The sequence below is a fragment of the Candoia aspera genome, chromosome 6, assembly GCF_035149785.1.
Source record: "Candoia aspera isolate rCanAsp1 chromosome 6, rCanAsp1.hap2, whole genome shotgun sequence".
NCBI classification, from domain to species: Eukaryota; Metazoa; Chordata; class Lepidosauria; order Squamata; family Boidae; genus Candoia; species Candoia aspera.
The window spans coordinates 43726314-43848209 of NC_086158.1; the positions used below are offsets into that span (position 1 = coordinate 43726314).

Genomic DNA, 121896 nt, shown 5'->3' on the forward strand with positions numbered 1-121896 from the left:
CAAAGCTATCCCCGATATTGTTATCCTTCCTATACAGGTCTTCCGTATATTCTTGCCACCTTTTCTTGATCTCTTCTTCTTCTGTTAGGTCCTTGCCATCTTTGTTTTTGATCATACCCATTTTTGCCTGGAATTTACCTCCAATGTTTCTAATTTTATGGAAGAGGTCTCTTGTCCTTCCTATTCTATTGTCTTCTTCCACTTCCACACATTGCTTGTTTAAAAATAATTCCTTATCTCTTCTGGCTAACCTCTGGAATTTTGCATTTAATTGGGCATATCTCCCCCTATCGCTGTTGTCTTTTGCTTTCCTTCTTTCTTGGGCTACTTCTAGTGTCTCAGCAGACAGCCATTTTGCCTTCTTGGTTTTCTCTTTCTTTGGGATGTATTTTGTTGCCACCTCCTGAACAATGTTGCGAACTTCTGTCCGGAGTTCTTCTGGGACCCTATCTACTAAGTCCAGTCCCTTAAATCTATTCTTCACCTCCATTGCATATTCCTTAGGAATATTAGTGAGCTCATATCTAGCTGATCTGTGGGTCTTCCCTAATCTCTTTAGTCTGATCCTAAATTGTGCAAGAAGAAGTTCGTGATCTGAACTACAGTCAGCCAGGTCTTGTTTTTACCGACTGTACAGATGTCCGCCACCTTTGGCTGCAAAGGATGTAGTCAATCTGATTTCGGTGTTGTCCATCTGGTGAAGTCCATGTATAAAGCTGTCTCTTAGGTTGTTGGAATGTATGTATATATTTATTTTATTTATCAAATTTTATCACTGCCCATTCCCCCCCAAAGGAGGGACTCTGGGCAGTTTACAATAAAAATATAATAATAATAATAATAATAATAATAATAATTCTACAATTCTACTATAATAGTAATAATTCTACTGCTTGATAGTGGCTTCTTAATCATCAGCTAGTTTTGTCCATTTTCTGGACAATAAGCAACAAATCTGCTTTGTCCAACTCATATTCTGAGCAAGCTCTCTTGCATATGTAAATTTAGTAGAGAAACTTTATTAAATAAACTTAATGGAAAATATTTTTGTCTCCAACACTTATCATATTGACTGAGTAATGGAAAATACTAAAGAATAATACTGTGAATATCCTTCAGTGTGAAAGGGAATGTAAATGACAATTTAAAAAATAATTTTCCCCAACCTGTTATTAATGTGTGTGCTTTGGAGGTTGATTAAAGACCCAGCTTGTTCCCTGAATGACAAAACGTAATGCAACTTTGGTAAGAATCCTATGTTCATTTCACTGGAGTAAGTCACTACTGGGCAGCATTAATTCCAAATAAACAGAGCATTTGGGCTCCACATCAATCTTTCTCCCCCAAATGTTTTTCTCTTTTACTGTTATAAGCTGCTTTGAGTCCTTGTACAAGCAGAAAGATGGGGTATAACTTAAATAATAATAATAATAATAACAACAACAAACATGAACAAAAAAGACCTAGATATATTAAAAGGCAGGGTTGATTATCTACTGTGATTTGTGACAATGTGTTACAAAGCTTTTACTTTACGTTGTTACAGACAAGCTTTTGATAGCATGAAGATAAACAATGGAAAATCTGACACATGCTTACTTAATGTATGTTATACTCTTATTAAAGATATAGAAGTTAAAAATAATTAACAGTCTTATTATAAAGTTAACTGCCTGCAAGATGTTTATTTTTTTTAAAGCAAGCATGCTCTTTCCAGTCACACAGAAATTACTGAAAAGGGAAACACTATTTGCATTTTCAACCACAGTTCCTTTTGCTTTAACTATATTATTAGGACACCTCTAAATTAAGCCAAAGAGTGGCAGCAAGGGCCCGGTGATCTGAGACTTGTTAATGGTCCCCATCTCCAAGATAGAAATATATTTTGGCTGTGACAGATGGTTGAATGTACTTAAGTCCATGCAAAATGTCAGCTTCTGGATGGTTTAAAGACAATTTACTGAGTCAAAAACACACAAACTGATGTGCTATGCTTTTCACTTCCTGGCCTAGCTTTACCTGGCACTTGATTTGCTGGCTTTAAGCACTCCAAAGAGACTCCTGCTGTGATCAGTCTGCTTAAATCAACAGTGACAGACTAACTAAAAAGAACTCCATGTTCCAGTAATGTTGACTTCTGGCTGCTACTATGTGACCATCCTGGTAATATATCAGTCACGCAATATGAAACCACCCAGGTGTCTCCAATGTTTAGAATAAATTGCTAGCTGTCACTCTAAAGGGTTGTGCTTTGTTGTATTGTAACCTCCTTCTCACTCACATTGGCACTTGGATTCCTTTCTTCTAATTTCACAGATGATGTTCTTGACTTCAGGGTTAAAGTATTAGTTGTGGAAACATATTTAAATAAACCTTTCTGTCTCTTTTTTTCAATGTATACTGATGATTACAGAAAAGGAAAGGTAAGAATTATTTCATTAATTTTCTCTTTCTATTCTGCTCTTAAGTGTTACATGAAGTTGGGAATGAAGCCAGTTAGACTGATTATGTATCATTTAGATGTAGGACAGAGCTTTCTGCATTATCTGTGATGAAGAGTGCGAATTTAAATCTTTCAGATATAGCAAAGTGAAATTTCTCTGAGTTTAGTGGAACTTTCTCCCAAGTAACATCTATAACATCGTAGTCTAATAGCCTGATAGTAAGCAGCCAGGCATGAGAAAAGTCCATAAAACAGTAGGTTTAGGTATGTCTATTGCTTCATTGAATAGGATTTCAGAAAATGCATACTCACACAGTTCATAAAGTGCACCTCACAGAACCTAGTGCATGGTGCTTATGTGTGAAATGGAACAGATAGCTTGATAACCATTGCCAGTCATCTAAGGCTAAATTTATTTGGAAAAGCCAGTTAAATTGTCAAACTACCCTTCATCGTCATATATCTTACAAACAAGGCTATACTCTTTCTGAGCATGCAAGTAAGTCCAAGCAAAAACAGAGGGAATGAACTCTGGCTCATTGAGTGATGGATAGCAAGAGTCCTATGGAGGATCACAAAGAGTGGATTAAGCCTCAATCAAACCATGGCTCTTATTGGAATATGCATCAAAGGGCCTGTCCATGTGGGATCCATGATCAAAGAACACTGAGTGTTTGAGTTTTTATAGATTTCAACCCTGGATTCAGAGTGGTGTTGAACAAAGTCAAACATAGATTTGACTTCAGTCTCAGATTTCTGTCTAACATCAGTAGCAGTAGTTCACTCTGGGTACTTTCAGATGACCAGCATTTCACTAGCCCAAAGATTCTGATGGCCCAGACAAAGTAGAACTTAAAGAGCCTTCTTGATTATTTAAGGTTCCCAGAGCACTGCTGGAATGAACATGTTTACTCCTTTGTAAGTCTACAGCTAATCACCCTAGCCAAAATATTATCACACAGATGACTCACAAAGCTGAATACATTGCAATTGGCTGCATCACAATATCATACAAAATTATAAATCCATGACATAAACTTTAGGTAACATACTACAATGGCTGGGTTTACATGTGTTTAGGAAAAACAAATAAATCATGCAGTGACTTTGTGCAAACTATAAATGTGTAAGTACTGTAAGATACTAAAATGTAGGCCTTATTGTTGTATGAAAATGTATAGAGTAAGGCTGAGAGCCTACAGTCCTCCAGATGTTTCTGAACTACATCCCTCATCACTTGCTGACTACTAGGATGTATAGGGTACTTCCATATTATGTCTTTGTAGCAGTCTGGAAACAGCTCCAGTCCTGCCTATTTTCATGATGCTGGCAAAATCTGGAAGCCAAACTGTGGTAAATATGAAACTGCAGAAAATCTTTTTTTTCTCTTGAAGCACAGCACTTTTGCAGAGCTTCTTGTCAGTCCATTCTTTCATGGGGGTGAACTCTTAGTTGCCTCATCTCCTGGCTCCTTTCTCTTCTTTTCTCTATGCTTTGAGTTTGGCTCATCACAGCTTTTTGAACAGTTGGGAAGTGGAAACTGATGGTGATGTGGAAGTGCCCATAGTTCAGCAATATCTAGAAAGCCACCCATTCACCACTCCCTGGAGTAGACAAATTATATATCTAAATATGGCAAAAGAAAACAGTGAGCTTCGTAATATCAAATATTAAGAAGATGTGATATTCAAAGAGAGTCCTTATCTTTTCCTTAGTGGCCAAGATGACCTGGTGTTTGAGGAGTTTGCTCGTCAGCAACTGAAAGATGAAGCCTCTGCAGAAGACAGCAAAATGGAGTGTCCACATACTGAATGAAAGAGGAGAAAGGGACCAAGTTAGCAGAGGCCATAACTTTCGTATTTATTAAGAAATAGAATAGTTAAATTGAGTTGATGTGCAGCTCTTGTTTTTTGTTTAAACTTGTTACCTCTCTAGAAATGTAGAACTCCAGACTGGCTATTTAGCCTTGAACACATCCAGTGAAGGCGAGCCTGCCACTTGTCCAAACAGTCGTTCCACTGTCAAACTCTTCTTACTATTAAGATTTTTTAAATATTCACTTTGAAAAGCGAAATCATTTTCCCCTCTCAGTCATTTTTTTCTCAAGCTTAAACATACCCAGTTTCTTCCATTTGTCTTTGTAGGACTTAATTTCTAGTTGTCTGATCATCCTTGTTGCTCTTCTCTGAGCATGTTCCAATATCTCTGAACACATTATACTAGAGATGGGTCTGAACAAAGCTTAATAAAGTAGAACAATTACTTTTCTTGATTTGGAAATTACATTTCTGTGGAGGAGCCAAAAATTGCATTTACTTTTTCGCAATGAAATTACTTACTTACTTACTTACTTACTTACTTACTTACTAAATTTTGCCACCGCCCATCTCCCCCCAAAGGGGGGACTCTGGGTGGTTTACAACAGAGATAAAAGCATTAAAATACCATAAATATAAATGCAAATATAATATTGAAGATAAATACAGTATAAAATCCAGATGATGATACTAGTTGGAATATCACTCATGTGTATCGAAAGGGGCCATTTTAGGATGCTAACCATCTCCAGGGGTGATTACTTCCCCTCCCACCCCAAGCGAGGTGACCATCCTGGTAATATATCAGTCACGCAATATACTGGATTATATACAGTTTGCAATCTATTATTATTCCAAAATAATCTTTACAAGTGCCACTACCAATTAATGTATCCCCCTGCCCATATCTTCCAATTATTAAGGAAGTTATACAATCAAAAAATGAGATAACGTTACTTTAGCAAGATTTGTTCTTAACAAATCTCTGCCAACTTCTGGTAATTACCACTTTACTTTCAAGGTTCTTACTGATCAATTGCTTTATGACCTACTCTAAAATCTCCCCAGGTATTTATGACAGACTGCTTGGTTTGCAGTTTGCTGGATTTTCCCCTTTTTGAAGAAAGGATCAATATTTGCCCTCATCCAGCCACCAGGCACTTCACCAGCTCTCCAGAATTTCTCAAAGATAATGCATAAGGGTTTTCCATACCATTACTTAGTTCCCTTATCATCTTCGAAAGCAGTTCATTGAGTCCTGGAGATTTAAACTTATTCAAAATAAAACTGTTGTATTTAGCTGCAGTAGGAAAAGTAGATTCTATTATGAAATTATAAACTGTCTTTACATGACAGTTACATAACCAGGAGATTTATAAGCAGCTTTCTTCAACTGTGTGACTTCCAGCTGTGTTGGGTGTCAACTACTATAATCACTCATTCAGCACAATGGGGGATTATAGCAGCTGAAATACGGCATTCTGGCAGGAACTGACTTGGGGGAACCTGAAGATGGATCAGAGTATCTTCTTGCTGAGTTACAGATTTCTTTCATCCTAATCATGCCTTTCACTTGAAAAGGAACTTTTGTATTGCAGCTTTATGCATCCTGTTTTATATGTATTCATATAAAATTGTAGTGTGAATAGGCAACTAGAAAATGTTCTTCAATAATCATGAATGTCTTGCAAGTATATGTGTGTAGAAAGTCAAGATGGATCAGACGTCTGTGTTGCACAAATAATGGCAACAATACATTTTCAGGTTACATAAGCAACAGTTCTGAACTAGTGTCCAGCATTCTCTATATTACAGCACCAAAGCATGATTTAAAAAGAATGTGTTATAGCCTGTTCAAGAGTTTACACCAAAATGTCTGAGCTGCTATAGTATAGGAAGAAGATGAGTGAATTTGGCAGGCTTGTTCTTTCAAAGGGCTGCTGATTTGTCTTTCAGAAGGAGTAGCTGTGGGTTTTGAGGCCTTTGGAATCTGGAGATTGTCCATTCTTAAATCTGAATGGACTTGAACTCCCTCAGGCACAGTTGGTGCGCAACTTAGACATCCGCTTGGACTCACGGTTCCTGCTCAAAGAGAAGGTTGCTACTTTGGCTAAGAGGGCCTTTGCACAAATCTATGTTGCATGCCAATTGTTTCCTTTTTTTAAAATGGGGAGGCCCTATTCAGAGGCACTCATACATTAGTCCCCTCCCATTTAGACTATTACAATGCACTCTATAGGGGCTGCCTTTAGAGAGTACTGGGACACTTCAATTGGTCCAGACTACAGCAGAATGGACAGTTTTGGGCACAAGCTGGTATGCCCATGTATCATCACTGCTTCTCAAACTGCACTTGCTTCCAATAGCCTTCCAGCAATTCAAGGTACTGGCTATCACCTGTAAAGCCCTTCATGGCATGATTCCAGTTTATTTCTGGAACCGTCTATCTACAATTGTTTCTGCCCATCCCAACAGATCCAACAGAGGAGGCATCGTTCAGTTCCCCTCTATGAGGCACTGTCATCTAATGGGACTCAGGATTCTCTCTGTTGTGGGACCTGCCCTATGGAACACTATTCCCCCTGAGAGCTCAATGGCTCTAATGTGCCTGGCCTTCCATAAGGCCTTAAGGACCTAGCTCTTCCTCCAAGATTTGGGCCAAGATGTTAGATGAGCCTGGACAGTAATATTTGCATTTGTTTGAGGGATTTCTTTGACTCAGACCTCAACACCATAGTATCGTACTGATTACTGTTATAGTTAATTTATTTGTTTGTGTTATTGCTGGTGCGTTTGTTGTTAGCTGCACAGACTCACATATGAAATGTGTGCTTTTAAAATAATAAAGCTGTTATATATATTGCTTTTTGAGTAGCTTGTATACTTTTTAGTTTAAGGATCAAAGTTGACTTGAAGCTCGCCTCAAAAGTTACAGCTTAAGAGCATGGACGTGAGCACCGATAGAGGGCATATATGATCCCATTAGAAGGTCGTTCTGCATGACACTTCTTTCCCAGTATGAAACTAAGTCTTGACTTCTATGATTCCACAACACTGAAAAGAGAACTGAGTGGATTTATCCCTAGTTCAGCAGTGGTTTATTTGAAACTATAGTAGAACTGGTGTGTGTGCTTGTTTGCATATTTAAAATGCTTCTGCTCTGTGGAGTTGGCATCCATTTTCTGTTTTTGGAAATTCTTGCTTCATCCTGTCTCCCAGCTCCTAAGCTTCATCTACTCTAGCAGATCCTTCAACAGAAGGATAACTTGACAGCTTTGCAACTCCCCCTCTTATGAATGGCGTTGGGGTTTTTTGCATATGAACAGACAAATGCACAGAACATGTGGTAAGGACATGTATGGGTCTGTGTGCAAGAAATTTATTTTATTTCCTTTGGCGGCAGGGGAAGAATTTCTGTTTCTCTAGCACCTTTAGTAGCTTAGGCAGGGCAGTGATTCTTTGCCCTCTGTTCTTCATGCAGTCTCATAGCAGAAGATACGACTATTACTAATCATCTTCAAACAACTTTAAGGGACTGAAAAAACAATAGTGTGGAGGTGCCCTGAATGAATCTACTTCACAGTGGCAGTAACTGTGTTGGCAGGCAACCTGATCTAAACTGGCTAACAGTGAACGGTGGAGTTCTGCCCTGTCAGAACAATCTGTATCACTTCCGATTACAGATGCAGAGACTGCATTTTGGGATGTTTGGAAATATGCAACAATAGTATAATCAGAAAAAATAATACATTGGTTCCAGTTTAATCTATCCCCCTTTTCTCTCATGTTTCCTTTTGCAATTGAAGTGTGAGGATGATTCATCATAGCAGAGAGATAAACATTGAGTTAAATGTATGGATTACTTACTCTGCCTCACCCAGAGACGTGGGTTACAATAATCGTGCATGATACCCAGCTCTGAGCGCTTTAGTCATCGTACTGAAAACCACGTGCGTGTACGCACGTGTGAAAGAGAAATCTCGAGCATCCACTCACGCCAGGAAGGCTGCCTCAGGCCAACGCGATGCCAGCCCGCCAGAGGGCGGCCATGGGCACGGCCCGCCAAGGAGCCTGCCGGGTTCTCTTCCCCCGCGCCGAGCCCACGCAGGGCAGGCGCTTGCACGGCGCCGCTTGAGGCGCTAGGTGGTGCTGCCCGCCCTGCTCCTCACGGTGCAGCATGGCGGCAGCGGCGGCGGCGGCGGGCGCCTCGCAGCCCCAGGCCGGGGCTACCGCCGCTGCCCCTCCGGCGGCGGCGGCGGCGGCGGCGGCGGAAGAGTCGTCGGACAGCGAGCCGGAGCAAGAATCCGGCTCGCCGCAGAAGCTCATCCGCAAGGTCTCCACCTCCGGCCAGATCCGCCAGAAGGTGAGGGCTAGGAGGGTCGGGCCTTGAGGGGAGCAGAGACAAGGGTTGCCTTCCCCCTTCCCGAGGCTTCCCATCCTCCATTTCATCCCCACTCTACCCTTTCCAGGGGGAAAACGCGGGGCCTGGAACCTCCCTGCTCGCTTCTCTCTTGCGACCCCACCGACGAACCGCCCCCCAACCCTAAAGCGCGGGTGGTATGCAAGGGGAAGACCTCCCTTCCGCGCCCCTCCCTCCGCCCTCCCCTTCCCCACCAGTCCCACGACCGGGAGGGGGCTCTGGGCACAGTACCCTTGCGGGAGCCTCATCCTTCCGAGCCTCATCCTTCCACCCGTTCCCCGTAACCGGTCCGATCCTGGCAACAGGCTCAGGCAGACAGAGAGGGGGCCCAGGTGAGCTGGTGAAGGTGACAGTCGCTTCTGCGGTGGGGCTGCGGCTTTGCCCAGCAGATGACCGGTGGAGTAGCTGCCAGAAGCAGATGAGCTTGCTCTCCCGAAGGACGCTGTCCCCCAGCAGTGCAGTGGCTTGGCTCTGCATCGTGCACAAAGGGAGAACCGCAGGCGCTGCAGCCTCACCTCTCTTGTGGTTTGGGAAGTGTAGGAATTGGGACTGGATCAAGAGGACCCCATCCCCACTGGCAGGGTTCATACATGGTCCTGAGCCATAATGTGATTTGTTGGGGTCTGGCTTAGCAAATAGGGAAATCCAGCCATTGTGGTTTGTAAGCCATTGTTTACAGCATAGCTTACTGTGTGGGCTGTTGTAGCTTGTACAAGAAGCACTAGCTAAAACAGACTGTGAGGTAGTTCTGTGTAGCAACCAAGCTATTCTTACATTCTCCAGTGGGCACCAGTATTTGATACCAAGAATCCTCACTTCAGCTTGCTCATCTATGATCTTGCATGCAGACTCCCCCTTTAGGCAGCATAGTGCTCTGGTGAATTCAAGTGGTTACGGTTGTTGCTCCCAGAGAGAGCACAGCTAAGCAGAGGTTCGTACCAACCTTTCCTCTGAGAGATGTGATAGTTTGATCTGACCAGTGCTTCAGTGCTCTTGTTCTGTGCCTAAACCTTATTGTGGGTTTGATGAGGTTCAATTGAACTTTGCTCAGTAGACCAACTTGTCATTACTGACTGGCTGCTTGATATCAGTTTGCTCATTCAGTCAAAGCTTTTTCAGAATGCTCTGCCCAAAATGTTGATTAGTCAGCTAGGTGACATGCCCATCCTGGCCAGAAAAAGGAACTGTCACCCCCTGGTAACCAGTTCAAGGGAATGAGAATATATATATTGTAGAATTCAGAAGCAATAGTGATGGGAGTGATGGCTAGGAGAAAGTAATTTCTGTTTCCTCCCTTTCCGGGTGGAAGAAAGGCAAAAAGTAGCCTCATTTTTTTCAGTCCTGCCCAAAGGAAGGAGATAGTGAACCCAAATGGTTCCTCCCTGATCTTCCCACTGCTTTAAGAGTTGAGTAACGTATATACAGTCTCCCTCTTTGGAAGGGAATGGAGTTGCAGCAGATAAGTCCAAGTCTCCTAAGGGGTCCTCTTAGGAATGCTAGTGACTGCCACTCCTCAGTGGCCAGCTTGGTAACTGCCTGACAGAACTGAGTTCTATTAGTCATACAGTATATAATACAAACACACAAATGTATATAACTGTTCTGGTTCAAGATGTCCAGAGTTGAGAAAATAGTGCCACACAATCCTCCTGGATCTTCTGCCCGCATTTTTATAATAGAACTGTAAAAAGGTATGTTCCTTGGAAAGAGGGAGAAGTGTTATATCCTCTGGTTTGAATTCAACACTTGAAGTTCTTATAAGTGTAAATAAAATTACCACTATTTTGGCAAAAGGTCTATGATTATCTTAAGTGGCAAAGATAAATTGAGCTGCCTCTCTCTACTAGGAAGAATTACAGCAATGAATTTCTGATTTTTCTGAATTTCTGATGCCACATGTGGATGAGTCTACTAGCCTGGGGGGGACACAACATTGAAGTATTTTCATACATTGATGCAAAAGAAATTAATTTTGAATAATTTAAAAACATTTAAAGCATCTGTGGCTTTCCAGATATTGGTGAATCACTGCTCCCAGCAGCTCCAGCCAGTCTTGTCAAAGGGGAGGGATGTTGGGTGCTGCAACTGAGCACCATTAGAGGGGCCATGGGCTGTTTGTTGTAGCCTTTCACAGGGAAACTTCAGTTTCCAAAGAAGACACATTTATGCCCAGGTCCCCTTCCCCTATCTTTGGTGTTTTGCTATTAGAGGCAACTGTGGAACAAACACAGAATTTCTGCAGCCCTTCACTCCTTTGGCAGGTACCCCAAGCAGGGTTTTACAGTTCAGTTCTTCTGCTTCCTAAGCTCCAACAGTGGTCTCAAAGAGACCTTTCCAGGTCTTGCCTTGAAGGCACAACCTGTCCACCTGACTGGACTATCTTATCAGGTTCTGTTCACCAGAACAGCTGCTTCCATGGACCCAGGCTGAGGGAAGGCTGCCTGGAAGGTGCTGTGAGTTTTCTCCTCTCTATTTTCTTTTTTTCTTTTGAAAGGAGTCTTTCATATGACAGCTTTTTCAGGCGTTTCAGAATATGTGTTTCCTGGTCTTATCATTGCTTCAATCTGCCACACAAATGGGCAGGGGAGCTACACAGACTGAACGCAAGAACAGTGTAGTCCTTTTACGGTCTGATGTATGTTGAGTATACATTTGTTTCCAACAAAGCAATTAACTAAAGATTATACCTTGTATACTTGGGTTAAGGACTGAGAAGGTTTATTCTAGGTTTCTCAATTTCTATATAGAGAAAATAAGGAAAACCAGGAGTATTAACCATAAGAAACTTATTTTCAGGCAGTGGTATGTGTCAAATGAACTCTGGAAGCAGTCTTACATTTCACATAGGAAAAACCATCATTAATTTGTAATGCCGTAGTCAAACCTATACTAATCTTGATTAATTTGTCTGGTAGATACCTCATAAAAAGTATAAAACATAGCAGATGAGTTGGAAGCCTTATAAAACATGTTCCAAGTTCATTATTTACCCTATAATATTGGCGTATAGTTCTTTTTTTCCCCACTTGGGTGCCAGTTTAGAGTTCCTGGCAGTGCATTATATATTAAAAGTTTGTTCATTGCTTGTTTCCTAGGAGATCATATATTTTGTGCCTGTTCAATAGTTATTTATGTTTTTGAAAAAGGTAATGATCAAGCCTTCAGTTGGATAAAACTGAACCACAAATATTTGAAATTCTCCTGCCTTAAATGCTTTGGTATTGTTTAAATAATACATTTAAACTGTGCTAAAGCAATTCCCTTAGGGATAAGGGGAAAAAAGGGTGTATCAGTCTCATGAGTGCAATTTTAGGATGTAAGCATTGCTGAGTGAGAAGAATATTGTGGTATGGGAATTTCCTAACATGAGAATATTTTAACTGCAGTAAGTTTAATTTTAATGTTGATGAGTACCATATTTTTGAGAGAGTTCAAATAAGGCAGAATTTGACTATGAATCACTTACTATGTTTTGCATCATTTCCTACGTCAATATACTGTAAAAAAGCCCCAAACACTTTGCTTGTGCTATGTGAATATAAACATTTTAAGTACAAGGAGTATAAACAGAAATTATGTATAGCCATTAAGCTTCCATTGCTTTAATCTGCTTGAAAATCTTTAGCTAAGCAGTGTCATTCTCAAGGCAACTCAAGATTTCAGAACTATCAATCACAGAGTTTTGTGGCTTTTAATCCAACCCTTATTGCTCCTGCCTTCCTTACATCTATCCAATAAAAAGGGAAAGAAATAGCATGATTAGCACATATGTTATAGGATTGTGTAAATCCTTTGAAAGAAGTGCTTCAGAACACACAGTGGTATATATAAAGCATCTTTTAGCTGCCTGGAGTCATTGGGTATGAGATGGGCAGCAGAGAAATCTGATAAATAAAAAATAAATTTTCACATTGTTAAAGCAACCACATCTTCTTCCAGACTCACCTGGCTGCTTTGGAAGCTGCTCCCAGCTGTCTTGGTATGCATGTGCAGGTCACAGCCATTTTCCTTTGCTATCTGCAGTGTGGCTTCTTTGCATTCCGATGCATCTCTTTTGAAGGTTTTGCAGAGCATTTGTATGTTACATAACTCAGCATAATAGTGTCAGGACTTCAGCTGTAATAACAAAGTTTTTAATACTGTTAAGGCCTTCTTATTTAAATGGAAGTAGAATAAAGCAAACATTTTAATAGCATTTACTGTTCTGTCTTACTCATTAGTTCCATTTTCCATAATAACAGTTTTTGCATAGTATCTATGCTCAAGTGAAGGATATTCAATAAAGGTCCTTTCTCATGCTAATTAAAAACATGTTTGCAAGCTTAGATATTTTATTGCTTCTTGACTCAAGAAGATTAATGTGGAATAGTCCATTATTTAGTAAATTTCTGTATATTTGTGTGTTAAAACTAAGTAAATATTCCAAAAAATTACAAAGAAAAATAGATTTGAAGTCAAATCCAAGTAAACATTTGAATTTTCAAAAGGTAACACAAGGGCATTCTGCCCTTACATCATTTCAAAAATTAATAAATTGTTGTGTACTATAAATTTCTCTGAAGACTATTTTATAAGAGACTACAGGAATAGTTTCTTGTAAAATAGGTTAAGCTGCTCAGATATTATAGAATGCCTGATGTCCAGTAATTCGAATAATAACAATAACAATAATAAATTTAATTTATATGCCACCCGACTCCCAGCAACTTTGGGTGGTTTACAATTGTTAAAAACATTTAAGAGCAGGAGCAAAAAACACAAAAACAGCACAAGACAAAAGAACAACAGTGGCAAAGAAAACAAACCAGAGAGGAACAAAAAGGAAGAAATGGGCATCAGTCATCCGTGCCATAAGCCTGGGTGTAGAGCCAGGTCTTTAGGGCTCTTAGAAATACCAGTAGGGTGAGAGCCGTTCAGATTTCAGGGGAGCCTCATTCCAGAGGGCAGGTGCTGCTACACAGAAGGCATGCTTCTGGGGTTCAGGCAGATGATACTGTTTAATCGATGGACCCCAGAGTGCGCCGACTCAGCCAGATTGAACTGGCCAGGCAGATATAATGGGAGACAGGTGGTCACTCAAGTAACCAGGTCCTATGAAAGATTTCAGGTCATCTTGGCAAGTGATTGAGTATGACCTCTGAAATTGGGAACTAGTATAATCAATTCATTTAATTGTTTGTGACTCCTTCTGCTGAGTATAGCCAAATTCCCTAGTATTGAGAGTTAGGGGAATAAAACAAATGGGATAATGATTAGACTAATGTTGGTAGAAAGCTTGGAAAAATTGAATGAGATACAGACTGGAACACATTTAAAGACCTATTCCATAGTTATGAAGGCAACAAATAATTTACTGTTCACCACCAATACAGCTGCATAGTGTCATTCAGTGGAACTTTTTCAGGTAATTATTTTAGAACATGAGAAGAAAATATGTATCACTGATAGCCAGTTTTCAGTAAATTTGCATGAGTCTTCAGATTAAAGTGCATGCATCTACTCTGTGTTGACTTGGATGCTGTTTACTGATTTTATGGAGTAGAGGTGGTAAGTACAGGTATGGAAGTGAAGTATATGTTTGATTATGAATGCAAGAACTGAAATAGATATCACTAATATGAATTAATATCATCTAGGTTTTTATGGGTATGTATAAAACTAGAAATCCATAGTTGCATGCTAAGCACCAGTGATAATGGGGAAAAAGACAGACTTTCTCAATGAATGCAATCCAGGAGAAAAGATATTCTGTTGAGTAATATGAATGGATGGGTAGGAGTGAGATGTAAGAATACAAAATAATGATTTGGCCACTTGAAGACCTAAGAATGAAAGAGAATTATGACTAGTAAGTATTTCTTAGAAAAAGGTCTTGTTTATTTCACATACATGGTGTGAGCATAAATCTCTTTGTGTGGGTGTGTATGCAGCAAAGGAACAAATATACATTTAAAAGCATGGTTGATTTGATTGTTTATGATGAAAGACTGAGAGAATTGAAGCACTCACCTCCGCTTCATCTGCCCCCTATCTCCCTCCTCATCTCTGCCCTTTTGGCTGCCAGCAAGAAGGGCCAGCAGCTGCCTCATCCAGGCACACCTCATCAGCAGCGGGAGGAAGAAGATGACGAAGGTCAGCTGGGGATGGCAGAGTGCAGGGTGGCCAAACGGGCAAAGAAGGGTGGGGGGAGTTGAAGCGCATGCTACAGGCTGCAGTCATAAATGCAGGCAGGCTGCCAAGTGCCCAAATTTTGATCACGTGATTTCAGGAGCACTGCAATGGCTGTAACTTCGAGGATCAGCTGTAATTACTGTTCATTCAGCGCAATCATAACTTCAAGCGGTTGCTAAATAAATGGTCGTTAAGCAAGGACCGCCTGTATTTAGATGTATACCTCTGCCTGTTGAATTATATGGAAATGCAAGTTAGGTATATCAGGAAAATAGAAAATTGAATGCAGCTTGGATGGGGTAGTTAAGAAATTTATGTGGTAAATCAAGAAAAGATTGGATCAAGATTCTATGGTACTGAATCAGTGTGGACTAAATACAGAAATAAATTAGCAGTATGAAAAAGCACATTGAGATGGCATTTGGTTATATAAAGAGAATGAATGAGGTTTAAGTTGCAAAACAAAGACAGAATCTAGTGTGTAAGTGGCATACAAATGTTCATAAATAAATAAATAGGAAGAGTGAATGGGTGGAGAGAGAAGACCAAGAAAATAATGTTGGACAGAAGTGATGAGATCTTGGAAAAGAAACAAGTGATAAGCACAAAGAAAAAAAAGGCAGTATATGAAGCGGTGTATGGAGATAGTGGAAGCAAAGATGGTTTTCAAGGATAGAAAGGTTTGGAGGGATATAATGAATAGTGCTGGTACAAACTACTTTTAGCTTTGTTTGCTTTGTTTCATTTGTTTCCTTCTCATTCTTTGCTTAAGGTTTCTTACCACAAAAGGGAATAATGTAGATATATATGTATTTTGTCCATTCAGTTGTGTCCAGATCTCAGAGACTGCCTGGACAAGTCTCTTCGGTTTTCTTGGCAAGGTTTTTCAGAAGTAGTTTGCCTTTGCCTTCTTCGTAGGGCTGAGAGAGAGTGACTGGCCCAAGGTTTTGTGCCTAAGACAGGACCAGAACTCAGTCTCCCAGTTTCTAGCCTGATGCCTTAACCACTACACCAAACTGGCTCTCATGTATTCTTCAAGGAGTTGCTAATAGGTATATGTGAGCCGCCCCCTTCACTGCAAAACACCTTTTTTTCCCTTCAAAACCAAAGTACTACATTGGCATTAAATTTAACACAGTTCAATTTGCTGTAACTTTACCCTTTCCTAGTTCAGTACAGAGGATATTTTCCAGTTCTGTACCCAGAACAATTTAATAGGTGCTTTCGAGTTGTAAAATCTACTGCAAGTATGCTTGGCTCAGTCTCTTGCAGTCTTATAAAGCAATCAGGAGACATTCTGTTGTGCGGGTATTCATACTTCCTCTTCCTCTTTTAAAGCTTAATCCCTTTCTTTAAGCTTAACACCCACCCCTGTTTTTCTTGCTATTGCGTGTTCTTAATAAACTCTAAAACTGTTTTAAATACAGATTTTTGGTACCAGTTTGTGCCCAGGGGGGTGGGGTGTAATCTGGTAATATACCTCAGAAGAACTAGGCATTTCCACATTGACTTCCAGATGCTGGGTTTTGTGATTCTCAGTTAGCAGAAAAGGGTTAGGGTTACAGTTAGGGTTTTTTCCTTTTAGTCTTGATTCTACAATCCTAGTTAAAGAGAAGAAAAGAAGGTGGTAGATGGAAATACCAGCTGAAGGCAATAACTGCTGCATCTGCTCAGCTGTCCTGGTTTGGTGGGGAAAACCCAAGTGGTGGAGAAAGGGACTTTTCACTGGCTACCCAAAACAAAGCATGTTATAACTTAACACCTGTAGGTAAACTCTGTCAATGAACCTGTGAACAGGAAGTTTCTTTTTCAAAGGAAGAGTTCATGTGTAATTATGTGATGCATGTCAGCACCTGATCATTCAAGCATTCACACAATCACAGTCAGGAGGCTGGGATTCCTTTAACTGTTTTAATGAAGCATAATGAACGGTACAGAAGGCAAGGAAATAAAGATTTCCCGCTCAAACCTAACTTAAAACTACATTCCCTTAGTTAGTCCCCTTTCCCATGAAACCATGTCACTCCCCCTCCCATCCAGATGGTATTCCTGGCATATCTCAACCCCGTGTCCTTGATGTCCTCCATAGCCATAATAAACCACTTCACACTCCAACTTCACACCCCCTCCCATCTGGCGACACGGATTCCATTCCTTGGAGAAGGAAATGATGGTAGATGCTCCGATAAGGGTTTTTGTAAAACCTTTGATTGGGGGGATCTGACAACCCCCCCCCCAAGAAAGACTAAAAAAACAATCAGATATCACATAACATTAAGCAATGAGATTAGTAAGGAGAGGGCTTAGAAGGATACTTTGCATGAAACTTTTTGGTTAAAATAGGAGCATTAACATGACATGCATTAACCCACTCAGGATCTGGAAAATGCTTCCATTGAATCAAGTACTGTAAAGATTTGCGAAAAAAATGAGAGTCCAGAATGTCTTTAACTTCAAAATGCTGATGGCCATCGATCATGATGGGTGGAGGGACTGCTGCAGGCTGGTGCCACTTAGAACGTTCCAGTGTAGGTTTAAGCAAGCTGCAATGAAAAACAGGGTGAAGCCTTTTGAGGGTGGGGGGTAATTGTAATTGAACAGTCACAGGATTAATAATTTTTGTGATGGGGAAAGGTCCAACAAACTTGGGGGCAAACTTCTTTGAGTGTTGTTGGGAGCGTAAAAATTTGGTAGAGAGATAAACAAGATTGCCCACTTTAAATTTCCACTCTGGGTGCCTGTGACAGTCAGCAAACTTTTTCTGAGTTTCATGGGTGTGATCTAATGCCTGGCGGATGACAGGCCAATTAATGGCAATCTGTGCAGCCCAGTCGGCTACTGAGGAGTCAGGCAAGGATTGCAATTGAAGTTCAGGTATTGGAACAAAGTCCTGGCCATAAACAATATCAAAAGGGAAAAACCCCGTGCTTTGGTGAACTGCATTATTATAAGCAACCTCAGCGAAAGGAAGGAGATCCACCCAATCGTCCTGTTGGAAGCTAAGGTAGCAGCGTAAGAATTGCTCTAGAGTAGACTGAGCCCGTTCAGTCGCTCCGTCCATCTGCGGATGGCTTGACAAGCTGAGGGATTGCTGGACACCAATTAATTTCAAAAATGCCTGCCAAAATTTGGAAGTAAATTGGACGCCTCTGTCGGAAATTACACGTGTGGGACACCTGTGAATTTTATAGATGTGCGTGAGAAATAGCTTGGCTAATTGCTGAGCAGTTGGGATTTTAGCGCAAGGTATAAAATGAGCCTGCTTGGAAAACAAATCAATTACAGTCCAAATAACAGTCTTGTTTTTACTCTCAGGTAAATCCACAATAAAATCCATGGTGATTTCTTTCCATGGAGCCTGGGGGGAGGCTACAGGTTGTAAAAGTCCTTGCGGTTCCCCCCCCCCCCGCTTGGGCATAGACGTGGCATGAGGTGACATAGGACTGTACATCAGCACAAAGGGAGAGCCACCAAAATTGACGCCTCACCAAGTGGAGAGTTTTTGTGAAGGCAAAATGACCTGCAGATTTAATATCATGGGAACGGTGCAAAATTGTCTGGCGAAGAGACTCAGGCACATGGATTTTGCCATTACAATACCAGATGTTGTCAATTTCAGTTAATTGGGCTTTGTTACATTGTAGCCAGGGATCATTAGGAAGCACCTGAAGCAGTTCCTCTTTTAGGTCAGCCTGCACTTTCACTTTCCCAGCTACTGCTTGTTTGCTGATTACGCAAGCATTCCAAGCTGCTTCTGAGAGAAAACTGTGTCTACAATTTGAGTTTGGGCCGTGTGATATTGCGGGAGGCGAGAAAGTGCATCAGCAAGAAAATTCCTCTTGCCAGGAAGGAAATTGAGGGTAAAATTAAAACAGCTAAAAAATTGAGCCCAACGAATTTGTTTGCCATTCAATTTCCTGGGGGTTTGTAAAGCTTGGAGGTTTTTGTGATCAGTCCAAACCTCAAAGGGATAACGAACACCCTCTAGCAAATGCCTCCAATGTGTGAGAGCAGTCTTTACAGCAAAAGCTTCTTTTTCCCAAATGGTCCAGTTGTGCTCAGAGTCAGAAAATTTGCGTGAGAGGTACGCACACGGGCAGGGGAAACCTGTTTCATCTTTTTGAACCAAAACCGTCCCGATAGCTGAGTCAGAAGCATCTGCTTGCACAATAAAGGGGAGAGTTGGGTCTGCGTGAGCCAGAATGGGTTCTCTAGTAAAAAGAAGCTTTAAATGGTCAAAAGCAGCTTGACAATCAGAAGTCAAGGCAAGTCTTGCCCCTAGAGGTAACTTTCCAGGTTTCCCCCCTCCCTCTAGTTTTCAACAAGTCAGTCAGAGGCAAAGTAATTTGAGCAAATTGGGGGATAAAATTTCTATAGAAATTCGCGAAGCCTAGAAAACTTTGAAGTTGACGCCTGGTGCAAGGGGGTTCCCACCCCATGATGTCTTGTACTTTGGCAGGATCCATTTCGACCCCCTTGGAAGAAATACGATAGTCCAAATAGTTCAGCTGGGACTTGTGGAACTCACATTTAGAGAGCTTGGCATACAACTTAGCATCTCTCAGTTTGCGCAAGACTTTCTTGACAAGCTGAACGTGGTCTTTGAAGTTGTCAGAATAGATTAAAATGTCATCTAAGTAAACCAGGACTCCTTTGTACAAATGCTCTTGGAGGACCTCATTGATATATTGCATAAACACTCCAGGGGCCCCCGCTAACCCAAATGGGAGGACTTGTATTGATAGGAACCTAGAGGGCAGTTAAATGCTATTTTCCATTCATCCCCCTCCTGAATTCGAATTCTAAAGTAGGCTTCTCTGAGGTCAAGTTTGGTGAATACTTTTCCCTTTGATAGGTGTGATAACATGTCTTTCATTAAGGGGAGAGGGTATTGATTGTTTATTCAGATGGCATTTATTCCACGGTAATCTGTGCAGAGTCTCAGAGAGCCATCTTTTTTCACCTGGAAGAGCACCGGGGCTGCCAAAGGTGAATTGGCAGGCTCAATGAACCCCCTCTCTAAGTTTTTGTCAATGAATCCCTGAGAACTTGTTTCTCAGTTTCTGACATAGCATACATTTTTGGCTTAGGTAGTTTAGCCTTTGGGTCAATTTCAATGGCACAGTCAGTTTTTCTGTGAGGAGGCAATTGGTCACACTCCTTCTCATTGAACACATCAAGAAAGTCTGAATACTCGGATGGAATGTTGGGCTGTGCCACAGGTTCTGCCGCAGGGGTGTGGTTGAGGAGGGTGCCGGCTACATTCTGCCCAGGTTGTGGTACAGTAAAGAGGTTGCCAGCTCCATTTTTAAACAATAAAGCACCTGAGTCCCAGTCGATTTGTGGCTTTCTACTCTTTAGCCACGGGAGTCCCAGGATGATAGATGTCATGAGTGCCGTTGAGCTAAAGTAATCAGCGCAATGGCACTCATGACAATGACAAGGAAATAGGTGAAGGGGTACAAGTTAAGTAGCCATCAACCCACAACGACTAACGGCTAACAAACAATAGATAAACGGATCACGGAGCCACCCAAGCCATCAGCAGCAATACCACGGGGATCGCCCAGCTGAAAGCAATCAGCAGAAGAATGAAAACCTGCGGATGGGCGATCCTAGAAACCCTCAACCAATGGCAGGGCAACGCATGGGACAAAGGGGGGTGACGTGACCGAGAGCGAGGGGGCGCTGACCGGCGCGGGGTATTTAAACCCCGCACCGGCGCGCTCCTGTCACTCTCAGCTTTTTCTAACAACGTTGTACCTATCCTGAAATAAACCAGAGCCTGCTTTGCAACCCAGTGTCTGAACGTTATTCAGAGGTAGGCAGCGCATGACATAAAGCTGAGAGTCATAAACTCAGCCTCGCCGAGCCCCACCGGACGACAACGAGCCGCGGGAGGAGTAGACGGCGAGAAGACCAGCAAGATGAGGCCGGAACGGCGCGGGCAAGGAGGGCGAGCCGCGCGGCAAGAGACAGAGGAGGACCGACCGAGGCCAGAGGCACCGCGGACTCCCGGAGCCATGGACGCCCGCCCCACCCGACCCGAGCCTCAGCTCCAACCCCAAGGGGAGATGGCGACGGAGGCAACCCGACCGCGGGAGGGAGCAGCACGACTTCCGAAACCAGCGGAGGACCCCGCGCCCCACATCGCACCCCAGCAACGGGCGTGGAGCGACAGCCCCACGGTGCTCGACACGGAGGAGGACGACGGAGACACCCATCAGACGGAGGAGGAAGCGGACCCGCGGCGGAGGGACGATGAACCCCCCCCCCCCCCCGAGGACGCGCCAACGGAACCGGCCCCAGCGGCGGTGCGGGCTGTGGACGAGGAGGCACGAGCTGAACTCGCGGCCATGCGGGCTCAGCTGACGGAACTCCGGACCATGCTCCAGGCGCTTATGCCCCCCGCGCCACCCAATGACGTCCCCGCACAAGCCCACACCCCGAGCGAAGCACCGAACCCACACGAGCCAGCGGAAAGCCAGCAGACGGCACAGGCGGCCGACACCACATCCCGGGAAGCGAGAGGCGGGGCCGCGCAAAACGCCCGGGCCCCAAAGGACTTCCCCATCTTCTTCGATGGGACCCCCTCAAAACTCTCGTTTTTCGTCACCAACGCTAGGGAGTTCATGGGGAGGCACGGACACTCCTATGACTCCGAGGCCGACAAGATCGGCGCCGTGGCAATCAAACTCCAAGACAGGGCGGCGGACTGGTACGTCCAACTGTACGAGTCCAGCTCCCCCGCCCTCGCCACCTTCCCTGCTTTCATCAACGAGATGAAAAACTATTTCGAAGACCCCCTAGCCAAAGTACGGGCGAAAAGCGCACTCCAGAGACTTAAACAGGGCGCACGCACGGTCCCTGACTACGCCCTGGAGTTCAAAGCCCTCGCGGGAAAGGTCTGCGACTGGTCTGAGACCACCCTGCTGGAAATCTTCAAAAAGGGGCTCAACCGCGACGTTCTCCAATGGGCCCTCTACCGCGACGACCCAGAAACGTTACACGGGTGGATCCACCTCGCGGGGAAAGCCGAACACGCGCACCGCACCTTCCTTATGACAACCACGGAAGACACAAACTACGTCGGGAAAAAGGTACCCGCACCACACGGGGGGATGGCCGGCCCCATATACCCTAAAAAGAAGTTCAACCGGGAGCCCTGCGGGAGGTGTGGCAAATTAGGGCACAAGACGGCGGACTGCTTCGCCAACCGACCGCCGACCAGCGCGCCCAAGCCCGCCCCGAAAATTAGCCCCAAACCACCCAACCCGGGGCCGCCCCCTCACCGCCGAATGACCGTGGCCACAGCGACACCGGAAGAGGGCTGGGACGCTTACTGGGGAGAAGAGGACAATACCGACCCCGACCAGCCGGCGGGAAATGCTCCCCGCTTGCCCTGAAACGCGTGGCGAGGCAGGCGGCGGGACAGCAACGCGAACCACCTCAACGAAACGACAAAAGCTCCGTAATATTGGCAGCAATTCAACTCTCTGCCGGCAACGGAGCCACCACGGCCGCGGCACTAGTGGACTCGGGGTGCTCAAAAAACCTTATCCACCCCGACCTAGTCGCCAAACTCGAACTCCGCTGCTTCCCCCTCCCCACGCCGCTGGCATTCCACCAGCTGGACGGCTCCACAGCGGGGGGGAAACCAGCCACGCTACAAACCGAGCCGGTCACCCTGCAAATGGGCACTCACACCGAGCGCACATCGTTCGTAGTCACGCCCATCGGACGGCCCATTGCAGTCCTGGGGATGCCATGGCTCGCGAAAAACAACCCGCGGATCAACTGGGCGACCCGCACCTTCACATTCGGCGACGGCGAGTATCGAGCACCAGTACCAGCTGGCAAAAGCAACCCCACGGTAGGACGAGCGGAGGCGACCACACAAGACAACGCCGCTACCACTGCAGACCTACCGGAACAATACGCCGACTTCTCCGAGGTCTTCGGAGAAGCAGAGGCAGACCAACTACCCCCCCACCGCAAGACGGATTGCCGAATCGACCTACTGCCCGACGTCCCCCTACCTAGACCAAAGATCTATTCGATGACCCCGAAGGAGATGGCAACCCTCCGGGAGTTCATCGATAAAAACCTAGACAGGGGATTTATAGAGCCAGCATGCTCACCGGTCGGAGCCCCCGTCCTATTCCGGGAGAAGAAAGACGGGACCCTACGGCTCTGTACCGACTACCGGGGCCTAAACGCGGCTTCCCTGTCCAACAAATACCCCTTACCCCTGGTGAAGGACATGCTCGCCCACCTGTCCACGGGCAAAGTCTTTTCCAAATTGGACCTGCGCGAGGCGTACTATCGCATCCGAATCAGGGAGGGGGACGAATGGAAGACGGCGTTCAACTGCCCCCTAGGCGCTTTCCAGTACAAGGTACTGCCCTTCGGACTCGCGGGGGCCCCTGGGGTGTTCATGCAGCTCATCAATGAGGTACTGCATGAACATCTGTTTAAAGGGGTCCTGGTCTACATCGACGACGTCCTTATTTACACAAAAACATACGAGGAACACGTAACCTTAGTCAGGCAAGTCCTCGACAAGCTCAGAAGGGCGCAGCTCTATGCAAAGCCCACAAAGTGCGAGTTTCACAAAGACCGCCTAGACTATTTGGGGTATCGAATCTCCGGGGACGGCATCGAGATGGACCCCGCAAAAGTCGAAGCGGTACTAAACTGGGAGCGGCCCCGCAACAGACGGCAACTACAGAGCTTCCTGGGATTCGCGAATTTCTACAGGTCCTTCGCCCGGGGGTTCGCTGAGATAGCCCTACCCTTAACGGACCTCCTCAAAACCAAAGGGGTGGGGGACACCAGACGCGCCAAGAACCCAGGCACAGTGCTGAATTGGACTCCCGCGTGCCAGACCGCATTCGACAAGCTGAAAGCGCTGTTCACGACGGAGCCAATCCTCGCGCACCCGGACCCAGAACGGCCGTTCGTGGTCCAAGCCGACGCCTCAGACTTCTCCCTGGGAGCCATCCTCCTACAAAAAGACTCCACGGGGCTCCTGAAACCATGCGCCTACCTGTCAAGGAAGTTCTCCGAGACAGAGAGGCGATGGCACGTCTGGGAGAAAGAAGCCTTCGCGGTGAAATCGGCACTAGAGACATGGCGTCACCTACTCGAGGGAGCCACCCAACCATTCGAGGTCTGGACGGACCACCGGAACCTCGAGGCCCTACGAACGCCTAGACGCCTTAGCCCAAAACAGGTCCGATGGGCACAATTCTTCAGCCGCTTTGATTTCCAGTTGAAGTTCATGCCGGGCAAGAAGAACTTCCTGGCCGACGCCCTCTCCCGGCTGCCCCAAGACGAAGAGCCCGCCCCAGACACCATTGGGACGGTCCTATCCGCCTCGCAACTGGGGATGGCCGTGACCACCCGAAGCGGCGCACGGAGGCAGCTCGACGCTACGGCGCAGCCGACGGCGGGACAACCGGCGACGGAAAGAAGGCAACCGCAACTACCAGGGGGAATGCGCACGGACCTCGCCGCCGCCCTCAAAACCGACCCCTGGTTCCTGGCAAACCCCGACAAGGTAACGATGGCGCAAGACCTAGCATGGGGGGAAGGCAGAATCTACGTCCCGGACTCGCAACGCCAGGCGATCTTGCATAGGTCACACGACGCCAAGCAAGCGGGACACTTTGGGTTCCTCAAGACCCTACACCTAACACGGCGGCAATTCTGGTGGCCCGCGCTCAGGCGAGACGTAAAAACCTACGTGGCGTCCTGCCCAACGTGCGCTCGGGCCAAACGGGCACCAGGCAAACCCGCGGGGCTATTGCAACGGGTGGCAGAACCCTCCCGCCCATGGGAGGAAATCTCTATGGATTTTATAGTGGACCTCCCACCCAGCCAGAAGAAAACGGCCATTTGGGTGGTGAAGGACTACTTCTCAAAGCAGGCCCACTTCATCCCCTGCACGTCAGTCCCATCCTCTCAACAACTAGCCAAACTCTTCCTCATCCACGTGTACAGGCTACACGGATGTCCCGCACGTGTGGTGACCGACAGGGGCACACAGTTCACCTCCAAATTCTGGCGGGCCTTCTTGAAGCTGACGGGGACCCAACAGGCCCTGTCTACGGCTTGGCATCCGCAGACGGACGGAGCCACTGAGGTTCTTAATGCCACCTTAGAGCAATTTATACGATCCTATACGAACTACCACCAGGACGACTGGGCTGAACTGCTCCCGTTCGCCGAAGTCGCATACAACAACGCCGTCCACACGAGCACGGGAAAAACCCCGTTCGAAGTAGTCTCGGGGCGCGACTTCGTCCCCATACCGGAGCTACCTCAACCCCCGGAACCCCAGGTGGACGCCAGCGACTGGGGACGGAAGATCGCGGAAGCATGGCCAGTAATCACGGCGGCGCTGAAGGAGGCACAGGCTGCTTACAAAGAGCAGGCCGACAAGCACCGGCGCCAACAACCGACGTTCCAGGCGGGGGACATGGCCTATCTCTCCACCAAGTTCCTAAAGTCAACCCAACCCTCGAAAAAACTGGGGCCTAAGTACATCGGGCCGTTCCGAGTCACGCAAATAGTGAACCCGGTAGCAATACGCCTGGACCTGCCACACAACCTCCGGAGGCTCCACCCGGTGTTCCACACCAGCCTCCTAAAACCGGCAACCACCTCCCGATGGCACCCAAGCACGCCTCAGCCCGCACCGCTTATGATCGACGGGCAACACCACTTCGAGATAAGGGACATCCTCGACTCACGCAAGCAACGAGGAACCCTACACTATCTGGTCAGGTGGAAACACTTCCCCCACCCGGAATGGGTGGCGGCGCACAACGTTAAAGCGCCTGACCTGACCAGAGCATTCCACCGGGCATACCCCGACAAACCGCAATCAAGGTCAGCAAAACCAACCCCCCCCCCCGCAGGCCTCCCCCCGCCTCCCGTGCCCCAAGGGAAGGGGCCCCCCCCAAGCCCGCGACTTGGGTGGACCTTCCCCCCCCCGGGACTCACTCCCCCCGCCCCGGGCCCACGGGGTGGTGACAAACGATCGCCAGCACCCTCCCCCCGCCCCTTGGCCGCGGGGGAGTGGCAAGCAAGTCAACAGGGCAACCTGGGGGCAACGCCCAGGAGACACAACAAAGGCGACGCACTCCAAATAAGCAAAAAAGGGCCCTACCTGGAGCTGAGCAGCACCCGACCAGCCACGCCTCTCGCCTCGCCGAACTGAGCCAAACAAACAGGGTGTGGTTGGAGCATGCGCACGCCAGGTCAGAACCCGAGCATGCGCACCATGGACACACCCTGGGAAGGCACGTGGTAGAGGGAGGAGCAAAGGGAGGGGCGACAACTACTCCGGCGGGAACTTTGAAAAAAAAAAAAAAAAAAAAAAAAAAAAAATGGCGTTTTGACAGCTCCATGGGGGAAACCCAGAAACCCGGGGGAGAACACTATTCGGAAAGGGGGCAGTATGTCATGAGTGCCGTTGAGCTAAAGTAATCAGCGCAATGGCACTCATGACAATGACAAGGAAATAGGTGAAGGGGTACAAGTTAAGTAGCCATCAACCCACAACGACTAACGGCTAACAAACAATAGATAAACGGATCACGGAGCCACCCAAGCCATCAGCAGCAATACCACGGGGATCGCCCAGCTGAAAGCAATCAGCAGAAGAATGAAAACCTGCGGATGGGCGATCCTAGAAACCCTCAACCAATGGCAGGGCAACGCATGGGACAAAGGGGGGTGACGTGACCGAGAGCGAGGGGGCGCTGACCGGCGCGGGGTATTTAAACCCCGCACCGGCGCGCTCCTGTCACTCTCAGCTTTTTCTAACAACGTTGTACCTATCCTGAAATAAACCAGAGCCTGCTTTGCAACCCAGTGTCTGAACGTTATTCAGAGGTAGGCAGCGCATGACAATAGAATAGTTGGCAATAGGGGCTACAATAAATTGCAAGGTTTCTTTATGCCCTCCCAACCTCATGGCCAAAGTCTCAGTCCGGAATTCCACGGGACCCCCGTGGGCAACTGAACCGTCCATCTGAGTGAAAATAATTGGATTTTAAAGTCTTTTGGTTTTAAGGCTCAGTGTGTCAATTAGGGCGGGGTGTATCAAGCATTTTGTGCACCCCGAGTCTAACATAGCTGTCAGATTGGCTTTGTGCCAGGTTCTTAAGTTTTTTAGTTCTACTTTCACCAGCAAGGTGGGGCAATCATCACTCACCAAAGGGTCTTCTTTGTCATCTATCTCCAAAGTAGGCATGTTGCGCCCTGGAGTTTCCACCTGCTCACGGGCGCGATTTAGAACAGGTGAAATTTGTTTCCTGCCGGCTCCAGTTCCTCCTGTTCGGAGTCTTTGCCAGAGTCAATCAGGGACTTCACCTCTAGATCCTTTCAGGCCAGCGCCGTTGCAGCGGCTGCCTTGCGTCTAGTCAGTAGGGTTTTAGCCGGTTTGGTTGCTCCTTTTGGTGCATCTCACTCCCTGCGTGGGCATTCTGCTGCTCTGTGGGTGTCCTTCCTGCATTTGAAACAGCTGCCTCTTTTCCCTGGCTGGTCTTTCTGGTCCTCCTTGTCACGGAAGAGTTTTCACTGGTTGAAGGGAAATTGACCTGGGGCTACGGTATTTTTTCCCATCGTTTGCGCTCGGAGTTGCTGACAGAATTGGTACTGGGTATTCTCCACCTCCCCTGCTAGGCAGATCCATTCTTTCAAAGTGGGGGGGTCTCCGCGGCAGAGTACCCATCTCAGGATTTCTGGCTGCAAGCCCCCTTTGAAGTAATCAATCTTAGTGGTTTCCAACCAGTCCATAACTTTTCCGGCAAGAGCTCTGAACTCCATGGCATACTCCGCCACGGTCCTTCCCCCTTGCCTAAGTTGTTGGATACCTGTCTTCGCCCTCATCTTGTCGAGTGGGTCCTCAAACCGGTCTCTCAGTGCCCTCATGAAGTCACGCAGCCTGTTCAGCTCCAGGGCCATGGCATCGTGCAGTTGCACAAACCACTCCGCCGCAGGTCCCCGGAGTCTGGCACCTACCTGGCTCACTTTCTTGTACTCAGTGGGAAAGCAAGACCCACATTCCTTCATGTATATGGACACGTTGGTCAAGAAGAACACCAACTGTCGTGGGTTTCCATCGAACCTAACTTGTATGTCCTTTGGGGTCGCAGCTGGTGTCGCCCCACTGGGCAGAGCTCTCCCCCAGTTGCCTTGGCTCTCTGGGTGGCCTCCACTCCGCTGGCGCCTCACTGGGGATTCGAAATCCCAGGTTGGGGTTAGGGTACGCCGTCTTCCTCGTGAGTCTGGCGATGCCGCTCTGGATAGCTGAGTTGAGATTTCTGCCAAGGGGTATGCCACGGTCTCCAGAGTTCTTGATACCTGCTGCAACACCACTTCCATAGCAGACATCCTCACCTCCAGGCTCCGCATTTCTTGCGAAGTTCCATTGGGGTCTGGTTTGGTCCCATGCGACCCCGGACTCTGCACCCTTACTTGTGCCTCCACGGGTGGAGGGGCTCTTCCCTCTTCCTCTCTGGCACCGGGCTGGGAAGGACCCACCTGTGGTTCTTCTATGATAATGCTTGGCGTCTCTCACAAAATTGAGGGAACGGGGGGCACTTTCCAACTCTGTAGTGTTGAGCTGGGGTTCCATCTCACACTCACTGTCCCCGTTCCCCGAGCTCTCCTCCGTCTCAACTTTTTCTTCTTCCACTTTGGCATACAGCACTGTCCTCTCCGATGACGGTAAAGGTGATGGCTGCTTAGCCCAGGATTTTCCGTGTTTAGGCATGAACTCTCAGCTGATTACTTGCTCAGGAAGAATTTTCAAAAAGGTGGATTCGCAGCTTAATGTCAGCACCTGATCATTCAAGCATTCGCACAATCACAGTTAGGAGGCTGGGATTCTTTTAATTGTTTTAATGAAACGTAATGAACGGTACAGAAGGCAAGCTGCGAATAAAGATTTCCTGCTCAAACCTAACTTAAAAACTACATTCCTTTAGTTAGTCCCCTTTCCCATGAAACCATGTCACTCCCCCTCCCATCCAGATGGTATTCCTGGCATATCTCAACCCCATGTCCTTGATGTCCTCCATAACCATAATAAACCACTTCACACTCCAACTTCACATCCCCTCCCATCTGGCGACACGGATTCCATTCCTTGGAGAAGGAAATGATGGTAGATGCTCCGATAAGGGTTTTTGTAAAACCTTTGATCGGGGGGATCTGACAATGCGCCTCTACGCTGTAGACTGTTGCTGCTATTGCATTTTAAAATTAAGAAAATAACTATAAGTCATGTCTGAAGAAACACGGGACAGGAGTATAGAAAAGAGTAGAATAACTAAAATTTGGTAACAGTGTTTTAAGAATTTCCCATTAAAGGTGAGTGGATAAAGTGGATAAAGTGTGGCCATTCCAGAGAAAATAGATAGTGTGGAAGCAGCTGTGTTAAGTGTTTTAGCAATGCAGACTGTATTCTGTTATTTATTGGAGGGTAAGACACTAGGGGACGCGGTGGCGCTGCGGGTTAAACCGCTGAGCTGTCGATCAGAAGGTCGGCGGTTCGAAACCGCGCGGCGGGGTGAGCTCCCGTTGTTAATCCCAGCTCCTGCACACCAAGCAGTTCGAAAACATGCAAATGTGAGTAGATTAATTGGTACCGCTTCGGCGGGAAGGTAACGGCGTTCCGTGAGTCATGCTGGCCACATGACCCGGAAGTGTCCTATGGACAACGCCGGCTCCAAGGCTTAGAAACGGAGATGAGCACCGCCCCCTAGAGTCGGACTCGACTGGACTTTACGTCAAGGGAAACCTTTACCTTTACTAAGACACTTGAATCTTAGTGTGAAAAGGCTTTGAAAACATACATGTAATATGTAACCAAATGCTATTGGTCATATAAAGTCAACTGTTTAAGATACAGAAAGTTGCATTAGGTCCTCTAGAACAGGGATTTCAAACATGCAGCCCTCCAAGTCATTTTCTGTGGACTGCAACAATACTTAATTAGTCAGCAGTAGCACTGAAAAAGAATAAAGTAATAGAAGTGTAGTTGCACTATTCTATGCAGCAGGCATTCTCAAGCAAATTTGAAGGGGATGCACTTTTTTTCAGTGGTCTGATAGGACTCAAGCTACACATGATCTACCTGCTGTACTTGATCCGCTTGTGCCACCCCACCTCCCACAGCTGGCATATGCTGATTTCTCTCCATGATGAGTTGGCAGCGGTGCATTTCCACATATGCCAGACATGAGTCACCTTGGCTATGCATCTTTGGCTATTTCTCTGCTTCTACCTCCTTCTTGATGGAAGAGGGGTGGAAGGTCTTTTGTAACCTTTTCCTCAAAGAAAGTTTGGAGGCTTTCTGCGAAGAAGGGGTCACTTGAAGTCAAGTAGGAACCATCCCTCTTCTCCCTGGATCCCAGTCCTGGCTATCAGGAATCACCAGGGCAGGACAGGGGAGGCTTCTGGAGGGCAAACTCAGCTGCCTGAATATTGGTGACTGGCATTCTGGGTTTTTTTGTGTTTTTTTTTGTGTTTGTTTTTTTTGAGAAAGCTTCTGCCTGCAGGTTAGCTGCTAATAAAGGCAGTACCTTTCCTACCTATCATAAGGGGAGAAAAGAAATGAAATCATGGAGAGGCCACCAGGGCTGCAGCATCAGTCAGCATTGAGTTGGCAACACTGCATGCCTCTCTTCACCTCCTCCTTGAAGAATATGAGCTGGGAGAAGGAACAAAGTGTGATGCCTTTGGTTTCCCCTTCTCATATTTCATATTGGGTTTCAGGGGAACAAAGTCATCTTATGGAAAGATGATCCCTCTTCTGCAAAGTAAGAAAACAAACACAGGAAGAAAATGGGGTGAGCAAGAACCAGAAGGCCTGTCTTGATAAAAGAGATTCTGATGGAACTTTATAATGGGGGGAGGGGGGACATGACAGATATGCAGGTTGTTTTTGTAAGTTGAGAACTGGAAAGAGTCTTTTTGGAGCTACCTGTGGAGTTAAGAAGCAAATGGACTGCTCTGGAACAGCCTTAGCTGGGAATACCTGTCAAAAGTGTGAAGATGTGGGGTGGGGAGAGAAATCCTGTACTTGTCCCACTTTTGCTTCTGGTAACAAAAGGCTTGGAAGTTTGACAGACCCCCAGGAGACTTGAAATAAATGTATCTTCTTTGGAAATTGAAGCTTCGCTGTGAAATATGGTCTGTCTGCAACAGATAGCATATGGCCCTTCTAATGGCGCTGAGTTGCAACACCCAACTTCCCTTGCCAGGCTGACTGGGAGTTGCAGTTCAGCAACCTCAGTAAGCTACAGATGATAGACTGAAATGTGAGGACTAAGAGTAATTTTTCTACCATTACATGAAAAGGCTTCAGTGTTATAGCCCTCAGGCGAATGGGCTGGTTCCCATGTGGCATTTGTGATTATTTGAGTTTGAGATACTTCTCTAGATCAATGAGAAATACTCCGTATTCCAATGAACCATGAATATAGGATTTGTTTTTGTAATCCCATTTCCTCCCAGTCACTGTAGGATTATTCTTCTGAACAGTTACAGGCTTTGGAGAGTTTTCTGGTATTACAGTAAGTGTTAGTTCTGTAGCCAAGAATTTGGTCTCTTGAATTTATCAGTGAGTTAGATTTTAAGTGTTCATTGCAATAAATCTCAAGTACTACGACAGTGTTTTCCTTATATCTCATATATTGGCAAGAAAACATTAAGCTTCTTAAAGCCTGAAATGTGTTCAGTCTCAAGTTTTCTATTTCATTTCTGTTTCTTATTCATAAAGCAAAGATTCTGCTTCTAGGAATTTATCAGCGCTCACTGAGAAGAATAACTGGTTGTCCTAAAAAAACAGGAAAATCTGAAGTACTATATAGTACTAAAAGATTTTTATGTGTGAGAGAGGCAGTGCCATTATAAAATAATAATACATACCATACTACATATTTTTAAGCAAGAACAATTGACTTGAGTCATAAAGCGAGCAAAAGTTTAACTGGCAATATTTTAACCATTTCTGGGGGGTTTTGGTTCCAGGAATGAAAAAAAAAATACTAGGTTGTAGAAAGTAATTTTAAAAAGGATTTTATAAGCACAACATGTGCTATATACTTTCTCAGTCAGGCCTCCTGTTCTGCCCCAAATGCTTTGTGTTATTCTGCATAGTCCTCTGGCCTTTCTAATTTGTCATCCCATCCCTAACATTAGTTCCCCTGTTTATATTAATGGCTGCACTCATTCAATTCACAGCCACTCAAATGCTGGAATCCTCTGGCCCTTAGCCAAGCCTGGATGTAACCTGATCCACAGAGATCCCAGAGTTCCCAGCAGAAACCAGATAACTGGAAAATTCTCCATTAGAAGATACTATCACTAAGCATCAATAGCATTCCTCACCATCTCTTACCTTTTCTGACCATCTTAATACATTCCACAACCAGCTTCTGTTTTGAACTAAAAGGAACAGGATTTTAATTTGTATTTTTACTGTAGGTGAGTCAGTCCCTTTGGTTGTCCTTGCTGTTAAACAATAAACAAAAAACATAAACGTATTGTTTAACAGACTTTTAGGTTGGAAAGGAGACTAGAATGGTATGAGTTAAGCTCCCTATTAAATGTCCGTAAAATATATGTTGTCGTTTCTTGAAAACATCAGTAAAAAGAGTTACGTGGAATTTAAAGACTCAGCTTAAAATCTCTCCTGGCTCCCTTCCCTCTTCACATACCCAAACGTCTTTGTCTAGCTAATTGATCTGATCTGAATGCCTCTGTGGACAGTTGCCTTTCCAGCCCTGACTTACTAGCAGCATCCAAGCCTTAGGTTTGCTAGCTTGAATCAAGTTCAAGGGACATGCCTAAAGTATGATTGCCTTTCCAAAGCTTTTGTTACAACTAGAGAGGCAACACTGCCGGATTGGAAGCAACTCCAGACTTCAGCATTTTAGCCGTAAAATTAAAACACTGGGAACAATATTGCTCACCACAAACAAACAAGTTGGCTCTCCATGACACTGCTGTAGCCAATCCCCCCCAAAAGACCACTGAACCCAAAAGCTAGGGTGCTAGAGCAAGGCACATAAACAAAAGACCGTGCATGTTATCTGTAACTTGTGAACTGGAGAACACCTTTGAAAGTTCTCACAGCTTGCTTAATACCAAATAAATGTAACTCCCGTTGTTAAATGGAAAAACAGTTTTAGATAGAATGTAATATGCTAGATTTGGATGTGATAAATACAAGTCTGTTTGGATATACTAAACAGAAATTAAAATATCTGTTCAATAATAAATACTACTTATGATCTTTCATCATCTTTCTCACAAATGATTATACAGATACATTGTATCAAGCATGTGCTTTTGACTATCCATAAGATTGGATAACATTTAACTTCAAAACTACTGCTGTACAGAGCAGAAGTTCCCAATCTTTTAGGTTCACTTGAACTATTTAGGATTCTGAGAAAATCATGCCATTGGGGCGGGGGGAGGAATTACCAAAGCAAACTGCTTAGTCCTACACTGCCTGCCTGTTCCTGGTTGCTTACGTTTGTTTAATTTCTGAGGAGATCGATAGACTTCCAAACAAGACAGCAATGCAGCCATCATTACTGATGCAGTTTTTAGTTTTTTAAAATGCTTCTGGGTCTATGTGAGACCTAGAAGAATTCATGGAAATAAAGATGATATTACTAGTTCCAATGTATTGTTTGTTGTAACTACATTTTAAAAAATAAAATCACATTGGACATGGACCCTGGAAGGTACCAATATATTGCCATATGCATTAGTATCTAGGGCAGTGTTTCTCAACCTTGATGACTTTAAGATGTGTGGACTGGGGAATTCTGGGAGTTGAAGTCTACACATCTTAAAAGTTGCCAAGGTTGAGAAATGCTGATCTAGGGGAAACTATGTTGAGCATCCATGGTATAGAATATATTAAAATCAGAACATTGGCCTATCCGCCTCTATGTTCTGAAGAGCCTTGGATAGGGCCCTTTGACCTCTCCATTTACTAGAGAGTCAAACTACTGTCAATTCTGGGGTATTTTTTATGCAGGTCATGTGTTGCATCACTGAATATTAGTTGTAATTAGATTGAAATTACATTGATATTTCTAGATTGACTTCTGTTCTGATTTAAGAAGAAAATCTTACTGGCCTCTAGAAAGGAGGTGAATGATAAATTATCCTGCAGGATTTTAAAAGTTCTAGTCATAATAAAGGTTATAAATAGGGCACAGGGAACTTTTTGGGAACCTAGACTAAATAAATTCTTAATCATTTTGAGTAATGCTTTATAATCTGTGCTATTTTGCTGTTTTACTTTTCACCACAGTTTCTGGTGCTGAATTGTTGCACTAATAAATTTATTACAAACCAGGTTCTCTTTATTTAATTTCTTTGCTATACTTCAAGTAGCACAGTTTACCTGGGGATCATATTGCAACAGGATGTGGTGAGGAACAATAGCAACCCAGAGTACATCCAGAATATAAAAAATAGTAGCTTTTCTTAGCTGAAAATATGAATTAAGACATAAAGAAGTTTAGGCAGTTGTTATTATTTTGACTGATGTATATGAGCTTTTGAGCAGGGCTGCAGAAATGACACACAGCCATATATTTGTTCCAGATTTTCTCAGATTGTTCTACTTCTTCCCACCCATATTTGCAGAAAGTGGAAAAAATGACAGGGTTCAGATACAATGTGGTTTGTGCTCCCTATATGCAAAGACTCAAATTATAGTTTGAATTAACCTCCCAACACCCAGAAAGTAAAACATAGTTCCCAGTTGCTTTATGGGTTTGTTGTTTTGTTTTGTTTTCATCTGCACTGCATTCAGTTTCATAAATTCACCCCCATCTCCATGATGCAACAGCCTTTTCAGGATGACCCAAATAGTTGCTTATCAGTGCTCTGTGAATTCAAACTCATCTCACACCACAATTTCCATAAACTATACTTTTTCGTAACTGACTGTAAGTTTCCAATCAGTTCATTGTTTATTAGTCTCAAACAAGAAACATATTGTGGGCAGGTTCAGATTCAGATTTTTTAAATGAACAGTTTCTTATTAATTAGAAACTATTAGGTATAATCATGCTCTTCCATTTGTCTTCTCCAATCCAACTTACAAGCTGCTTAGTCGTACCAGAAAATCGCCTTTTCCTCTTTTTATTCCTCCTGTATCTAGATGTTCACTTTCTGCCACCTTTATCTGCTCAAGTTTCTTTAACTCAGGACTTCTGTCATAGCTTTATGGAAGGTCTTTCTACTCACACTGCCTTATGGTTCTGCTTAAGCCCAGTCTTACAGAATGTCATCCATAATATTTAGTTTACTGCCATTAGCCTGAGTTAGTTGTCTGTGCACTGAATTTCATACAGAGATGCTACTCCTGATTATGCAAACTTTATGGCAGAATCCTATACATGTCTACTTAAAAGAGATTCTTGTTGGATTAGACCACATTTAGTCATAGTTAAAGATACTGTTTACTAAAATTGACAGAATTTTTAGTGATAATTATTTTGATTTATTAATTTTAGTATAGCTGATGGAAGTGTGACTAAATTTGGTGGCCTATACAACTATGGGAGTTTATATGAGAGTGCAGCCTTAGTTTTGCATGTTTGTCTTTCAAATACAGCTATTTACAATTCAAGTATTTTTGTTGAATAGTTTGTACAACTGTTTTTATACTCCTGTTCTTGTTTGTATATTTATTGCATTCTTAGCCTGTCTTTCCTCTGGCAATTCAGTAACTAACAAGTTGTGTGTTATCTTAACTATAAACAAAATGACTTTGTATTTCTTTAGGCACTCATCTCATAGAATTTAAAGAGCGATCTCCTAATTGAGAAAGATGAGGATCTGCGCGTACTTGGGAATTCTCAATATCCATCTTGCACCCCTTTCTGGTGTAAAATCTTCCATTTTAGGAAGATCTTGGATTGTTAGTAATTATGTGAACATTGGCTCTTAGGTTTCTACTGCTGTTTTTATGTCTTTAACTTTTATCCTCTCTTCATAGATTATACATTTTTATTTCTATTTCATTTGTTGACTTTCTTCGAATAAATAAATAAATGAAATAGTTCAGATTATGATTTTAGTGATGTAATAACACTGGAATAAATTTATAATGGAAATGTTTTGGATATGCTTTGTAACAGGGATAGAACAAAAGATTCAGGGGATGACTTTGTGTTGATATATGTGAAGAAGTAGCTTTTGTTGAGATAGTAATAGAAGAAGTTACTACTGTATGTTGTATCCGGTATTGAAAAGAGATAGGTAAAATGTCCAAAGAAAAGTCTTGCAACTGCAGAGGAGACACAGTAAAGATCATACATATATTTAGGAAACAAGAACATTTTATTTTCTTAATCTCTTTTTCAGAAGGATTATTTTTCTTTCTCAGAAGACATTGCAAAAAAAAAATATTGTTTTTCAAAAGGATCTTTTTTCTTGTTTCTCAGAGGATATTGCAAACTATTAGGAGGATCATTTTATGAGATTATCCCAAATTATTATCCTTAAGTAACAGCACTGTGTGCACATTGCATAATACAGTTTTATGCTTCATTAATGTTATTTGCTGAACAAGGCAAATCACTATTGCTTGGATCTAGCCACAGGATACACAATAGCCAGGCTGTAAATGTAAATTATTTCTCACTGGTTATCTCCTAAAGCAGATCAATTAACCAGGAGGATTTTTTTTTTAAAAAATTATTTCCTTCAGTTTCAAAAGGTCATGATCTCAACTTGTACTTCTGAAACGGAAAGTGTATTATTATTTGGGCAGTCTAGATTTAGACCTTCACTTAAGTACAATACTCAGTACAATACTCTTGGTTTTGAAACAGGAAAGAAGACACTGCATGATTCCTAACAATTATTCATTCTTGTTTGGGAACTCATCCCATTCTTTGGGATCCAAGTAGCATTACTGAAATGCAAATTAATTCGTGATAATGATTTTAATTTCTAATTAGTTGATGCTTGCATTGGCTCCCAATAATGCCAAAGATAACTAAAATGCATTATTTCCTATGACTAGCTGATAGCTACTGAGAGCCTGTAGAAATTCCTATAATAAGCTTGCTCATTTTTGAGTGAGAAGGCAGAATAATAGGCTTCTCCTCTTTAGCCATTTACTGTGGATCACTGCCCACATGTGATGCCTAAAAATATGCTGCAAACATGGAGTCCTATTTCTTTTAAGGATTGTTTAGGAAGAAGAAAACTGCTACTTTGCTTTCACCTCTTTCCATTTCTTTGGAACTTATTGCTCAAAAAGCATTCCCTAGAATTGAAAGGACTGAAAAATGTGCTAACTGGGAAATGAACAACAAGATGTAGAAAAGGAGCAATATCTAAAAAAAGAAAAAGTCTATAAAGTCATCTTGATCTTATCTCCAGCCTTTTCCGCCCAAACCCACCAAAGTCTTTTCTAAGCTGCCTGACTATAAATAGAACAGCAGCTCTCTTGCAGAGATGGGCAGCTGTAAACTACAAGCTTATTCTCTTCCCCAGCAGCATCTGTGCTGTGAAAGAGGCAGCCCAATCACAGTGGCATTATTTTTGCTAGCTTTTCATGTCTAAGTCATCCACTATGAAGGTCCTGTAAATATCTAATGCTGGAAAATCCCCTGGTTTATTTTTTAATTAAGGGGAGGTACATGCTGACAGTTTTTGGGAATAGTGGTGATTTTTTTGAAAAGCCAATATTTAAAAGAGATGGAAGAGTGCTCATCGTTTGCACAGGTGAGTTTGTTCTGTAGATGCGAATGAGCACCCTGGCTGGATGGGAAACATGGGCTGACATCAGTTTAGAGTAAACAGAACAAAGCAGTAGTAGGATATAAAATATTTGTGTTACCAAGTTATGCATAAAGCTCAGGCTAATAAAATGTAAAATCAAATTACAAACCTGCTACTTGAGCCTTATTACTTTATTTGAGTATGGTGCATAGATTAGAAAGTTCCAGAAAGCAATTTGAATTCAGTTCTATGATCATTCCTAAGAGATAATACAATTCAACTTGTACTCCCAGTTGTTCCTCTATCTATTAATCTTGTTTAGCATTCAAGCCTTGATTATGATTCACCTGTTTTTAAATATTAGGAATAATTAATATTTTTCTATTCTCTTCCAAAACATAACTGATCTTTCCAATTTATTGGAATTTTAAGGTTAGGATAAGCTTTTTGTAAATTCTTTTCAAGATTCAGTAAATAATTCTGAAGCTTACTATCTAAAATACTTTGGTAGAAGATTGTTCATCACATCTTTATCAAGGTAGGAAATAGGAATATCCATGGAAAGAGTAGAGCAGACTAGCCTAGCACTAGTATCTGACACATGATAAAAACTACTGAAATAACTGATTGTAGTAGATTTACCCATTAGATCATTTTCATTCACTCTAGAAAATATCCTTAAGTCATCCCTTTCAAATCTGCCATCTTTTTATCATTGAAAATAAGTTCAAACATTTATAACTTTTTCTTATTTTATTTGGGGGACAAAGAGATTATTAAAATTTACCTGAAAAGTACTTGATTCTTGTTATAAATAGGCAAATTTTGCTTAGGAAAATATAACTTTGTTAACTTTCAACTTCATATAAGGGCTCATTTATGTAGTTTGCTGGTTAAAGTTCTGCAAAGTCCCTACTGCTCGATTGTGGCAAACTGTAGTATGGATTGCATATGTAACTTACAAAAGATCCTAATGGGTGACCTCATGGTGGTGGGGGTAACATAGCTGCCCTTTTTGTCTGTTTTAGCTGTAGGATAGAAAAATACATATGGCTATGTCTCTTAGTTAAAAAAAACCTGGCTGATTTTGAGGATTCACATCCTGTGGGGAGTTGAAAGATTACTTAAATTAAGAGATCTTTGTATGGCAGTACTGTAGTTCCTTGCTTCAGTTGAGCCCAGCTAGGGGGCAGCATCTAACTGAGCATAGCTAATCTTGACAAACTAAGCAGATTTAGACCTTATTATTAATTGTGAAGTGCATCAGATTAAAAAGATGCTTCAGAGTGAGAATATAGCACCTGTATGCAGCTCTTTAAAGGAGCAATGTCTTCTGGAATCTTCTAGCTGATGTTGTTTTAAAGAGTTGTACATAGGTATTATGCTTCTAAACTCATCCTTGAAATCTAATCCAAAGCTCTGCACAGCCGTACTGGTTGGTACATGGTGGGAGATCACCAGGAGATACCAGATTGTAGGCTAAACTGAGATATCAAGAAAACATCACATAAAAATGCAGGAGCAAGTCATTTCTGTGCTCTTGCCATGAAAACTACATGGATGTGTGCGTGAAATTACTGGGAGTCAAGCTCAATGACATACCTTTTTTTACTCTTTAAAGTACTGTCTTCTTTTCCAAACAATTATGATATAATTTTGAGGATTATAATAATGGATTCCATCTGCTAGTGGTTATGCTAGAAAATAAAAGGCTAATGTCTCCCTCAACTCCCTAACATCCCTCAACTCACTCCTGGTGCCTATGGGTATAGTGATCTTGTTTTCTTATAAAAGCCATTCACCATGGCCTTTTTTTGAATTTTTTAAAAACTTTCCAGTCTAGTTCAGAGCCCTTGCTTTTGCTGGTGGCCTCTTATCCAAGTGCTAGCCAGGTCTGGCCATGCTTAGCTTCTTTGAGATCAACTAAGTAGTACCTTGTTTGCTAATTCTTCTGTCTTTTTTCCCTGAAATGTGTGAATGCATTTTTCCCATCTCATCATGGATAAAGATAAGAAATCCAGGTTTTTCTGTCTCATCTAATGCCATTAACAGGAAATTAGTTATAGTAATATTTCACTGTTTCTAGTTTAGGTTATACTGACTTAGAAGGCAGATGTAGATTGCATGCTAGGCTACAGTGATGATTCTATACTGATTTTTCCCATGGTTGCTGAGGAAACAGGAGTTTGGCAAAGGAAACCATGAAAATTTGCAGCAATTAAGAAGAACAGGCACTTTAGATTATTTATCCACTACTATAAACATTCACCTTCCTGATTACAGTGGTCTGTAGCTATAAAGAGTGCTTTTAAGTGTTGGAAAAATTGACGTGTAACAACAGATTAAAACAGGTGGATATGTGTGGAACACCTAGCTAGAGGAAATAGTTTGGGCCTAGTCATTTTTGTCAATTTCACCAATTAAATGGCTTTTAAAGAATCTTCAAACTATATGAAGATCTTGAATTACAGATTGTTTCATATCAATATAGTGGGACATTAAGTCAGTAGGACGATGTAATAAGGTTTATACTATTAATCTCAATGATTATGCTCATTGTTAAGTAACAGTGATGCCTCTTTTTAAATTGAGCGCACTGCTATTTTTCATGCATGTTGCTTTTTTATTTCTAATTAAAGAATGAACTAACAAAGTATATTATGAAAGTCCTGTACTGAACTGCTTGAATTGCTAGAGACTCCATTTCCCTTGGGAGAGGAGAGTGTTAACTGAAGCATTTAAACCAGGTATTGTGTCACTTACTGCTGGCAGAAGCTCGCATTGGTTAATTAATGCCAGAACTATTGCATTCAGTTTGAAAAACTTTCATCTATTTTAAAGATTCATCTATCTTCCAGTATTTATTATTGTTTCTCCATTGGACTAAGTTTCTTATCTGATAAAAAGTGACTAAATGAATACAGCTAAAAATAGCATTGTAGCTGGATATGCATATTATGTGAATGAGCGTGTGGAGGATGTATGTGTGTACGGCTAGCTGTGGAGGAACTAAAAAAAAAAGCAAAACTCTTTGTGTAAAGACAGGCTTGGCACTTCAGCCTGAGAAATGGCAGCCAGCCAGCCAACAAGCAAGGGGACAGAGCCAAGAGTATCTGAAAAAAACATACCAAATATAAAAGCTGGATAGATTGTCTCTCTGCTTCTTTATTGTTGTCCTCCTCACTTTTTAAATATGTGGATTGTTTCCTGTGGCAGTAAGATGCTGATAGCTTTACATGGCGTATCCTGCTGTGTGCTAACTTTATTCCAACAAGTGACATCAGAGCTTAGGTTGAATTTGACAGGGCTGGCCTCAGTCTGAGTTTTTTACACTATCTGGTATCATGATAAAAGTTGGTATTCTCACAGCATGATAATGTCTTCTGTATTCAGAAAAAAAATGTTTCTTGCACTTGGATATAGAAAAGATTTCCAGTTCAGATATGTGTTAGTTATTTCCACCAGAGGGCAGTCAAACAATAAATATTTTTATCAACCTCAGCAATCCTTCTGTCTTGTTATGGGATAGGAGCAAGAGCAAATAAATGGGCTGTATGTAAAACATTATTGAAATTTTTTGGCTTCCAGACTATTATCAAAGAGGGCATGTTGATGAAGCAGACCAATTCCTTCCAACGGTGGAAAAGGCGATATTTCAAATTGAGAGGACGAACTTTGTACTATGCCAAAACTGCTAAGGTAGGTTGTTGAATTAGCCCATCAACTATAAATATTAAAATAGGATCGTGTATTCCATTTTCATTATCCATAGGGAATACAATAAGTTTTAGAACACTAATGTTGAAATGCTCCTAACGTAGTGTGCATTTCATTAATTCAGACTTTGGAGATACTGCAAAATCATGACAAAAATAAATCAGAAAAAAATGGTATATATATTGTATAACATTGTATTTTATTAGGAATTCTACCTCTATGCAATAGGGCCTATGCTCCTTCAAGTTTTATTTTACATAACAAGGGTAAATCTAATACAGTGTTAAAAAGAGCATATTCTTCTCATGCTGGATATTGGAAACACTTGATAGCTTGTTTACCTGTAATTATTAAGAGCAGTAACTTTATTCACCTGGCTTTCTTCCACCATGTCCTCTTGGCAAAAACTAGCTTTCAGCCAAAAGGCAATTAATTGTAATGAAAAGACACACTGAATTTATCTTGAATGGTTACTTGCTTATTAACTGGGCAAGGTTTTGCTGTCAGTATCTTCTAGATATGTGGGAAACTCTCCAGTTGAAACAAATTGCTTGGCTGTGTCAGGACTTCATATAGCAGCAGATTAAGTATGCAGTGGAGAATTCTAGGGAGCTTCCATAAAAGCTTCTGTTCAAGTTTCAACCTCCTGTCATGTAGAGATTCAGAATGTTACTCTAGGGTTTTTTGTTTTGAAGTGATTTGCTATTAAAATGCTCCTAGATGTGATAGGCTTGTATTTTTATAAGTGAGGAGATCTGCTAGGAATCAGATCCCTTCTAGCTACTCCAGGATGATAACTGTTCCAGATCTGAAGAGTCACACTAATTTTAAAAAGCAGATTCCTTAAAACAATGACACCTTTTTACAGGCTCATATGGAAGCCTGAAAAATGTCATACTATTTGAACTAAGAGTTAAAGTAAGTAAAGAGGCCTGAAGCATTTCTGAATAATTTTTAAACTGTACAGTCTTAGCACAAGGAATCATTTTCTGTACCCACTCCATTGGAAGCCCCACTCTTCGTGTATGGTGGCCAGGACAAGTTGAGAGTCAGCAGTAGCTTTCAGGAGTGCCCAACTTCCACATGGCTCAAGAGAGCAGTCAGGAGCAGTTGGGCAGATGGGATTCTTATACATATCTCCATGCCTTTAGTTCCACCTACCTATTTCATGGGATGTGAATCAGCTGCTGCCTCATTTCTCTCCTCATCTCCAGTTCCCTCTATTGACATCCTATCCCAACTGGAAAGCCAGTCTACTAAAGCAATTCTCTTTCAATGAGTCTGACATCTGTTTTCTGTGTAAAGAACTTTCAAGAGCCAACTTCCTCAGTGACACCAACAGGGCAGATGAAATATCTGCTGGTGAAGAAAAGGGGGAGTGGAGTAGTAGAAGTATAGAGCTGTTTCCCTGGGTACAGGCAGTGTTCTGATTTCATATGGCCTTTTGACTCAAGAGAACCTGTCTGGGGAAGATGGGTGTAGACTGGCAGTACCATCATAGAGCATAGGTCCTAACTGCACCATCTTGAGAGGTAGTATTGTCGTTCATCCATTCTACCAGCCTCTAGAAGATTTAGCTACCCTTCTTCAGTTAAATAGACAAGGAAATCTCCTGTGAAGAAATTACCCATAATAGTTCTCTAACCTCCAAATTTTATGTACTAGACTTTCTTTTTGTTCTTGAATTAATTCTTACTCTTTTTTATTTTCCAGTCAATTATTTTTGATGAGGTGGATCTGACAGATGCCAGTGTGGCAGAATCTAGCACTAAAAATGTCAACAATAGTTTCACGGTAAGATTGCTTGCATCGTATCTCATGATTAAGCATATCTTCTTTGTATTATCCTTACTCAGGACAGCATAAAGTGAAAAGCAAAGAAGGGTCAAAAGGGGGAGTTAAAAGCCTGGTCAGAAGGTACTGAAATTACTAATGTTCAACTTCGTAGAACGATTACATCCTTCTCTGTGAAATAGTGGTGTGTAATGCTGTTGCTTGGGTTGTGTTAAAAGACAGAAATAAATAGGCATAATAACTCTATTTGGTTTTAATATTGGGAAATTGTTGATGCCTGGGTATAGCAAAATGTAATCAGTATAAGTTGGTAAGAACTAATTTTTTTTTCAGGCCAGTCCATTATGTTCAAATTAAGTAAGTTTTCCATTCAGAAAGCTAATAGGATATTACTTTAATTGATACTGTTTCTTTATCTACTGGATGTTTTATTTCTTCTTCTTAAATATGCTACTTATCCTGAGCCTTGGGAATACATATGTTTTAAAGAATGTGATTTGAAGAATGGAACTAGTGATTCACCAGAGCTATGGAGACTTACCAAAATATGTTGTAAGAATGTTTAAGGATCTACAATTCAATTCTGAGGTCTGTTTCTATACATTCTTGTAGAACCATGGCACTACATGTTTATATAATTACTGTTTTATTATAAAAGGTGGGAAGTGACTTTCAAAAGTGACTGTTTCTGATTTTATATTTATATGAATTTCTAAGTTCTCCAGTAAGCCAAAGTACATTACAGGATATTATTTCAAGCTTTGGGAATAATATAACAATTCTTAGTTAAAATAACATTCATAGATCCTCTGTATTCTGCATTGCACCTAGAATATTGGATACTTAGAATATTGTGTCTGGTTCTGTGCAGCGCATTTTAGGAAGGACATTGACAAAAGGAACATGTCCAGAGAAGAGCAACCATGATGATAAGTTCCTGGAAGGAAAGACTAAAGGAAAAATGGAGAAATTGGATGTGTTTAGCCTAGAGAAGAGAAGACCTTGGGGGTTACTGTGGTTATCTTTAAGTTTCTGAAGGGCTTTCATGTGTAAAATGGGACAGAACTTGCCACAGTTGTTCCAGAACATAAGACAAGAAACAATAGGCTTAAATTACAAGGAACTAGCATTCAGTTGAACATCAAGAAATTGTTTCTAACAATAAGAGCTGTTTAACAATGAAACAGATTACCTCAGAAGCAGTAAATTCTCCTATGCTGGAAATGTTCAAACAGAGACTGGATGACCATCCGTCAGGAATGCTATAATAGTGGGTTACTTCACTGGGAAGGGAGTGAACTAGATGAGCTCCATGATCCCTTACAACCACTGCATACTGTGATTCCATAATATATCTTAGATAAAAAGAAAAAAGAATTTCATAGTTTTCAGCCTGGAAAATAACATCTTGTTAGTATCGCTTATGAAACCACCTAACGAATAAAAAGACAGGGCTATTTTTTGTTACTCTTTCATTGGCAATACCACTGGAGGTTTTTTTTGCTAGTTTTTATATAAACTATAGTTTTCTTTTTGAGAATACCATTTTCTTCTCAATTTGTTTTTCTTTAGCTCTGTTATCTGCATACCTTGAAAATACACTGAACAGATAATGCATACCATTTTAGGAATGCCTTTAGAAATGAGACATGTTGGTTTATTTTGGAAACATTACATTCATAATTTTGTATTTGACATTAAACTTTATATTATGTTGGCGAAATTTTTCATGTCTTCTCACTATTGTTGGTTTCCAGAAACAGTTTCCTTGTCCCAAGGTTTCTTTGCTACTATAGTTTTCCTAGCCTTTTTGCTTATGCTGAACTATGAATTTTAATGATATGGGTTAATCTACAAATATTATATATGTGCAGAGCTTGTGATCTTTAAAATCTTTCTGGAGTTAATTTTGAATTCAGTTGAGCTTCCTGTTGAATTAATGCAGTTCTGCTGCTGACAGATAATCATCATTCCTGGGAGAGTTTAAAATTGTGGTCAGGAAAAGAGGTAGGGTCCATCAGTTTAATTTATTATATTCTATCTTTTCTTTTATAATTTTGAGTTCAATTTGGTTATAGTCCCTAACAAATATGAAGGTTCCTTGTTTAGATTTTAAACAGTTAATAAATAATTATTAATCTGTAATTTAATTATCTATAAAGGAATCATCACAACATAAGCATATAACATACTTACCAGGTATTAGAAAAAGAATAGGAGTAAACTTGTGAAAATTATAGAGCTGGAAAACAGCTCAGAATATCTCTAATATCCATGAGATAACAAAATTTCTTGATATGCAGGTGGTCCTCGACTTACGACCATTCATTTAGCAACTGTTCGAAGTTACAATGGTGCTGAAAAAACTGATGACCTTATGACTGTTGCAACGCCCCCATGGTCATGTAATCAAAATTCAGGTGCTTCTGTGAGGATTGTGGGGTTCAGATATCCCAATAGTAAGAAATCTCTCTGGAACCATTCAGATCTCAGTAAAGTATTTCTTTATTGTAAGATACAGTTCCATCTCCATCTAAAGACTCAAGTGAATAAGATTCCCCAGTTCCCTCCTTTTACTTGTCCCAGTTTCCCGCCTTCGTTTGAAATTGAATATTTACAACTGCTATTGGTTTTACAACATGATTCCCAGCAGCATTCTTCACTGTCCGTTTGCTGATAAGATGATAGCCATAACACTCTCTGGCGTCAGCTTGCTGGGTCAGTCCATGATGTCTTCATTTCTCACACAGCAATCAATCCTCCCCCTCCCTCCTTTACAACCCATGACAGAGGAGAAGTATTTACAATGGTTGCAGTGTCCCAGGGTTACATGAATCCAGGGGTGCCATTTGCGACCTTCCCAGGTGGCTTCCAACAAGCAAAATCACTGGGGAACCACATGATTCACTGCAAAAAATGTAAAATTGGGTGTGGTCATGTGATGCCTTGCTTAACAACTGCACTGCTTAACAGTGAATTTTTTGGTCCCTATTGTGGTTGTAAGTTGAGGATTACCTGTATCATAACATGCCAAAGAGGACAAGCCATTCAAGATACAGTGAGTACATCAGAATGTGAAAGACAAGCAATAATTTAAAATCTTTGTACCATGTATACTTGTGTATAAGCCCATCTGCAGATAAGCTGGCCCTTGAATTTTTAACCAAAATACCATGAAAAATGAATAACCCATGGATAAGCAGACCCACATTTTTTATGGTATTTTGCCTAAAAAATGAAGGGTCAGCTTATCTGTGAATGGGCTTATACATGAGGATTTACGAGAACTTTTAAAAAGTGTTACCGTATATACTCACAGATATCTGAACCCAATTATCCACGAGTATATACGGTATAATCAATTGCAAAAACAAAACAACCTAATAAAATCAGCTAAAACTGTAAAACCAAATGAGATACCAGTTACAAGTCATCAATTATTATGTGTGTAATCCCACATAAGTGCAATCAATTGTCAATACTTAAAGATAAATTAATTTAAAAAAAGAAAAATCTATATACTACCTGTCTGGCTAAATAACAAATTTTCCCAGCTGTGGTCAGCTCTCTCTTTTCCTAAAGATACTAAAATTGGTTCTTGGCTGAAGAATATTAAGGAAGTGATTCCACTGTCTAAAGGCCAGGAAACAGGCTAAGGAAGAAGACGGCACAGACAAAAGTGCCTGTGAAATTGCACAAGCCTCTTGAGCATATAAAATAATTACAAAATTCTCCTTAAACTGACCAGAATCAATACTTACTGACACTGAGCCCTATCTTGTTATTGTTGGAATGTAAACTTCTAATGCACAGTGGGGGCAATAATTCAGCCTCATAAATAATCTCATAAAAATTTAGTTGGCAAGGACAATTTTTGCTCAAATTTTCTTTTTAATTTAATTTAGAATTAGGTTATCTGCAGGACCACATCCCCGGGGATATCTGCCTGTCCCACCAGAGTGGATACGGTGGGCATGCTCCAGGTCCCTTCCCCTAAACAGTGCCATCTTGCCGCCCAGGGAACAATCAGATAAAAGAGAAAGGAGTCTGTAACAGAGTAACGGCCAGAGAAAGAAACTTAGGAAGGACCCACCCTAACTACTCAGGCAATAAATAGGGAGGGCGGGAAATTTGTACTTTCATACTTGTAAGGTTCTGTTAATGTAGCCTTACAATAAAATAGAATTAGCTCATCTCATCATGCTTCCTGTCTGGATTACCTGGGAGGGCTACATCCATCTTGCCAGTATGAAAGTCCTTCCTAAGTTTATTCTCTGGCCCTTACTCTGTTGCGGACTCCTTTCTCTTTTAACTGATCGTTCCCTGGGCGGCATCTCTTCCCCACTTCTTCCAAGATCACCCTCACATTCCACCACACAGGCTTTGGGAGAGGGGGAGGTCAGATTGGGAGGAGAATGTTGTAGATTGTAGATTATTCTTGGTCGTAAACCACCCAGAGTTAGGTTTAAGAAGGGCAGCTATACAAATGTTTTAAATAAAATGTATCTAATTTCAAACTGCTTTGGTCCCATTGATCAAATAGTGTTGGCTTTCTCTGTCACATTGCTTGCCCACTAGAACAGCCTCCCCCCAGAGATTCGTACAACCCTTACCCAACCCTCATTCAGAAGGTCCTTAAAAACATGGCTTTTCCTCCAGGCCTTGGGCTAAGGTGAGTGGCAGGCCTCCTGTGGGAATATGGACACCAGGTTTTATATTCTGTTGCTGTATCTCAACATCATAGTTATTTCCTTTTCATTATATTGTTTTAATACCATACTCTTTCGATTGTTGTACACTGCCCAGAGTCGCTATAGAGTTGGACAAATTTGATAAATAAATAAAACTTCGACTTGCAAGCAAGCATATATTTCTTTGATAGTAGAAATCTTTCTCTGCCTGAAAACTGACCTTTTGTTGAGAGAAAATAAGGAAGGATATAAGGAAGATGCAAAAAATATGCTTTCTTTGACTAGCTGCTTTGTGGGACTTTTAAAAGAAAGTCTTCTCTGTGTTGCCCAGTATCTCTATAAGATTTGAAAATATGTATTAGAATAATGCATTATTCAAAATATCAAATATCTGTGTAATTAAGCACCCTGACTTTTTTCAGGGTTCCACCTGAGTTGGAAAAAAAAATAAAAGATGGAACTGCTTTAAGAGTTGCATTAACTTTATGAATCTGCTTTTCATTAAAGAAGCCACTTATTAAAGTTAATGCGACTCCTAAAGCATAAACAGCCCTAATATATATCCACTTTTCATAAACTGGATAGTATTAACTTTTTCTGTTCCTATTAAATCATTTTTTTAAATAACACTGAAGAAAGATATTGATAGCCTTTTGCCCACTGAGAATGTCATTTCATCTGTTTTGAATTACTTTCATTGAAATATCCAGACCAAGACTATATTTGCTATCTCTGAGGTTAGGGAAAATTCAGGGGAAATGTTCCCAGCCACAGATGGAGGCCTGCAGTAGATGACCAGGCAGAATCTCTTGTGCCAATGGGCAGGCAGTAGAGTTGCCCATTATGTTTCTTACCTTAGGGCTGCCCTCTAAAATTGAAGTCTGTGTTGCTGAAGGGGTGGAGTTCATCTCTGGAAGTCTTCATACACCCTCTTCTAGGAAGCACCTCTTAACTCTACCGCAGACCGGAAACATCGTGTTTTCACAGCAGTCTGCCTGTGTCCTGAATTTTCTGCCAGCAGAATTCTGTCCCTGCTTCTCCTTCAGTGCACAGCTAATCAGTTTGTGCACAGTTGAGCAGAATTCCCAGAATGTGACTGAGGGAAGGAATAATCCTATTAGTATTTGCTCCAAATTCTTAATAACTTGCTTACTCTAAAGGAAAGAAGACACAAGCTCAGGGACATAGATTAGAAAAATAGTGATTGTGATATTGTAACTTTATGTAAGAAAAGGGAAGTGGGGCTGAAACTGCTGAAGACCACATGCTCTTTATTATTAGAGTCCATCAGGAATCAGATATTTTAGAATAAATTGATCAGGTTCTTTCTGTTACTCTATAGTGAAAACAGTGACGGATTTCACTATGCTATGCTAGTCTGTACTGTTGCATAAATAAATGCATTTTAGGACTTAAAGTACATAGGAGAGGATATTGCTTCCAGAGACAGAATTAGAAATGTTGTCATATTTTCCAGCACAGGAAGAGATGAAGATCAGATCTGAAGTTTGCACTCTTATCATAATATAAACCCGGTTATCTTTTTTTTTTCCCCATATAAATGAGATAAAGTAGAATATTTATTTCTGTAGATTTGTAGACTTATGAAACTGTTTATAAAATAGTGAGCACTCTGGAATTAGAGTTTCATCTGCAGAAAGAAGAGTAAGTAGAAACTTTTGGCCTTTATTTCTTGCTGTTACTAACTAAAATTTTAAAATTATTTCTGCTGTAGTATTCTCCGTTTTTTCTTGCGGCTTTCTCAGTATGTTTAATCTACTAAACAAGTGTCTGCCACATTCTTACACCGGTGGTAGGAGATGGGTATATTTCCTTGAGAGTAAAATAACTGTTTTTGGTACTTAATATTGAATTTATTCTTTGAAATAGAAAAAAAAAGTTGTATGTCGGGCTTCTCAAACTGTGGGTCATGCCTCTTCCCCTTTTATTTTATTTCATTTTATTTATCTTGAATGTCCAAAGTGAGACCACTGTCAGAACTTATTCCACTCTGCTTGGACAGCAAAGCTGACAGCAAAGTCAGAATTTTCTATAATTAATCCTGTAAAGAGTAAATATCTTCAAAAATAAATATAAACCAAGAAACCCAGATTCCAGAAATTATACAAAACTTATCCTTATTATTAATATAATTTTGAATTTGATTGCTTTATTGTTCCTTTCTAATGAGAAAGTTTTGAATTGGTAAACATCAGTGTTCCATTTTATATGATACATAGATTTTATCATATTTATTAAAGGTATTTATTTCTTGACCAACCCTAACCCCAATTAAATAATTAATTTTATTCCTGATGGGAATCATGCATATTTATATAGCATTTTAGGGGTCCCGATACCACAAAATTTGAGCACCCCTGTGTTATGTGCTTCCCTGTTCCTCTTCCAGAGAGGTACAGTACTGCAGAATGCTCCAATTACTGAGAATCCACCCTGTTATTGTTGTTGTTATTATTATTATTAGTTTATCCTGCCTTTTTATGTATATGTAACTCAAGGCAGTGAACATACTTAATACTCCTGCCTTCTATTTCCCCCACAATATCATGTTAAACAGTAGGATTTATTCCAAGGTAAATGCCAGTAAGATTGCTTTCTGATTCAAAAGTGGTATGTGGTAGTAAAGTGTTCCCAAGTGTTTGTTGTAAGAAAATAAATAAATAAAGAACAGAGCTTGCTTATTTGCTCTAAAATTGTAAGCCCACAGAAAGTTGCACTTAAAGCTAACAGGATAAAGACACATTTCCTGTACGTATTTGCAAAGAGACAGATTGAACTTTAAGCTTGTCATTCTCACTTGGCTTCCAAAATGTGTCAAACCGCACCTTGCTCTCTTTCTCTTCAAACAGGTTTAGGACTATTTAATCATTTATCTGTTCATCCTATTTCTTAGAGTAAAGGTGAATTTGCATTCTATATTATAATAGCTTAAGTTATTTGGAAGAGGTGTAGACCATATCTAAATCCCCAAAATAACCCCATTTTCCAAATTCTAAGCATATAGTGAGTTCGTGAATCAATTCATTAGGTATTTGGGTTCAGGAAAGTGCTTCAAGACGCAATCAGATTTTGAAGCACGAGGAAAGGGGGCTATTCACATAAAGAAGAGACATGGGATCTGTGAACAAGGCAGACTGTTTTACAGTTGGATATGACCAGGTCTGCCCGTCAATAGAATGAACAGTGATTTTGTTGTTCGGGACCATATCCTAATTCACTTCAAACCAAACTGATATGTAAGTATAAGTTAATGGGAGTCAATAAATGATTATACCTTTTCAGTAGTGGCTTCTTATAGGGTACCTGTCTTTGTAAACAGATCCTAGCGATGCCACCTTTGGTTTTCATTAGAAATTAGATCTCTTTGTCTTCAACAGATCTTTAATTTCTAAAGGTTAAATATACAAAGTTATATGTTATTGTTTACATCTGGTTAAATTGTTACTGTCTGTACTGTTTGCTTTTTGTATTTGTTGCATTTAGTATTTTAATTATATAATTTTACATTAAAAAACATGCTATTTTTTAAAATGAATGAATTGACATCTAGATTCCCTGTTTATGGATTTATTGATTATAGCCTGTTCCTAAACAAACATGTACATGGAGATCTTTAATTTCAGTTTCTTGGGTGTAATTAATCTTTGTTTGGAGAGTCTGGTTAATGCACATTTATTTTTAATCATGGAGGTACTTCTTTATAAAGATTGTTACAATCCTGTTTGATAAACATTTGTGTACAGTACATGTATTGATTTTGGACTTATGCATTGTTACAGTGTTGCTTTTGACTTGTTATCTGTAATGTACTGGAGATGAGTAATGATGAAGTAGGAAATATATTGACACTTAAATTAGAACTTGGCCATTAACATTCCTTGAGGAAGTAAGTATATTTTGCTTTATTTGAAGAGAAGCCAGATTCCAAAAGGTTTGTTTCCATATGTTAAACAGTAGCACTGAGCTCTGCTCTGTGTTTTTGTTCTTTGCGTATCTGTGTAATTTGTTTGCAAAGCTTTAAGTAGAACAAGAGTCAGTTTTTATATAATATTACATTCCCTATTTGGATTACTTGGCTTATCTCCCTGTATTCCTTTTATCTTACATTATACTGTCCTTTTTTCAAGGACCTCAGGGTGGCATTTTAACATCTGAAACTAGCAATATAGATAAGGTTCACAGGTTAACCTTTGTGATGGCAATTTACATAAGCCGTTCAGAAACAGTTTGAATAAATGAGTAGATTGTGCAAAGCAAGTAAGTGTAGAATAGTACTTATAGCAATGCTTCCTAACCTGTGATCTATAAAGATTTTTAATTTAATTTATTTTCTATCCCGCCTTTATTATTTTATAAATAACTCAAGGCAGTGAACATACCTAATACTCCTTCCTCCTCCTATTTTCCCCACAACAACAACCCTGTAAGGTGAGTTGGGCTGAAAGAGAGTGACCCAGCTGCTTTCATGCCTAAGGTGGGACTAGAACTCTCAGTTTCCTGGTTTCTAGCCTGGTGCCTTAACCACTAGACCAAACTGGATACTGCAGATATGGTCTGTGAAGGTATTGTTGGTAGTCCTTACTGTGGTTGCCATAATTTTTTTTTAAAGCTGAAATAATAGAATATAATCCAGTCTTACAAGTTTGTTATACTTCTACCCAAATCTCATGAGAGTTTGCCTTTTTTATCTTGAAACCTTTCAGGATTTTAGTGGGAATATTATTTCATGAAATTCAGTGATTCTCCTCGATGTTGACTATTTTCATTTTGAAACGAATTTATTATTTAACTTTAAATCCATGAACACCATCTGAGGGAATGTTTCTTATGTGGTTGTTTTCAAAAGCTTTCACAGGTTATCTACAAGAGGTCTGCATCAACAAAAAGGTTGGAAAGCGCTGATTTACAGTACACAAACTGTTATGTAAGAGAATGGATAAATAGATGTTGCCCCATGTGTTGGGTGTTGTTTGTAGTGGCCACTGCCGGTTGTGCTCTAATTTCATGAAAAAATGTCCTAAAATAATTTTGTTAGGCAATCTATACTCATATATAGAAATGCAATGTGACTCAAATTACAGTTCTCATATGTAAAAGCCTGATTGCTACCTGCATCCTTTTATCAGTTAATCTAATTTATTAGTATAATTAATTTCCAGGAAGCTATTTATTGTTTACAAGCATTCATTGTTTTATCTGAGTACACAAGAAAGTTTTAGTCACTCTGCAAACCTCAGAAACATAGAAGGGACACAGAGTTGCAGTTGGCTAGTAAGCATACCTGAGAGTATGGAGCTGAACCAATTTTGTAATATCAGTTCCCCATTAAAACACCCGTAGGTATACATGTGAAAGCAGTATTCAATTGCTTTGTCCCCAGAGACTCTTTAGATGAGATGTAATTTTGAAATTAATTTTAGGAAATGCTGCAGAATGGCCAAATCCATCATACTTTAGGTAGAGTACAGGATCTGTTATTTAAATATTGATCCATGGCCACTGTAGTATAACTGCCTCCCATCTGCATCAAAACAGTCAGGTTACATAATAAATTCAATGACATCTAATGCTAACAATTTCCCAGTTTTGTGACAAGGTAGAGCATGGTGCCCATGCTTGTTTCTGTTCAAAATTAGATAGATGTAATGGTGAAACGTTAAATATTTATTTTTAAAAATCTTTTTGAAAGACTATGCAGCATGCATTACTGTACAGGTAGTCCTCGACTTACGACCATTCATTTAGCAACCGTTCGAAGTTACTACGGTGCTGAAAAAGTGACTTGCAACCAGTCCTTGCACTTACAACTGTCACAGCATCCCTGCGGTCACGTGATCAAAATTCAGACGCTTGGCAACCAGCATGTATTTACAACAGTTGCAGCATCCTACATCACGTGATTACCATTTGCAACCTTCCCAGTTGGTTTCCAACAAGCAAAGTCAATGGGGTACGCCAGATTTGCTTAAGGACCACTGGATTCACTTAATGGCACAGCAAAAAATGTCATAAAATTGGGCATAACTCATTTAACGACCACCTCTCTTAGCAACAGACATCCTGGTCCCAATTGTGGTCGAGGACTACCTGTATTTATATGGAAGGAAGATGCCCTGCATTTAAAACAATCCATCAAATAAAAGGAAGAATACATAGAAAAAATATATAGAAATAGACAAAAATCCTGTGCAATGTCCAGGTTCCTCATCTTAACATCCTAGAGTTGCCAGGTCCAGCTGAAAACCATTTGGGAAATTTTTATTGTGTCTGTCTGTCCATCCATTTACTCACTCCACAGAGAAGGGAAGAGAAGAGGAAGTGGGAACAGAGCTAGATGGAGATGAGACAAGATAAATAAGGGAGGGAGTTGCTTTATAAAATAAGTGAAATTCACTAGGCAGACAGCCTCTCCCAAGTAATTTCTAATCTTCAAAGGCAGCATCTCTTGCCCATTCTTCACTCTTCAATGGTTTTTTCCCCCCTCTACTTATCTGGAAATGTAAAACAACTCACCACTACTATTCTCAGATAATTACTTGGGGGAAAACCTCATGTTCCTATTGAGTAAATAGGTAATTCAGGTTATACATGTGACTGTCAGTGCATATAGGGAGGCGAGGCTGACTATGCTCTCACCAGCTGGTATTGCTATATTTAGGGTAGCAGAGCTGTGATAGCAAACAGAACATGACCCCGTGAACATGGGTCAACTAATTTTTAGATTTGAAGTCCTTCAGCCAGAATGGACAATGGCAAAAAATGGCTGAGGTCAAAGATCAAACTATCTGCAGGGCATTAGGCCTCCATCCTTAAGACTGTGTTGACTTATGTAACAAGTGGCTTTGGTGTGTATTTGTAATTTTTAGGAGTATTACTCTGAACCATTAAGACACAGGATCCCTTCAGGAAGCAGTGCTGGTCATCTGATGTAACTAGACTGAAAAGAACATGCCAGATATAAATCCATATGAAAAAAAACTGATTTGGCTGCATTATTGAAATTTAGGTTCCAAAATGGCGAATATGCTTGGGGAATTCTAAATCAAATTTTAGTTTTCTGGGAGTTGGGTTAGAAAGATAGGGGTTTTTTTTGTACTTTTATAATAACTCTATGAATCTTCTGTTACATTTGTTACAACTCGGGCTTGTTTGAAATGAACTTAGAGCTAGAGAAAGGAATTTGACCCTGAGCTGGGAGAGTACTCTTTTCCCAGAGAAAGCAGTCCCATGTCAGCAATTTTACTGCAAAATGAGAAAAGATAACGAGGTAGAGAGAGCAATATGGAATATAGACTTTATCTATGGGCGAGGCTGACTGATAAATATTAACAAGAAAGCAACCAGAAAGTTATTTCACTTGCTGCTACGTTGTCTCACATTTATTGTAAATATACAGGTCCTTAACTCATTTGAATGAGTTACGGTGAGGTACAGACAGTGTTTCAGAGATCAGAAGGTAATGTTGTAGAACCCTCATTACTTCCTGTTCAAACAGTTCTTTGTCATTGTCTTGCTATGTTTCATGTCAGACCAGTTCTGCAAGTTTATGAAATGCTTTAAGTAATGTTTGGAAGAAAAATGAAATAGTATATACAGTGAAATCCGCATTGCTGCACTAGATACATTTAAAGTTATTGTAGGTATACCTACCTATAGCGGTTGTGACATTATGATGACCTTTGTTAATCAGATCTCATCCTTATCCTCTGTGGGGAAAGAAAGTGTCTGTATTTGTGGTAATAGAGGCAAAATAGCTACATAAAATAACAGTTTGTTTTCTAGTAAAATTAATGCTAATCCAGAATCTATTTGTCAATTTGTATAGTCTTTCTCTCTCCACAGAATATTGATTTGTACAGAACCTTAATTAGGTGACAAAGCTAATTGGACTTTCTTCTATTGCAGACTATTCCTCTTTTTTTGTTCCTATTAGGTTTGTACAGATATCAAGCAATCAATGCTAAATACAGGCTGGTATTTCAAAAAGGAAATAACTTCCATTGTTCTGTAGTGGAAATTGGCCAGCTGCCACCCTGAGGTTTACCTCAAAAACTTAGTATAAGTTTTCAATTCAGATCTCTGGCAAAAGCAATTGATGGACAAGGATAAAAGGAAGCAAGTATGTGTTTATGTATCTGATGGACAGAGAGTAGTTAGTGTCGAAAAGAGAAGGAGGAACAGATGGTTCTGCATATTTTTGGCTCATATTGCCTGATAGATTATCTTCATTTGAACTTAGTTCTCAATATAAAGAAAGTCACCAATTCTTACTCTACAGAAATAGGTATAAACATCCTGTAGTATAATTGAGATGGTAGGCTGTGAAATATTTGGAGAATTTTAAACAAGAGTCTAGGGAAAAATAATTAAGTACCATAGTAGGTTGAAGTTTCTTGCAAAAGACATAAAATAATTGATGAAAGATACAGCTTCTAAAAATATTAAATTCTGTACTTAAAGCTTATTACACATATACCTCTCAAAGTATTTGTGAACCTTCCAACCCTGTTAATATGTATGTGAAGATAGGGATGTTATTTTAGATGTCTTTATATCAGCTCTTTCATCTTGATGCAGGCCATGTAGGAAAATGATTTACAATTGCCTTTTTCCTTTCCTTTTTTATATCTGAACTATAGTGTTCTATTTATTGTTGACCTGATATAAAATTGTACAGATTTGGGAACTGCTTTCTTATATTTTAATCTTTCTGTCTGCATGGAAATGTCTCCTAAATCACTGTTCATTGGCGTCATATTTTTAAAAGTTAGAAAATTGTATCATCATTTTTACTTTTTTGAAATTGGGATTTCACTTCAACAGTTCTGGTAGAGGGAGAACAAATGCACTGTAGGGATAAAATTGACAAGAATGTTTTTCTCTAGTATAAAAAAATTGCAGAACTTTAAGCTGATATGGCAGAAGTAGTAGGAAGAAATGTGAAAAGGCAATAAATACTTGTTTATATAATCATATTGGATTCTTAATTGCAGGCATTGGAACAGAAAGGGGAGGGTGCATGTCCACAAGTATTTTTCTGAAATGTGGTTCAAATGTCCCCCACTATAGTCACTACAATTACTCTAAATTTCATCACATTCTGGCCCCAAAAGTGGTTACAAGTCAGCAACTGTTCCAGCTTCTGGAGAGCATATTTTGACAACTGTAATGAAAGCATAGGTTTTGCATGATTTAAATGTAGTAAGTTTGAGATCAGTGGTACTGTATCTGTGGACACCATAGTGTCCTATCATCTCTGTACTTACTTGCTGAATCCTGCACCCCTACTATTTAATGTTTGATGTGCCCTGTAAGCTCAACTGTGATGCTGTGTCTTCACCCCTTCTGTTCCACAGCATTCCTCTGAGCCTCAAATGAATCAAGCATATTCTCTGAAAAAGAAAGAAGCAGATCGGAAATTCATTTTTTTACATGCCCAGCTAGCCGGTTAAAATTTCTTTTTAAAAAAATGTAGTGGGAAGAGAAAAAATAATACTTTTGCCTGTATATGTGAACAATTATAGAGGTGTTCAGTAGTTTTTAATTCTGAAATGTTTGTTTTGGGACAATTTTTTCAGTGTTTATATTTGCTTTGGGGAAATTCTTCAAAATGTATTCATTTTTGCAGGGGGCAAGATTAGTTTTGCCTTTGGGTTTATTTGAATAGTTATGCTTGTTTGTATGTACCTTTTGGGATTTTTCTCTGAATCATCAGTTTTTACTCTGTAGATTTATTTTTAATTCCATTATTTATCTGCTTTATGGACTCAAATCTGTGATTTATAATTTGGGTTGTCTTCCTTATGGGCATTCTCTTGGATAGTGACACATATTTGAGCCTCAACAGTTACCAGTCTCTGTTTTCATTCTGTGAAATGGACATATTTTTAATGCCATGTTGAGTTAAATATGTAGCTTTATATTTGGGGCTTACATCCAACCTCTGCTTTCTACTGTGCGGATGTGTTTATCCCATCAAAACTATTATTTTGTAATTGTGCTGGTGAGAGTTTCTTGATTTTTCTTATGTCCCCCTCTGACCAAAAAAAGTTTGAATGAGGCCTGTATATTAACTGAAGTAACAGAAGTGTGTAGGTCTGATTTTGACATGAATAATGTGTCTGTTAAACCCAACTGGTATTAGTCGATTTCATTTGCAGAAGTGGATTTTATTTTACATCCTCCCTGTAGCTTGTTTTTAAAGTTCTGAAATTCTTGGGAACTCAAGACTGACAAATAATACACAGAGCTATGTTCAAGCAGGATGTGAGTAAAGAGGAAAAAGCTATCAGTCTCTGTCACACACCAGTGCTGGCTGCTTTCAGAAGCCTGCTGCATCAGGATAGCTATATTTAGCAGATTCATTTTGACTACCTCAAAGTTGTAGTATGTTTCTGCATATTTTAAGCATATCTCAGACCCAACCAATCTGTCCTTAAATTGTTTTTCTGTCTCTTGATGGTCACTGTGACATTTGTTTCGATAAAAGGACAATTTACTACATGTTTTACCAAAGCCCTTGCTTCTTTTTTGAAAATGTTCAGAGCTGTTGACCAATGTTGGGATAACTCTGGAGACAGCACTGGATAAAAATTTCTTTTGACAGAATCAAAATGAGGCAATTAATGTTAAATTTCTTTCTTTGTGGAAATGAAATAAGAAAAAAGAGATTGCTTTCAATAATAATAAAAACAAAATGGGGAGCATACAGATTAATTTTGCATTTTGAAATAATTTTTTTAATGGATTAGCATATTCATTTTGCTCTTAATTATTTCTTTTTTCCCTCAGTTTTTCTTTGAAGGCCTATGTTTATTTTAATGAGATTAGCAATGGATATGAAAATTAGATTATTGAATATATTTATTGAGATTGTTCTGAGGTAGAATGGCAGTATACAGAAAATTTGTGTCATATTGTGGTGGCTACAATATAAAACAGCCTTTGTGTGTTGTCTTAATCTTCATATCATCCTTAACAAGCAAGTTCAGAATGGAAGCAATATGCTCCTTATTTTTACATGCTTTATATTATTATATTTTATTCTCTCTGTTTTATACTGTCCTTGTTTTTCCATGTGCTTTAGTAAAAGTTGTGTGTGTGATAGTAAAAGACAGATAGGTAGACAATGAGTTTGAATCTGATGTCTTTTTGCCATGATATTTAGATGGGTAGATGGTAGAACTTTTTTATATGTTATAAACACATAAAGGTTGATCTAGTTACTTAAACATATTCAGATTGGCTTTTTTAATAATGGTATTTAAAAATAACTTATACAAAATCTGTCAGTAGGAAAATTCTAAATCCTTGAAGCAATTTCAAATTCACTCAAATTTAAAAATTTGCCTAAACCAATAGAAAGAGTTCAGCACAATTGTAAAAAAGTATACATGCTGTAGTATATCACCTTGAGTTCATGAGAATCATCCAAGTATTTTTCCCTTTTATCATAAGAATATTTTCTGAAAAAACATGTAGCCTGTATTCCTGTACAGTACATAAGACACTTGGCCTGTCTTAGTGCAGCCTTCACTAATTTGGTGCCATTCAGATGACTTGGACTACAATCTTTATCATCCCTAGCCAACAAAATAGTAGGCTCTTATTACAGATCATAATGGAATTCAGTTGTCTATATATGGACTGTTGTTACTATGTATGCATTATAATTTTGGGATTGCTTAATTAGATCAACCTTTTTGTGTATTTATTTTGCAGGATATTTTTGTCTGTATGTTTCCTGTATCTGTATGATGTCTGCTGTAAAGGGGGACTAATAGCGATAAAGGGTACGTGTTTATTTTTATGTCCTGTCATGGTTTCACAGAATGCATTTGAGATTAATCTCAGTTGTAACATTCCCTGTCTATATAGTAATCTTCTAGGACCATCAAGAAGGTGTCCTATATGCTCTTTTTTTGACAGCATGCTTGGGTTTGATTTCGCCTATAGCCTGCTGGATGGCTTGCTGTCTTGATTTACCTGTTCAGAATATGTACAGTTCCTAACTTCTGACTGTGGCATGTTGTGTTGTGATTTAGTAGGCCTGAAAATATGATACCTTGTTTCATGGCCAGACCTTTTAGAAACCCCTTGGTTCTGCCCTTCAGTGTTCTTGACTGAATATGTTTTCATCCTCCCACCATTTTTTTTTCCTGGCCAACTTTCATTATCTTCAATTCTAGCTGTCACAATTATTCACCAGCACACAATATGCTTTAATAATCTTACAATGGGAATAATCTATTATATGTATGCTGCATGATCTTCCATCACATTTCTTTTCATTAATTGCCCTGTTCCTTTAATTGTTTTAATGCATCCTCATTAACACCTAACAGGAAACAGTTATTAATTTAATTCAGATTGAGCAAAGGAGCAATCTGCCTTTTGTAACCATAATTTCACTTCCAAATTAAGTTGGTTATGGTAACTCATACTGCTCAGTCCCAGATTATGTTGATTCTGTGATAAATATTACCTTTAAAAATGGCTAAACATTGTCATATATTCATCATACTACAGATTACAAAATATTAGAAATTAGAGATTATTAGTTATAAATACCGGGAAAATGTTATGCATTCAGGGAACTGTGACTGTTTTCTGTCAGGGGTTATATTAGAAATTCTTCGTGTGCTAACTCCAGTATACATTTGTCTTTCTGTGGCAGATTACCTCAATGTATGCCTCACAGAATGCTACATTCTGCCCCATACTTTCATACTTAACTATCTTCTGTTTGGGAGTTCAGGAGTTTTGGATAAGGAAAACCTGCAGCGTTCATAGGTGCCCTGTTTCAGGTTTCATACTCACACACATTCAGTTTCTAGATGAAAATAGCAATTTACTCCAGGCTGAGCAGATAACGCAGACAAGGGAAGGAATGTAAATCACAAAGTCTCTTGGAAAGAAAGCTTGCCTAGGTAGTTTCACTTTCAACAGAAACACACAGAAGAGTAGTCAAAATCCAGTCCGAAGTTCAGAGAGCCAAATCAGGTTTATCAGCCTCAGGCTGACATTCCACTGGTTCAGCTGGAGCAACTTCTTCAGAGTCAGAGAGAGTCCTCAGCCATGACAATAGGGTTCATTGTATAGCTGATTTAATATATTGCTTAGTACACTAGATTGTTTGGCTTCTATTGACTTTATAGCTAATATACTTTAAACATTAGTTTCAGGAAATCAAAGTGGCACATAATGCATTGCTCTTGTGCTCTTTACTTTAGAGATAGGCAAAAAGTGGCTCAGGATCTACTGATAGATCAGATCCCTTGCCTGTTTCACGAGATCAGCAAAGGTTTCTGATTCCCTGTTTGCAGGAGCAACAGTAGAGTACTTAGGAGTTCATTCTTGTGTGAAAGGACTGTGATCTTTGCTTGTTTTTGGACTAGTACTCAAAACCTACATTTTTGGACTCAGAATTCTTTAACTGTAAGTATCCTCTGCATCCTATTCTGGCTGACAGATCTTGGTACTCTAGAAAAAAGCAAAGTAGATTCCACAAACCTAAAGTGCCAGTTCTATTCGGTAAGAGATCACTGTCATACGAGGGAGAGACTACAGTTCAGTGACTTGTTTCTGAAAAAATTGCCTCCACTAGCACTTCAAGAATGAAATTATTTTTAATACAAGCAAAAACTTAGTATCATGTTTTCAAAAATATCTCCTTTTTTCTTTTTAAAAGTATTCTCATATCAAAATAGTTTGTAGTATTATATAGTGTTATAAGTATAAATTGTTGCTAACTAAAGGACTGCTTTATTACTGGTCCTGAGTATCTAGCTGATTGTGTGCAGTAATATTTGTGTTGCTGTGTAATAAACTATGACTGTGTAATAGACACTTTATTTAAATTAATTGAAAACAAACCTGTTCTGTTATGTCTAGGATTACTGGTGAGTAAAACAGAAGGCAGACAATGGGTATTAGTATGTTTCTGTAAAGTGTGCATATGGGTATGTTGGATACAATCTTTTCTTATTCTGGAACTAGCCACTCTCTCTTAGGCCATATTAGATATATATTCACTAAAATCAGGAATTATATTCTACTCTAGCTCAATATGTGCATTGACCATTTATCTGTGCATAAACTGAAAACTGCACAGCACATATTTCAAAAGATGAAGATGTAGGTTCCCTTTCTCCGACACAGGAATGCATGTATTTTACTGTTTAAAAAAGGAGAGATTTATCAACTGAAGCAAGGCAAACTGCATAACTATGGTGGTAATAGTAGTTAGGAGAATATCATGCTGGTATGTTAGAATGAATGCAGAATTTTTGGAGCACAGAAAGCTTAGGGGGAGGTCTTTTTTTTTTAATCTTCAGGAGAATCTTTAATTCTTTTCATGTAAACCTTTAAAATAGCCTACTTGGTTTCCACATGAGATTATTTTACAGTAAACTCTAACTCTAGTATGTAAATGTGTCTACATGTGTCAGAGATAGTGGGTAGTTTGAGTGAAAGTATTATGTGTGTGCATACAGAATTTGTGGGGGAGGGGGTTAATGAATGTGCACAGTGGGATATCTCTGCTCACTTGGATCTCTAGCCACATACTATGGTTATATGTTGCACTGACACATTTGCCCAGAGTCACTCTGGATAGCTTCCCATAAACAATATAAGAAGTGTAATTGCTCTATAACATACTTCCTCTCTCTTCTACCTCTGATGAAGTAGTCTGCTCTTTTGGAAACTGAAACCCTAATAAGGCAGGTCTTCATTGTTTCCCTTCTCTTCTAGTATCTCTGGCTTTTGGACACAATTTTCTTACCTTACAGGTTATTACTCCATGTCGGAAACTCATCTTATGTGCTGACAACAGAAAAGAAATGGAAGACTGGATTGCCGCACTAAAAACTGTACAGAATCGTGAACATTTTGAGGTAAAAATATAGATCCATTTCTTACATTACGGACCACCAGGATATTTACTGCTTCTTATTCTTGTATGCTGTATGTTTCTTCAGTTATGATTCAGTATTCTTTAAGGTCAGTCGTCATTTATCAATCGAAGCAAATATTTGTAGCTCAGGGTTGAACTGTGGAGTCCTTGGTGCTCTCTGAGCCTTGTTGTTTTCTTGCAGACGTTTCATTGCCAGACTAGGCAACATCTTCAGTGCAAAGAGGGAGTGGGCCTTGCTCTCTGTTTATATACCGTGGTTTGTCCTACTCGTGTTGGTGGAGGTGTTGTTTTCTCTTTGGGAGTTCCTTGATTGGGCTCTTGTTTGCTGCTTGGTTGATTGAGTTAATAGCTCCTTGATTAAGGTATAATGTACTGTTTGATTGTTCATCTGGTGTTAAGATTGTAAATTATCTTTTTCAGCATGGAGGCTCACTAGCTTTTTGTCCCTTTCTGGCAGCTGCAAAAGGGATAGTGGGGCATTATGTCCCCAGAGTGGACATAGCTGCAAATCAGGTGGTAGGGGCCACATGCAGAAAGCGGGTTAAGTCCCTCTGGGCTACATAACCATCTTTGATTTAGCAAGAATATCAACAAAAAACTAGGCTATAATTAAGCATAGTTTTGTTAAGAAATTAGTAACCAAAAGTGTTTACCTTTATTTTGGAAACCATCTCTTTGTATGATTGTATAAGTAGAAGACTTGTTAATATATTAATACTATATATATACATATATATACAAAAGCTGGCTTGCAGCTAAACCTCAAAAAAACCAAGATTATGGCAACCAGCTTGATTGATAACTGGCAAATAGAGGGAGAAAATGTAGAAGCAGTGAAAGACTTTGTATTCCTAGGTGCAAAGATTACTGCAGATGCTGACTGCAGTCAGGAAATTAGAAGACGCTTAATCCTTGGGAGAAGAGCAATGACAAATCTCAATAAAATAGTTAAGAGCAGAGACATCCCACTGACAACAAAGGTCCGCATAGTTAAAGCAATGGTGTTCCCCGTAGTAACATATGGCTGCGAGAGCTGGACCATAAGGAAGGCTGAGAGAAGGAAGATCGATGCTTTTGAACTGTGGTGTTGGAGGAAAATTCTGAGGGTGCCTTGGACTGCAAGAAGATCAAACCAGTCCATCCTCCAGGAAATTAAGCCAGACTGCTCACTTGAGGGAATGATATTAAAGGCCAAACTGAAATACTTTGGTCACATAATGAGAAGACAGGACACCCTGGAGAAGATGCTGATGCTAGGGAGAGTGGAGGGCAAAAGGAAGAGGGGCCGACCAAGGGCAAGATGGATGGATGATATTCGAGAGGTGACGGACTCATCCCTGGGGGAGCTGGGGGTGTTGACCGACAGGAAGCTCTGGCGTGGGCTGGTCCATGAAGTCACGAAGAGTCAGAAGCGACTAAACGAATAAACAACAACATATATATACATACATGCATACATAAAATAAGCTTCTATATTAAGATTAGTAGATTGTATAAGTAGAAGACGTTACTATATTAATAGCTCTCTGAGGTGAATCCAGAAATGAGCTATTAATATATATTTTTATCAAAAGAAATCATACAACACAAAAATATAAAGTTAAAATAAATATACAGAAACCAACCAATACATAAATATGTAACTAAGAGTCACGTTTAACAATTCTGTTGTCACTGGGTTTGCCAGCAATAATCCTCTCTTGAACTTGATGAAGCCACAGGAATTGAAGGACTTGACTAGAAAAGAATCTTTGTTGCAGATATAAGCAGCCTAAATAAGATGAAGAACAGCTTCCAGAAGATTGTGAATCTGGTTCTATATATGCAGTGTATATTCATTCATTCATTCATTCATTCATTCATTCATTCATTCATTCATGCAGTTTCAAGGCTGCCTGTCTCCTCAAGGGCTCTGGGCGGCTTACAATTAAAAAAATTAAGAGAAAATAACATATATCAAAGAAAGACAATACAGCTGACTGGAAGACAGAACCACAAACCAAAGGGGCTCAATCACCATCCTAACCAAAAGCCTGGGAGAACAGCCAGATCTTTAACAATTTGTAAAAACTTAAAAGCATGGAGCAGTGCAGATCCCCTAAATGCCTCAATGTTTAAATCCTAGGCTTCTTTATACCAGCCTTTTTAATGAATGTGTTGGAATGTGTTTCTCATGCTGCCTGGCTGTTTGCACCTGACCTGTGATTACACAGTGGTCCTGTCTGGTACCAGGATTGTTTCCTGCCTTGCCAACAACAACCCTCACACCTATAGTGGCAGGGTAAGGAGAAACCATGGTGGAACAATTGTCCCTTTCTAAGCCCTGTACACATTTTCCTTTGCCTTCTCTCAGGAAATGGTTTTCAAGCCATGTTGCAGGTTTTTCCTTTTTTTAAATTGTAATGCACACTGCTTTAAGTGAGAGAATAAATAGCAACACCAGTTCCAAGATTGTTTCAGTTTTCTATTCATTTTGAGAATATCTCTGGGGCATGGGGGTGCTTTGGATCCAGATCTCTAGTCTTTTCTGATCAAACTCAACATGCCTTTAAAATATATTTTGTTTTCCCTTGCTGGTAATGGAATGCTTCTGGTAGGGTAACTATATCAGTAGAAAGTTGTGGTGTGGTCCAGAAAGGACCTCCTCAGGTAGACTTCTCCATGATATCAGATGGTCCCAGGTGTGTCCTCCCAAGTACTACAGTTTGGTTCTTTTAAAATAGTAATTGTGCTTTAAAATCTGAGAGAAGATATTTTGTATTTGTTGTCTTTTGACATTTCCTTCTGTAAAACTGAGGTACATTTAGAAAACTATGAATGTGAAATATATTTCATCTACCTTTGCAGCATATTTTTGTTTTTAATAATTAATTTGAAAAAAAATTACATGATCCTGTTAAGCAATTACTATTTCCCAGTAGCTTTAAGGATTACAGTACAATAAATTATCAACAAGCTACAGGAAATGTTCAAACTAGTGGATATGTAATCTTATCCTACAACACAGTGCTCTGCTAAATGGGTTGCTCCCTTCCAACTGTGATTAAATGAAAACATTGACTATTAGTTCCCATAGAGAAGTTCTTTAAGTTTCAACAGCCTCTTGTTTCTAGTGGCTAGTGTTGCAGTTTATCAGTCAAGCCAAATTCAAAGATTATGCTCTAGTATTCTAATTAAAAATTATTGCTGGTGGCCATTTCTTGCTCTCTCATTAATCTTTATAATGTATAGGTTGGAAGGATCCATTTTATCCCCACTGTACTTTTTAGTTTATTTACCATTTTTTCCTTATTTGACCTACGGAATAGCATTCTTATTCCTCAATTTTTCTGTAGTTAATATACTCTATATTGGCACAAATCTTGATTCATAAAAATATAATATTCATTTTATTTTATGTTACATTTATTTTTAAGCCATCTTAGGTTTTTTTCTTTAATTCATTTGCAGTCTACCCAGTACAGCATGGACCATTTTTCAGGAATGCATAACTGGTATGCTTGTTCACATGCACGCCCAACATACTGCAATGTGTGTCGAGAGGCATTATCTGGGGTCACATCTCATGGACTCTCCTGTGAAGGTAAACATTTCCTTACAATATCTTGCTTGGCACATGAAATCATGGGCTTGCAATGACATATCAAAACCAGTCTGCATTAGTTAAATAATAATCAAAAGAGTTTTAATAGAATAAAGTGAAGTGTTTCATTTCATATCTTGGTATTTGACAAATGGAACTCACAAAACTCACAAAAAATAAAAGTAATACTACAGCCAAGTTAGCCCAGTACAGAACGAAGCCTGTTAGGCTTTGATTCTGTATGTGCTTCCAGTTTATGAATTCCCGATGCAGCCAATCAGTAAGAAACCCCCCCAAAACAAAAGCAAACAAAAACTATAGACACCAAAAATGAGGAGTAGAAAAGATGGAAAATACAATTTCTCACAACTCAATTCATTATGTACTTGCCCCCCCCTTTTTTTTTGTTAGTATGCAAATTTAAAGCCCATAAGAGGTGTGCTGTCCGGGCAACTAATAACTGCAAATGGACAACGCTGGCATCCATTGGGAAGGATATCATTGAAGATGAAGATGGGGTATGTAAAATATTTTTCAAAGGTTGAATTTTACCAAGAATATCGAAAGAACACTGAATTAAGTGGCTTCTTCTGTTAAGACACTATGGAGGTTTCAGTGAGGGACATCTATAACTTTTTCTGGAGCACAGGGACATTTATTTATTTATTTCTAATATTTCTATGCTGCTCCCACTTCAGCTGGTTCGGGAAACTATGCTGTTTGTTTAAAAATAACAGTTGCTCCTGAGATTAGAAAAATTTGGTGATCTTAAGATGGAGGAAATATATCAAACAAACAATCAAAGGAAAACTTGTAATAATGGGTGCCTTTAATTATCTTGTATATTCTGATTTCCATATAAAATAACTAATTATAGAACCAGAGAGAGAGAGAGAAAACGATCCCTTGCTTAGTTCTAAATAGTGCTCCTGATCGAATGAGGGAGCTCAAGAACTTTCTTTATAGTTCTGTAAAGTGAAAGGATAAATAATGGAAAATTGGTTTTAAGTCAAGTATACTGTTTTTAGAGGATCTCATTCTCCCCTCTTATTGGGATACTGATTAAAAGGAAACTAAACAAATTAATTAAACAGTAAGTAAAGAATTTACTTTCTATAATAGTTTCAAAATAGCCTGTTAGTATGTTGAAGTAATTTAAATAAAAGCTAAAATACGTGTACCACAGATTAGAAAAAGTGCAAATTAACAAGCAGAATCAAGATAGCTATAAAAACAAATGTAAAATGAGGTAAATGAAACAGAACAGAACTTTCAGTAAAACACATATAACTGAAAAATAACTCATACAAAAATTATTGACCAAGCAAGTTTGAAAAGCCTGAACAAAAACACTATTAAATGACAAACAGGTAACTAATGTTTATTTTAATGTAATTTTTATCTGGCTATGTTTTAATGCTACTTATTGTAAACCACCCAGAGTCCCCCATTGGGGGAGATGGGCGGTGATATAAATTTAATAAATAAATAATAAATAAATAAATAATCACATTAGACCTCTAGAGGATAGGATGCAAAACAATTACTGAAGTGTGGATGGGAAAAATGTGAACAAATTGAATTAATTATTTACATCAGTCATTTATGTGGTTAATAAGGATAAACTGACATGCTTGAACAATTATATTGGAAAAATATTATTCAGCATGGTGAGACCCCCAATGGGTCGTGAAGGTTTCCCTAATTTCTAAGTAATAAAAGGGCGTTCTTATGCCAATCAGACATTTGAAAAATACTATGCCTGGCTCTTTCCAAGCCCTGTGGTATTCAATAAGCCTTGAAGAAGAGGCGAGATCTTTTTTCATTCAGCTGTGACTAAAAAATAAACCATAGTTACTCCTAGCAGTAGTGCGATTGAAAAAAGATCCCATGTGTTCTTTCAGCCTACGGTAGATACGTAAGGTGTGGTGCAGAAGCAGGCATTTCTCTGATTGACCCTGCTGTAAAGAAGAGAGTCAAATCTCTGCTGCTTCCTACCTTCTTCAGACCTCAGCACAAGTACAAACCTGCCTTATTTGTGAGACCCCTGGTTTAGGGAGTTTGAGAGAGAGGCAGATATTTCTGTAAGTTGCACTAGAGTTTGAATATGTTAAGCAGTGGAGGACTACCTTGTTTCTCATTTTCTCTAAGCGGCAGCATAAGAGAAATCTCAGGAAAGAAGGAAAGTGCAGTTGACTATTCATTTTTCTTGGGACCCTATGACATGAACTGGTAAGCTGACAGTTGAACTTGTGAAAATCTGCCTGGAGACATCCACTGCTATCCTAGATTCTTGATCTAATCCATCAGGGCTGCTTTAGGCATTTAAGAAGGCAGATCTTGATGCTAAATTACATGAACATGTGCTACTGTTGAAAGTGGTATAAAACAAGGAATGTGTGTGTTCAGCATGCGAAGAAGAAGTATCTGTTTATATTATAATGGCTCTTAAATCAGTCTTGTTAAAAAAAATTCTGGTTGAACAGATTTCAATGCCACACCAGTGGCTGGAAGGAAACCTACCTGTGAGTGCCAAATGCACAGTGTGTGATAAAACATGTGGCAGTGTCCTACGCTTGCAAGACTGGCGTTGTCTTTGGTGCAAAGCCATGGTGAGTAATCGTGGTGCAGTGTCCCTCTTTTGAGGGAGATGGGCGGTGACAAAATTTGAAATATAAATAAATAAAATTGTTGAGCAATTCTGCTCTCCTTTGCTATGCATAACAGGTGTATTCTCATAAGTGGAGGAAGCATTTCAAGTTTATTTTTACCAAATATAATTCTTCTAAGTCTTGAGAAAATGGCCATTCATAATAAAATGTGGAGCAATCTGATAGCCAGGAGAAATACATTAATTCTGTCATATGTAGAAATATTTTACTAAGTGGCAAGCTGCTATAATGTTAGCACCAAGAATTTACATTGAACAGGAGATTTGATAAATGGTTGGCTTGCTTACAAATGCCTTGTGACAAGAAAAAACCCATTTAAAAACAGTATAAATATATATGGAATAATTTCAAATTTGGAGTTTGAAACTTAACTACGGCCTTCTCTTAGTAGGCTGTCTTGTGTTTTGGCAAGGCCTATCTTAATGGTCAAATACACTAATACAGAACAATGTTGGATACATCACTGTATCCTCAGTGCAGATCCTAAACATAATGAATTTCTTGATATTTTATGTCTGTGTTACTCTGTGGGGAAAATATTAGAAAAGCATGTGAAAAGTCAGAAAGGAATATAGTACTTTAATAAAACTGTTGACTGTCTAGTTTTAATGCTCTACAGTTATTTACAGCTTTATTTCATAGAAAAAGATAAAAATAAAGCTGAAAAGAGTTTGCTATATCCTTCTAAGTATTCTGTATTTTAATTAAGCAGGTAGATGCTTCTCTACAAATTCTTGAAATTACTCACATTATTTATTTCCTGTTATATCAGTTTATTTGTGTCTTTCAAAGACCCAAATTAAAGCAAAGAACCTAATCAAACCAGGGTCTAGAAAATTTAGTGGGTGTGATTTCATTGTTACAGGTACATACCTCATGCAGAGACCTGTTACCAACAAAATGCCCCCTTGGCCTTTGTAAAGTATCTGTCATCCCTCCCACAGCTCTCAACAGCATTGATTCAGATGGTAAGTCATTAGCTACTGTTTGTCAGTGTTGTTGTCAAAGTTAGGGGAAAAGTGAGAGTGGGGATCAAAAACTATCCAATGATGACTGAAGATATTTATTGGCCATGGCATGCTGCACAACGTTTGGATGGAATAACTGGAGCACCTGGTGATGGGAAGGGAAATGAATAGAATATTCTGAAGAAGAGTATATCTGGCTATCTGGAACCTTAAAAAATTTGCACCGCAACATTTTATTGCAGATCTGATCTGTATTTTATACTCTTGTATTTCAAACTGATTAGTTCTAAAATAATTTTTGAAGTCAATTTGCTTTATCTTTTAGGTGAGGCCATAATGGTTAATGTATTAAAACAATCATTAGAATTGTAATTATAATTAATCCTCTGTAAATGTTTAACCATTAATCCTCCTCAATTATGCTTTATCCCCACTTAGGTTTCTGGAAAGCCACTTGTCCCCCTTCTTGTACAAGCCCTTTATTGGTCTTTGTCAACTCAAAAAGTGGAGACAATCAGGGTGTAAAGTTCCTACGAAGATTCAAACAGCTGTTAAATCCTGCACAAGTCTTTGATCTCATGAATGGAGGACCTCATCTTGGGTAGGCAAATTGTAAAGAAATGCTTAAACTTACTCTGCTTCTGAAAATGATCCATTCTTATCTTGTAGGAAAACGTACAGAATTGTTATATTACTGTAATTTAAAATAGCAGTTTATCTTTTGCACTGGTTCACTTGATATATTAGCCCAGACAGAGAAAACATGTGTTTTTGTAACATAGTGTAAGTATCATAGAAGATGTGTGTGATTTATTTGCATGGGGAGATAGGAATTGAAAGGAACCTAGTGTCTGCTCTGACAAAAACTGTGTGGAAAAGGGTATGCATATTTGATCTGTTGCAGACACAGGAGACACAGACGAAGTGCTTATCATAGCTCTATTGATTGAAGAGATGTGCAAAATGTTGGTGCATGAACCATCCTGTGCTCAGAATAACCAATTTGGAACAGTTAGAAACATGTGCTTTTGGTCTGGGCATACAGCTGAAGCTCACATGTTTGATCTGGGTATGGACCCATGTTACAGACAAAAGCGTTTCAGGAGGGGAGGAGCAGAAAAAAGATTGGACTGTTGGGTGATGGCACACAGTTCAGAAGAGATGAGAAAAAGAGCTTGCTGGGAAATTGAGGGGGACGAGTAGATAGGCCAGAAGTCAAGGGCATTGGTGCCAGCTAAGAATAAGCAGTGAAGATTGGGAAGGGACGGTGCAGGAGAAGAGAGAGGGTAAGGTGCAACAGCATTGCCCTATTCTGTCATAGGAACCTTCCAGATTTTTTATTGGCTGAAACCTGGCGCAGCCAAAATTTTCCAAGGTACTTGTGCCAAATCACAGTCCACCTAAAATGGTTTGACTGAACTTCTAAATGCAATGTGATTATTTCAGGCTCAGAACAAAATACATTTCCTGTTTTGTGCACATTCCTATTGAGCTATACCTTCATATATCAAAATTTGTTCTTAAGAAACATTCCTTTGCCATTCTCTCTTAAGTTATTTTGGTGAGTATATTTTATAAATAGGTATGGATTAGATCTAAAGGCAGTTTTCTCAGAACTGTTGTCATTTCCTTATATCAGATTGTTCTAATTGGTATTTAATAATGTTTTTGAATAAATAAGAATGATTTCAAATTTAGGAAGCTGTTTTATATCATATCAGATTATTGGTTTATCTAGCCCAGTACTGTATAATTTGCCACCAAGGGTCTTTAACCTAACATTTTCTGCATGCAAAGCAAGTGGTCGTTCACTGAGCAATTGTCCAGTATGTATTTGTTCTATTCACATCTAATATAAAAATAATATGCTCTCCTTTGCAAGACTCCATAAAGTCATTTGTATGTTGAAATGCACAAAGCTATGTTTTTTTTCTGAGAAGATGTATCTGCTTAATAAACAAATGTTCTAGTAATAAAACTCTAATCTGTATTCATTAGATGATTCTATAACTCAGAACTTATTCAGATTAATTAAAAATCCAATAAATGTCTTGTATTATTCCTGTGCAGAAAATGCATACAATGGATTTTCATTCCTAGCACTCTCAAATTTGAATAATATGTTTAATAGTAATTTTTTTCCCTGTGCAGTTTACGTTTATTTCAGAAATTCGACACTTTCCGAATTCTGGTGTGTGGTGGGGATGGAAGCGTTGGATGGGTTCTCTCTGAAATTGATAGCCTCAGTCTCCATAAACAGGTGCCTTTTTAACCCCAGAGTATTTACCCATATATGGAAAAGATAAATCCCCCCAAAGGGCAAACATCGTTCATGCCACAATTTTGTGAAAAATAATGAAGTGTCTGAACTTGAGAGATTATAAGGCAAATATGGGATTTCCAGGTTTAATTTGGGTTGCAGCAATTTGTTTGTTAATTTGTGTGGACATCGATAAAATCATAAATCCTTGAAAGTTCAGAGGTACTGTTCTACATAACTAGCAATTTATATAGAGTTGGTCACCATAAGGAATTTTTTAGATCATTGCAATTCCCAACCCTTTAATTGCACTTTCATGATAAAATTGGAAAGTCCCATGGTGTTAAATAGCTGTATATAAACAGCCTGCCACATGGAATTACTTCCTGGAGCATTTGAAGTGATTCCTGGGCTGGTATTTCACTTAGTGAAGTCTTAAGTCTTGAAATGGCTATTTTCTTGGAAAATACTGCTAATTAATTCTTTATTGTATTAAAATGGCAACAGCATCATAACAGTGAAACTAAAATGTTGGACTTTCACCAGTGATTAAAGGCACTGTTAATAACATCTGTGATTAAAATTAGTTTCCTCCCCTCAGTCCCTATTAAGAAATAGCAGGTTTGTTTTGGTTGTTGCCAGGCCCATGGAAAAGGAAAGCAAAAACTTTAGATACTCTGAAAACTTTTAAAATAAAAGTTATGCAATAATGCACTCATACACATTCCAAAAATTACAGTAAGGATTAGAAGGGATGATGAAAAAGACTTCAAATAAGCCCCCTTGAGCAATTCTTTTAAGAGAATGATGCAGAAAAATGTTTTAATAAATACCATGTGAGTAAAGAGAGGGCACAGATCAGGTATTCACTGAGGAAGCTCCAGTTGGCAGAAAGAAATTAAAAGGGAAAAGATGAAAAAGTGTGTATATAATATGAATGACACAACTAATCTCTTTATCATGTAATTTTATTTCTTGTATCTTTCTCCATTAAAGAAATTAGAATGAGTCTCTTCAGTGTCTCTCTTTTGTGATTGGTGGCAGTGAAGCTCTTTTGGTTATGCTTTGTTTTTATTTTTCCTTTCCTCTGTGTAGTGCCAGTTGGGGGTCTTGCCTTTAGGTACAGGCAATGACCTTGCACGTGTGCTAGGCTGGGGATCTGCTTGTGACGACGATACCCAACTCCCTCAAATATTGGAAAAGCTGGAAAGGGCCAGTACCAAAATGCTTGATAGGTAAGTGTCATTATATAATGCTATCCAGTGCCCCTAGCTTTTACTCTGAATCTGAACTTAACACCAAGAAAGATCAGCCTCTGGAAGACTTCAGTTATGTAAGAACATCCTTTTACATAAATTGATATAAACTGCCTAGAGGTACAATTTTATATATGTGAGCTTGAATGCCCTCTATTACTCTGATGGTGTCTACTTTCCTCATTGTCAGTATATATGCATTATGTTTAAATGCCTTAAATTTTACAAGTCTTTTAACAAAACTTGGTTATCTAGGAGGATCAGTTGCATTGCTATAATGTGCCATTCTGCATTCCTGAAAATGGTTGAGATGTTTAAGTAATTTTGACTTCAGTAAAAGCTTTGTATTCCAAGCTAAGAAAGTATATCCCTGCCTTTTACATATTGGCAAAATGTGTACAACTTTAATACTGAAAGGGATATTTTTAAGGAAGATAACATTATTCTGACTTGTTTGATTTATAATTTTAATATACATTATGAAACTAAACATATCTGGTTTACTTCTGTATTATAAATGGTAATGTTCAGAATAGTAAAGTCTGAAAATTGTTTTATCAGGATATGTGTCTTGCTCTGTAGAAATATTAGTCATATGCTACTTAATAATTATGCATTAAATGTTAAACTGGAAAGCATTAACTTGGGAAGTTTTTAGTCTGGTATTCTGTAAAACTTTCTGATTTCTGTAGCAGTCAGTACTCTTGTAATTATGATTAACATCTCTTCTTGTATATTCAGAATTTCTTAAGCATAGCAGGAATTGCTTTGGTTAAACATTACTGTCATCTTTTTCTACTAATTTAAGACCATTTTTACTGGATGTAGAAGAGATGAACTTTAATGCCCATTCTGTATGTATATAATACATGTGTGTATGTGTATGCTATGTATGTATGTATGTATGTATACATATGTGTGCCTGTGAATATCCATGCTTACTGGCCCTGAACTCACACATTTTGCATCTGAATCAATAAAAGATCAAAATGAGCTGTGTCTGCTATTCATTTTTAATAGTATACAGAATCTGATTTGTAGTAATTGGTATAATAAATCTGTTTTACTAGATGGAGCATTATGGTATATGAAACAAAACTCCCTCGTCAAACATCAGCTTCTACAGTTATTGAAGAATTTAGTGAAAGTTCTGAGGTAGGTAGTTATTAAACAGAAGGAAGTATAAAGGAAGAATGTTAAGCTAGAAAACTGAGGTGATAGCTAAATAAAGTAAAATTCAGATAATATGAAAGAGCACTAAAACATATAATCTTTGGAGCACTAAAGAGGGTTATGGCGCTTTATGTAGGTGAAAAATATTCAGAGAGGTTCAAACAAAATCATTGACTGGAGACCTGAAGTTTAAAGTAGGAGAAGGTAAAGTTAGACCTTTCAGTTGTTGAATTCCAAAATTGTCAAATCCCAGTATAGCCAACATCTAGAGGCCCACATGTTCCCCATTCTTGTTTTACTGCAATAATTTCCCTTGCCAAATATGCTGTAACATTTATTTATTTTAAAATATTTGAACTCTGCCCCCCATTAGAAAAGACACTTTTCAATCAAGTTGTGCGATCTTATATAATATTTCCTGTAGAATAAATTGAAAACGTTTCTCCATCTTTATGGGGAGCCAAAATACAGCATGTATGAATTAGTTCTGACTTTGTGCTTTGCAATACTGGCAGAAATAATATAATTTTCTATGTCTGATTTCACAAGGTACAGCAGATTCTCTTCTATGAAGACTCTGTGGCTGCTCATTTATCCAAAATCTTGACATCTGACCAACATTCAGTGGTCATCTCATCAGCCAAGTAAGTACTAAGAAGGAAACTCACATATAGAAGCTAGATGTTGTGAGAGAGAACAGGTAATTATTGCTTATTTCTTCTGCCTTCTTTAGGGTGCTCTGTGAGACTGTGAAAGATTTTGTAGCTCGAGTAGGGAAAGCATATGAAAGAGCACCAGAAAGTTCAGAGGAGTCAGAAGTCATGGCCAGAAAGGTATTTGGAAAAAGACATTTCAGTTTCTCTCTCTCTCTCTCTCTCCCTCTCTCCCTCCCTCCCTCCCTCCCTCTCCCTCCCTCCCTCTCCCTCTCTCCCTCTCTCCCTCTCCCTCTCCCTCTCCCTCTCCCTCTCCCTCTCTCCCATGCTACACAATCACTATCAACATTTTTCCTTTCTACTTGTAGTGCTCTGTTTTGAAAGAGAAGCTGGACTCACTTCTGAAGACATTGAATGAAGAATCTCAAGCTTCATCATCTTTGCCGAACCCACCCCCCACCATTGCAGAAGAAACAGAAGATGGTGATGGTTGTGGTATTGCTTGTGATACTTCTAGTGAGCTCTCAGCAGGGTCATCATGCATTGCTCGTCCTCAGATATTTAGACCACGTGAACAGCTAATGTTGAGAGCCAACAGTCTAAAAAAAGCCATTCGTCAAATTATTGAGCATGCAGAAAAAGGTAAACATTCAGGCACTGCCTGAGAGGAAATATCTTTCTGTATTGTCTTTACATAGAATTGGGATTTAAGTGCTGTGTTCTTAAAATAGTCTGATTACATTATTCCAAAGCAAGGAATGACTTTCATAGAAAATATGGACTCCATCTGATGTGACAATGTCCAGTGTAGACCAAATCACCCTGTCTTCATATTTACTGACTCTCAAGGACCTCCAGAAGTTCTGACAAGGCAAGAATTCCCTCTATAAAAGCCATGCTAACTTGCTTTTACCAAGTTTTGTTTCGCCTTTGTGAACAAGGTGCCCTCCGTATCTTCAGAAAATAATTTACATAATTCTCAGCAAAAACGGCTGTAAGTTTGCTGAGAATGATGGGAGATATAGTTCCAATATATGTAGAGGGTATCAGTTTGCAAAAGATAGATCTGTATGCTTAATAATTTTAATTGAATTATGTTTTTCATGATTCAACCTAAATAGATACTAAGCAATAATTTCCAGGCTTTCACCTCGATTCTTAACTTTAAAAATGCTGAATAAGTTCCTTTCCTGCCCCCTGGTATGGGCACTGGTTTTAAAGGCTTTTTCTGTTGTTAGAAGATTCAGTATGTTCATCTTTTATTTATTTAAAATTACTTACTGCTTTTTAAAGATTATCCAAAGCAGTTTCCAATATATAATGGCACAATATATAAACAATATTTTTTTAAAAAACCACTATAGTAATAAGTTCAGTAACTAATGAGTGATAACAATAACATTGAAACTATGTAAGTAGAAGCAATAGTAAATAGATTCACTTTTAGGATCCATTTTAAGCTCTGCAGTAATGCTTTCCCCTAGAACCAAATGCCATCAATAATTAATTACTAACATTAGAGTTCTTGGTAATGTGGCATTTGGACCTGGTGATTTATTAATTTTTAATTCCAAATAAAAAAATTGTAGATATATTTATTTTTAACCATGCATTATATTACTAGTCATAAGCCAGTTTCACATGGCATTTTTTTCTATCAAAAAAGGTTTAAGAAAGAGAACCTTTTTTCCTTATAATATCCTTTATTTGGTTTCCAAAAGTGCTGTGCAGAGCTTCAAAGGAGTGCTTCAATTAATGAAGCTTTAGTCAAAAGGCCCCTTCAAAGCCAAGCACTACAGTTACAGTACTTCAATCCAGATGCTTAAAGAGTACTTGTGCTGTGTATGTGCAGAGGCCCATTTCCTGTGGAGCAAAGTGAACGATCAGATCAACCTACTTCAACTCTCCAATAGTACAAAGCAAGACGCTGAATTGGAGCAAAGACACTTCAAAGTATTTTCTACCTTGTTTAATTAGAAGTAATTTACTTTGCAAATAAAAACTAATTTTTTATAAAGGGCTGAATTGTCATGTGAAACACTTTGGTTGGGAACAATTTTCAAATCAATTGTCTTCCTTGTACTGATGATGTACCTTATCTTCAGTTTCCAACATGAATGCTAGTTGTGACAGTAGAGAAAATTTCATATTAGCTAAACTATTTCAAAGAGCTATTTTGCTTTAAGTATTGTAGATATGGATATGGATAATTTTTATTTTTATTAAGTAAAAAGCAACAGGGGAAAAAAAACATTGCCTAACATTTCATCTTTATTCCTCTCCTTGAATTTTGATCCCAATTATCTGTTTATCTTTTCGGACCTTGTTGGTCAAAACTTCCAGGGCAATTACAAATAATAAAGGGGAGAATGGACACCCTTGCCTTGTGTATTTGCTAATTGAAAAACTTGTAAAGAGTATTTTGTTCACTGGAATCTTTGCTGTTTGCCATTGATATATGCTCTCCATCCAAGTTTTAAATTCTTTTCCTGGATTCATTTTATTTAACACATCTAGTAAAAAAAGTTCACTCCACATTGTCACAAGTTTTTTTCCACATCTAACAATATTATGCTGCCTTTTTTTTAATGTTGATGAGTTCTAGTGCATTTGTGATTAATCTTCCTTTATCTTTCATCTTGCCTTCTGGAATGTAATCTGTCTGATCTGTGTGTATAATTTTGGAAATGCATTATGATGAATGGCTTTTTCAGCCAATATAGTAGTAAATATCTTACTACCAGCATTCAGTAAAGAAATTGGCCTATATGACTGAGATTTCTTCAGGTCATTTTCTTCTTTGTATATTAATGTTCTGTATGTCTCTTCACATATCTTTAGTATTGTTTTTGTTGTTTGAATTTCATTCATCATCTTCAATAGTGGTTCCACCAGTTCCTCTTCTAGCTTTTTGTAATATAGGGCTGTCGGCCCATCAAGGCCTGGAGCCTTACCAGTTTTAATTTTCTTTAATGCTTCTTTAATCTCTTGAGTTGTTAATAGATTTGCTTAATATTTGTCTGTGTTCTTTAGTAAATTCATTAGGTTCTGAATCTTCAATATATATTTTCAAGTTTCTTTTCTCAAACTTATGCCTGGAGTATAGTTTCTCAAACAATTTTGCAAGTTCTTCTATTATTTTCAATCTTGTGTATAGCAATTTGTTCCCTTTTTCTATTACCTCCCCTCCCCTCCTCTCCTCTCCTCTCCTCTCCTCTCCCCTTCCCTCCCCTCCCCCCTCCCCCCCTTCCTTCCTTCCTTCCTTCCTTCCTTCCTTCCTTCCTTCCTTCCTTCCTTCCTTCCTTCCTTCCTTCCTTCCTTCCTTCCTTCCTTCCTTCCTTCCTTCCTTCCATTTAGTATGCCAGAAGTTTCCCTCATTTGTTTGCATTTTCAAGATGATTTTTTAAACTGTTCTTAAGTGTCCTCTTGTGAATGGATGCTCTGTCACATGATTGTTTAGAGCAGCTTTCAGCAATGGGGCCTCATACTATCTACTTCAGTGTACAATACAGGAAGTTATATTCCAGACTGAAATAATATGTTCAGTCTCTGGAGGATACATTTATTCATTCTTGGAAACAAACACACCTCTATACTTTTTCCCTTTCATCACTGAAGAGCTACACTTGATCTTAGCCAAAAGGTGCTGAGCTAGAGACCAGGAGTCTGAGTTCTAGTCCTGTCTTAGGCATGAAAGCTGGCTGGGAGACCTTGGATCAGTCACTTTCTCTCAGCCCAACTCGGTGCAATGTAGACTAGCCTCCTTGTGGTGCACCCTGGGCAACGTGACTTGTCACGGCTAAATAGTCTACACATCTGGCTGCTGGACCTCACAAGGATTTCCCAGCAAGAAAAAAGCAGCATGAACAATGAACTGCTATGCCATACGATTAAAAAAAAAACTGTAGAGCTTTGTCAGGTGCCGTTGCTCTATGCTTATCACCTCCTTCCTTTCCTGAGGGAACACTGTCTACCTTCCCAACTGATTAGATGTTCTCATATAGAATGGAGATGACATCTTTCCTGTTGCAGCTGATGGTACATGCGAATTCACCATACCATAACTTTCACAAAGACAACTTTACACTGTGCCACATATTTACCAACAGTATTTCTCAGTTTCATTTGAACCAACCTAGCCTTCCACCTTTATAAAGCAATACTTTCTCAATATTAGAACTCAGGCTGATGTGTTCCATGGACAAGTGGCTTTCACAACTGCTCTCCATTAAAGTGTAGTATCTGTATTACTGAGAAGTAAGCTTGCTATTCAGCCATACTCAAGATGTACAAGGATTATGGAAAAGAACAGTTTACTTACCTGTAATAATGGTACAACTAGTCATTTGTGCATTCATCCATTCACCCTCCTTTTCTTCTTCAGGTGCCTACTGTAGTAAGTACTCATAGCAGTCTAGGATAATTTTGCATTTTTTAGGAAACTGATGACGAAGGTTGGAACTGCACAAGGAGCACGCACATTGCAAGTTGCATTTTCTGCCTAAAAATCTGGCTCACCTGTAGAAAATTTTGATACGGCTTCTTTGTAGGCACATAACCCATGTGTAATAACCAAAAAACAGTAAGGAGCCTGATCTTTCTGTTAGGGGGTATTTTTAAAAATAAATTATTAAAGCAAGATGACCAGTGATCTGAGCACTCTCCCATCCCAAAAAGCTACTTGAGTTACTACCTTGATGAAAATATCGTTTTGCTGATGATTTTCAACTATCTAGTTCCCTCAGTGTAGCACGAGCAAAGATACCTGATTCTGTTTCTGTTTTACTGTGTAGCTGTTGATGAACAGAATGCTCAAACCCAAGACCAAGCAAGCTTTCTTCTGGGCCTCTCCACCCCTGAAGAAGGAAAGGATCTAAGGAATGAGAACAAAATCCCTTTACAGACTTCACACATTGGCAGCTATGGATTTCCAAAAGGGAGGAGCCATCGGAAAGGTAAAACTCTTATGTAGATGAGGTTATTTGTCTCCAGTTTAATTATAACCATCTTTCCAAAACCTACTTGACATATTTTGTAAAAGTTTATCTTTTTCAAGTGCTACACATTCTCAGTTGGATAGTCAGCTGAATATATAACACAGCTTTAACTCTAATAGAATTCTTGGTTTAGTTTGTAATTATGGTTATAATCCTAAAGGTGAGATTAGGAACAGCATATTGTTTTATACTAGTTATCACACACTTAACTTTATTTTCCTGCTCAAAATGACTGACACACTTTCTTTTGAACAATTATCATTTAGAAAGTTTTAGAAAAATAGCATAGGTTCTGGTTATTACCTACTCTTACTCTATATTAAACTAAAATCACATTATTTCTATAAATTATTCCCCCTTAGCACATTATAAAAATCACTAAGTATAGTTACTCCCTCCCCTTATATTAAAATAAAGAAAAAAATTCATATAAATCTCCTAAACAATCCCCCCCCAAATAACACTTATTTAATTATTTCCTTCCTACTACTATTCTATATATTTCTGTCTACTATGATTAAAGTCAAACTAAAAAGCACATAAATGGTCTGTCATTATACTAAATAATGCAACAGTTTTAATAATCTTAATATTAATAAATCCAAAAAAGAAAAGCAATTTGAAACAATGACCTTAAATCAAATTCTTAAAACCATCCAAATAAACATTTTTATACCATAATAATCTTAATCCATATCCTTAAAAACAAATAACATCAGTCAAACCCTAAAAGCGATCCAGATAAACATTCTTTAACCCTTATCCCACTTCAAAATAAACCAAAGCATTTACATATCCCCACAATGTGTACAGAGCTTTTCTCTTGAAAAAAAAATCAAACAGCCCAACTGCCCCCCTCAAAAATTCCAACTTCTCTTCAGAAAACCTCCCAGACATAATGACCTGTTCTTTTTCATAACATTTCACCAAAAAGTCAATTTTACTTACTGCTTGCAGATCCCTCTCTCTGTTGACTTTCTCCATCTTCACTGTCCAATCTTCATCCAGCATCTCAACAGAAATCCCAATCTCATTCGTAAGAAACATTTCTATCACTGTTGAATTCCTCAATTTCATCCACTACATCCCCAACCAGATGATACATTTTGAAAATCATATGTTCCACAATGTCCTGAATGTCTAGTATAAACACTTGATAGGAGTCAGAAAAGCTCTGTTTAAAATCTTGATGGAAGTCAGAAAAAATCTGTTTAAAATCCTTCATATCTCACGCAGTAGATTATGGCGCCCCCAGGAGCTTCACCAGCAAAAGTCAAAGATATGAAAAAATTCCGAAGTATGTTTATAGAAAGTGAAAGTGAGATAAACAGACAGTTCCCAAGGGAAAGTAGAAATAGAAAGCTGAAGGTTTAAATCAGCCAATTCAACATGTAGGAAAATGCTAATATCTTCAAATTTAATACCAAAATAATAACAGGAAGACAATTATTTATTCTCAATCCTCCTTCATATTTGGGAAATGAAATCCAAAACTTAAAAAAGAATTTTTTAAAGAAGTAATCCCAAAAATAATGATAAGCACCAAGACAGCCCACTTCTCCTTGCTGTAGAAAGCCTCTCCTAGGGTACACATACTTTAAAAAAAACATAAATTGGGTGATTTAGAAATGGGGTGGCCAGTCTTAGTGTCCCTTTAAGGCTACAGTGCGACTTAGAAAATGGTGCTGTCCCAGCCTCCCAGCTAGCTCTTACCAGTTGAATGTGAAATGCTGTTTGTGATCTTCTGGCGGCAAGCAGCCATCCAGAGGACAGATGGGGTGATTCCTGCTGTTTTCCTTTATCCGGAGAACACTCCTTCAGGAAAACCTGCCTGAGCCTGAAAAAATTGCTGCATTGCCAGTTCCGCCTGCTCAATCCACCATGTCCCCACCAGAAATCCCTCCATTTCAGATTTGTGAGTTGTCTGGATTGCCATCTTGTAACTATCCTGTAATTATTTTGTAATTTGGGGGTAGGTGGAAGGGGATTAATTTTTTATTGTATTCTTATTCACTTGTTGGTTTTGTGGGTGTTTTTTTGTTTTTTTGTTTTTTTGTTTGTTTTTCAAGTTTGTGAGCTGCCCAGTGTTGGTTAGAATCAGGCACATCAAAACAAACAAATAAATAGAAGAATGCTTAGAACACACTCAAAAAAGAAACATTAATAAATAAAGCAAATGAAGCCATTTAATTGTGAAATCAAACACAAACTCTTTTTTCAAGAGTGGAAAATGGCTCTTTAAATCAAAGATTAAATTTAAGTAAATTAAATGACTGTGAAATGTTAAATCTTAATGTTACAGTTAATATTAATTCCTTTTTTTACGTTTTGTTTTGTTTTATGTAAAAAAAATTTTTTTGCAGTGGATCTCCTTATATATATTTTTTTGCAGTGGATCTCCTTATATATTTAATTATGTTGATTATTTATGTTAACATAAGTTATGTTGTTTATAATACGTTTTGATAGAATTAGTCTGCTTTTGGGGGATATTTTCACTATTAATTGGAACATACTAGAAATACTTATAAAACATGTTGGACTCTAATAAGATTAATTTACTGACACTTGGGACTCCTCTCTCCTCTTTCCCTAAAGCAACAAATCATGAGTGAGGGGACAAGGTTCCAGTTCAGGACATTTGTGCATTTCTACATCCCAGTCAAAGAAACTGGTGTTTTGACTGTAATAGGAAAATCTTTCACAGGATGCTTTTTGTTAAAATACAGTCAATGTAAGGAGAGAGGATGTGGAAGTTGCTTAGAATAGAGTGAAAAGAATTATATAAGAAAATACCATACAGGCATGTGGCAGTGTGGTAATAGGAAGTGTGAAGACTTGTCTCTACACTTTTCTTTGCAAGCGCACTGGGCAGAGACTCCAGCTGTGTGTAACTTGGAATATCAAACCCTTTGGGAAGGCATCCTTTGGGTCCCTTTGGATCCGGGGCCAGCCAGGAGATGTGCAGGAGCTGACGGGCGTCTTTCTGAGGCAGATGCCTGGTCTCCCCCATGGCCAAGCAGGAGTAAAAAGCCCTGTCCTTCACTGCTTCCCCCTCCCAGCCTTCCAGCGCCCACATTGGGCTAGGCATCCCTCCTCTGCAATATGCAGGACTGGAAGCCCCTCCTTCTCCCCTTGCCAATCCCCTCCCATCCAACCACATCCTCCCCGCTTGAGTCTGCAAAGCAAGAGTGGAAACACCGATGCACCTCTCCTTGCCTCCCCAGAAAAGAAGGGCCCCGCCAAGCGATTTCTGTAGGCAGTCTCTCCTCTGCCCCCCCTCACAGCAGAGATATTGGAGATGAAGGGATTAGAAGAGAATACAGTAAGCCGGCACACAATGGGGAATACACCAGCTGTTTGCCAAGCAGCTGCCAGTACCAGGCATTGCTTTTGATATGTATTCTTCATTGTATGTCTGCTTACCCTCTTCTAATCTCCTTCTCTCCAATGAATGTAAATACAAACATTAATTCCCTTCTTGATAATTATCCAGTGCTAGGGTGAGCATTCCAAAGGGCAGGGGAGTGGTTAGGAAGCAAACAAAAGCAGAAGGTGTGAAACTGATTACTCTTGTCAGTTTCAAGCCAGAAAGCACAATCATGGTCACATGATTTCCCACTTAGCAACCGCTTCACTTAGCAACCAATTGCCAGTCCCAATTGTGGTTGCTAAGCGAGGACTACCCGTATATGTTAGCTGGAAACAACACAGGTTATATGATGCAACAAGGAGTATTCAACTGTAAATTAATGTATGAAAGACCAAATAGCTGGGTTTGACAGGAAAATGGAGTGAACAATTGCAAGTTATACATACATGGCAAAAAATTAGAGCAAATATATACATTTGTGTACCCTGGTAAAACACTTATTAAAGATGGGGTAATGGATGGAGAAATTTTAAGGCATGAATATGCTAATAGAAATGTAGTGGTTACAACATGGTCTGCTGTGAGAAATGTATGTTTGTCAAAAATACTGAAAATAGTTGTGTATAAGCATGCTTTTGTTTTTTTATATCTACATGAAAGTGGGGTATGACCTGAGAAACATAAAACTAAGATGAATGCAGTAGGGATGGGACAGTTAAGAAGCAACTGTGGTAAAACCATAAGAGATGGAGTCAAGAATGAATGGGTGGTGGATACAGAAGTGAGTGACCAGTGTGATAGAGTATGGTAAGGTCATTTGATCATACCAAGAAGATGAATGATGATCAAATGGCAACCCAAATATATGAAAATAATTTATTATATTATTAAATATTATAATTATAGTATCAGTAACATACTGTAGTTTCTGTGGTCTGTTCTATATTTTTCAGTAATCAAGTCTCCTTGTGAAAGACTAATAAATAAAGGAAGTATTTCAGTAGGAAGCTCTGCCTCTCTTCCTTCCCAGGCAGGAAACCGGGACAGCTTGCCAATGTTGAATGCAAAGATCATCTACCCCAGTGAGTTCAATAGCACTCTTCCCATCTAGCTGAAATAGGGTTGCATCCTCTGTACTGAGTGCATGGCATGATTGATCTGATTATATAAATGAATGTTTTTCCACTATATTCCACGTGAATATTTTTTCATATAGGCAGTAGTGGTCATACCAAATCAAATAACCTTTACCGTTCTAGGTCCAGAAAATAAATATCAGTCTTCTATCATTACAGTTGTTTTGCATGTTTTAAAAACCATCCTCGTTAACTATAGGCACAATTAACACCATATCGTGCTAAGTTCTAAATTAAAACAGTGAAACAAATTTTGCTTTCAAAGATACGTGAAAATTATCCACAGCTTTCCACTGGGTGGTGCAGGGAAAACATAGGAAAAATGTGCTTGAATCTCTTTCTGTGTAGGACTAGTACTAGACTTAGATTTCTTTTTTAATGAAGTTCTGTTTCACCTTCACTTTTCAACAATAGTGGAAATGTGAGATAATCTTTCATGCTCAGAAGTGATATCCTGTTGGTTTTGGAGGTAAAGTTGATCTGTAAATATACTCTGTCCTGCCATACTTCCTAAATTGTATAGTATTTCCTGTAACTTCTGCATTCTGTTGGCAGATATCCGTGCTGGGGCATCTGGTTCTCTACCAGGAGGTTCTGTCATCAGCCGGTTGTTGATCAACGCAGATCCATTTAACCCTGAGCCAGAAAATCTGTGAGTGTTTAGATAGCAATAAAGGGAATAGATATTTTCATTACTCACTGTATTTTTTTAATCTGTTCAGTCGTGTCTGATTCTCAGAGACTGCCTAGACAAGTCCTTGCGGTTTTCTTGGCAAGGTTTTTCAGAAGTGGTTTGCCATTGCCTGCTTCCTAGGGCTGAGAGAAAGTGACTGGCCCAAGATCAGCCAGCTGGCTTTGCGCCTAAGTCAGGACTAGAACTCATGGTCTCCCAGTTTCTAGCCTGATGCCTTAACCACTACACCAAACTGGCTCTCACTCACTGTAAAAGAAGGTTAAAATTAGGTTATTATATCTTTAACATTTGTTACTAACAGTGCAGAGAAAGCTGAAAATATCTTTAAAATACATGCATAGATACATACACAGCCATCAAAACATTCTCTTTCAGGGCGAGCAACGTTAAGCCCAGAAAAAGAATAAGAAAGAACAAGCAAAAGAAACTAGAAGCAGGAGTAAGATAAAGGATGTAGCTTACACCAGCACTGTTCGCTATACTGTATATCTCTTCATCTTTCAATTCTTTGCCATCCTTGCTTCTGATATCTCCAAGAACAAATTCATATATTGCTTTTCTCTTTGTATAATGAAACAAATACAGTGAAACTTACTTTGTACTGGTCACTCACTTTTGTATTCAGTCCTTGTCCATTTATCCATCCATTCCTGCTATACCACACGTACTTCTTAAGTATCCTTTCCTACTGCATTAAGCTTACTTTTAAATCTTAAAAATAGATATTTTTATTTGAACTAAGATGAGCAGACTAATACAGGGATCCCTATTCAGATCTGTTCAAACTGTTTTCTCTTTTACCATTTTCTGTATAACCAAGAGTGAGAATTAAATGATTTGGTAGAGAATATTCCTGGTCTTGCCTTTGCTGTAAGTCCCAAGATGGCAAACACAATGTGTGTGAGTGGAATGTCTTCTGTACCATGATTTCTCCAGCCATCTGGAGCCTGCCTGACTCCCTGTATTTCAAATAAATCCAAAGGGAGTTGGGAATCCCCCCACACGGAAGGTTTCGGAATCATAAAATGGTGGGTAGCAGAAAGCAATACCAATGGCAGTACTGCCTCTGCTACTCCCAGCAAAGCAAGTGCAGAGACACCAACAAGAGCAATTTCCTCTTTCATGATTGTAGGTACAGATTTTGGCACAACATCCCCTTTTTATATGCTGCCTTTATCTTTTGGTGCAGTTCGTCATTCATGTCTCTGCTGTTACTTACTTGTTTTCTATTTATTGTTGTTCTTTCAGCTCCTACTTTGTTCTTGGCTCTTTCGCTTCTTTGTTTAATGGGAGTCATATTCTAGAATTCAGACTTAATTTCTCCACAGCTCATGCATACATAGTGGATGTATCAGGAATGTGTTGCAAATAGAAAATGGAGAGGATGCTAAATTATTCCCCCGCATGGAAACAATTTGTTTATCACGTAATTCATCTTGCAGTGATTGTTACATAGAGAAATGTGTCATGAATAATTACTTTGGAATTGGCTTGGATGCAAAGATTTCTTTGGATTTCAACAACAAGCGTGATGAGCATCCAGAGAAGTGCAGGTACTGCAATCTATTTTAGATTGTTTTATCTTTTACCTTGGGGTATTAATTGCAAATATAAATCTACACTTCCTTTAATACTTATTGTTTTATAAGTATTGGCGACATTTTTAAGTGGTAATTATGAGAGATTTGATCTTACTTAACTGTATTTCTCATTATCAGAAGTCGTACAAAGAATATGATGTGGTATGGAGTTCTTGGGACAAAGGAGCTGCTACACAGAACTTACAAAAACTTAGAACAGAAGGTTTTGTTAGAGGTAATGTATTTAAAATAACCCTAGCCTGCTTGGTTGACAATTAGTTGAACTGCAAACATGGACTTACTTGTTTCAATCGTGCACTGTTGTTCTCATTTATGTAATTTTCACATTATAAGACATCTTTTGAACCTACTTGAGTGCCCCAAAAATGCAAATAGTTTTCTATTAACTATTAGGACGCTGCAAAGCAAACATGCACGAGTGGGGTGCCTTTCTTGAAACAGCCACGTTCTCTATGAAGTTCAACATGGCTGTTTCAAAGGCCCTTCCAGACTGCATAGACAACACTTCCACTGCAACTGCTGGTTAAACAGAATAGCTGTGCATGCACACACACGTGAAAGAAACCTGGAAAAGCCCTCACAACAGCGCGCCTGAACCTTCCAGAGGGCACAGCTGCCTCAGTGCTTTGAGGAAAGGCATTTTACTCACACAAACACACTTTGTGAAGTGCTCTTTGAATGTTCTGCCCCACCTGACTTTTTGCTCTATTTCACTGACGCTTACTGACACAAATATGGAATTGCTGAATTTGTTGAGCCTTACAAATTATTTGTATGTTTTAATACAAAATAGATTTGTTTGCAACAATTCTATTAGGTTTACAAATGAAATCACCCTGCTAAAATTGATGAACTCATTCATATTACTAAAAATATATTGGATCTTTAATTCATTTTCATCTATCCATATCTGAAGTTTAATTACTGACTACAGTAGCACTTGAAACTATTTCTGTTGGAACATTTTTTAACTTGGAAGTGTGTGTGTTTGTGTGTGTCCTATATGTTCCCCCCTCTTTCTCTAGCAAAAATATGCATTAAAATACATACCTAGAGGAAAAAGTGAGCACAAAATATATAAGGAAAATGTACATGAAAATGCAGTTTTATGGAGATTTTAAAAAAAGAATTACATGAGTGCAAAAGCTGGGTACCACAGACATAAAAATGAAAAACTTAGAAAACCTACACTTGATAATTTGTTAACTCTTATTATACATTAAGGATGGGAGGGTTCATGCACCTTTTAAAAGTAAATGTCTATAGAAAATTGCCTCCCCTCATTGCCACCTTATTAATTTGCTGCTCCTTTTTTAATAGAATTGTTGTTGTCTAGAAATGACTTTAGTCAGAATTGTATTGGATTTTCAAGAAAGATTGCAACGAATTCCCCCTCATTATTTTACAGATTGGGAGGAAGATGGGGAAAGACGTAAATTTCAGGTTCTTGTTTAAGCAAACACTGATGTCTACACAGGATCCAGTCTCATTTGTGGGGAAACATTAAGATTTTTCTTTAACAATTCTAATGATAGATATTTTTCTTTTGTCTCTAGAAGAGGGCTTTGTAGTGATAGTATGTGAAATGCGTAGAACTGAACTTTGGGGAAATTAACCTCCTGGGTTAACTCTGAGTAATTGCCTACACTTTTTAGCATTTTAAAGCCAGTTTACCCACTGAGTCTGTGGTGAAACATTACATAAAATTGTCTTCGTATCATGTAGTGTGATGGGCGTCCAATCCCTTTGCCCAGTCTTCAAGGAATTGCTGTTCTCAATATCCCCAGCTATGCAGGAGGCACAAACTTCTGGGGTGGGACTAAAGAAGATGATGTAAGTATTTTTCACCTTTTCATCTTTTTTCACCTTTTTTGAAAAAATACTGAAGCAAAGCACTTGAGAAAAGATGCTTTTCTACTCAAGTCTCCATCTTCTCATAATTTTATGAGCACATAAGAATACTCTTGTCCCTCCTGTGGCTATAATCTCTTTTGCTAGCAGTAAGATGAAATCACCAGTGGTGACATGAAGAACAAAATCTGTTTCTTTTGCATTTGCCATTTTCATTTTAAGAATGAAGAATAGATCAGTATTTTGTTTCTTCTGTTTTCTGTAGAATTACAATGCATGTATGTTCTTTAAAGTACAACATCTGTGTATATTGTTAGTTTGTCATGATTGGGAAGCAAAAGGAATCCATTGCAGCTGAAGCAAAACGGGATTTGTTTCATGTCTCTTTGTAGACATTTACAGCTCCTTCTTTTGATGATAAGATCCTGGAAGTGGTTGCAGTATTTGGAAGTATGCAGATGGCTGTCTCTCGTGTAATTAATCTTCAACATCATCGGATAGCCCAGGTATTTACCAGGCTTATCTTTATCCATAGGATGATTTCCTTTGAGAGGACTGAAGAGGATTGGATATTATATAAATGTTAGACCTGATAGTTCTATGTGCAGCAGCTAATCAAAGGGTCAAGGGCTAGTAAAGGTAGGAGTCAATAACGTTCAGCATAGGTTGGTTTCTAGATAATGTTCCAGTTTAGCTAGATCTTGGAAATTCATGCAGTTACTATGAGCAGCAATACCATTTTTGGGAATATTGTTATTTACACTGGAGATATGAAATATATTTGGGATAGCATAAAGCTGACATTGTTTTGTAAGTTGCTTTTACAATTTTAGGATGCATTTAGCACATGGTTTTTTTTTTTCCTTAGTGCCGAACTGTGAAGATAGCAATCCTGGGAGATGAGGGAGTCCCTGTGCAAGTTGATGGAGAGGCTTGGATTCAGCCCCCAGGATATATTTGGATTGTGCATAAAAACAGGGCGCAAACACTAACCAGAGATAGGGTAAGAGGATCCACCCAACTAGAATAAATGTTAACTATCCCGCTTTCTATGTGAATTTCCTTATCTAGTGCCAAGATACCTATGCCATCAGTAGTAACTGCTTTCTGGATGGCCACTGTTAATGCAATTGCCACCATTTCTGAGTTTTCTATATATTTTTTTCCATCTGATCTCACTGTTTGCATTGCCTAACAACACTCTTATATATTTCTGTAACCCAGGGATTATATTTCGTGCATTTGATGAAGTGGGCTTTTTCCCCACAAAAGCTTATATACTAATCATTGGTTACTCATTCAGGTTGTTTTTCCAGCAAAATGAAAATCTGACTCCATCCCATCCTCCAAACTTGCCCACAAGATTGGGATTTAATTTTTATTATATAAATTTCACAAGGATTAAAAAAAAAACATTTACATCAGTGTTTCTCAACCCTGGCAACTTTAAGCTGTGTGAACTTCAACTCCCAGAATTCCCCAGCCAGCATTGCTGGGGGACTTCTGGAAGTTGAAGTTCACACAGCTTAAAGTTGTTACAGTCAAAAAACACTGCTTTACATAATAGCAAGATATATAAATGTGCAAGAAGGAATATATTTTCTTTTAAAAGGCAAATGGCATGATGGCCCTTCCTTCTCCTCCCAGGCATTTGAGAATACCCTGAAGTCTTGGGAGGACAAACAAAAGTGTGAGCTGCCCCGACCTCCTTCTCTCACACTGCATCCAGAGATCATATCTGAAGAAGAATCGACTCATATCAATCAATTCTGCAGAGCAGCCGGAGCTTTGATTCACAGGTGAGGCGGGCCTTTCCGGCAACCAGTAGAGAAGGTAGCACCAGAATGAGACAACACCCTAGAAAGCTTATGCTTCTATATTTCCACCTATCCTCCTCCATTTTTCTACAGCATTCGAGAAATAGCCCAGGCATACCAGGATATGGAACAAGAACTTGCTCATGCTGTCAATGCTAGCTCCAAATCTATGGACAACGTGTATGCGAAATCCAAGTCTACAGAGGTACTAATTTGTAATTTCCACTAATTTGTAATAATGCAATCTGTCCTATGTTGCGTTACTAAGTTTGTGGCTTCCTGTCCTTATACATACAATCTTTCTACAGGGCCTGAATTGTAACCTTGTAGTAGAGATGGTAAATAATGTTAAAGCCTTGCATGATGAAACAGAACTTCTCCTGGCTGGAAAAATGGCCCTGGTAAGAAATAAATAGCATGAACGATTTCTCTTTGATTGTGTTGTTAGTCTTATTTTTAGTGAGAATATATTTTGCTTCATTACTGAAGTACACTACTGGCCTTTAACACTGGACAACACTTATTTCTTTTTTTATAAATACCGTACTTTCTTATTTCTGCAAATTACCAGCTATAATAAAATTGTAGCTACAATATGCATAATTGTATTTTTCAAGATTTTGCAGCATAAGTAAGTGCTCTTTAAAGAAAGATTTACAATATATTCTAGAACAATCCATTCTTCCCTGAGATGAAATAACGGCATGGACTAAAAATAGTGGTTTACCTGAGTAGTCAGTAAATAAAAATATATTTAGAAGATAGGATTAGTAACTTGTCTGAGTTTGTAATGAAATGAAACATGTAAGTAGCCTGCATTAGTTATACTGCAACAGTATCTGAAGAATTTGTTTAAGTGTGTATATGATTTAAGGTGCATTATTCTGATGTTGGCTGTTTATTCTTTCTAAAGTTAATGGTTAAAAGATGTGTGAATGAGTACCTGTCTGATCTGTCCTTGAACCCTTTCCCTTGCTCTTCTCTTTGCTGCCATTATGAGTTCTGTATTCCATAAAAAATCACTGGACATTATAAAGTCCATTTTTGTCCTCTTTCATTGAAGTGTTTGCACTTGGGACATAATTCTAGGGATTTTTCACAACTGAAAGTCAAGCACAGACCCTGCCAATAGGCTGGGATCAGAAAGGAAGCAATGTGACAGTAACTAGAAAAAGTATTTCTGGCGTAAGGTCATCTACCACTTTGTAAACATTGGATCTGTTTATAATTGGGCAGAGGCTTTAAGAATAGGTGACTGAGCAGGGCAGCAGCATAGTATACAGTTCTTCAATTGGTGCTTGCACAGGGAGCTGTTCTTTACTCTTCTTGACATTTTTATGATGTCCTAGCTTTTAGATGTCCAGTTCTAAAACTTCCAAACAAACTGTCTCCTAAAATGATCTCTGAATACCTGTTTGGACATGTTAAGTGAATTCAGAAAAGGAAACTCAGCTATAGAGAACGATCAATTAATATTAATCTTCAAAAGATTAATTTTAAATTTTGCATTTGCAGAATCGTCTTCTAAAATCAAATTTAAATAATTAAATAATTTCAGGTCTGACTTGTTACAAAGCTCATAATCGTGGCCTCTCAGACTTAATGACATTAGTCAATTAGTAGATGCAAAGCTGATGCAAAGCAAAGAGCGAAAGGATTGCTGTATTCTTGCACAATAACTCTATTAAGATTTATTTTTCACTTCAGGGTACAATTGCCTGAAGTAGGAATTGTGCAGAGTAGTAATTTGGCCATAGGTTGAAAATTTAAAGAGCAAAAAATAATGTATGAAGCTTGGTATGGCTGTGGTGGAAGCAACAATGGTTTGTAAGGATGGGAAGGTATGAAGTGTTACATTGAATAGTGTTGGTATAAACCAGGTTTAGGAAATTTTCCTTTTCTTACAAAAAACGTTATTACGGGCAAAGACCAGCTTTTCTTTTCTTATACCTTTGCTTCTTTGGCATACTGTTTCTCTACCAGTGTTGTTTGAACAGTGGAGTAGAATGTTCAAGCAACAAAGCAGAAAAAAGCATGATATGAATGTACTTTATGGCCATTCTGTTAGAGGCGAGACAAGTCTCTGTCCAGGCTGCACTCTTCACTCTGCCTCCACCTTTTCATTTCTGATGCAGCAGTTGGATCCTCCACAGAAGGAACAGCTCCAAGCTGCACTGATAGACATGGACTTTCATATAAGGAAACTAGCAGATATTCCGTGGCTGTGGCAGCTCATGGAGCCCAGTGATGAAGAGGTAACATGTTAGAGGGAATACCAGGGTTATCGGCTATTGGCAGATGGTGTTCTTGGAGTATTTTAGGGATAGGGGAGGAATGCTTCAGGTACTTTCCTCTGCAACGTAACTAAATTAAATTAAGATTAATTAAGTAATGATAGTGGTGCATTTTATCAGAAGAGTCTATTCATAAACATTTCAGGTGTTGGGGGGAGTCCTATATGAGTTGAAGGTCTACAAAAAATATTGTGGTTTCTCTTTTCTATAGAACCAAATGCTGGATTATTCTAAACGCAGCCGAAGTGGCAAATTTCGTCTGGTGAAATTTAAAAAGGAAAAAAACCACAAGAATAAGGAGACAAGCAGTAGCTTGGGATTGCCGGGTACCAATACCTGCCTTCATATTTCCTCTTTGTCTTTCTTCACATCCATATATGTAGCCAAATGTGCTCATGGATTTAGGTGTCACTTCTACAAGAAACAGTGCCTCTCTTCTGAGTCCCTAAATATTCCTTCATTATTTTTCTGCTGTGTTTCTCCTTTTCCTTTATGTTAACAGACATTTTATTTTCCCGTAGCAATATTTTTCCTATAGCAGATTAATGTATTTGCTGATTTCCCTTTTGTAACTGTATCATACTACCAGGATGAATGTTCTGAAATACAGAAACTGAAAACACACTGTAAATAGAACTTAGGACTTTGAAATACATTTTTGGATGGGCCAGAGAAATTTTCTGGAAATTTTGAAGTTTGAAAAACTGAAGCGACTGTTGACCCAAGCCTGCATAACTCCAAATCTCCCCCTGCTAATATTTCCAGATTTGGTTATTGATTTTCTCTCATTGATTCACTCCCAAGCTTTAATCAAGTCTCATATCTTATTGTCTTGGGATTCCGCATCATCATTGGTGCATCCTAAGCTTTAATCTTCATCGGTTAGTATAACATAAAAAAAAAATCCCTTTGAAATCAAAGTTGAAATGGAATCAGGGCAATCTTTTTCCAATTGTGTTAGCTGATTTTTTGGCCTATATCTCTCATTGTTCTGTGGAGCTAATTATATCATCTACCCTCTCACTGGTTCTCTGGCATTTCAGTGTTCTCTTTTGCCTTTAGCTTTTTAGGTTCTCTTATCCTCTCTCTTATTTAGAGGCTAGTAGAAAGGCTGGATACCTGAGTATGTTTTTATCCAGACCTTTTTCTCCATAAAACATAAAAACATTGTACATATAAGATACTCATTTGCTTAGGAGAGGCAATAAATTTCTTGATACAGTTTAATGCAGTAAGACTTTGCTGACAATGTCTGTTGTCTTGATATAAGGGACTAGAAAGAGCATCAATTCTTATGTTTCCTTTGTTCATGGGCCATGACAATAAGAAATACTTGCTGGTTGGATTTAGATTTTATAAGACATTTTAATAAGATGAATTATGACCAAGCCTTTTACCAAGATGTACAGCCTTTTATTTCTTTGTTAGCAACAAATCTAAATAAAATGTAGAAGTCTAATAATTTCTTTTTTATTCCAAATTTAGACACTGTGGTTACTATAATGCATCTATTTGAACCTGGATTCTCCCTATTAGAGTCTGTCTAGGGATGAGTCTGGGAGATTAAACTCAATAAGAACTGATTACCAAAATGTCCTACTGAAAAGCAGCATGTGGGTAACAAGATCTGGAACATAGTCTAGCAGAATTTTCACATAGCAAAGGAAGTTGAGATTGAACATTGTGTCAGGATTAGGGTCTTGTTGGAGCAGTCTTGTTCTCAAAGTCAACTGCATGAATGTTCAGTCAAGTGGTGGACACCCAAGATAGTGCCTTTATAAGTTATAGTTTAGTCTGTAAAAGTTGTAGCAGAAATGCAACTGTAGTGGTACAGAAGGTAAAGCATTGGGCATGACTAGTGAAAAAAATGTTTCTCCCAACCCTTGATACTTTACCTTGTGATATCTACTTTTTCCCAACTGAGAGTGAACTTTAATGCTTGTTAAAGCTGATCAGGAAGGATCCTCTCCTCCTGGTAACTCTATGCATAAACGTTCTAGAGAATGCATATGTTTGGGCTAAAAATTTAGAACACACATTTTAAAAGATGGAATTTTGCACTGTATCAATGTTAGCCTGTTTTGGTGACAAAAATAATCTTGGATAGAAAATCCCCTACATTTTGCACTGATTTTTTCCTGAACAAATTTTATTAATATAGCTAGCCACTTCTCAGTATTGCAAACATCCAGTTTGCTTTTGAGTAAAAGTATGTGGCCCTGATTTGGCAATGCAAGCTATTGGCAACTTATTTCAGTGATCTCAGAAAACAAATGGTCTAATTATCTAGCCTCCATTTAAGACAGTGTCTCTAACTTTTTAGCTTTCCCTTATTTTGGAATCCGTGAACTATTCTTCCTAAGATGTTTTAGTACTGTTTTGCCTTTCACTTTTGTGCTATTTTGGTCTTTGCTGGTGATCATCCCTTTCACTACCTTTCCTCTGGGCTTTTGGGTACTCAACATCCCTGCTTTTCCATCTCTGACAGTTCACCTCTGGGGGACGGAGGAGGTTGCAGCCTGGCTTGAGCATCTCAGTCTCTGTGAGTATAAAGATATCTTCATCCGGCATGACGTCCGGGGCTCTGAGCTCCTGCATCTGGAACGGAGAGATCTCAAGGTACTTTCATAAAGAACTCATCAAAATAGCCATTTGCATTTGCATGGCAGCCTCTGCTGACTATGCTTGGAGCTGGTCTGCATACTCTCCGTTCTAGGTGGCTTTTGACAGAGTAATTTATATTTTTAGGTTAGAAGCAAAGAGACTCTTGGTTTAGAACCCACACCAAACCTTCTGAGGTTATAGAGCATACCAGAAATTCAGCACTATTGTATGTCCTAGAATCAACTCCCATTGCTTGAAAGATACCGTTCCTTTATAATCCCTTCATAAAGTATATATTTTTATTAAATGGAACTCAGTTGCCATATTTTCATTATTGCAATGTATGCTATTTCAGCCAGAATATAGTTTTAGGTTATATCTGCACTAGTGCAAGACAATTGAATATTGGTTCCATGGAGAACTCAACCCCACTCATAATAGGATTCAGGCAATAGTCCATCACAATTGCCAATATGACTGTCATTCCAGGTTCTGGATGGATTCACAGTTTTATGGGCAATAAATACCATCATAAAACAAAAACTCTTGTAGACTTCTGCTTCTTATTGCCGTCAAGCAGCAGCAGCCAAGCTACAATGGAAGTCAAAACTAGATCCAAATGAGAGATTGTGGGGAGGCTGGGAAAATAATAGAAGGGAGAGTACACATAAACCATAAAGAGATAGAAAGTAAATCCATTGGCATGTTATCTTATGAACAGCAATTCAGCCCAGGTGGCAAGAAAGCTAGGAAGGAGTGGTTCAAATCATTCAAAGAAACTCTGCTTTAATGAACTCATTATAAATGAGGATTGGAAATTTCTTTTGCAGTTTGCAAGATTCTGTATTTATCCCAGGATTAGCATTAAAGATACTTTACTGAAGTCTGTGTAGTTCTTCCTTGATCTTGACTAACTATGTAGGGCTTGACATTAACTAAACATAATATGCTAAGATTTATCTAGCATTGGGAAGATATGATTCCTTTGAAAATAAAATATGAACATAAAAGTGTCTGGGGAGGATATGGGTAATTATAAAAAGTGTGATTTTTATCTGTGTTGAAATTGCATGTTTTCTTGGCTCATTTATACGTAATGCTTTTCGTGTGTGTCACGTGATCCCTTTTTGAATTAAGCTTTTTGTATTTCCAGTTTTGTTTCTGTGCAGTTTTCCTGGCTGATAAATTTGTGCCTCTGAATTACTGTCTAGTTCAAGTATATTCCATAATATGTGTTGTTTTCTCCAGATCTGTGGCTTTATCATTTGGTCTCTGAGATGCTTCTGCTTTTTTCTCATTTAATTTTTGGGCAGATTCAGCTAATATGAATTCTACAGTTAGCTAGTGTTTTTCATGGCCTAAGCTTATTCTTGTCATTTTTTTTCAGGATCTAGGAGTGACCAAAGTGGGTCACATAAAGAGGATATTACATGGGATCAAGGAACTGAGCAAGAATATTCCTGTCACCGAGGCTTAACTGCTGTTTTTGGAGCCTGTTTCTACCATTCCCCCTGATCAATGCACAGTTGAATGCTGACAGCGCACTAAGCTCAGAGTATTGTCCCTGTGGAACAGCCAAATAGTATCAGTGTTCAGAGCTCATATCCAGCTTTTCATGGTGCTACTGTTCTGATGTGGCATAGAGTGCAATCTACTCAAGTCAGACCTTGCATTCAGAGTTGGTTTTACTTGGCTTCCTCAATCCTAATGTTCGTACTTTTACTCAAACTTGGATACTCTTGATGCGAAGCATCCCCCTCTGATTCCCTTCAGCCAAGATCGGTAAACCAGCCTGTGGATCCACAACTTTTGAGGGAGAGTTAAGTCACTGAAGTCAATGTTAAGGACTTTATGATCTGAGAATTGTGACAGATATTAAGAGTCATGAAAACACTTGTTTTTCAAGCATGCACAATGATAAAATTAGATATTGAGAAGGAAAAAAAGGCATTTGTAAGTCTACTATTTAGGAAAACTTTAAAAAAATTAATTCACAGATTCTATTATACAGTTAATACCTAGCCTTTGTAATTAACTACCATAGGACTTAAATTAGGAAGAGATTCTTTTATCGTGTGTTTTCCTGGCAGTCTTTCTTGGTGCCAGAAATGCATATAACTACCTGTCTAAATCTGCCTTATTCTTTTCTGGTTCTGCTGTGTAATACTCATGGATGCTAATATTTTTGCTTAAAACATAAGTTCCTGGAGAAACATGGAACAGTGTTCCAAGACAGCAGAATATGCTGATTCTTAATAGTATTGTTGTTCAGTGCATATTCACCAGTTAATTCTCCAGGTTTTTTTTTAAATACTTGCTATGATTCTAATGAAAACATGTCACAATCAAGTAGAAAATAGCACTTTATCATTGGTGATAGATGTATGGAAATCTCTTCCATTTCCTGGTGAACACCTCAGGGAGTAAAACAACATATTTTCGGGAAAAAATGCAGTAAAAAGGGATGAATTCTAAACTTTAACCGTGGAAGAATTGTAGCGCTTGCTATGCGTTTCTCTTAGAAATCATGTGAAATCAGGGATGCTTGACTAAATTGATCTTATCCTGAAGAGAGTAACTTTCTTCTACTCTTTTGAATCAGCCTGGCATTTTTTTTATTTTTAATCTATGCTGAAGTTGGGAGTCATCACTCTTTAAAGATATGCATTTGCAAAAAGTTCTGTCATAATCTGAGTTCTTATAAGAAATTCGCTTTTTAAACTTGCGTTACACTTTCAACACATCCCAGGGTATTAATTGGTAAGGATAGTTTGCTATCTTGGCCTCTTTTTTGTTGACTTAGATACTTAAATCAAATGCCTTTCTGCAAAGTGAAAGTCCTAAATCCCAAATGTCATGAACAATACAGCTCCATCAGGCTGGCAAAATGTGCTGTCAACCAAGTTACATGGTATTTGGGGTGTCTAATAAAGTATTGTTTATTTTAAACTTTTTTTTCTTCTAAGGAAGGAAAGAAATCTTGTTTAAAATGCCATGATATACTACAGCTTTCATCCTGGCAATTTAAAGCTTCTACTTTTATTCCATTTTTTATTTTATAAAAAAGCATAAGGTGTTCTGTTTTGAGGGCAAATATACACTGTTGGATTCCTCAAGCTAATGTTTTTTGGCACCTCACTGAAGTGTTACCCACTAACATTTGTATTGGTCCATTAAATTTCAGAGGACATCTGTGGAATGTAAGTAAAAGGATTTATCCCAGAAAGTGCCAATCTTTTGAGAATAAGAGATTGTATTTTAATAATATGCAATCTGAAAAAAATTAATATTTCAATTGTGAGTAAAATCTCCTGTACTCACCACCACCAACAACAAATTTAATTGATTAGTCATCTGACCATATTAAAAAAAAACTATAAATTCAATAAAGAAAAAAACAGTAGGACATATTTATAATAAATCATCACCCCTGCAGTCAGCCCCAATCTGTTCTAGGTAGTCTGTCCTCTTTGAAATAGCCTTTGATATAAAAATTGTAGTCTTGGTAGTGATATGCAGGCTCGTTCCCTGCAAGAAGTAAGAGTTTCTCCTGGGTATCCCAGTATTTTTTAGTTTTTAAATAAGGATCTAAATAAACAGTCCTTTCTGCAGAATATAGTTTGCAATCAAACCCCTGTACTCACCAAAAGTTGTTCCAGAAAGTCGACAGTGTTTAACAGCAAGATTTTAAGGACATAGCAAAGGCTGCAGATGGAAGAATTTTCCCTGCCCGTAGTTCTACTTATCAGAGGTATTCCACTGACAGGGAGAGTTAACTGGATACAATCTATTTGTTTTTGCTTTAATCTGGTTACTTTTTTGCTCCTGAAATACCACGTTTGAGTTCATTGCAGATGTCTGGCAACTACAGCAGTGTGCAGCACGCTCCCATGCCTGGTTACTTCAGAAATAAATCCTTTTCCCTATATGTGCATAGGATTGCAGCCTGTACTGTTTATTATGTTTAAGTCTAGTGAAATTATTCACACTTTTGGCCAATGGTTGCTCAAGAAGTACAAATCCCACTAGATTTTACATCTCTGATAGGAACTAAAAAGGCACTTGTTGCTGGTTGTCCCTTGAAAACCTCTAACACCTATATTATTTTAAAATTATTTCTGAGTAGTATTTAAAAGTGAATATAGTATGACTGGTAAATTAAAGACTGTTTACACAAAACTTGTATCTTAACAGATATTTGTGATGTAAAAAGAAGAAAGTTGTTTTTATAAGTCATTGATGTGTGTGTTGTTAACAGTGATAACTGTTCTTCAGGGGAATTATAATTATTCCAGTGATCAGACAAAAGCATAGGGAAACATTTAAGTCCTGTACAGTCTTGGGAAGAAGGTATTGTGCCTTAAGAATACAACATGCTATTTATTATTTAATTTATACTGTCACTACCGTGAAAGCATCTCTTGTATGTACATATTTTGCAGTTGATTGTTGTAATATAATGTTCTTGTATATAAAGACAATCTGTTTCTGTTCTTGCTGTAAAGAATTGGTTTGTTGTTAACAGTCATCAGAGAAACAGTATTTAATGTGCCTTGCCAGTAGTGAAAGAAATGCAAATGTATTAAGATGATACAAGGATCCTGGCAGTACAACTATAATTGAATATAATGTATAATATTGTATAATGCCCAGAGGTTTATGGGCAGAGATAGAACCTGGACGGAAAGAAAGAAAAATGCCTGAAACCATAGTTCTAGTGCTTAATACATTGTACTTAATAACATATGCATAACTATAAGCAAAGAACTTGGAAGCATTTTATTAGATGTGTATCTGTTTTCCATCTAAGAAGCTGAGGGCATGTTTATCCTTAAAATGCCACATAAAGTAGATTAGCTTAAGGTTGGTAAATGTAATTTTGTAATTTGATTTATTACTGAGAATAAAGACTACACAAAGTATTTTAAAAATAGAACAAAAAACAAACAAACAGAAAAGTGTATGTTTGGTCTTAAGGAGAATAGTAAAGATCCATATTCAGTGTTTGTATCCACAGGCAAGGGGTAGTTTATTAGAGAGAGAAAAAAGTTAATATAACCAGTCTTGTTCATTGTTTATAGCCAAGTTACGGTGAATTTTACTGTTAAAACGGGGATTTGAAGTCAGACCAGTGGCATGATTTTCTGGGTCTGACAATTGCAGTTGCAGCTTTTCACACATTTTCCTAGGCAGCAGTTCTCAGTACTTTTTTTCCTATGGAGAAAGCGGTCTTTTACTCTTCTTTTTCAGATGCAACAGCTCAAATTAGAAGAGGAAAAAATATTTCAAGAAATCCTGAATTGGATACTTTAGAGAATCACATTTTGGATTTTGGTTTACACAGTCCCAGCCATCCTAGCAACCATACTTTGTTTAGAGATGCCTTACTGAATGTTCTCCACTCTAAAAGCTGAGGGGAAAAAAAGCTGTACTACAATACCAAATTCCCATCCTTAATCATTATAATACAGTATATGAGATTATCACAAGTGATTTTTCTAAGTCTCCAACGCCAAATGCCTGATAAATAAAACCTGGCTTCTCTCTTGTAGCTAAAAAAAAATTAAGATACATCGTTGATAACATCAAGACTTGTGAGGTATACCTCACCAAATACTTACCTGCATTGAGATTCACATTCACCTATTCTAGCTATTCAGCTTTTTTTTTTTAAAGTTCTGCTAATCATACATAATGTGATTTGTTCATTTTGGATGTAGTATGATATATAATCTAAAAAATCAGTTTAGGAGTTACTATTGACATGCTAAGCCGTAATTTAACAAACTGTCTTAGCATGTTTGGATTCATGCAACTTGAGCCAAAACCAAACCACGTGGTCTATTGTGAGAAATAAGCTAATAAACAAGCTCCTATTCTTACAGGCAGTGATGCCACTTCCTAGCTCATGGTTGGAAAATAGTCATATAATCAAACTTGGATTTCTGAATGTTGCAAGACACCCATCACTGCATCATTTTGACTAGCACAATCACATTCTTGGTTTCATAATCTACCTGGAAGAAGAGGAGGAAATAGGCCAAAGAGCTGAGCTTATTAGCTTGGAGTTGTTTCATTGATTCCAGTTCATATTCTTGAACTTCCTGAGACACTTAATGGGACATAGCTCCTGAGGCCTAGCGTATCTAATAACATCTGCTTTCAGGATTCCAATATTTTCACCTGGATAAGCCAATGTGCTATACTTCAATGCTTATTTGAGTTTGTCCTTTATCATATAATGGCTGACACAAATTGTTCACTGGTTAAGGATCAGTGATATAATCTAGCAAGGGATCCTGGTCCCTCACATAACTAAGGCTTTCATTCCGGCCAGAAAAGACTCTGTCTAAGGCATTGGGTTACAGATTCTTGATTGTGGAAAGAAAGCCTGCTGATTTAATTACAGTGGATTGCATCAAGTATTCCCCTTATTTCTGTATTTAAAACAAAAAGGATATTTCTGGAAAAATCCTGGTGGTGAATGTGCATCTCAAGCACTGAAAGCTTTCAGAAGTTGCAGGGATTACTCAGTGTTCAATTTCCTTGGAAGGCTATACTGGCTGTTTAGTTATATATGTATTCAGTGGGTTTACAGCATTGTCTACTGGATTCCTGTCCCAACAGACTGCTAGAAAAGAGTAGTTTTATGCAGACAGCACAGCTAAGCTAGCTTACTCTCCTTGGCCTCTTGTCATAAAATCATGAATCATCATCTATTCAGATAATTTTAAGGACATGTGGGGCAAGATCTAGCCAAATGAGCTATTAAAATAGAATCACAGCTATCAACTGCCTTTTTGCCTCAACATTTACAGTAAGGGTTGTATTTACAGAAATACTTTGCTATTAAAGACATTGACTAACTGACTTGATGGCATGGAATCAATCAAGCACATTGATAGATTTTCTCCATGATGGCTTGTATCTAACCTGGTCCTTGACGTCTTGCAGTGCTGCACCCATTACCACTGTATTAAGCATTACAGACCAAAAAGAGACCTGCAACAATAATTTGTAATTACTGTAATTCGTTTCCCAAGTCTCCTTACAGTTTTCTCATCCTGCTGGCTGACATTTGTTTTTCATAACCACAGAACCGTTGTTTTCTTATCTTTACATGATCTCAGGCTGGGATTATGAATTAAAATAATTGCATCACAGTAATAGATGGCAACGCTAAATGCCAAATCTGATTGTCTGGGTGGGCTGTCATTCAAACTAAGGCCAGGGCTTTCTGAATTATTCGTGTAAATATTCCTGCTCAGGGAGGGACAGAGTTCTTGAAAAAAGGAATGTTTGAAAGGAAGGATGGACACCTTGGATATATTGCTAATGAGGCAGTGATAGCAATAGTAGTGGTGATAACAGAAATACCAGTCAAATACTGGATGGAAAAAAAGGCAGAAGAGACAGAGAAGAGACAATGATAGGTATATCACTGACACCAGCAACCACACCACTAATTGAAAACCATGAATAGAAAAAAGAATACCCTGGAACCACTAAGAAAGCCTTTAACAGCAAGCAAATGCCATGGCAAATCTGTCCTGCTGGAAATGTTGAGTAAGCGATCATGACAACTGGGAGATATGGGTCAGACAGATGTGGCAAAGTATTTTGAGAGCAATAAGAGTGCTAAGAAGAATGAAGACAAAGCAATCTGTTAAGTAGCCTTTCCCAAACGAGTGCCTTCTTGATCAGCATTTCTCAACCTCAGCAACTTTAAAATGTGTGGATTTCAGTTCCCAGAATTCCACAGGCAGCCCCATGAAACAGTCTTCATATTAAACAAATCGTACTCCTATAAGCAAACCATGCCCATATTTTACCATTTCTCTAATGACACTATGTACACCTGCAGCCTTAGCATTTGTTAACTTTTGAACAGTGTTAACTACTTCTTTTTCATCCTTTTTTTTTCTTTCTTGGACACTACTCATTACTCAGCAGCAGCATGGCAACATAAAGCCACAAAAAAGGCTGGAGGGATGCAGGCATGATATGACCCGCTCATAGTTTCCCCTGAAAAGGCTGGAGGGATGCAGGCATGATATGACCCGCTCATAGTTTCCCCTGTTACCTTGGTCCCAAGCCTTGGGAGGTGGGTGGAGTAAGGAGGAGCCTGACTAGTTCCACTGACTTGCATTGATAACTTGCTGGAATAGATGGGGTAGCCAGGTTTATTTTCATACTGGACGTGACCAAAGGGTACTTGCAATTGTCACTGAAAGAGATAGGGAGGAGTCAGCCTTCATCACATACCATGGATTTGAATTTAACATGCCCCACATGGGCGGACTTGTCCAAAGGGAACTTGAACACATGGAAGAGATGTTCCATTCTAGTGCCACAGGGAGGCTGGATGAACTGTATAGGACAAGAAATGTCAAATTGGCTTGAATCAAGTAGCCTACTTGTTTAAAGTCACAAAAGTAAAAAAAAAAAAAAGTGCTAATGCTAATTAAAATCTAACCAAAAGTATGTGGAGGCAAGAGATAGCCTCTTGCAGAGAAAGTTGATGAAATTCTGGGAACTGTAGTGCCGACAAATCTGCTGTTAGGTTAAGATGACTGCTTTGTGGGGCCAGGATGTCACTGGAAAACTCAGGAAATCAGTGTAAGGAGCAAACAACTATAGCTCTCTGGTGCTCTCTTGTGGTCACCTCAACTTGAAATTGCTTGGTGGGAAATCTTAAGGATTTTGGAGGGTCCCAGCTATAAAATTAGAAGGTGTTACTCAAAAGACTCTGTACACTATCCTGTTTCTTTCCTTAGCATAACTATTAAGGGGGGGGGACCTTAAAGAAGCAATGGAACTCAAGTGAGGGCAACAAATGAAAGATAGTGACAACTCATACTATCACAAGTGTAAAGTTGTATAGTTTCGTGAAGGACCTTGATTCATTTCTCAAATATCCAGTTTTTAGGCTAGATATATTTTTTGTAAAGAAATAAAGCTGAAACAGAGTTGAATTTATAGAAAACTAGCATTTATCTAATTAGCCATTGCTTACCTAGCAATGATTAGAGAAGAAAATCAGAAAGAAAAACACATGTTAAAAAGCAAATCATTCCTGATTTTCTTTTCTAAATGTAGAATCCCAGAGGAGCAGTTTTTGTTTAACTGAAAGGAAGGTTGCTAGAGGGTATCTCCTGAGTAAATATTTGAGGTTATGGATTAACTAATGTCCTTTGCATTCAATGGCGGAAGAGTAGACTACTCTGATTCAGCCAGTGAGATCAGTAAGTCCTTTTTTTGTTGTTCAGATATTTGGTTTAAAATTCTAAATAATATTTTTACCTAAATCAAATGCAAATAAAAGGGATAAGAAATTTAAAAGATAATTAGGGAAAGCTTGTAAAAGAATTGACAATACATTTAGTTTAGTTCCCAGTTATCTTGTGGGGTATTTTTGTTTGTTTTTTTATTTGGGAATCGCTCAACCACATGAATGCAATGACTAAATTTTGAACAGGAATGAAAAAGAAAAAACCCTTAAACTGAATGTGGTACTGTCAAATAAACAGAAAGTTGCCAGTTAGTTAATTAGATAAAGAGATAGAAGTGGTGGTTGGGAAGACGTTACTTCCAAGGCCAACATACGGTATAAAACTTAAGAGTCATATTAAACTATGCAGCAAACTTTGTATGCCCTACTCTAAGGATCAAGTATCCGCCTGTGCTTTCTTAAATATATAATCTTGAAAATATGCAAAAGCATGCATTTCTCTAAAACAATCCTTTTTGGTTATTCTCATAGTTGTGCAACCTGTTGTGCAATGGGGAGAATCATTCCTCTTCTGGTGTTTTTAGCTGCCTTCATATTGCTTAGTGGATATGAAACCTCAGGTATGTCATCCTTTCCAATATCAAGTATTGTCAGATAAACATTATATCCTGCCAGCCATCGCACTGTCTCTAAGCATAATTGACAGAATACAACATCACTTGCATTCTGTAGCTTGGAAAAATTATTTTTCCAGTAATTCCTGGTTACACCCTAGAGATATAGCTCATATGTTACCATCACCTTGACGTGAAAGCAGGCATGTGCAGAATTACACAATTTATTGCATTTTGAAGAAATATGTGCTGCAGCATAAGACCTCACATTCATCAACATAATTTGGATTTTGCAGAGTAACACTAGGAGCAATAATTATAATCTATATTGGCTTAATTATTCTACCCCAAAGCATGTGTTTTTTCTCATTTTAAAAATTATTTCTCATATCATGAAAAATTATGTGACAAACACCAATATGTTTCTGAAACTTGTAAGATAAAAATACTATAAATGCTCCATACAGATTCTCCCCATTCCCAAGTGTTTTACAGCAGCCAAGAAGCAAATCATGTCCTGAAGATCCAAAAGCGGGCAAATACTTTCTTGGAAGAATTAAAGGCAGGTTCCTTGGAAAGAGAATGTATAGAAGAACAGTGTGATTTTGAGGAAGCCAGTGAAATATTTGAAACCATGGAAAAAACTGTAAGTTGTTTTGAAAGATTGGGAAACAGAGTCAAACTTCATTATCCAGTTGAAATCTAAAGAGCAGAAAGAAACATCCTAGCTTGGTAAATCTGACCCAGGAGCTGGCCCAAGATGTTGTCTATTCCAAGCAGTTGGTGGGACTACTCTTTAGTGGTTCCGGACTGCACACTACCAAGTTATCATTCCTAATATTTGCCATCAAACACTTAGACGGATTATTTGGTTGGTAGCTTCTCCTGGGCTTCAGTGGTTATCAGTAGAACTTGACCCAAATTGGAGGATTTATAGCATATCCAACTTGGTCAACTTTTATTATTTGTAATGCCCACTGTGTTGGCAATTGAATTTATGTTAAAACAATAGCATCACTGCTTCACCAAATATTGGAAACATTTGGTCCACATTTTCATTGTGCTGGACAGAATGGATAAATGATTGTGAATAATTGTTCATTCTATTATTATCAGACTGAGGAACATGATTTTTTTATCTGCAAAAAAGGTGTTGCAACATAATATGGCTAGTTATAGAAAAGAATCTTAGGGTTTTAACTTAAATTTTATTTCTTTTCAGCTAAATTTCTGGGCAAAATATCATGGTAAGTAAAGATGTATTGAGTAGTGCTAGTGACCATTTTTGTATCTTCTCCCCTCTTCATAATGTGTTCTCATTAGTTGTGTACCATTAGTTGATACTATGTGCTCTATTTTATGCTATTGAGAGAAGTAACTCTCCCTTTCCAGGGGAAGAACAGGCTTCAACTCAATTCCAGCAAAACTGAGTAGCTGTGGGTTTTAGGTCCCCCTCATATCACGACAAGAAATTTTCCGTCCTTGCCTGGTGGCAGGGGTTGTGCTCCCCAACTCAGTGCCAATCATACCCATTCCTGGACTGGGAAGCCTTGCTTACTGTCATTCATGACTTAGTCACCTCCTGGCTGGATTACTGCAATTCACTGTACATGGGGCTGCCCTAAAGACCATCCAGAAATTGCAATTGGTCCAGAATGCAGCAGCACAGGTAGTTATGGGTGTACCTTGGTATGCCCTGTAACACCATACTCTGCGAGCTGCATTGCCTCCCAGTAGGCTTCCAGGTGTAGTACTGGTTATCACCTATAAAGCCCTACAAAACCAGGTTATACCTCTTCCCAATGGTATGTGCCCATTCCACTCATTCTAATAGAGTAGACATACTTCAGGTCCCTTCTCTGATGTAACCCAGGAGGCATGACTTTTCTGTTGCAGTGTCTGTCCTCCGGAATGACCTTCCCCCTGACATATCCATCTCCCCACTGGGGGAGATGGGCAGTGATAAAAATGTAATAAAATAAATAAATAAATATGTTTGGCCCCAACCTTCCTGACCTTTAGAAAGGCTTTAAAACCTGGCAGTTTCCTCAGCCATACAGATAAGGGGAGTCTCTCTGGAGAGGGTAATAACTGTGAGCTCCTGATCTCCTAGTAAGGGTTCTTTTTATTTTAATTGAATTCTTGGTGTGCTAGTTTTTGTTATTGTAAGCCACCCTGAGTCACACTGGTTGAGTTAAATAGCCATATAAATTTGTTAACTTTCTTAAATAAATAAATAAATAAATCAAACTCACTATTTGGCTACATTGGAATGAAACTTAATTGGTTTTTTATTGCTATAGCCCTGTAGCCCATAGCAAATATAGTGTTAAACTCATAACTAGTCTAAATTAACTCAGATAATGCAAACAAAAAGACAGGATATGCCATTCATGCTGTTAATGTGACAGTCAACTAGTCCAAATGCTCCTTTGATTAGGGCTAGTATATCTGGGCTGCAGAAATCAAGACTACCACCAGAAGATAGAAAAGAACTAAAGATTTCTCTGTTTGCTGCCATTTAGTGGTTGTCTAGATATTTTGCCTGCCACATATGGTAGGCCTGTTTTTAATTCCTCAACTTGCTGAATATACCAAAATCAATTGAGTGCCAAGCAGTAACACTAATTAATAAATCTGAATTTGCAGAGTGAAGTTATAGTCTTGCAAAGCATACAAATAAAAGTAGTATGATCAAAAATACAGAAATTGATTTTTCATCCCATTACAGTTCAGCCACATACATATACCAGCTGAATTTATCTTACTCAAGAAAAAATGAGCAGATAAGTATTTCACAGGTCTCTATCATTTAGCTTCCCTGGAAGAAAAAACCAAACTCTTTTTCCCTCCAAGCTTCTCCTTGAATAGTGATTCTACTTGGAGAGGGATAGTTAACACCACTTAACCACTTTCTGTGGTTTGTGCTAGAAAGTTGGGGGGTGAACTAAAGGTTACTGGTAGCATCCTGAGTAATCAGAAAAAAGAAAAAAAAAAGAAATTCCCACTAGTTTAACAAGAGCAACAACTATTTTATTCCTCCTCCCATGCCCCCTGGTTGAAATGTAGAAATATTGGAATAGCCAGAAATAGATTTTATTGGAAGGACTGTGAGCTTCATTGATTTCTGATCCACAAGCTTGACACCTACTCATCTCTAATACAGACAGTGGACATGAAATGAAGAACATAGAAATGTATATACCCCTATCTGCCTAAACAAATACGTGTATTTTACTGTAATCTTGAAATGGGATTAAATTTCAAACAAGTTTCTGCTTCTCTTTTTGCTAATATTTTCTGAACCCCATCTACTCAAAAGAAATGAATCATAACAAAGGAAAGAACTTCTGTAGTTGAGAGAAAGAGGAACTGCATTTCGAACATCCACTTATGAGTTGGAGTAGAAGGGGAGAGGTCCAGGTTCAAGTCCATCCTTAGCCACAGAAACTCACCAGGTGACTTGGGGCCAGTCATTACCTCTCAGCCAAGTTACTTACAGGGTTATTGTTGTGGGGGTAAAATGAAAGGTGATATCCATTTAAGGTGTCTTGAGCTCTTGGAATAAAAATAGAATAGAGATCTAGCAAATAAACAGACAAATAAATAAATGTTAGGTAATCCTGCAAAGATCTGTACAATCTGGGTTTTCTAATGTAATTTTTTTTTTAAAGATGGAGATATGTGTGATTCCAGCCCATGTTTCAATGGACTCTGTCAGGATGGCATTGGGCGATTTGACTGCATATGTAACAAAGGCTGGGAGGGACGACTGTGCCAAAATGGTAATGCTGTTCTTGATAGTCAGGTTTACTATCGCTGATATTATACCATGGGTCCCCTTATCTTGTCTCAAACAACTCCAATTGATTATTTACAGCTACTGAATGTGCATATTGTTGGCATTTCCAAATGCAAGCCTTGCTACCAAATCCCCAAGCAGCAAGATTTAGTTGCTATCAGTAAATATATGGGGTGGTAATATAGTACAAGCCCTCAATCATGGTATGTTTAGCTTAATGAAAATAAGACTGAGGGGAGACACGATAGCAGTCTTGCAATACTTGAAGGGCTGCCACAGTGAAGAGGGCATCAATTTATTCTCCATAGCACCTGAGGGTAGGACAAGAAGCAATGGGTGGAAGCTCATCAGAGGGAGATCCAACCTGGAAATAAGGAGGAATTTCCTGACAATGAGATATATTAAGCAGTGGAACAGCTTGCCTCCCGGAGTTGTGGGTGCTCCATCACTGGAGGTTTTCAAGAAAAGATTGGACAACCATTTCTCCAAGATGGTATGAGGATTCCTGCCTTGGGCAGGGGGTTGGACTAGAAGACCTCCAAGGTCCCTTCCAACCCTAATTCTATGATTCTATTCTATGACCTTTAAAGTCACATTGGCTTGAATTGAGCACAGAGATCAAGGCAGTTGAGCTTCACTTAACGAATGCAGAGGAAAGTAAAAGATTCATGCTGATATATAGGGGATTGCTAGTCATTTTCATGTGTGTGTGTATGTACATTTCAGATATATGTGACAAATGTAGCCTATTCATTCTATAAGACCTATAGGACTTTCCATTACTGTACAAATGGAAACAGTTTTGATTTTAAATGCTGGATTTTATACATTTTTATATATCTTTTACAAAGATATTCTCTATATACATGTATGGATTTAGACTGTCAATCATATATACTTCAGTAAAACATTTGTGCCTGTGCCACCAAGCAAAGACACTGACCACACATGGCCAGAGATTCTTGAGTTAATCATGGCACAACCTTTTATTGGCTTCAACTAACAGTAGCTTTGGAGTAACGAAGGAGAGGGATCCAGTCATTCAGGAAGGCTGCCTAGTATTTGTAGGGCCTTCTTAGATCTCCTATTACCTAGTGTGTGCAAGAGCCTTCATTACTTTATATCCCTACTTTCCTTATAGGGATCTCCTATTTTGGATAGCAAGACCCCAACATCTCTCTCCCCTTTGAAGTGATCTGGTTCCATGCCTCAGTGCTTTCCAGACTACAAAATTTATAAAGGATATGTGATGTTTGGTTGTTTTTCACTATTAATTTTCCAGTCATTACTGAATCTTATAAATGAAAGAATTTGTTATGAACAAGGTACCTCCTGCTCTAATTGCCAATTGTCCAAGTGACTTCACAGCCCTGATTACTGTTGTCCACATTGATAAGCTTTGTACAGTATAAACAAGTCATTGTGTAACTGAGGCAGCATAGATGGGAAATAGCCAGCGTCATGTGTGCAGCCAAATAAATCCTGAGGAGACAAATTAGAAAGAGAGAACTTGCTCCCTTTACCAGAAGGCCCATTCCTAGGAGCTGAGCAAAGTTTCCCCTTGACCAGAAGACTTGACTAAAGCTTCCTGCTCTGGATACTATCTTGCTCAGTTACCTCATTTCCTTTGGACAATGCAAACCGAGGTCTCCAGAAAAGCCAGGACCAAGCACAGCATCAGAATTGCTTGGAACTACATGACAAATATGATATAAACCATAGTCAGATGTGTTGCACTCAGCTGTCCTAGCTGTCCTGCTAAGCTTTTTTAGCTTGGAATGAAAAGAACTACCAATTTAAGCAGTTCATTGCAGGCAGATATTTGAGCAACAGAAAGCAAAGAAGCATAATGTCCAATGATCATTCCTAAAAAGGTTCACTTTGCACTTTGTAGCTTTATAGGAAAAAGACACACAACATTAATTGATCCATAATAATTAACTGACCCTTCCTTAATAAGATCATCTCATTCCACGGTATTTTTTGCTGCCCAGAGGTCATCTACACTAACTGCTCCATTGCCAATGGTGGCTGTGAACATTTCTGCCACGAGGGTGAACGGAACAATGAGCAGTACCGTTACTGCAGCTGTGCCTTGGACTACCGCCTGATGGATAACCATACCTCTTGTGCACCTGCAGGTAAAGAGATGATCAGGCAAACATACATTTATGTCAATATTCTTTAAAGTGTCTTACATTTTGCAGTGTGATTTTTGAAAATTATCATTCTTTTGTTGCTTGGAAAAGAATAGCCGTGAAAATATTATTCAGTACACTATAGAAATTGTTGTTGTTTATTCGTTTAGTCGCTTCTGACTCTTCGTGACTTCATGGACCAGCCCACGCCAGAGCTTCCTGTTGGTCGTCAACACCCCCAGCTCCCCCAGGGACGAGTCCATCACCTCTAGAATATCATCCATCCACCTTGCCCTTGGTCGGCCCCTCTTCCTTTTGCCCTCCACTCTCCCTAGCATCAACATCTTCTCCAGGGTGTCCTGTCTTCTCATTATGTGGCCAAAGTATTTCAGTTTTGCCTTTAATATCGTTCCCTCAAGTGAGCAGTCTGGCTTTATTTCCTGGAGGATGGACTGGTTTGATCTTCTTGCAGTCCAAGGCACCCTCAGAATTTTCCTCCAACACCACAGTTCCAAAGCATCAATCTTCCTTCTCTCAGCCTTCCTTATGGTCCAGCTCTCGCAGCCATATGTTACTACGGGGAACACCATTGCTTTAACTATGCGGACCTTTGTTGTCAGTGGGATGTCTCTGCTCTTAACTATTTTATTGAGATTTGTCATTGCTCTTCTCCCAAGGATTAAGCGTCTTCTGATTTCCTGACTGCAGTCAGCATCTGCAGTAATCTTCGCACCTAGAAATACAAAGTCTTTCACTGCTTCTACATTTTCTCCCTCTATTTGCCAGTTATCAATCAAGCTGGTTGCCATAATCTTGGTTTTTCTGAGGTTTAGCTGCAAGCCAGCTTTTGCACTTCCTTCTTTCACCTTCATCATAAGGCTCCTCAGTTCCTCTTCGCTTTCAGCCATCAAAGTGATATCATCTGCATATCTGAGATTGTTAATGTTTTTTCCAGCGATTTTAACTCCAGCCTTGGATTCCTCAAGCCCAGCATGTCGCATGATGTGTTCTGCATACAAGTTGAATAGGTAGGGTGAGAGCATACAGCCCTGCCGTACTCCTTTCCCAATCTTAAACCAGTCCGTTGTTCCGTGGTCTGTTCTTACTGTTGCTATTTGGTCGTTATACAGATTCTTCAGGAGGCAGACAGGATTACTTGGTATCCCCATACCACTAAGAACTTGCCACAATTTGTTATGGTCCACACAGTCAAAGGCTTTAGAATAGTCAATAAAACAGAAATAGATGTTTTTCTGAAACTCCCTGGCTTTTTCCATTATCCAGCGGATATTGGCAATTTGGTCCCTAGTTCCTCTGCCTTTTCTAAACCCAGCTTGTACATCTGGCAATTCTCGCTCCATGAGTTGCTGAAGTCTACCTTGCAGGATCTTGAGCATTACCTTACTGGCATGTGAAATGAGTGCCACTGTTCGATAGTTTGAACATTCTTTAGTGTTTCCCTTTTTTGGTATGGGGATATAAGTTGATTTTTTCCAATCTGATGGCCATTCTTGTGTTTTCCAAATTTGCTGGCATATAGCATGCATTACCTTGACAGCATCATCTTGCAAGATTTTGAACAGTTCAGCTGGGATGCCATCGTCTCCTGCTGCCTTGTTATTAGCAATGCTTCTTAAGGCCCATTCAACCTCACTCTTCAGGATGTCTGGCTCTAGCTCACTGACCACACTGTCAAAGCTATCCTCGATATTGTTATCCTTCCTATACAGGTCTTCCGTATATTCTTGCCACCTTTTCTTGATCTCTTCTTCTTCTGTTAGGTCCTTGCCATCTTTGTTTTTGATCATACCCATTTTGGCCTGGAATTTACCTCAGATGGTTCTAATTTTCTGGAAGAGGTCTCTTGTCCTTCCTATACTATTGTCTTCTTCCACTTCCACGCATTGCTTATTTAAAAATAATTCCTTATCTTTTCTGGCTAACCTCTGGAATTTTGCATTTAATTGGGCATATCTCCCCCTATCACTGTTGCCTTTTGCTTTCCTTCTTTTTTGGGCTACTTCTAGTGTCTCAGCAGACAGCCATTTTGCCTTCTTGGTTTTCTCTTTCTTTGGGATGTATTTTGTTGCCACCTCTTGAACAATGTTGCGGACTTCTGTCCATAGTTCTTCTGGGACCCTATCTACTAAGTCCAGTCCCTTAAATGTGTTCTTCACCTCCACTGCATATTCCTTAGGAATATCAGTGAGCTCATATCTAGCTGATCTGTGGGTCTTCCCTAATCTCTTTAGTCTGAACCTAAATTGTGCAAGAAGAAGTTCATGATCTGAACTACAGTCAGCTCCGGGTCTTGTTTTTACCGACTGTATAGATGTCCGCCACCTTTGGCTGCAAAGGATGTAGTCAATCTGGTTTCGGTGTTGTCCATCTGGGGAAGTCCATGTATAAAGCCGTCTCTTAGGTTGCTGGAAGAGAGTGTTTGTTATGCACATTGAGTTGTCTTGGCAAAATTCTATCAGCCTATGTCCTGCTTCGTTTTGTTCACCCAGGCCATGCTTACCTGTAATTCCAGGTAAATGACACCTGGAATTACAGGTAATTCCTGCCCACCTTAGCATTCCAGTCTCCCGTGATGAAAATAACATCTCTTTTAGGTGTGTTGTCTAGTAGGTGCTGCAGATCCTCATAGAACTGCTCTACTTCAGCTTCTTCAGCATTTGTGGTTGGGGTGTATATTTGGATCACTGTGATGTTAGATGGCTTGCCCGGAATTCGAATTGAGATTATTCTATTGTTTTTTGGATTGTATCCAAGCACTGCTTTAGCCACTTTACTATTAATTATGAAGGCTACTCCATTTCTTCTGTGGTCCTCTTGTCCACAGTAGTAGATCTGGTGGTCATTTGATGTGAAGTGGCCCATTCCAGTCCATTGCAGTTCACTGACGCCCAGAATGTCTATCTTTAATCTTGACATCTCACAAATAACCACATCCAATTTGCCCTGGCTCATAGATCTTACATTCCAGGTTCCAATGGTGTGTTGATCCTTAGAACATCGGATTCACCGTTCACCACCAGCACTGTCGGCCACTAGCCGTCCTTTCGGCTTTGAGCTAGCTGCGTCATCACGTCTGGGGCTAGTTGAACTCATCCTCTGTTCCTCCCCAGTAGCATTTTGACCATCTTCTGACATGGGGGTCTCATCTTCCGATGGTATACCGACATATCTCTGGTTGTACTGATCCATTCAGTTTTCACGGCAAGAATACTGGGGTGGGTTGCCATTACCTTCCCCAGGGATTGCATTTAGTCTGACCTCTCTGTCATGACCTTCCCGTCTTGGGTGGCCCTTCACGGTTTAGCTCATGGCATCATTGAGGTGCTCAAGCTCCAGCACCACGACAAGGTAATGATCCTTTGCTGAAGACTATAGAAATACTGCTGTTCATTTTATTGAGGGAAAAGCATTATATACTGTTTCTGTGAGTCACCCTCGTTCAAAGAAAACAGTATTTAGGCTCACTGAAAATCACATAATGAAGTTCTTTCCAGAATACCAGCTGGCTGTTTCCCCAAGACTTTGCAATGCATGTTAAAAAGTTGGAATTCTGCTGAAAAAAAGTGCAGAAAGCCCTAACTCTGAGTCCATATCACAGTGTGTGATGAAAACTTGCAAAGAGCAACGTCCATGCTCAATTTTCCTATGTCCGAAGTCTAGTGACTTAATGTCCTGCCAACTGAGCTGCCATAAATTGTGAGTTAACAAAATTCCCTACACCCTTATCTGTAAAAAGAAAATAACCTTCTGGTGTTTTCTTCCATGATCCATTGTATATTTTATTTAAAGTTGTTTTTATCTTGATTTTCTACTATAAAACATTAAAAAAGAGAACCTGTTATGTGGACTAGTAAGAAATACAAAATGGATGCTCAGCCAGACAGGATACTTGCATAAAGAAGCCTCAAGGCCTGAGTTGTGCTCCTGGCAGGGTGACAATGCAGGGTGTGCATTCCAGGGGTGTGTGGGTGTAGTGAGTTTTGTATTTGGGGTTTTATTTTTGTAAGCCACCCAGAGTCACTGTGAGTGAGTTGGGCAGCCATATAAATAATTTAAATAAATAAATAAATAAATTTCAGGGGTCTTCCAAATGGGTATGACTGTGACTGCTGGTCACTGAAGTGGAGGGGTGGGAAGTGTGTGGAGTAAAGAAGGTCAGTTCTAGGTGCTGCATATGCAAACACCAGGGCTTTGGAAGTTCCATGAGTAAGACATAAATTTTTATTGGGATGGGGGTATATTGCAATGAATCAAATACCTTTGAAATTCCACTGATTTCAGTAATGGTTAAGATGCAATCCTAAATACACTTACTATGGAGTACGTTCCTTTAAGAAGAGGAGGATTTAATTCCAAGTAAACATGGATAAAATAGCACTCTTCAATCTGAATCAGGCAATCTTTTCCAACCTAGTGCCTCCCAAATATGCTGGGATTACTAGAATTCTCAGAGCCAACATAGTGGACAGCCCAGTTAGGGAAACCTGAAAGAAGACATTCAAAGAAGGTTCAATGTGACATTTACTCAATGAATTACACAAAATAAAGTGGCAAAATTCTGTAACATATCACTTCATACTTGGGGCAGGAAAACATTTTTGAACCCCACATTGAAAATAAAATAAAGCTTTCCACCTGGCATATTGTTGGGAAAAAAAGATTTTGTTATGAGCGTCTCAGAACCTGAGAAACTGGATAATGGTTTCCCAAACATTACTAGCTCAGAACATCATACACATAACTCCATCACTGGAAAAACTATTAGACACTTCCCTGTGGCTAAACAAGAGACTTAGGAAGCCTGTACCCTAGCAAACTTAGGGATAAAGAGAGTTCTGAAGTAAAAGCGTCCAGATTTCTCTACCTAACACCTTTCAATAAATCTGATTTAAAAAGACTTTGTGTTTTCTGTTGCTAAGAGCTTGATAATAAGCAAATTATTCAAGGGATCAGACTCAGATATTTAGTCTGTTCTGCACTTTATATTGATACAGTCAAAATTCTGCCACTTCATTTTGAACAAGATGTCCACTTTCTTTAAACTGTGTCTTTGATTTTAATACATGTATTGGCCACTGAATGTCATTGGTACTACAAAGAAGTAGATTAAGTTTGTGTATGTGTGTTTTTACATGTATTTCACAAAAGTGCAAGTAGTCATGAAAAAATGCTTAACTTTCTTTATAAAAGTCAAAATAATTGGGGAAAAATTTCCTACTGTTTGAGATGAGAAATTGGGAAGACAGCTTGCAGGGTTTATAGAAAATAAGTTAGAAAGAAACAAAATACAAACTAGTTGTAAAATTTTGACTGAATACTGGGATGATTACTAAGGGATCATACTGGTATTTCAAACCTCTTTTCCTTCCTTTTTTCACAGTGGAGTATTCCTGTGGGAGAGTTGTAGAATCCAAATCAAAGATTGCAAAAATAATTGGGGGTAAACCTGGAAAAAAAGGAGACAGCCCTTGGCAAGTATGTAGTGATAAAATCTTCAGCTTGTATTAGCTTTGGTCTTTCTATCACATGGACATCTGTTTTATCCCATGTGTTGGCTTGTAAATCCTTTTTATTTCAAACTTTACAACATCAAATACTGTTCGCTATATTTTCTAGATAACTGCCATCATGCCAAAGCAGAGAAGGCTGTTGAATATACCAGGCTGCAGATCTTCTAGTATCTAGGAAACATACTTAAGAATGGGAAGTTGGTTTAAGGGCTACAAAGAGGAAGGGGATGACCTATATCACATATATGAGTAGGGCTGAGTTTTCATTTTTTGCCTGTGATATGCCTATTTTAGGACTTACAATTTAGTTTCCCACTTCAGAATGGTAGGAAACTATGCTGTAACTTTGCAGCAACCATAGTCAGAGGGGTTGCTGAAGGCCAACGTCTACAAAAAGAGGATTAGGAGCTAATGCATTTTATCATGGACACTAGTTACTACAACCATTGAAGGAGACCTGATTTTTCCAAGTTGCAATGTTAAATCCCTAACCTAATGTTGAAGAGCACACAGTAAGTGGCCAGCCCGTCATACCATCTTCACTCACGCTAGTGCCCCGTAGATGTCTGGGAATGGAACTCTCAGAACTCTCAGCCAAGTATTCTGGGAGACGTAGTCCTAGCCTAAAGAAAGGACATAAACGGGGCAATGCAGAAGCACTTGTCATTAAAAGTTATGGCTGACAGCACTGTGAATCCTCACCTGCAACCTCGTTCTGGAGCGGCTTCAAGATTGTAAGGAATTTTCAGAGCAGATGACAAAATTTCAGCCTGAGCTGCCCCCAAATTAATAATTCCATTTGGAAGTTATTGTAATATAAAATATCCCAACAGTTTGCTGAGCACAAAAATGGCAATTTCAATACCGATTGGGAAGATAAGTACAGCATCACAAGAAATTTAAATTTACGCAGTTCCTGTAGCATTCCTTCTAATATTTTCCATTCAGAATATCCTGACCAGCAAAACATCCCAGGGCTGTTGCCATTTGACCTAACAATTTGCCAAAATCAGATACTTTGATCACCAGCAGAGTAATATATGGCACAGGCAAGTGAACAGATTCAGCAGCTTCTTCCTCCTTTCCTTTGCAGGTTATGCTGAGCAATAGTGCAGGTGAATTTAAGTGCGGTGGTGTTCTCATTCATCCCGCCTGGGTACTGACAGCTGCTCACTGTGTGGTGGACGAACAGAGAATCAAACTGACCCTCGGTAAGGAAAATCGTAACTCCTGTATTCTTTTTTAATGTGAGGTGTGTCAGTAAGTATCTTCTCCACTGTATAATGCAGTCTTTCTCAACCTCAGCAACTCTTAAGATGCGTGGACTTCAACTCCCAGAATTCCATGCTGGCTGGGGAATTCTGGGGGTTTAAGTTCATGCATCTTAAAGTTGTTGAGGTTGAGAAGCACTGTATTATGCACATTTTTGCAGAGATTGCTGAATTCCTAACTCTGGCTAGATACAGCCAACATGTGTAACTCTTCTCCTGATGAAATGGACAAGCCATCATAAGAAGCAGGTTGGCATGAGTTACACTGAGGGCCAGACCGAAAGAAATAACATTTGTGTAAAAGGATTCTGTGTCTGAACTGATCTTTCCAGAAATAGAATTCTTAGTATAAAGATTTTAAAATTTAAACTTTGTTGCATCCTGCCTGTGATGCAAGATCACTGACACTAACAGTCCAAGGCCAAGAACTGGCAGAAGCATTCACAGCTGACATCAGAGCTACAATTCCAGTCTCATCCAAATTTAAGAGAAACAAAAGTATCTTACTATTAGCCAGCGTTCAAAGGTAAGAAGTATGAGGTCAAGGTTTCCAGGAAGACAAAGTTTGTTCTATTGATCATCATGTTGTTTTCAGGTAGAGGCTTAAATGCTGGAAGCACCCAGCCACCAATCAGATCTGATCTGTTGGGAGAAACACCATGTTTCTGAGTAGACCATTCTGTTCAGGCTCCTAAGCACACAGCCTGCAAAATAGTTATACAAATAATATAAAGGAAAGTAATTAAACCCAAAGCATAACTACTATGCCTACTTCACTATTCCATCTGCAATTTGTTGAAACATCCTGCAGAAACAAAAATGTTGGCATATATGGTTTTAGATACACCAGGAAAAGTGGCGGAGGGGTGGCACTGGAAGAATGTGCTACATGTAGTCCTTGCTTAATGACCACAATTAGGACCAGAATTTGGTTGCTAAGCAAAACAGTCATTAAACAAATCTGACCCAATTTTACAACCTTTTTTGTGGTGGTCGTTAAATGAACCACATGGTCATTAAGGAATCATGTGGTTCCCCATTGATTTTGCTTGCCAGAAGCCAGCCAGGAAAGTAAAAATGGCCATCACATGACCACAGGACACTGTGACAGTCATAAATGTGAACCAGTTGCCAAGAGCCCAAATTGTGATCACGTGACCGTGGGGACGCTGCAATGGTCATAAGTGTGAGAATCAATTGTAAGTCAGTTTTTTCATTGCTGTCGTAAGTCCGAACCATCACTAAAGGAATGGTTGTTAAGTGAGGACTACCTGTAGTTGTTTGGCAAGTTCACTCTTTAATTCTCATTAAGGGGAAACTGCACTTTTATCCAGTTTATAAAGTTAGGGTTTTTGCTGTGACAGTAACTATATTATGCTGCATATTGAATTTATTACTTCCATATAATTGTAATTATTGTTAGCTTTTACTTGTTAATTTTGACTGTGACCAGATTGCACCACAGTGGGGGACTGGTCACAAATACTATTTTTGTTTTTCTGTTTGCCAGTCAGCAAATCTTGAGAAGCCACAGAAAAGGCAAATGAAATGATTAAAAGGTTGGAATAATTTCACTCTGAGGAAAGGAACATTGGGAGCCTTGGGGCTTAGACAGCAAATAAGCTGAGGACATGATACTGCTGTGTAAAATTACACATAATGTAATAAAATGGTTTGGGAGTTTTTCTCCCTTTCTCACAATACACTACTAGAACTTGAGGTTATTTAAGGAAGCTCAGTGGTGCAAGATAAAAGACTGATGAAGGAGGACTTGTTGACACAGCCTCTATTTAAACTATGAAATTCCTCCCACAAGGTATAATGCTGTCCGCATCAGCTTGGATGGCTTGAAAGTGGGGAGGGGAGTTTGAGAAATCATTGATGTAATCCGCTACTATGGAGACAGTCTAGCAACTAGCTCAGTGCTAGTTGTTGAGGAACACAAGGAGGAGGCTGTTTGGGGGCTTCCCAGAGGCACTGTTTGGTCACAGTAGGAAGAAAATGCTGGGTTAGATGGGAGGAATCTATTAACTGATTCACGCAGGCTTTTCTTCATTTTTTAAAATATCCAATATTCACATACTACCTGTGGCTGATATTTTGGTTTGAAAAAGTGAAATGTGTGTATTGTTGTCTTGATTCTCCTATCCTATTCAACCAGTTATAGAGTTATAGAGAAAACGAATGGTCTTGTGTCTTCCCACGTCTAGTCTGATTTTCTCTATCCAATTATGTTATGTGCATACTTCCTCCTTCTTTTCCTTTCTCCTTTGCCTCCTCTGATCTTTGGCTTTGCAAGAACAATATAGTATGCAATTTTCCTACTGCATGCAAATTCTGTAGGGATATTGGATCTGTATTATAACTGTATACAGTAGCTATTTATTCCTACTATAGTTTGGAGTTTGCTTATTCTAAAATTCAGGGGAAAAGTACAACCTTTATTAAATGTCTTTTTAAACTGTTTTGAGAAAGATAGGCTTGGCTTAGTTTCAAGGAAATAGTATCTTCTCCAATTTTTATGTTGCTTTTACAGGGAAATATCACCGACGGCGAATAGACCAAAGTGAGACAACCATCATTGCTGACAAGCTATTGCCTCATGAAAATTACTCTTCGGTCACCTCTGATAATGATATTGCAATACTGCATCTAGCCCATCCCGTTGTTGTCAATAAGTATATTGTGCCCATTTGCCTGCCTACCAAAAACCTGGCAAACCAGCACCTGATGGCAGAAGGGACCCAAACAATAGTGACAGGCTGGGGAAGCCAGAGTGAGGATAGCAAGAAGAATTTCTCCTCTGTTCTCAAGTTTATTGAAATTCCTGTAGCATCACGGAATGACTGTGTCCATGCTATGTGGAATTCTATTACAGATAACATGTTCTGTGCAGGGATACAGGGAGAAATACGAGATGCTTGTCATGGAGACAGTGGTGGTCCTATGACCGTAAAATTCAAGAACACCTGGTTCCTAGTTGGAATAGTGAGCTGGGGAGAAGGCTGTGGGGATCCTAATAATTTTGGAATCTACACTAACATCAGTTCATTTCTTGACTGGATTGGTCAGAAAATGAAATCATAAAATTACTATGCTCATAATTAATAAAAACAGAACATACAAGTGATCCTGTGCTTTGTGATACATTTCTTCAATAGTCTCACTATCTTACATATTACAGGTACTTAGAAGATATACCACAGATTCTTTGCAAAGAATGTTGGTCAAACTCACTTTGGTCACATCCAGGAAAAGTTTCCTATGACAATCCTGATCTTACAACAACCTTGGTTTTAAGAGGACAGTTGGGGACTTTCCCAGCTGTTAGGCAGACAGTTCAGTTCAAAACTTGATCAACCATGGGCATCAGGATACAAACTGGGCACTGCACTCTATTGCCCATGAGTGGCTTCTTTCTGGGTGCCATTTCCAGTTGGTACCTTGGTTTAATGAGACCCTCTGGAAGATGATGTCTGGAATGCCAGTGGAGAGAGATGAGAAGCAAACTGAACCAAGGATTGGCATATGCCCATATTTGCACCTACAGTGTGGTGATAAGGGAGGTGAAACAGACATACTTCTCCTCCCTTA

The 121896-nt window shown here is 39.2% G+C and overlaps 3 protein-coding genes across 11 annotated transcripts in view; all 3 read left to right on the forward strand.

Moving 5' to 3' along the window:
- Positions 1 to 4331, forward strand: part of SAG (S-antigen visual arrestin) — a 22520-nt gene extending 18189 nt beyond the window's left edge. The window contains exons 14-15 of the mRNA XM_063306901.1: positions 2414 to 2423; positions 4159 to 4331. Of these exons, the coding sequence (XP_063162971.1) occupies positions 2414 to 2423; positions 4159 to 4258 (110 nt within the window). The 3' untranslated portion in view covers positions 4259 to 4331. The remainder of the gene's footprint in view (positions 1 to 2413; positions 2424 to 4158) is intronic.
- Positions 4332 to 8493: 4162 nt separating this feature from the next.
- DGKD (diacylglycerol kinase delta) lies at positions 8494 to 100208 on the forward strand. 8 transcript variants are annotated; one of them, XM_063306909.1, is made up of 30 exons: positions 8494 to 8623; positions 41231 to 41341; positions 43073 to 43153; positions 62658 to 62762; positions 66233 to 66365; positions 66777 to 66883; positions 68852 to 68977; positions 69903 to 70005; positions 70444 to 70606; positions 72157 to 72265; positions 73361 to 73500; positions 74592 to 74676; positions 75244 to 75338; positions 75428 to 75527; positions 75716 to 75989; positions 80141 to 80302; positions 84671 to 84799; positions 85409 to 85505; positions 86990 to 87100; positions 87266 to 87362; positions 88874 to 88981; positions 89392 to 89505; positions 89868 to 90002; positions 90647 to 90798; positions 90910 to 91021; positions 91125 to 91217; positions 92952 to 93071; positions 93322 to 93436; positions 95599 to 95729; positions 97102 to 100208. In XM_063306909.1, the coding sequence occupies exons 2-30, from the start codon at positions 41249 to 41251 to the stop codon at positions 97189 to 97191; spliced, it is 3480 nt and encodes a 1159-aa protein (XP_063162979.1). In that variant the 5' UTR covers positions 8494 to 8623; positions 41231 to 41248; the 3' UTR covers positions 97192 to 100208. The 8 variants fall into 8 exon arrangements, with proteins under 8 accessions (XP_063162979.1, XP_063162974.1, XP_063162973.1 ...); XM_063306904.1 differs by lacking the exon at positions 95599 to 95729 and having other exon boundaries at positions 8528 to 8623; XM_063306903.1 differs by lacking the exon at positions 91125 to 91217 and having other exon boundaries at positions 8528 to 8623.
- A 4647-nt stretch (positions 100209 to 104855) lies between these two features.
- PROC (protein C, inactivator of coagulation factors Va and VIIIa) lies at positions 104856 to 121432 on the forward strand. 2 transcript variants are annotated; one of them, XM_063306914.1, is made up of 9 exons: positions 104856 to 104959; positions 105478 to 105566; positions 106028 to 106206; positions 106783 to 106807; positions 109235 to 109345; positions 111357 to 111503; positions 116902 to 116996; positions 118125 to 118242; positions 120839 to 121432. In XM_063306914.1, exons 2-9 carry the CDS (start codon positions 105497 to 105499, stop codon positions 121387 to 121389), a joined length of 1296 nt encoding a protein of 431 aa, XP_063162984.1. In that variant the 5' UTR covers positions 104856 to 104959; positions 105478 to 105496; the 3' UTR covers positions 121390 to 121432. The 2 variants fall into 2 exon arrangements, with proteins under 2 accessions (XP_063162984.1, XP_063162985.1); XM_063306915.1 differs by having other exon boundaries at positions 106046 to 106206.
- Positions 121433 to 121896: the final 464 nt, after the last annotated feature.

Bases quoted from the DNA above. Each gene is read 5' to 3' on its own strand.
- DGKD (XM_063306909.1), top strand. From the start codon at position 41,249: ATGTTGATGAAGCAGACCAATTCCTTCCAACGGTGGAAAAGGCGATAT. The intron at 66,366-66,776 runs GTAAACATTTCC...TTTTTTTGTTAG, and splicing joins TCATGGACTCTCCTGTGAAG to TATGCAAATTTAAAGCCCAT. The intron at 90,003-90,646 runs GTAAGAGGATCC...TTCTCCTCCCAG, and splicing joins AAACACTAACCAGAGATAGG to GCATTTGAGAATACCCTGAA.
- PROC (XM_063306914.1), top strand. From the start codon at position 105,497: ATGGGGAGAATCATTCCTCTTCTGGTGTTTTTAGCTGCCTTCATATTG. The intron at 105,567-106,027 runs GTATGTCATCCT...TGCTCCATACAG, and splicing joins TAGTGGATATGAAACCTCAG to ATTCTCCCCATTCCCAAGTG. The intron at 106,207-106,782 runs GTAAGTTGTTTT...ATTTCTTTTCAG, and splicing joins TTGAAACCATGGAAAAAACT to CTAAATTTCTGGGCAAAATA.